This window comes from Convolutriloba macropyga, chromosome 7 (genome assembly GCF_964194025.1).
Source record: "Convolutriloba macropyga chromosome 7, txConMacr16.3, whole genome shotgun sequence".
Classification (NCBI taxonomy): Eukaryota; Metazoa; Xenacoelomorpha; order Acoela; family Convolutidae; genus Convolutriloba; species Convolutriloba macropyga.
In genome coordinates this window covers 38,536,978-38,681,156 of record NC_134474.1, presented here as the reverse complement: position 1 = coordinate 38,681,156, position 144,179 = coordinate 38,536,978, and the positions used below count along the sequence as shown (strand labels likewise).

At 35.1% G+C, this 144,179-nt stretch overlaps 2 protein-coding genes across 2 annotated transcripts; one reads left to right on the top strand and one right to left on the bottom strand.

The window, feature by feature from the left end:
- Nucleotides 1-23,503: 23,503 nt before the first annotated feature.
- On the bottom strand, nucleotides 23,504-31,577 carry LOC142342266 (neuronal acetylcholine receptor subunit alpha-5-like). The gene is made up of 6 exons (XM_075393545.1): nucleotides 30,807-31,577; nucleotides 29,636-29,845; nucleotides 28,630-28,800; nucleotides 27,865-28,062; nucleotides 27,338-27,470; nucleotides 23,504-23,945 (listed from the first exon to the last, which is right to left on the bottom strand). Exons 1-6 carry the CDS (start codon nucleotides 31,180-31,182, stop codon nucleotides 23,681-23,683), a joined length of 1,353 nt encoding a protein of 450 aa, XP_075249660.1. The 5' UTR covers nucleotides 31,183-31,577; the 3' UTR covers nucleotides 23,504-23,680.
- Nucleotides 31,578-59,441: 27,864 nt separating this feature from the next.
- On the top strand, nucleotides 59,442-124,143 carry LOC142342265 (neuronal acetylcholine receptor subunit non-alpha-2-like). Its single transcript, XM_075393544.1, has 5 exons — nucleotides 59,442-59,521; nucleotides 60,027-60,332; nucleotides 75,380-75,619; nucleotides 117,646-118,059; nucleotides 123,721-124,143. Exons 1-5 carry the CDS (start codon nucleotides 59,443-59,445, stop codon nucleotides 124,098-124,100), a joined length of 1,419 nt encoding a protein of 472 aa, XP_075249659.1. The 5' UTR covers nucleotide 59,442; the 3' UTR covers nucleotides 124,101-124,143.
- The last annotated feature ends 20,036 nt before the right edge of the window (nucleotides 124,144-144,179 follow it).

Below are 144,179 nucleotides of genomic sequence, written 5' to 3'. Positions count from 1 at the left end.
TATCTAACCCAGACCCGACAGATTTTGAGAAATTCATGACGTCATATGCGACCTACTTGTGGGACATGGAGAAGGGAACCAGGGTCAAAGGGGGGCTTGAATCTTTTCTGAGGGCTTTGAAGCATTCTTATGGATTCATCAACTCCATATTACTCATCGTCCTGCTGCGGCCATTTCAACAGCCTTTTAAGTTGCTGGGAGGAAGAGTGAAAAAAGGATGGAATCACATCAAAAACAACTACGTTTTGTAGATGAAACTGGCTCCTAAAAATCTTGATTTCTTTTAAAATTGCCTCCATCATCCTAAAAAAGTTTGTCGGTAATTGCTATACACGGATCACAGCTCTTCATAGCCTACAAAAAATAACAAATCTGTATGCTAAGCAAATATTCAATGAAATATTAAAACAGTCTTGGGTTCCTCGGTTATAACTTTTTTTTTGGATTTTATTAATTCATATCCTTGATGCGCATCAACTCGAGCTGTGGTAACGAGAATAAACAGACCGCCAAAAAAGACAAACAGTGTTAGTTAGAGTAAAGTGACTCCAGGTTATAACGGTGAAAATGTACCATTTTAGTGCAAAACCAATGGTAGCCCCCCCCCCCCCCCCTCCCCCAATTATATTCTTAATCAAGGGTACTCATAAGAAATCAAGAGAAACATACTATGACAACAAAAATGTTTCTAACCTCTTTTTAAAATGTTTTTGGCCATTAATGTGCCTAACTTTCATCTAACTAAATTATTATATTTCGGTGCAATATCATAGAAAGCAAAACAAGGAGCTTGCTCATCCGACTCCACTCATCCACATATTTAACTTAATTGTCTTCCAATTGAGAAAGATTGAAAAAATTAAATTTTTTTCGTTAAAACAATTGGTATGATTGGAAAAATGGCTTTCAACTGAAACAATTAAACAAAATAGATACGGCCGATTTAAAGGGCCGATGAAATATGCCATCAACGAGGCCATGAAACTAGACAAACAACAAAATCAAACACAAAAATAAACAATAATTACGATCAAAACTCAATGTCTAATTAAAAAAATCACATAGCAAAGTCAAAATAGCACCACATAAAACCTGAATTTAACAAATTAACATGTTTGTCGCTAAAAAAACATGAGACCTGTCCTTAATGAGACAAGGTAGCAAGTAGACAACGAAAAGAACAAAAAAAGGCAAAGCGAAAAAACTGTTTACATTTTTTTGAAAAAAAAACAATCAATTTCAAAGTCATGAAAACCATTAGCTATCAACCGAAATGATTGAATTTGTAACTCAATAGGAAGCCATTGAGACATTTCAATGTACAGAATATGTCTGACGACTAATAAAAGAACTGCAAATACGGTCAAAATTTATTTAAAAAATCAATAAGATTCTGCTAAAACGCAGTGTGAAATCCATTTAAATAGCAGGCTTTTAATTACACACACAGGTTACACAAGTTCAATGTTTTTGGTGTGTTAATGTGACAATACCGCAAAAGTTAAATTAACATTTAAGTTTTTTTTCCCAAGAAAAAAATGCCTTTTTTCATTTAGGAGACTATGCTATAAGATGAAAAAATTGAGAATCAAAAGCGGGCAAAGCTCAAAAGGAAATGGAAGTTAAACTAGTTTTCTTTGACTATTGAGACAATTGTCTCCGCGTCCTTTAGGTTTGTACTTCCGACAAATTTAAAAAAATATGCAATAGTAGCTTAATAAGCGCATTTTGATTAAAAGGGCTAATTTTTGAAAAATTTATCCAAAATGTTAGCCATAAATTTGGATCAAACAGATCAGGAACATTCCTCTGCATTCAAAATTTAAACCACTAACATCATCTTCAACAATTTGAACTAGCATATTTCAACAAAATAGACGAAAATTGGGCCAAAATTACGTAAATTGTGAAGAAAAGCAACTGAAATGAAATCTCTCAAATATTTACTAAACTTTCACTAAACTAAGGAAAAGTAAGACATGAACAGTTACTTTACTTGCCTTAATGTTTCCTTAACAGCAGTTTACCTTAACTCCGTTAAGGTAAGTCTACTTTAACTTTATTTAGTGTGTTGTTGATCAACATGTGCAGCCTAGGGTTATAGGAAAAAAAAGTTTGCTTTTTATTGATTGTTAGATTAGATTTTGTTTTCAATTGATGATGACAATTGAATTCAAAATATGACAGACTAATCAAAAATATAAAAATTATTAAATAGCCCCTATCGCGCCGATGTGCCCGATCATGTACAGGTGAGAGCTTGGGTTCTGTGAGGGTTAAATCTTGAACTTTTATGAAAATGGTAAGAATTATTTTCGCCTGTGTAAAATCTAAACATATGTCTTGAATGTTTGAACCCATGCTTAAAAGTTCTAGGTTTTGAAGGAATTGGCTCATTTAGACAAACAGTTCTGAGGGAAGCTGGGATCTTAAGTATGAGCTATATCTGGTCACAGATCCAAGTCTGGCCAATGGTCGCAGACAGCTGAAGAGCTACCCACGTTGACCAAACTTAGAAAACTTGATGACCATACTAGGGGAAGATAGAAGTCCTTGAAGAAAACTGCGCCAAGTCTTGTCACGTTAAGGTTTCCAAGCTTCCGTATGAAGGCCGTACTAACATTTCCAATGAACTGTGCTAAGGCCGTATCAACATTAAAAATGTTCTGTATTAAGGGATATCAAATTATAACAACTGTTTTTGGGATCGATTGAAGAGAGAAAACATTTTTTAACTGTTTACGTTTTTGACAGGATTGAGTGAAATGTGTTTTTATTGCTGCTATTTGAAGTTTTAATGCCTGTACTAGCAACTGATAATTCTTTAAGGCAATTTTTAAGTGGTCATGAGATCTCTAAATGAATGGAATTTTAATGAAAGCTTGCAACTGCGTTTCCATTGCCGGATGTTGTTGGTACCTCCATTTCATCGTCATATATGTTTGTTATTTTTTCCATCACATTTGGTTGGCAAAAAATATAGGCGACTAAACACAAACCCGGCATTCATGTTTCATAAAATCGAAAAGCAAACGTCTATCAATTCAACCTGTCAGTCTACCATTATAAGATTGTTTTGAACAAACGATGTTCTCTCTTTATAGAAAGAAGGGCTCGGTGATCAGTGATAACACTGAAAATTACCAAGCACAGAGAACATGAAAAATTCAAACAGTTAACTACTCCCAGCAATTCAAGTGCTTTAAAAATATATCGTTTTTTTGTTTGAAATGACGGAACTCACTGCTAATGCAACTGTTTTCCTATCATGTTGTGTTCACTGTTCCAATGCAGCTCCTATGTATCTCATTTGACACGCGTTTCCAGATTAGGATTGTAATTTGTATTTAAAATTGCCATTTGCTGTCTGAAGTATTCGTAGTGTATTATATCGTTTTTAGCAGTGCAATCATTTTTGCTAATTTTTTCAACACTGGTCTAAATGGGTGACAGAGTTGGGGTAACTTGGATATTTGGATATGAATTTTTTAAGTGATGTAAGTGACCTAGATTTTACCAAAATAGGTTCAAAATTGTTGGTGTGTTAGTGGTTAGAAATGCAGTTGTTTTGAATTCGAGGGGCTAAATTCTTGTTTGCATAAATCTTTAGCTTAGCCTTTTGATTTAAGGTTTATCAGAGTAATTTTTAGATAAGTTGACACAAAGAGTGTCCGTTGTTCTTTTTTCGAAACAGTCGCATGCCATTTTCATGCGTTCTTCTACTGTTGCATGACTCACAAAGTTCACATCATTGAGACAGAATGAGCATTATATTGTAGCAAAAAAACATAGTCCATCGCCCCTTTGAAGTTCCACTGCATGTCAGCAGGGCAATAAGAAACTGCACGTGCCAGTAAAATTATCACTTTTATAATTAGTTTAACATTGGCGAGCAGTAACTTGCTGTTTTTTTTTTGGTTGGCCATAAACGTAGTGCAAATCCAGAGTAGGCAACTAATCTAATCTGTGTTTACATAATGCGCTCAGATTTTGTGTAATTAGGTCTTTTAAATTGTCGATATTAATAATTTGGCAATTATTTTGCAAAAAGTTCTTGTTAAGGTTTCGGATTCTGGATCTAACTAAACATATTGATTTCTTTTTTTTGTTATGACGATAAAAGATGTAAAAAATTTATCTGACTACTTTTCCAGTTTTCAATATTCTCAGTAATGATGAGTTCTCAATGTTATCATTCACTATCAAATGAAGTCTCATTTGCACTCATCGTCCTTTGTGATGCGTGGGTGTTTGTTCTTTGTCAGATTTAGTTTGTACTCTTTGGGTTATTGACTTACCAATGCGAGAAAGAAATGAGATCTGGGAAATTATGATGGACACGTTCTTTTAATGGGCACTGATTAGTGAATTCGCGTAGCAACTTTATCAACGGTTGTTGGATGAGGAATCCCAGTTCAGCGGAAGCATCTTTTACAGCGAACAATACACCACCATCTTTCACAGCAAAGATGTCGACCAGGATTTGCATTTCGACTGCTACTTGTGATCGATGTATGAATGTTTCCGTCTGTTTGTTTGTACTGTTTGAGAATATTTTCTCATCTTTTGGGTTGGTTTGGAAAGGCGTATGCAAAATGAGAATTGATCTGTTACCATTGTTTTTCGTCAAGCTTTCATAAACGATTGTTCACAGGGTTTCCGAAACCACAAATACTCTGGTGGTAATGTTTCCAATAGTAAATTACCTGTTTAGAAGATTTATCATCTGAGTGCAAGTTGAGATCTTTGCTATGCAATTATCATCTGACACTCACCTTTTGGGGGGATTTTGTTTACATGCTCAGCACTATCTCATTGGGGGCAGGAGCATCAGCCTTGTTGACATTTTCTGTTGTCAATGTTTGTTTTTTTTTTTAAAATGGATTTTTTATACAGCCTCGATGGAATAGTTGTTCAAACCTCATTTAGAGCAAGTTTTCTTCTTGCTGAGCATCTTTTCTTGTGTTCGAAATACCACAGTTGACAGCCAGGGCCTTGTTTGATTCTGATTGTCGATTTTCACACCAGCAAACTCCAGCGAGTCATTATTGATAGTAGTTCTTGTATGCTTTTTGCACTACTTGTTGGCTTACCACTGTTTGCATTACCACTTGTAGATAACAATCGGATGTGATGTCTTTTTTCCTAATTGATTTCTAATTCTAATACTTATCTAATGTCAACATTTTCGCCCAATAATTGTCGTAGAAATTCTCCCCAAACCAATTTTGCAATAAAGATATCTCTTACAAAAGAGTCCTCTTTATCTCAATTATCTGCAACTTCTTTTCTACTACCAAAAAAATTTTCGACTGGTTCGCTTCTTCGTCAGTACACCAAATCGATTTAAAGTGATGTTGTGTGGTTTGTCAAAAGATTTCATCCATAGTATCCCATACTTCTTGTTTGTTTTAACGTCCTTGTTACATAAAAGTTTTTTAGCTAATGAATATATTTTGCCCTCTCGCACCGGGTCTGAGAATTCATGCAGATACTGCTTACTGATCATTCATTCTCTTTGGTTTATCACCACAAAGAAAGCATTGCGCCTCAACATTTGCACAAATTTTCATCACGCAGCTTTACATTTAGCATTACGTAGTTGTCTTTAACGTTCTGCTGGTTCAATTTAATTGTCGACCTGTTTTTTGTATATGAGTTCGAATGACGTTACTATTCTTCTCGTAAGTGGATGAGTAATTTGACCATTGAGATTCCCTCTTTCCTTTAACGGCTGCTCTCCTTGTATTTCACAAAGAAAGTTTGACACCGCCCAGTTCATTCTGAGTGGTTACAAAATCTATCTGGATACTTCGTTTGTGCAGTTTGCTTTTGTAAATGTATATCCGTTCTGCTGTACTTACCGTTGCCTTAACTAATTTAACTAACTCAGTTTTTTAAATTGTTTTCTCAATTGAACTGGGTCCACAGATCACACAATACGGGATCTCTACATGTTTACCAGATCAATCGTTTTGATGAAACAAATCAAAGGCAAAAATATATGCCTGAGAAGTGTTATGAAAAATTGGTTTCTAACTTAATCCTAGGTGTTTATGTTGCGATTTTTGCAGCGTACTCACGAGTTGAAGATTGCAAATCAGGACACAGAAAATTGAATTCACTGTTTGAGACGTTTTTGATACAAGACACAATATTAGATAAAGTATTGGTCAAGACAATTATTGGTATCAAGACACAGTAACAATTTAACAATTATACTGCTCAAGGGTTTGGTTTTGGCAAGACGCAGTAACGAATAAACTGCTCAAGACAATATTATTTCAACAATTTTATTGCTGAGTTTTTGTGTTAGTTCGAGTTGCTAGGCTGACAAGAATTGAAATTGTGAGTTCTGATTTTTGTTTAGTTTGTTAAAAATTTTTTTCTGCTTACGTGGCATACGCGACTGTTTCTGATTTGCTATACACAGTTTTTTTGGTAAGGGGATGGATAATCAGGATAAAAATATAACAGAGTAATAGTTTACGTCCCACGCATTTAATTGGATCTGTTTTGAATCTGCGCTGAATTTTTACTTCCTACGCAATTTTGTTATTCCCTAAGCTCAGCTCCAACATCGCCGGTCCTGTTTTCCTTCATGAAAGCATCATCGCGAGTTGATAGTACTGGAGCGAGCTTCACTACTGGTCTCTTGTAATATCCATATTTCGTTCGGATTTTCGCTGATCGAATCACTCCGTCGTATCCTTCGAAGGTTTCGGTTATTCGACCAGAATTGTAATATCCACGTTTGTCACTGTCTTCCACTAACCACACAAGATCACCCTGCTGAAGACTTCTGTCCGATGTGGTTTGCCATTTCTTTCGATTGTTCAACGTTGGCGAGTACTCTTTACGGATTATGTTCCGTCTGCGTAAGTTTGTGTTTATCGGAAGAGCTTTCTATGATCAACAAATTGCTCAGCACCTGATAGATACGATAAACAAAAGTTCTTGTTACCAAGCAGGAAATGGTTTGGAGTACTAGCTTCTAAATCGGTAGCATCAGAACTGACCGGTGTTAGTGGTCAAGCATTCAGCGTCTGTTGAACAAGACACATCTTGGTTGAAAAAACGTCTTCCGTGATTGATCGATGGCCCAGCACTGCGTACATTGCGTTTTTGCAATTCCTAACCTGTCTTTCCCACACTTCTCCAAAGTGTGGTGCTGCAAGTGGGTTGAACATCCATCGGATACCTTGTTGAATGAGAGGTTCTGCAATTTGCTCCTTGTTCCATGCTGCTATATACTCTGCCAAGTCTTTTTCAGCTCCAGCGAAGTTTGTCCCGCTATTGCTAATCATTTTGACCAGTTTTCCTCTTCGAACAATGAATCGCATAATTGAGTTCAGACAACTATCAGTGTCTAGTTTTGGTACAGCTCAAAATGTCCCGCTCGTAGAATAAGGCATGTGAAGAGACAGCACCAACGCTTTTTTTTCTTCAACCAATCTATACTGTGAATGGTCCAAAAATGTCTACGCTCACATTCGAGAACACTGTTGATGCAACTAATCGTTCTTCAGGTGGATCTTCCATTACTGGCGCCTTTGTTTGGGCTCTTCCCTTTCGACATCTAATGCGTTTGATTTTGATCGATCTCAAAGCGTTTCGTATGCCTAGGATCCAGAATTTCTGCTGAACTATGTTTCTGACATGTTCAGTGCCTTCGTGATGACTATTCTTATTTTCATTTCGCAAGAATAATTCAACTACATGGTGCTTCCAAGGTAAAAGTATTGGATGCTTGGTTTCGATATTCAATTGACTTTTACCTATTCTGTTCTGCCTTGGGCAGGAATAAGTCCTTGCTGGTCAATGAATATTGGAATCTGGAGGGTTCTGCTGCTTTTTGGAACTCCCTTTTCAGCCATGAGAGATTTGATCTGTTCAGCAAACTGTTCTTGCTGCAAAAGTCTGAAGATGCTTGCTTGTGCACCCTCTCTTTCTCCAACATTTAGTGTTCGTGTTGCCAATTTGTGTTTTCTAAATACGCGCTGCACGTCGATTGAAATTGCTGAATCGTTCCCACTGAATCATCGGCTTCTTCTCCTCAACCTTTGCTGAGAAGACCTTTTTGGTCGTTTTGTTTGTCTGAAGCAAATGTTAAATTCACTTGTTCAGGCTATTCGTTCTCTCGTTGCTTCAATCAGGCCGGCCCAGTGGGCCATTAGCTTCTCTTAAATTCGTCAACATTGATCGCTCGTGTCCCGATGTCAGCTGGGTTGTTAATACCACTCACATGATTCCACTGTGAAACATTAGTTGTATCCATAATCTTAGCAACAAAAACCTGTTGCTTACGGTGGGAGCTGTGAATCCATTGCAGAAAAATAGTGGAGTCTGTCCAAGGGTTAGAACTGTAAATCTTCGATTCGTGTTCCTTCACAATCTATTCTCTAAGTCTCACCGCCATCACTGCTGCTTGTAGTTCCAAGCGTGGTTTGGAAAGGTGTCGCATCGGTGCGACTCTGCACTTTCCGATTACAAATGCTAAATCTGCTGAATATACTTTGGGCTTTGAACGTAGGTATACCACTGCGCACATTGTGTCCAGATCCGTCTGCAAACACATGAAGTTCCCATTTGTCCTTGGCTGCAATGAAGTATCTTCTATCAATGCTGGTTTCTGCTACTTCTGGAAGCTGAGCTTTCCACTATAAAAACTCTTCTTCTTCGTTAGGTTCTACTGGGTTGTCCCAATGTTGTCCATTTTTGGTCCATATGCTCTTCAGGAGTCTTCTCATATGAACACCGAATGGTGCAAACAGTCCTGAAGGATCAAACACTGAGGAAACCAGAGATAAGAACTTCCTTTGGGTGATTGGGGTCTCAAATTCTTTGCTTGTGCCGCTACAAAGCTGTAGACTATCATCGGTAATCGTCCACTGAAGCCCAAGCACAAATGAACTTTCCTTGTTGGGTTCAACTTCAACCTGCTTTGTGTTGATGATTGATCTCAAGTCCTCTGGGATTGCGTTGGTTACCACGTCGCTATTGGTGATCCACTTCTTCAGTTCAAATCCATCTTTTGAGAGAAGAGGTTGTAGTTGTTTGAAAACCTTGATTGCTTCTTCAGGTATTTCGACTGACTTGATGAAATCGTCCATGTAGAAATTGTTTTGGATTGTTTTTGCTGCAATTGGGAACTCGTCCTCATTGTCAATCGCTACTCGCTTCAGGGCGTAATTGGAACATGTTGGTGAACTCTTTGCTCCGAAAATATGACGTTGATACTCGTTAATATGCAAAAGTTCGTTCATTTTTGGTCGCCACAGGAGTCTCAACCAGCCTTTATCTCATTCAGGATCTTTTACTTGCGGAAACATTGATTCAATATCTGCGGTTAGGGCTATTGGTCTCTCTCGAAATCTTAATAATGTTCCAATCAGTCCGTGTAATAGATCGGGTTCGGCTAATAGCTTGCCATTTAGTCATAAATCGGTGTAATTTGCTTTAGCGTTGCAAACGCGACGAATTTTACCCGGTTTGTTGGAGTTTAGTACTGGATGGTGCGGCAAATACCATTCCTTTTTGAAAGTGCCTCTGACTTCCTATTTTTTCAGGATCTTAACAAATCCTTTTTCAACATCTGCATCAATTGACTGTTAAAACAATTCTGTTAAATTGGAGTCCATTTGGAGTCTTCGTTCCATTGAGTAGAGCTGACCAGGGGCCGAGCTGTAGTTGTTTGGAAGATTGGGCTCCGCTTCACTCCAGAGCATGCCTACTTCATACCGCTGGCCCGTAAACTTTTTCGTGCTCTCTAAGAACTTCTGAACTTGCTACTCTTTCTTCGATTGACTTACAACATTTATTTTGGAAGCCTAAGTTTCTATGGCCCATCATGATTGGGTATTTTCTGCCAATTTCACATCATCTGTGGAGGCGAAATGACAAACTTTTTGACTTATCTTACCTGTCATGGGGCCACTGACATTTTTGGTCCATATGCTCTTCAGGAGTCGTCTCTTATGAACACTGAATGGTGCAAACAGTCAAGGAGGATCAAACACGGAATAAACGAGAGATAAGATCTTCCTTTGGGTGATTGGCATCTGAAATTTTTTGCTTGTGCCTCTAAAAACCTGTAGACTATCATCGGTAATCGTCCACTGAAGCCAAAGCACGGATGAACTTTCCTTGTTGGGTTCTACTTCAACCTGCTTTGTGTTGATGATTGATCTCAAGTCCTCTGGGTTTGCGTTGGTTACCAGGTCGCTGTCGGTAATCCACTTCTTGAGTTCAAATCCATGTTTTGAGAGAAGATGTTGTAGTTGTTTAAAAACCTTGATTGCTTCTTCAGGTGTTTCGACTGACTTGATGAAATCATCCATGTAGAAGTTGTTTTGGATTGTGTTTGCTGCAATTGGGAACTCGTCCTCATTATCGATCGCTACTAGCTCCAGAGCGTAGTGGGCATATGTTGGTGAACTCTTTGCTCCGAAGGTATGACGTTGATTCTCGTAAATTGGCACAAGTTTGTTCATTGTTGGTCGCCACAGGAATCTCAATCAGCCTTTATCTCGTTCAGGAACTTGTACTTGCAGAAACATTGATTCAATATCTGCGGTTAGGGCTATTGGTCCCTCTCGAAATCTAAATACTGTTCCAATCAGTCCGTGTAATAGATAGTGTCCGGCTAATAGTTTGCCCTTTAGGCATAAATTGTTGTACGTTGCTGCAACGTTGCAAACGCGACGAACTTTACCCGGTTTGTTGGAGATTAGTACTGGATGGTGCGGCAAATACCATTCCTTTCCGAAAGTGCCTCTGACTTCCAATTTTTTCAGGATCTTCACAAATCCTTTTTCAACATCTGCATCAATTGACTGTTGATATATTTCTTTCAAATTGGGGTACTTTTGGAGTCTTCGGTCCAATGAGTAGAACTGACCAAGGGCCAAGGCGTAGTTGTTTGGCAGATTGGGCTGCGCTTCACTCCAGAGCATGCCTACTTCATACCGCTCGCCTGTTAACTTTTTCGTGCTCTCTAAGAACTTCTGAGCCTGCTGCTCTTTCTTTGATTGACGTACACCATTTACTATGGAAGCATAAATTTCTATGTCCCACCATGATTGGGTGTTTTCTGAAACTTTCACATCTTCTGTGGAGGTGAAATGACAAACTTTTTGGTTTTTCTTGCATGTCATATGACCACTGACTACCCATCCTAATTCTGTTAAGACGGCTAAAGGCTCACTTTGTGTTCCAATTTTGTTGTAAAATTGACGCTGATCTTCGTAAACTTCTTGTCCAAGTATGATGCCTACTTCCATCAGGTTGAATCTTCTGTTAGTGAGAACATTCAAGTGTCTGAAGTTGTTCTTGAGTTCCTTGTAATCATATGCAGTGTTTCCTAACGAGATTGAATGGTTTGCAAACGCTTCAATCGAATACACCCTTGAATTTAGTCCATTTTTTGTAATAGGAACCTTCTATGTCCTCAAATCTTGCGTTCCATGTATGCCAGCTATGTTCAAGCTAACGTCAGTGCCTTTGGCTTGTAGTTGATCCTTGATGCTTTGATCGATGAATGATACTGTTGACCCAGTATCGAGGAAAGCGTAGGTAGTCAACCTGTTACCACCGCTCTGAACCGATACCGGAACTATTTGAAGAAAACTAGTAAATTGGTTACTATGGTTGATTGTTGCTGCGCTTAAATTAACTGCGTGACTACACTCGTCCATTTGATTTTCTGAGTGTAGCAGTCTGTTTCGTTTTTTGGTACATCCATTTATACCGCCCGGGTGGAATTTACAATCTTCGATTGCATGCTCTCTCCCCAGACATCCGTAACAAAAGCGTTCTTTTCTCACTGCTGTATAGCGGTTGGTGACATTCATATTCTTAACTATTGGACAGTTCCTTCTTTTATGAGTGCCATCGGCTAGTGGAGAGTTCTTGTTTTGCATTTGCTTCGATTCGTTAGCATTTGAACTCGCACTAACATTTGGCGATTTTGAGAATCGTTTTTCCTTGTTAGATTTTGGTTGATCAGCTTCCTTTCGTACGCTCTTGGTTGATGGCATTCCTTCATGGACAAAAACCATTTGAGCTAACCACTTTTCAAGGAGAATGAGGTTGAGTCTATCTTCTTGGCACTCGTCAACGAAGAAGAAGCACTTTCTTTCAGATTTGGAGGCAGTTTTTCAATTGCCACTTGCAGTGTTGAAGTTGAACGCAGGTCGCCCTCAAAATTGTATTGCTTCAGTACCTTAACTAGGTTGCTGATTGTTATTGAGTAATTAATTAAAGCCATTGAGTCGAGCATTTGAAATCGGTGTTGTTTTCGCAATGTGTTAAGCCGAGCGACCAAATAAGGTTGCCCAAACTTCCGTCGTCCTCGGAGCTCCCACGCTTGAGCGTAAAACTCTCCCGAATAGCACATTCCTGACATAGCTGACTTTGCTCTACTTTTCAACAAAGTTTTTCAATTTTTTCTGAGTCAGGTATAACGCGATGGTGAACCGTTGCTTTGAACATATTCGACCACTCCGGCCACTCTAGGGCATTTCCGCCGAAAGAACTTAACATCAACTTTGGTAGTTGACTACTATTGCTTGGTTTATTACGCTTAAACTTGTCTTGTTCCCGGGCTGAGCTGGCACGCTCTCCGCTTGCAGACAGTGAATTGAGTACACCTTCGCGGTTGAAGCTTATCTGGGGATAATTGTAGTCAATCCTGGTTGTCGCACGCTCGAAACTAAAATTGTGCAAGTTGGATAATTTTTTCGAGTTATCGAGACGGTCGGAAACATCTTTGTTCTTCGGCGTTTTCCACTTCAATGGTGATCTACTACGAATACTAGGGGCTGCACTATCATCAGAATCTGATGCTCTTGCGTCAAGAGCTTCTTTCTCGTATTCCAGTTTCAGTGCACCTTCTTCTTCAAAAATTTGTTCCTGCATTTCGAATTCAGTTTTCTCCAACATTATTTTTGATGCAAAGAGGAGACCTTTGAAATGTTGTCCCTGTTTAGGTTTCCATTTTCAACAGTTCGTTGAGAAATTCCTGCAACAGACTGCTGTGAAGTCTTAGCTGCAGTTGGTTCTGAATTGCTTGTCAATTGTACGAATTGATTCTCTTGATCCGTCATGTTTGCTTCTCCGCGAATGTATGGTAACCAATCTGCGTTTAATTTTTGTAAGTAATTTTATCGTTCAGCTTGGTAATGTTCAAACAATTCGGGATCAAGAAGAAAACTTGCCCGCTTCCGAAGAAGAATGCAAAGTAGTCGCCAAGCGTCAGTAGCTGTTGATAAATGGTCTTGAGTTTGCTTGATCTATCGTTGTTCCTGATTAGCACCTGGCGCTCCTTATTTTTTGCGTCGAGTTCTTTTGGGCAGTTGCTAATTTGCCTTTGCAAAATGACTTGTCTCTGTGACGGAGTCACTTCGTTTCTACTTTGGGACTGCAGCTTGAATCTCTGAATTCTTATGTTAAGATTTCCGTGTTGAAAATTGTGGAATTTTTAATTTAAGTTTTCCGTGCTGAAAAAAAAGGAAATCATAGGGTTTCCGTACGTTTGTTTATTTGCTTCAATTAAGCCTTGCTATTCGACTTCTAATGCACTATGCCTAATTGGCTTTGCGTCGTTGAATTGCCTGTTGAGTTTTGTTTTATTCGTTGATGCCTTTGGCACTTCACTTGTTGAGTTGGACAGCAGTTTGTATATCATTGTCCGGGTCTGCGGACCAAATGTAACGGCTGCTCTCTTTGTGTTTCACAAAGAAAGTTTTAAACCGACCAGTTCGTTCTGAGTAGTTACAAAATCTGTCCGGAAACTTCGTTTATGCAGTTTGCTTTTGTAAATGTATATCCGTTTTGCTGTACTTTACGTTGCATTCAACTAATTTAACTAACTTAGTTTTTTTAAATTTTCATCTCAATTGAACTGGGTTCTCAGATCTTGCAATACTGGATCTCTATATGTTTACTAGTTAAATCGTTTGGATTAAACAAATCAATGGCAAAAATATATGCCTGAGAAGTGTTGTGAAAAAATTGTTTCTAACTTAATACTAGGTTGTGTGTTGCGATTTTCACAGAGTACTCACGATTTGAAGATTGCAAATCAGGACACGGAAAATTGAATTCACGGTTCTTTACGTTTTCGATACTAGACAAAATATTAGATACAATATTGCTCAAGACAAATTTTGGCATCAAGACACAGTAACAATTTAACAGTTATACTGCTCAAGGGTTTGGTTTTGGCAAGACGCAGTAACAAGTATACTGCTCAAGTATATATTATTTCAACAATTTTATTGCTGAGTTTATGTGCTATTTCGAGTTGCTAGGCTGACAATGATCGAAATTGTGAATTCTTGTTTTCATTCAGTTTGTTAACAATTTTTTCTGCTTACTTGGCATACGCGGCTGTTTCTGATTCGCTATACACAGTTTTCTTGCTAAGGGGATGGATAATCCGGATAAAAATAGAACACAGTAAAGGTTTTCTTCCTACGTATTTAATTGGATCTGTTTTGGTATGGTCGGTCTGGACAATACCTGTCTTGGGTCGCGGACTTCATCCTGGGGAGTGATGTTTTATCCCAAGAGATGTTTGAAAAAATATGATCAAATTATCTTTTTAATGCAGGGTTGGATTTAACAGGTGAATAACGATGAAATACAAAGTGAACTCAAAACAAATAGGATTGCACGGTAAAAGCAGTTTTAAATTTTACAAAGTGATTCTGTCCTACAGTTTTAACACCCGACAAAACAAATTAAATTGAAAGCAAATTGTCTTGGCTACTTTTGTCCCAAAATTTTGGCCCCGCTGCATTAAAAAATTTGTTTCTAAGACAGAAAAAACTTGAAATGTATTGTCTCTTGAATATAAAAAAAGGAGGCTCGGTAATATGCGTACGCAAATAATGTTCCGACCGAACAGATCGAACAGACCGAAATATGGGTATTGGCCAGACCAAACAGACCGAAATATGGGTATTCGCCAGACCGAACAGACCAAATTTGCCATTGGCCAGACGGAAGGCGCGACCCAAATTTTTTCCAGACAAATGTGGACGGTTGCACCGGACCCCCCTGTCCGCGACCCAAGTCCGTCTGGCCAATAACTGTCTTAGGTCGCGGAATTCATCCTGGGCGCTCATCCACATTCTTGACATAATTGGCTACCAAATGATGAACAGATAGAAAAACTTCCCAAATATGCATGTTCAATAAATCATTAATGGAATACAATAAGGCCACGCTAGAGGGCTGTTTAAAATTTTTCTTAATGGGACTACCGGAAAAGACAATAATAAAAATCAAATAACAAACCATAATTACAATCAAAACTCGAGGTCTATACTTTAAAAAAAATCATAACAAAATCAGCCTTGCATCAGATAAACCCTTAACATAACGAAATTAATCTCTACTTCAATAGAAAAAATATGGGACCAGTTCTCAATGCGTCTAGGTAACGGGAGGACAAAAAGAGCAAAAAGGTGCGAAGTTCAGTAATACGGTTTTATTTTTGAAAACAATTGATTTGAAAATTGATTAATATTATTAGATAATAACCGAAATCACTAAAGGCTAACTTTGTCTCCATAGGAAGCAATTGAGACCTGTCATTATCCAGTGCACGTCATAGGACTACAAAAAGGACAAATACCGGCAAAATAAAAGTTTGCGCAAAATTGGCAGTGAAACCCTTTAAAACCATAAACATGCCACTAAGAGCATTAAAAATGTTCAATTGCGCAATATTTCCAAGTTTGGACCTGTCTCTACAGAGACTAAGCTGCAAATTCGCCAAAAACAAGTTTAAAAAAATGGCGACGCTAAAAAAACTCAAACATTTTTTGAAAACAAGTTTTTTCAAGAGTAAAAACACACATAAGATTTCAACAAAAAGAGACCGATTACGACGCAACATCTCATAAAGTCAATTGGGCTTGTCATTAATGATTCTAAGTCGCGAGACTACAAATTAACAGATACAGGCAGAAGCCGAATCTTTACAGATAATTTTAAGACACATCAGTGTTCAAGGCACAATGTTTATTAGACGTTATCTGCAAGAGCTGTAAATCATCACTCCGTTCTCATCTGAACATCAAAGGGCAATTCCTTATAAAAGAACTACATAGAAATGACAACAAAAAGAAACCCAAAAATAGAAAACGATGGAGATCTCGAATTTTTTTTATGAAACTAAATGGTCCAAGCAATCAGTTGCAAAACATATAACCGTATAACCGTCCAAAACATATAGGCAAAACATATAACCGTCCAATAAAATAATTTTTTAATGAACAAAGGGAATTGAGACTTTTTATTTGTGAGATTGAGTTGTTTGATGACGAAAATCAAATCAAAAAGAAAACAGTTGAAAAAATTAAAGTTAAAGTTTTCAAATTTAATTTGAAAGTCATTAAAAGAAATAGCTTTATACTGAAAGGTTTAAATAGGTTGTTAAACGTCATGGGAAAAGTTGTTAAACGTCAATTGAGATCTATCATGCATATGTCGTACAACAATTAAAAGGAAGACAAACATTCGCAAAAACATTCGCAGTTAACTGAATTTTGCTAGAGAACTGTGTCTCAGCCCGAAATCGCACATTTTCAACAAAAACAATTAATTTATTCAGATATTCCGTTTTTCGACCATGTTCACTTTCCCATCTACGTTTTCCTTCATGTGGACCTGTCAGTAATGTGATAATTCGACAACGAAGCAAAACGAACTCATAAAGTCTGCGATTAAGCTCAAATGTTTAAAAAAATGAAAAACTCGTAGTAAAAACCAAGAATCCTTCAGTTTAATATAAAAACGTTATAGCGATCAGTTTCATAGCGGCCACGAAATGAGTGTTTGCTTGTTTTTACAGAGACTATGCCCGAAGCTGTGAGAAATAGGAGAAATTATTAGCAAAGTTCAAAAGTGCGCTGACATTTTTTAAAACAAAAAAATTCAAAGCCATGAGAGACATTAGATAACAACTGAAAGCATTGTCTGGTTCACTTATACTTCCTAGTAAGCCATTTGGATCTTTGATTGGGGCGACTAAGTCGCTAGACTGCAAAAATACAAAAAATGAAAGCAAAACTTAGCAAATCAATAAAATTTTACGAAAACAATTGGTCAAAGCCATAAAGACCACGAGTTTGACTGTAAGACAATAACATATGTTTGTTGGGCCTCATATTTCGTAAATCGTATCTGTCAATAAAAAACCCTGATTTGCAATTCTTGTCAGTAATATGCATAAACAACTAAATGGGGAAATAATTTTTTTAAAGAGTCGGCGCTCCATTCAAATCTAAGAGTTTCTTACAGTGAAGATCCATGTTGAGATCAATATCAACCCAGATATTGCTGCTACGAGAACACTCAACGCTTCGAGTGACCGCAAAATTGATTAATTTTTTGACAAATATTTTCAGTATATCAAAAATAAGTAGCGCATTTTGTTTAATTATCGAGATTACTTTTGCGATAATCTCACAAAACTATATTTTCAGCCAGTCAGACTTTTATAGCCAGCGGGAGTGCAAAACTTACAAGTTCCATGGTTGCAATATTAGGGTGTTTACTCCCAGCAAATTCAGAGAGAGTGGGCTAAAAAACATATTTGGTACCATTTGTGACAAAAAATGTCTGAATTTTAAACAATTTAGCCTAAATTTTAGCTAAAAACCTCAGATCGCTCAATTCAGCAACCCCCCTCTATAGGATAAGATCAATAACACAATTTCTACATATTTTAGCAAAATTAACAAAAATTTGCTCAAAAAATCAGAAATCCGAATAAAAAACAACTCAATATCGTCTACTATTCATAAAATTTTAGACCCCGACAATTCCCTAAAAAAACCGAAAATCAAAAAGTCTTTTTAATTCCCAATTCTACGCCGGACGAGCTTTCTAATGATACCCCTCACAATTCTCTACGATAATTATATCGATCGGCCAAAATTTTCTGAACAAAAAACCCATTTGAGTATATAGTTCTTCCCCAATAAGAGTGGGATCGGAACAAATATTTTGCGAATAGCTTTGGGCTGGCATTTATATGATTCCTTTTCCTTTTTTTCCTTTTGAGACGCTTTTAATATTTTTTTGACTCACAAACAGTCTTAAACGAAGAATGAAAAAATTTTTAAGATGTTATTAGCCGAAGGTTGGTTGCATATGAGGGATTACTTGAAAAGTGTTTTTGTGCATTGTAGGTTGCGCACTGTTAAAATCAACTTGCGTATGGCCTTTTGTTTTGTATATCAGTAACTACGCCACTATTTTTACCATGTGAAATTGCAGCAAAACAAGTCTCCCATGTATTTGTTTCATCATTTTCATGAATGCTGCTCTCTTAAGAAGAAAACAGGTAAGAGATAAAACCACCAAAAAATCTTCGCTGTGTTGTATCTGATTATAATATGTGTCATATCAACTTTATAAATCCTGGATTTTCTCTTGAGGTAACAAGGAGGCTCGATAATGTGCGTACGCACATAATGTTCCAACCCTGCTCATCCACATTCTTGACCTATTTAGCTACCAAATGATGAACCGATAGAAAAGTTTCAAAAACATACAAATCGCTCAATAAGCCATAATGGAATACAATAGTGCCACGCTAGAGGGCCGATAAAACCGAGAAAAGACTATAAAAAAATTAAATAACAAATTTTAAGTAGGACCAAAACTCGATGTCTATAATTTTTAAAACCAACCTTGCATCAGATAAAATTTAACCAAAACAGAATAATCTATACTTCAATGAAAAGATATGGGACCTGTTCTGAGTGCGACTGCGTAACAGGTCGGTAAACAGATCAAAAAGGTGCAAAGTCTGGAAATACATATCTATTTTTTTGAAAACAATTGATTTCAAAAATGATTATTATCATTAAATTTTGAGTGAAATCACCAAAAATTTATATCTGAATATGACAAATTTGAGACCTGTCAATATCCAGTGTACGTCATACGACTACAAAAGAAGGACAAATACCGGCAAAGCTAAACTTTGCACGAAATGGCAGTGAAACCGTTGAAACCGTTGAAAACATAAACTTGTTACTAAGAGCAATGAAAAAGTTCAATTGTGCATTATTTCAAAACCAATGAGACCTAACAATAGCGTTATAATTTTAAGAGAAAACAAATAAAGAAATCTCAAATACGTATTAAAATTTTGTAGTAACAGTATTAACAAAGCCGAGAAACAATTGGTTGGAACTAAAACATTTATTATTCAACTTGTAGCTCAGTAGAAACGGGTTGTGACTGGTCTTTACAGTGACTAAGCTACGTATCGACCAAACAAAACAATTTAAAAAAATGGTCGAGCTCAAAAATGTAAATATTTTTCAAATATTTGAAATTTTTTTTTCAAATGTCATAACAGACATAAGATTTCAACAAAAAGAGATCAAATAAGATGCAACACCTCAGAATTTATAACACCACCTGTCATTAATGAAACTAAGTCACGAGACTACAAAATAACACAAACAGGCAGAAGCCAAATCTTCACAAACAATTTTACACCACAGTGTTCAGGTCACTACATTTATAAGATGTTATCTGCAAAGGCTGTAAATCATAACTGGGTTCTCGTCTAAAAGTCAATGGCGTTTCCTTATAAAAGGACTAAATAAAAATGACAACAAAAAGAAACCCAAAAGTGAACAGTAAGGAAATCTCAAATTTTTTTTTTGAAATTAAATGGTCCAAGCGATCACTCAAAACATATAACCAACCGCGCAAATAATGTTTGAATCAACAAAATTAATTGCGACTTCTTATTAGTGAGATTGAGCTACATGGTGACAAGAATCAAACCAGAAAGAAACAGTTGAAAAATCTTTTTTTAAAAGTTATTTTGAAAGTCACTACAATAAATAGCTCTATACTGAAAAGTTAAAAAGGTTGTTATATGGCCTGGGGAAGCAATTGAGATCTATCATTATTAGGTATTTGTCGTACAACAACCAAAGGAAAGACAACTTATGCAAAAAAAAAATCACAAAATTTTGAGAAAGAACAGTGTCTCAGACCAAAAAGGCAAACTTTTCAATAAAAACAATTAACATATACAGATACGCCTTTTTTCAACCCTGTTCAATTTTTCAACTAAGCTTATCTTCAACTGGACCTGTCAATAATGTGATAATTCGACACCAAAACAAAATGCACTCAAAAAAATCTGCAGTTATGCAACAAAATTGAAACTTGTAGTGTCAAGACCAAGAATCCATTAGTTAAATAAGATCGCTGCAGACATTGATTTATCGACTAACAGAAAATGGGTTTTGCTTGTATTTACCGAGGTTACGCCGAAGCTGAGAGAAATGGGCAAAAATGTTGACAAAGTTCAAAAAGTCGCCAACATTTTCTTAAAACAAATGATTTCATATTCATAAGAGACATTAGGTATCAACTGAAAACATTGTCTGGTTCAAATATACCACCTAAGAAGTCATAGCGGTCACTGATTGGGGTGACTGAGTCATTAGACTACAAAGTTTAAAAAATTGAAAGCGAAACATAAGAAATCCACAAAATTTTACGAAAGCAATTTGTCAGAGCCGTAAAAAATACCAGCTTTACTCTGATATTGATCCCACCATGGATTCATACTGTAATTTTGTGGATCCATGGAATTTTAGATTTTAACGGGGTGCAGCCATTTTTATAAAAACTTTTTTACGCATATTGCTTACAAGAATTTCAAATGAGGGCATTTTTTTGACAGATACTATTTACAAAAATGAACACTAAAAATCATATTTTACGGCAAATTTGTAAATAGTGTCTGTCAACAAAAGAGCCCTCACTGGAAATTCTTGTCAGCAATATGCATAAGAAGCTATGTGCGCAAATATGTTTTTTAAGAAAGGCCGCGCCCCATTAAAATCTAAAATTTTTTACCGTATGAATCCATGTTGAGATCAATATCAACCCTGATATTGCTGCACAACTACGAAAACACTCAAATTTTTGAGTGGTTGCGAAAATGATCAATTTTTTTGCAAAATTTTTCAGTATATCAAAAATAAATAATGCATTTCGTTTAATTATCGAGATCAAATTTGCAAAAATCTGGCAAAAGTAAGATTTCTGAAGACACTTGAAACTAGCGGGAGTTTAACTAGCGCTTTCTTCAAGCTTTCGATGACTATAGATGCAGTTTTACGGTGTCTACTTCCATCAAATTTAGTAAAAGCGGGCCAAAAAAACTTTGGTCCCATTTTTCACGCAAAAAAAGTATGATTTTTGAAAAATTTAGCATAAATTTTAGCCAAAAGGCTTAGATCGAACATTTCAGCAACCCCCCTCTCTCGTTTAAGATAAGATCAATGGCACTACCGTCAATAATTTCAATATATTTTTGCAAAATTAACAAAAATTTGGTCAAAAATTATGGAAAATGTGATTAGAAACAACGAAATTCACTGTACTTTACTCAAAGTTTAAACATCGATAACTCCCTGTAATAAAAAAATTCTTTTCAATTTCATATTCTACGCAGGACGAGCTTTCTAATGGTATCAGTCTCAACTCTCTACGATGATTATATCGATCGGCCAAAATTGTCTGAACAAAAAAAAACCCAGTTGAGTATATAGTTCCTCTCCCCACTAAAAGTGGGGTCGGATCAATAACATGGTCAATATGGTGATAATTTTTGAATTGCAATCACATAACCAAGCATACCAGGTTTTAATCGCTGCAAAAAAATTCTATAGTGCAGATATGTAAATTAAGAACAATAATGAGAAATTTATCTTCCCAATGAAAAATTAAGAAATGTGCACAAATGAGTAACTAGTAAAACCTGTGCATTGTCTAATTATTCCATGATTTGATAATTTGAACAAAGTATCATAGTCTAGCCTTTATTTTATATTTTTTCCTTGTTGACCTAAAATACAACGATAAAGCATATTTGTTGCTTTTTGGACACTCGTTTTTTTGACCGCTTTGTTTTTTTAGCTAGCCAATGGTCTGACAAGGTCTTTTACAAATCAGGTGGTACTTTTCTAATAATGAGAGGGGAACTCACTTAATGATACGACGCAACAATAGCAGTGACCAGAATATATCTCGCTATGGTAGGAGCACTTGAAATAATACATGATTGAGCAAGCTACTGGAACTGATCATTTCGAAACTGAAAATTCTTGAAGTTTTGAAACTCATTTGCATTTAGAAACATCGGCGAGTCCAGAATGTTCGGATGGTTTTTGCGAAGAATGAATTACGCGGAATTTTTTTTGTTTCCATGTTGCTCAAAGGCTTTTGGCATACGCTATATGTAGTACTAAGGGACGGCATTTGTTTTGCATACAAAAATTGAGTATCATTCAACTGGTGTGGTTTTCCATAACAATGAACCCACAAACAGACAATTGAAATTTTCTGCTTTGCAGAATAGCGTTGAAAATCATCTTGAAAAATGCCTTGATTAAACCCACAAACCAAATGCGGAGTAAAGGCATGTTGTCTTAGAAAACAGAAAGATAACGCAAAAGGACTTCCTTCTCATAGAGAAAGAGCTAATTTCAGCAAAATTTTTTAAAACAACAGTGTCACTGATAAAGGTTCGTGATTTCTCAAGAGAACTATAAAAGTTCTCAGTTATTTTAGCGTTAAGCAAAACTCTCGACCTAAGCAGATGTAAATAAAACAAAAAACGATAAATATTGCTGGGAAAACCTGAACAACTTTTGGTTCTTCAGCTTGAAAAAATCCCGTTTAACAGAAAGATTGAACCTTTTAAAAATTTTGTTTTTGTATTTAGAAAGAAAACATGAATTGATGTTTTATAACTATGTTTCTATTTTTCTTAGAAACATGTTTAGTCTTGCTTTTGGATTTATACTGAATTTTTTAAATGAAAACGTGTATGTAGTGGGTGGGGTTTGGAGGTGAATCCGTTTAATTTTGCTTGACAGAATTGTTGTTTGCTGCGCTAGAGGTGTTAAGATTGTTGTGAAGATCAACTTTTTGAATTTTCTTCGAGTTTGATTATTTCCTTGGTGTTTATTTTTTTATGATAATTTTTATGTCTTTTTAATGGTATGTAACGGCTAGTCTCAACCATTATCAATCATATCTTGACACGTTAGTGGTTCAACAAAAAGAGCAAATTAAAATTCTGTCGTTCAGATTACGCTCAATCTGCAGAAGGTCTGTCCAAATTTAAATTGGCAATCCCGGAGTGAGGTAGGTGACAGAAATTTGATGGGACAATTTATTACGTACCCTTTCAGACACGTGAACTTTCTGGACCATGACTTTTCTCCGTTTTTTTTCAAATCATAAGCACGCTATGTCGAATCATAAGTCCACAGAGACGCGTTAATTCGATTTATAGTCTGACTAATTAGCACAAGTTCCAACTATTGCCAGTTTACTATCTGAATTCTCTGATCAACTTTTTGTCTGATCAACTTTTTGTCAACGGCCAACTTTTTGTCTGGGTCATCCCAGAAACCCCGATTAAGGCAAACTGTAATATGATCAAATGTTAAATTTCATTTCATCGCAGAAATTGACAACTAGTTCCATATAATTTTTTCTAAAAAGAAAACGAGTATCGAAGGTGAACTTCGATGTTTCATTATTATAATTATTACAATCAAACCTGATCACAAAAAGTAAGCGAACAGTTATCAACGGTTATCAACTGTTATCAATAAAGGAACATTCTGCACACGAAAAAGGTCAGGTTAAAGGTGGTGGCAAAAACATGTATGAAAAGACATATGCGATCGACAACAATTGCCAGAAATCGCCATCGCACTTCGTTTTTCTCCTTTTCCAGCTCAAACTCTGCATCCCTTCTAGATTTGTCATCTTGTTCATCAGTGTCATCACTTTGTGTTTTAACCTCTAGTGCAATTCCCAGTGTGTGAAGTCCGAGGCGATCCAAAACGCTCAATTTTGGAGGTCGGAAACTGAAAAAAGGTTACATGAAGCTACCGACCCCATATCGGTTAATTGTGTCAAAATAAACAAATTCATCCCACATCACTCAACTGTTAGTTTTGAGATCAGCACTTACTTGTACATCAATTAAACTGAGAATTTAATAGCCTATGCGCAATCATTATAACTAAAATTTTATTACTTCCTGAAAAAAAGATGCTGAATTTTATTTGAATTGGGTGTACCAAGTGGTACAATATTTTTCCTTATTTAAAGATGAGCGCAGAAGCCAAATTATGGAGATTCAGTTGAAGTATGATAGGAAGATTACATAGAGAACAGGTTTGTGAACTGCATGGAACAACAGATCATTTGTTTAATATGAAAGCTAACTATTTATAAGCTAAGCAAGCTCAAGAACTGCTAAGGGATTAAAAAAACAAAAATCAGCTAATTGCCAGGAATCATCGCTGGAAGATTGAATTGAAGAATCATTGCAAGAAGAGGAAAATTTAACTTTTGAAAAAAAAGATAAAAATATATGCAAAATTAAGGAGCATGTATAGAAAAAAGTTCATTGAAAGAAAAAGCTTACCGGAAATTTTTTCTCTTTTCGAGTTCACAACCAAATTTTCGGTAGAAGGGTCATTATTTGATCACGTCCCATTTGAACATGATAAATAAATCAAAATTCTAGGTAAATAGTATTTTCTTAACAAATTTTCATAGCTCCTTATATTTAAAATTGTTGGTATTCTTGTTTTGTTTTTTAAGCCTTTTTGTTAGCAGTTTTTCTTAAGAAAAACATTTCACAAATTTATTGCAGTACTTTATAATAATGATACTTTAGTAAAAATTTCTATTGATTGTAGAAATGCAAAATTTGAGTTTGCACAAAAAGTTTGCCTTCCCGCATCCGTAAATAACATATTCTTGTTTTATGAAGTTGAAGCATTCTAATTGCCGATGTATTTTTGTTTCTATAAGCATCTCATAGTGATACTTTTGTTCATTTTTCCTTTGAATATTTTTGTATAAACTCCCCAGTTACAGAGCACGTGCCATTACATGGTAATACCCTTATATAAAAGCATGGCACGTGCGTCTGAGGGTTGCAAATAAAAGGTACCCATAAATATGGGGCGCAAAAGGAAAAAATCTTATTTCTTTTATTGACTTTTCGTTTGCAGCCAACAAGAGCAACGTCTGAATGTTTGCAAAAACGCATGAGCGCACGTGAATGAATATGAAAAAAAATGTCACTACAAAATTTTTGTTTTGTTGCAGTTTAGCAGGCAATTTGATCCTCTGCTACTGAGCTTTCTCAATATGCATATTTCTACGATATATTTAAAAACAGAAAATATCTTTTGGTTGTTGAGCTGTTTAATTTGAATTGTTTTTGAATTAAGAAGCGTACGCAATATTATGAGCAACGCGAAGTATCTCTGAGTCCGGCAGATTTAAGATGCAAGGAATTATGTCATCGGAGTATTGTACAGAGTATCAAATTTAGCTAAGTTTTAACACTACTACTGCTATACTATGCTGTTTTATTTCACTAAAAATACATAACTGCCTCCCCATTGAGCTCAGCTGCTTTAAACACAGAAAAGAAGCAATTTGGATGATCAACAAAATGTGAGAATTCAATGCAAAATCAAATTGGCAACACAAAAATTGCAAGAAAAAACCTCTTTTCTATAAGCAACTATTCGTGCGAGAGTAATTATCTTTTCTGAAAGTTAATTTTAAAAAATTCTCTCACCCGGGTTGAATGACATCCCTAAAATCTTTCCATTTTTTATGAGTGTGGGGGTGGGTTAATTTGTCCATGGGGAGTAAATTGATGAAGAATGAGGTGGTAATTTATTCTGGGGGCAAAATGATATAAGACTTTTGTCGAATTAACCTCTACCTACAGAAATTGCGAAGCAAGAGTTGGCTTTGATGAGTTGCAAAAGGAAAAATTTTGAGGATTTATACCCCCGCTGACCAAAATTGCAAGGCAGAGTGGGTCTGCAATGGGCTGCAATGGGAGGACTTTTGAGGAATTAACGCCCTCCCCCTGGCCCAAATTGCGATTTAAAAGTGGGCTGCAATGGGAAAACTTTTTAGGAATTACCCTTGTCCAAAATTGCGAAGTAAGAGTGGGCTACAATGGGCTGCAGTGGGAGGACCTTTGAGGAATTACACTCTGGACAAAATTGCGATTTATGAGTGGGCTACAATAGGCAACAAAGGCAACAAAGGCAACACTTTTGAATAATTCGCCCTGACCAAAATTGCCGTGTTAGAGTGTGCTGCAATTGGCTCCAATTAAAAGACTTTCCAAGAATTATCCCCTACCTATGAATTGGGCTGATGAGTTGGGTAGAACGTTGTAATAGTGAGGGATAATTCGTTCAGAGGAGAGGGTTCTGAAAAAATTGGGCCTCCAAGGTGTGTAACAAGATATAAGGGTAGGGGATAATTTGTTGAGAAGGAGTAATTCAAAAAATATTTATTCATATATATATATATATATATATATATACATATATATATATATATATATATATATATATATATATATATATGAAGCGTCAAGAATTAGGCAGGCCTTAATGGCCTGGAGGCCAAGGAGAACCGGCTGAAGGTACTGAGGTTGTGGGATCAAGACTGTCAGTCTTCTAGTATGGGGTGTTTAAAGCAATATAAGATTAAGGCATCCTTTGGTGGTAAAATAATGTACGAGTGGGGGTAACTTGTTGAGAAGGTTTAAAATGGTATAAGAGTGGGGCTGCCCGGGTGGTTAAAATAGTTTAAGGGTTAGGGTTAAATGGAAAAGGGGTGGGGCTGCCAAGTGGGGTAAAATGGTCTAAGAGTGTGGGTATCTTGTTGAGAGGGATTAAATTGTGTAAGAGAGGACCTGCCAATAGGGTATAGCGATGTAAAATTTGGGATGAAATGGGAGGATTTTTTCTAAATAGTAAGTCAAAACTCTTACATACATCTTTTTGGGATTCAATGGGCTGCAATGGGGTGTGAAATGATGTAAGTGTGAGGGGTAAAAGATAAATTAACTCCCTTCCCTTACATCTTTTTGGTCTGTTAAGGGGGATAAGATAATGTAACAGTTTTGGGGTAATGGAAAAATTGCTCCCAGACTCTTACATCATTTTGCCGTTCTTGACAAACCAAAGTGACGTAAGAGTGGGGGTTGATGTATCTTTTACGCCCTCACTCTTACATCATTTTACCCGTCTCCCTTGACATCCCATTGAAGCCCAAAAAGTTGTAAGAGTTTTGAGCTGCAAGCTTCGAAATAATATTTACTTTTAATGGAATTATACACAACTTTGGAATCCATTTTTTCTATTTTTCGGTGTTTTTTGCTGGTTTCAGTGTGGAAACCTACAATTTTGATAATTTGTATAACCTGGTGAAGTGTCTGTATCTGCTCTGATTGGACAGTGGAGTGAGGCCAATCAAATAGAGCCACTTTGAGCTGATTATGAAGGATAGCTTCCTCCCCATCCACATACGCCACCCATTGTGACTCAAGTTCACAACTAAAACACTCACATTTCTCACATGCGCATTTCTTCAATAGTTTAAGCATTTCACAATGATTTTTAGCGAATTTGCAAACAATGTAACTCACAATGCAGTTCATTATACGAGAAATATTTTTTATTCCCTAAAACAGTTTAAACAATGAAGCGTTAAAATTTACTCACAGGCGTGTCCAAGATATCAATGGAAAAAACGTTCTCCTTGTACATCTACCTAATAATTAATGGGAGAAACCTCAACAACAATTTTTTTTTAAAATTGAAGAATCTTTAAGAAATTATATCAGAAAACAGATCTGCTAACTATGCGGTATAAAGGTCAGTACACAATATGCTGAAATAATAATAAAATAATAATAAAATTCAAAAAATTTCAGATTCAATAACTTACCAATGACCGCCACTACGCACAAGAAGCCTGTATGCCACATGACTACAGTCAGGAAGTAGAGGAACACTGGGATGTTGGCAGAGTTGGCAGGAAGGATCTCACTGAGGGAGGAGAAGGCGACCACCTCAGCCAGAAGAATCGTAACAGAGAAAGAGATCTTCTCAGTCGCATCGGGAGGCAGAATAAAGGAGAGTCCTGCAATGAAGAAGTCATGCTCAAATTTTTTTTAATTTGGTTGTTTTTGCCTATTTTCCTATCGTAAACAAAATGTCGGATTTTTGAAAGAAACTGATAAATTTAATCTTAAAATTAGTGGAGGAATGCCCTTGCCCTGGTCGAGACATGGGATTAATCCTGCAAAATTCTTGTGAAAAATTGTTTATGTTGCATGATCTTGCAAGCTGCTGCTATTCGTGCAAAGACCTTGCAAGATAACATCGAGTTTTGAGTTTGGTTTTTATTGATTGATTGATTAAATGTGTTCAAATTTTTGGATCAATGAATGAATACCCCCCCCCCCCGTAGAACTTATTTACTCGGGGAGTAGAACTTATCTATATCTTATCTACCGTAAAAGACATTTTAGCTTATGGATATTTATAAATGAGATCAATAAAATTAATTAAAATGAGAAAAAAATCAAACATTTTTCAGCTCAAGTTTGAATTTGTTGTTTCATTCTCATTTTTGTTCAACTATTTACTCTGCGAGCATCAATTTTTGTTTTCCCAATGGAGCAGACTTTGAACAGGACTGACTTCCCTGAAAGTATGTAGATAGACACAATGGGGAGAACTAAGACTAGAAAGTAGTGTAGTGGTCTTCGAGTGAGACAGGCAGTGATCACAATTGTCTTCTTCTCTCTCGTAGTATGTGTGTGTATCTCCCACTGCTCACTCGACAATGAAATCACACTCTCAAAGTCAGTGTTGCGACCTCAAAAACAATTGCCAACTGTGTTTATAAGTAAACTGTTTTGATCAGCGTGTTTTTACATTGCCATTGCCTCATGTAGCCTTAAAGAAGTGCATTGGGCTTAGTCCTCACAATTAACATTTAATAGTATACGGTTGACCGATCAAACTCCAAGTGCATATCAGTAAATGCTGAGTCTATATGCAAGTTTTTTTCTTTCCGCAGTGCTTAAGAATCTGAAAACACTGAAATTTACCGTAATTTTTTGTTTTGCAATCGATCCCTGAATACCCAGGTTGAGATGCCAGACCGAAAGTCGATATGTCCAGACCGAAATGAACGCACCAGGTGGCGTCGTGCGTTCAAAATTACACGGTCTGGAAAAAAAATGAACGCACTATAGTCTGGACATATACAATTGCGAACGCACGATAGTCCTGACATATGCAATTATAATCGACCTGGGAAGTAGGATGAAGATTTAAGATCTCTGCTTTTAAACATACATTTTGTCAACACGTTTTGATAAGGAATTCTAACATTAGGAATATTGATAGTTTGACATATATGCATCATTGTCATAACTTAAATTGCACAATATCTAGTTGACAATGGAAATTTCAAAAGTAGTCAATTTTTTTTAAAATTGCCGAGCATATTCTTATTATTGATGGGTTCATTTTTGAGCCAGTGGTTAATGCGTTCCAGAGCGTGTATTTAATGTCTGGGAGGCTACCCCACCCCACTCCGAGATAAGTTTTGGCATCATATGTGGACCACCTCATCCAATTTTGGGTTTTCGGGATATTTTCGGGATTTTTGGTTCAAGACTGCGCATGAAGAACGCTTTTTTTACCTTTTACACTGAGAATATCTGACGAAGTTTCTGCCCTCTGAGAGAAAGTGACTCTGCATGTCTGGTTATCAAATGGGAACTTGGTGACGTCAAACGAGCACAGCATCTTGGCCAACACCTTCTGGTAACTGGCCGATATGTCTCCTTCGTTCTTGATTAGCTGGCTGCCCATCACTAGATCGTACTTGGGCTCTGTAGCCTCTTCGATTCCTTACAAGTGAGACAAAAAAGCAATTATAATACACGTGAGTTCAGAATTACAACTAAACCAAATAAAATACTCGTGAGCTCAACAAAAAACTAGTCGATAACAGGATCTTTTCCCTCTGTGTCCTCCGCCCCCAGCTTATTGGGTGGATATTATTTGCACATGCATCCACACGTGCTGAATTACGTAATTTAAAAAATGATGCTTTTAAATATAGAATTAACGATTAAAAATTTTTTAGCTCGTTAATTTCTCTGCTTTAAATATTTTATAAAAATTAATATTCAACTCTGTGAATTTTTTATTAAGTTCCACAGCAACGCAATCAAGCAACATTATGCTGATGAAAACGAGTTTTTCAAAAAATTTGATTTTGTTTAGATGAAAGTATTAATTGACTTCAAAGCAACCAAAGAAACTGGAAATCAGCCTGATTAGAAATTGGTTTTTCTCTAATAAACTGATTGCCAAAAATGTCATTATTTGCCTGGCCTGCAGCAGAATACGTATGAGTGGGTCAAGATTCTGACCTCGGAAGAGACAATAACGAGCTTCGCCGTTCAAACGAGACCATGGGATAACCATGTGTGTGTGTTCGATGCGAAACATCTGAAATATATCCTCAAATATTTCACAACACTGAATTAGTAAGTATAAGTTTTGGTAGCCTATAGAGCAGTGAATTCAAATAAGTTGCTCTTTGAGGAGGCACATTAATATAGACCGTAGTAGTTTTATGATGTACTTTTGGCTTCAATAATCCATGAACCAATTTGTTACAATTGAATTCACCTGATTCTGTTATTAGCCACGCACCTCAAATAATTTTGTAAAGTTTTGAGGACCACGGAGATCATTTGGATATGATGACTACAAGGTCCCCATATATTGATATACAAGTCATATGTTCCTAACTTCATAAGTCATAAGTTAACTTATAACAATATTATACATTAATCTCACCTATTGGTGGCGTCCAGAATTTGCCAGGGGGCACTAGTATCTCAGAGATACCCTTGTAATCAGCCGGATCCCACGAGAGGTTGGCCTTATATCCAACTTGAAACAAAATCCTAGCGGACCAAATGCCCTCCTTTTCCATAACATCCACAATTTGATAAACATCCGCCCGAATGCTGAGTTTTTGATTTGAATCATCGGGAGGGCTGTATTTGGTCAGAGTTTTCTCAAGGTACGCCATCAAGCGCTGCTCGGCTTCCGCTTTCGTTTCCGAGTTAGCTTCGGAAATAGTCTCATGTTTTCTCGACATCACAGTGGATAGTGTAGAAAATAACAGCAAAGAGATAATCACCATTTTTCTCGGCCAACAGAACAACATTTATCCGGATCGAGAAATTTTATTCAAGAAATGAATTTTCAAATGTTTACCTTAAAAAATATGCACTGAAAAGCGCTGCAAAGTGCTGAAATAATGCGAGTAAACAAAACAAAAAAATTCAAATTGTTAGCAAAAAGTTATCAGCGCAGTAAGGCTACTCGAAAGCGACTCCAGCTTTGACTTTAATTAAAGCCAACGCATCGAATGGGTTGCAATTGTTAACTTCAATGACTGGTCAAATTTTAAACTTTGATTTCTCAGAAATCGCTACTCCTCTCAACATGAACTACTCTGCATAGGCAAGTTCAAAATTTGAATGTCGAAAGTCTAGAGGTAACTGATGGTCCATTTAGTAATTTAAGATGCTAGATGAACAATAAGTACTCATAATGCTTCAATAACGTCATTTGCAATGAATCGAAAGCTAATTTAATTCAGAGTTGACTTAGCAAACATTTGCAGTGATGACAAAACTGCTGGTCCCTCTAATCCCTATTGATAATTGTTGGCAGTGTTATACTTTGTGGGCAGTGTTTTACTCCAAGCCCTCGTTACAAATTGTCAAAAAATAGATCTCTTCTGCTAGCCCCCCTCCCCAGCCCTATATAGCCGTTAATTTAGCAACCAATAGAATCTAAGTTTTCGCAAATTGTAAGAGCGATATTCGCATTTCACTGAAACATGAGTGTCTAGACAGATTGAAGGCACTTTTAGAATAGTTTCCTAAAATTACTTCTAAAAAATCGAGCCCTTTTGGTAGCTGAATGACACCAAAAATGATATAATGCAGAAATTTTTATTGATGCCTACGTTATATGCAACAAATTTTCATTGAAATACGTAATAGGTGTGCTAGCTTTTAATAAATGCATATTTTTCATATTTTTTCACGTATAAATGGGGGGGGGGTGCAAAACTAAACAGGGGGAGGGGGAGCTAGCACAAAAGATCCTAAAAAGTAAGCTTCTTCATTAAAAATCAGAGCTTCTCCGTTAAATATTGCTGGATCCATGCAGTACCGGCCAATTTCTCTTATGCTTGTCATGGACATAATCAACAAATTTATTCTATGTGCAGCAACACATGCGTATTTCAAGATATGCGCTGAAAAAAATTGCTCGCGCATCCTTCCAGATCTGAAATTTAAAATATTAAAATGAGTATTTTAGTAGAAAAGAAAGCAATATTCACTAGTTGGGAGATCTAATCTTGCGTTGAAAATCGTTGTCCATTTTTGCAAAAAAATTCATTGTTCCAGCCTATTGCTAAAAATGTTCGAAATAGTAATTTCTCTAAGAAAACAAGAAAAAATGAATACAAGAGAGCTTAATTCATACCACGCAATTGTTACTCTAAATAGATAGTGACTATTTGTTTTAAAACAAAAACAATACATCAATTTGGCTAAACTTTAATATAGTCTGATGGCACATCATCGTTTTTCCTGCTGCTAAAAAGATCACGATATACTCAAAAACTGTTTACAAATAGAAAATTTGCTTTTAATGACCAATTTTGGAGATATTTACGGACCATTTTTATAATCGGCTCAAAATTGCTCAAGACTAAAAAAGAACTCGGCTCAGTTTCCAAATTTGACCACTGATTTACCTTGTAGTGCGCACGCGAAAAACTGCTCCTCATTATTTCGAAAACAAAAATTGAAAGTTCATCACATCAGTTCTCTAATGCCTACTCATCTCATAATTTTCTAGAGGCCCACAGAAAAATGACCACAAGGCAAAATTTAAAAAACCGAACTGTTGAATCAACACAACATAAAGAAATCTAAGCTTTTAGAAATTTTGTCTAGAATTGGTTTTTGATAAAAAAGTGAGCTTATTTTAGTAAAAAAAAAGATGGAAGTTGAAATGAATTGATGCCAAATGTGACTTTATTATTGTCAAATCAAAAGTTTCAAAATTGGATTGCGTGAATTGATGTCCAAAGGAAGAAAATTAATTAGCATAAACTAAATTGGATAAAATCTCAATTTCTAGAAAAAATATTTGTGGCTGAATTTTTGACAAATTAGTTGGTTTCTCATTTAATAAATAGCAAAACAGATCATTTGTAATCGACCACTTTAATTTAGGGAAAGTTTCTACCAGTTTAATCAAATTTAAAATCAGTTAGAACCAACCAGAAAATAACCTTTAAACGACAACCGACCAATGACAAATTGATTGACAATTATCATTATTTTGTCTCCCTATCACGGGCGGGCAAACGTTCACGAGTTTTTTATTTTCCTTCAGTGGAACATACAGTAATTTGAGGGAAATTAATCTGTCAGACTTTGAGTATAAGGTTTCTAAATGTTACAGGGATTCTGGTGTTCTCTTCTAAAAAACTCAGAAGCAAAAAAGAAAAATAATTTTGAAAAAGGTGAAGATTTTTTTCATTTGTGCTCCAGCTTATTGGTGCAAAATGTTTGCACCCCACCGAACTTGCCATATTTTATATGATGATTTACTACGTCATCACACGTGCTATGTAACTGTGGGGTACATAACTTACGGGGTGCACAAATTGAAGAGATCCCAAAACAAATATAAAATTTTCGTTTAAATTTATGAACTTTATTATTTTCCCCTCCATTTAAGATATTAGCACTTAGCTCTGAAGATCTTTGAGACATTGCTATTTGTAATTTTTACATCGTTTGGATATCGAATATTAGACTTTCAATGCCAAAAGGTTCTCGAGCTCTGTTCTGAAAAATTTGAAAAGCAAAAATAAAACTGTTTTTGAAAAAAAAATTACTTCCAAAATTTTTTTGTTTTTTGCTTATGATGTTTATTATCTCATTCTCTTGTGAAGATAGTACCACTTAACTGCCCTGTTTTTTGTCACCTTGCATTTTTTTTAAATTCTTTTGCTAAAACCGTTTAGAATAAACAGCTATTGACTTAGTCACTTTTAGAGAACTTTATGGCAAAAGCTAGCAACTTTTCTTTATTTCAAATGTTTTTAACAGTTTTAGCTTCGACAAGAACATTTGACAATAATTTTAAATTTTGCAGTATAGGTATTTATCAAAAGATGATCGTTGAGAAAAATCGGTTGGTAGTAAATTTTTACGAGCAATAGCTATTTATTTTCTCAAACAATAACGAAAAAATTGTGATTTAAATTATTTACAAATTGATTTTTTAGCTATTCATGCAGTTTTCGTCTCCATTCATAAAGTATATGTGGTTGACTCTTTCAGAGTTTTCAGAATGAATGGGTGTTGACATGATCAGATTTTTTGTCGCCTAAGATTTATTGTTCCGACCCCACTTGTGGGGGAGGAACTATATACTCAAATGGGTTTTTTTGTTCAGACAATTTTGGCCAATCGATATATTCATCTTAGAGAAATGTGAGTAGTATCATTAAAAAGCTCGTCCAGCGTAGAATTCGAAATTATAAAGATTTTTTTGAATTTCGTCTTTTTTTCGAGGAGTTATTGAGGATTGTAGATTTGTGTGAACACGGCATATTTGGCGTGATTTTGTTCACTTTTAGTGTACTTTTTCTTAAAATTAAGATTTTTTCTCGTAAAAATAGTAATTCAAAATTACACTTCAAGCCGCAAAATGAATCAATTTTGTGTTCCGAATAGACGAAAGGCAATAAAAAGACTAGTTTTGGTCTCATAGGGAAGTTTACTATCAAAAATTTTTTTCAATTCTATTTGAGAGCTCTTTTTTTTATAAAACTTTTTTTTTCTCATATTCTTTTTCTTTTTTGAAGTCACCAAAAGAATAGTTATTTTTCATATTGAAGTTCCGTTAATGACAAACTCATGTACAGTCAAATGAGGCTAAATGAACAAAAAATTTGTTTCCAAGGAATCGCTCATGTTTTCTTTTGGCTTCGATTCTGAGTTTTCGTAATTTTAAATGAAATTTTGATTTCTTTTTGAGATTGTACTACATTTTTGGAGTCCTAAGGCTTGGAATCGTTAACTAAACGTGCAATAAGTATTCTAATAAGCATTAAACGAACCTATAAAATGGTTTGAGTGCTAATGGCTGTTAAGACTTTAAAAATAAAATTTTGAAATATTTTTTTAACATTAACAAATCATAAACTTGACAGGTCCACCTAAATGACAGGTCCACCTTCCTTCCTACTGCAACTAAAATTAAACTAAAATTAATCTGGTTAGCGGTTGTGTCTTCTAACTTTTGGTTATGTTATTTCAATGACACAAGATTTCAAAAAAATTTTTAAAATTTTTGGATGTATTCGCATTATTGGTTCTTTTTGAAATCTTATCACATTATCTTAATATTGATAGCTCCCATTGGCTTAGTAAAGAAGTTCAATGGATCATAGATAAAGTTTTCAGAGAAAAAAATATGGTTTAAAAGGCTTCGACACTTTTCTCTCGCACTTTTCCACTGAATTTTTGGTTTTTGCCTTTTTATTGTTGTTTTCATAGTCATAAGACTTACTTTGATGTCTTTTTGAGTACCTATGCCTGACAAACATCCTTGTCTTCCCATTGAAGCATAACTGAGCGTATTTCTTAACATCAGTTGAAAGTTATTAAATTTAATGGCTGTCAGGATTTTAAAAATATTTTTTCGGAAATTTTTCTGAACATTAACCAATCGTAAAGTTTTTCGTGATTTTTAATTCAGTCTCAGTAATCTCAGGACCCTTTTCATTTCTACTTTGATCAAATTTCGTCTAGTTACTGGTCTGATCTTCTAATTATTGGTTTTGTGACTTCGATGCACGAGTTTTCAATTTTTTTTAAAAATTTTTGTTTTTTTTTTCGTGTATTTGGTTCCTTTTGAAATATTACCACATTATCTTAAAAATTGATAGCTTCCAATGGCTTAGACAAGTCCTTGAATGGATCATAGATAATGTTTTCGGAGAAAACATTATGGTTTAAATGGCCCCGACACTTTCTTCTCGAACTTTTCTACTGAATTTTTGTTTTATGCCTGTATGTGTTGTTGTTTTTATAGTCATAACACTTATTGTGATGTCTTATTGTTTATCTATGCATGACATATATCCTTGTTGTTCCAATGAGAGATAATCTAGCGTGTTTATTGGCTTCCGCTGAAAGGTATTGAATTTAATGGCGGTGAAATTACGCCGCCATTTAGAGGTTTTATAGTATTTGTTGATTTTTCGATGTCATATTGTTTTAAAAGAAGAATCCTATTGCTGTTAAAAAAAATTTTGAAAATAAAAAAATTTTTACTGAGAGTTTATTTTTTAATTGCCTCGACACTTTTCTCGCTCAATTTCGTTTTTGAATTTGCTGCTTTCGCCTGTTTTTTTACTCCTTAGATAGTCGTGAATTGCTGGCCGGTCTCATAGGCTTGTAATTGAGGATTGTGAGGATTGAATGAATGATATAACCTAGAGCAGTCAATTTTTAGCGAATAGTCTTAACGTTAATGATATTACTCAACTTAACATGTCTACTGATATCATGTCGTAACTGATGTTTTGTTTGTTGGACAATATGCGTTTTCATAAAAGTTCTGTGAATAGTGTATTTGAGTTTCTTTTTCTCTTCTTTTAGCACATTCGCGTAATAACAGTTCCCAATGATTTTCAAATGTGGCCGAAATGAACTTATTGAACCTTTAAAAATTATTTTAGCTGAATTACTATAAATAAACACTGAAATAAAAATACATAACATTCAGATAATATCTAATGATTTTAATGGCTTCAATAATTTGTGTCTTCGCAAATCGTTTGTACTTTTTGAGTTTTTCTGCATCTTTGGCCGTTCCTTTGGCTTAGTCTAACCAAAAACAAGTCCCATTGGTTTCATAATGACCTTTTAGCAAATTTATCTATAATTGTTTCTTGATCAGCTAAAGATTTTAAAGACTTTGAAATTATTTGGTTTAGAAAATGCTGATTGATTTTGAATTTTGCCGCATTGTTTCTTCTTTTTGTCGACTTGTTACCAAATCTCATTAAAGAAGATTTTCATTTGCTGTATAGTTAGGAAGGAGTAAATTTGTGTAGTTAAGGTTTGATCTGGTTGCATTTTGACGTTGTTACTAGGTGCTTTAAAATTTAGATATTGAGTTTTTGCCGTGAAATTTTTGTTTTTGCTCGTTTGTTTGTTTTTTTGTCGTAGTCTTTTTAATGTCAGATCTCCAAAGCGCTGTAATGAGGCACAACATTATGTAATTCAATCAGTAGTTAGGTTGTGTAACGAGTTTTTTATACTCAAATATCTATTTTTGTTATGTCTTCATTTGGTTGACAATTAGGTCAAAAATATAGATGAGCTCGGGTCGGAACATCAAGTGCGAACGCATATTAACGAGCATCCTTGTTTACTTTTTTCCGATCAGCTAATTTGAGGTGGGCAATTTAACTGAAAAAATTCGAAGTTTTGGATCTCAATCAGTGCAATCAATTATTCCCTGAAGGTCTTTTGCCAACTTCGTCTCCTGCCTAGATGGCCGATACGGCCTTGGCTACTTGCTGATATTTGCAAATTTAGAACCAATAGGTCTGCTAGGAGTGAAAACAATTGTAAAATATTCTGAAAAAATTATAATTGAAATCAACTGCATTTTACTTTGACTGGAATTGTAGCCATATTGCGTTACTGCAATTAATGATAACAATTTGATAGCTAGTCATCTTGTTCCTTGGGAAAAACATGCACTAATGTTCATGCAAGGCAATACGTTCACTTTTTATCATATCAGACATTAAATAGATTTCGAATAATTGATTGTATCTGGCATTTCACCAAATTTGTTTGATGAGTGATTTTTCAGTTAGGTTTGCTCATATAGGATTATAGCGACCCCGGAGACATAATTGCAGGGCAATATCAGTCCTTGGCCAGTCTTGTTACAGGTCTAATGTAATTTCTGGTCTAATAATATTGTACCTTTTTTACCCCTGGTAGTCAAGACTTGCCGAAAAACGCCAAAAGGCAGGGCAGGAAATTGTCTTTTTTTGTCACTTTTTTACCCCTGGTAGTCAAGACTTGCCAAAAAAACGCCAAAAGGCAGGAAATTGTCATGATGAGGTCTTAAAACGTTGTTTAAACCTGCCGAAAAAATTGTCAAGAGAGCGTCTGGAAAACGCCAAAAAGTCGGGAAGTTGAAGGAAAGGTCTCCGAAGAAAGACGTTTAGAAAGTTGGCAAATTGTCAAAAATGTCTGTAAAATACCAAAAAGCAGGCAAAATTGTATTAATCTGAAAACTTCCAGAATAAGTTACCAAAAATGCCAATCTCCATGGGCTTTTTAAAATCATTGCGTTGTTTGAACTCATCTCCTTGACATGCGCAATAGACATTCGCCATTGGCTGGTTCTGGAAATCGAAAAAAACATAGATTTGTACAGTAAGTATATAGCACGGGCAAGAGGTCCCGGAATGATTAAAAAAAGCTCTGTTCAAGGTTCTACTTCCAAAAACTGCTGGCACGGTTAAGAAAAGTATTTTTTAAATCAAAGTGTCAGAAATTTGAATGCAATCTTTTCGCGTTGAGAAATTAAACTTAGCTTTCAAACAGCAGCAAAGTGAGTAGTTATATTCTTTCATCATCACTTTTGCTTCCATCATAGCGGTGAGAATAAAAACTTCATTATAATTAGAAACGCGACAAAAATGAATTTTGAATTGTGTGAAATGAAACATTCAAAACTAGCGAGTCTGTGATATGAAGAATTCGATTGTTTGACTCATCAACAAAAACAATTAAATACCTTAGAGGAGAGAACTTAAAATCATACCAACCGCAAAATGTCCAGCAACTTAAAATCCTACCAAAAACAAACATCTCAAGTTTTTCAACAACTTTGCTTTCTCTTGAGAGGAAAATTTCCTATGAATACCAGTTTTACGAAGCTAAAATTGAAGCACTTTTCTAGATCAACCTCGAGTACGGCGTACGCAAAAATATAATTGGAAAATTCAGAAAATTCATATCGATATGATTTACCAGATGCAAAAACACGCATTTTCACTTTTTAATCAAGAAAAGGTTTTCAAAGAAATTTAAAGTCCAACAAGATTAATCAGGTGCCAAAAACCTTCTGCGTAAAAAAACACAGACAGTGAAAGGGCCGAGAACTCAAAAATAGGAACTAAACAAATGAAATCACATTTGTCACTTTTCTTGTTTTGATTGTTTTCCCTTTAATTATATGCCAAACTGCTGAAATTTCGATTCAAGATCCAGTTTGAAAGTTTTCGAGAAAATGAAACCGAATAGAAAGTTTTCTCAAATTTTGTCAAATTTTGTCTCAATGGCAAGAAATGTTTTCACGTTTAAATTAATTCAATCATTAGGGGTTCTAAAAATGAAAAACACGATGTTTTAAAAACATCAAAAACATGATGAGTTAGAGGGGCAAAAATCTTTTAAAAATTCTAATGTTCTTGTTTTTTAAAAATCATTATTAAGTATGTTTCTTCTTTTAGTTGGAGTGATTTAATACTGATGATTTTTTTGCATTTTCTGTTGACATTGAAATAGGTAGTTCTTAAATTTGAAAGCGACTCGAATTAGTAGAAACAGTCAACAGAAATGAAGTTAATAAAACCCCGTTTTGCTTCTCAGGAAATTAGGTAATTCTGTTGTTTTGTATTATGTCCACCATATTCAGTGAAACCTGAGATTTCTCAATCAAATCAAGTTTAATCAAAGTAACCGCTCGCGAAAAATGAAAAAAAATTATAAATAGACGCTGATCTCTTTTTATGTTACTAAAAATCGTTGCGATAATGTTACTATAGATTTGCGTTCAATCAGATGGTATAAAATAAAGAAACTAATGAATGTACAAAAAATACTTGACACAATGACTTGGAAAAACCAGCAAAAACACGAAGGGATTGTTAAAATTTGTTTACTTATCTTTCCTCAAACTAGAAAAATTGTCTTCTATGCTTTTTGAACTTCTGGATTATCACTGTTATTCGTTTGGATACGGTTTTAGGCAAATAAAAGCTGCAGAAAAAAAACTACAAACGTCTAAAATTTATCGAAGTTTAGTATAACAGTTCGAGAAAAAGCAAAAAAAAATATTTTAATTTCTAAGAAGAAAAATTCTATATCGGTTCAAATATTTTCTATTCTTTTGCTTTTTTATCGAAGTTATCTGTTATGGCTGTATTTGAAACCAATTGAACAACAAAAAAATGAAATTCTAAAATTTATTTTTAAAAAGTCAAGAAATTAAGACGACCTGAATCATTTTCTGAAAACGAAGTTTATTTTATGCATATTTGTCCTGTTGAATATTGTTTTTTTTTAAATAAATCTACAGAATTTTAGTTCACTTTTGATTTAAAGCAGATTTGTTTAATCTACAACAATCAAGTTGTTCTTAAAAATCAAATAATTTATATACCCCTTCAAAGCCTCAACTCCCCGATAATTTTCGTCTTTTCGTTAACATATTTTCTTTTCAATTTATTAAACGGCTCTCTTTTCGAACCAGCAGTAAAATTGGTATGTTTCAAAAGCAAAATTTAAGCACTAGAAAAAGATGTTTTTTTTTCTCTACGAAGCTTAAACAAAATAAATTTTTGACTAAGGAAGGAGAAGCCGGCCTCGCGTACCTTTTTCACTATTTCGAAGAATGCTGGAACAACCATTGTTTTTCCTTTTTGAGTACAATTATATCAGAACTTCCATTTATGGAAAATCACCGTATAAAAGTTATACGTAAAATTGCCACATAATAGTGTCTACATCAACTAGGTGAGCATTTCAACATTCGGTGACATTCAGATCATAAGGTTCTTCATATGCCAAGATTAAAAAACATTTTTTGCAATCACATTCTGCTCTGTTCAATCTCCCCAAAAACAATCTTAAACCCGTTATGAAAGACAATTATCAATTGCTTCAGTTTCTCTTATAAAAAATTTGATATCTAAAGAATTGTCATACGTTATGACCCTACTTTACACGTTCTTTTGATTATTAATGTTCTAATGTTTTTTTTTCAAATTGGAATATATTTGCGGTGCAGGCTTTTTTCTTCCGTTAAATTTTGCACTTTTATGTTTACGCATCCTATATAATAAAGAGAAACCCAATTTTGTAGCCCTTAGAAGCTACTTTTAGTTTTTTGGAAAACTTTTATGCATTTGGAAAAAAAATGAGCTGATTAATAAATGGAAGCAAAACAGGAAAAGTGGTGGTGAAGCTGAGGGATATTTATAGATTTGACTGCGTTTTTTTCTCTAACAGTTTGTTGCTATTTTAGTTTTTTTTTTAATTTTTGTTCTATGGCTTTCCAGTAGCAACCAGAACAACAGTTTTCTAAACACTGGAATCGGCAAACTTTAAACAGAATCTAACATTTTTTTAAAAATAAAGTAAGAAGAAAAGTAGAACATTTAAAGAATTATTTTTTCTTTGAATTTTTAAGCTATTTTGGAGTACCTCGTTGTCAATTCGCTGATTTTATTTGACGGAAATTGTATCCAAGAAAACAACTGCGATACTCCTGATGTAAAACAAAAACTATAGAAAACAATTTTTCTCGATAACGAGAAGAAAATTAAATAAATTATGAAAAATGTGTTTACCTCTACTTGGTTCTCCGGAGTGTTGATCAAGCTGCATTCTGTTTAAAAGGAGGCTTCAAAATCTCGAAATCATAGACTATTTTTTTCAAGGGAATAGAAGCAGGGGAGCAAATTATAACATTGAATGAAAATCAATAAAATTCCAAAATTTTCTGAATATCTTTGTTTCGTAACACACTGGGTACTTACGCTATATTCGAAGGCCACGCTCCCTAGTATGCTGAAAAAATGGAAGTTTCAAAAAACTAAACCAAAATGTTGGACTGCAACATGAGCTACAACATTCAAATTTTCATTAAAAAAATCTGTTTTTTTTATTTAAATAATTCGCTGATTGTTGATGATGTTTTAAATTGATCTCCAGGTAATGCTCACTTGTGTGTTTCTCCTAATAATATCAATCCGAAGAAAATGTTTAAAAATTGCAATTATATCGCAAGTTTATCAAACGTATTTAAATTAAAACCCAAAAAATAAAACGAGATAGGTTTATTTGAAAAGTAGAAAACATAATATCGGAAAACGCCACCACTTGAAGAAAAAAGGAAAAAAATTTTTGTCCTTCTTCTTTTCTAATTCTTTTATATGAATTCGAGAACTCATACGGACTTCGATGCTTATGCTCAATTGCTGTTATGTTGATTGGCACTCAGATTCAACAAGAAGGGCGTTTAAAGCCAGAAGAAGTCCGAAGAAAGCCAGTTATGTTTTTACTTCAAATAACAACAGGTAACGTTTTTTAGGTCAGGTAGAATTTTTTGTCTAAATTGCTGTAAGATGCTCACCACAGTAATGTGATTCAAATAAAAAAGAGTATTGTTTGACAAAGAAATGACAGAATGGTTTCAGTAAAGTCGAATTAAACAAAGAAAAACAACGTTTTCAACACTTCTCCGTTTTTTCAACCAATCAATATAAAACTTTACTTATTTTCAGTGGCCTTATCACGTAAGAAAGAGGATAGTCTGCATTGAAGTCTCAGCAGAACGGGGTAAAATTGATTGCACCTGGTTGAAGACTAGTAAATACATCTGCATTCAGATAGAAAACAATGCCTAAATCTACAGTGAATACTCAGTAAAAATTTCTTCGGGACTCTTCTGAATGGTTGAAATACAATAAGATATCGGATTGCTTTTTGAAGCGCTCGCTCACTCAAAATTTGATGCTGATTGGCATATTGTTATTGCGTTTGGGCTTTCATTTGAAAAAGACTTCTGTTTAACATTTGGGTTGAACTCGTTTATCAGCTTTGTGATATAAAATTTCAAGTTCAATAATAACGAGATTTAAAATTTCATTTTGTTGATATGATTTTGTTTGTTAACCTATTGGAAACGAGAGCTTTTCAGGACTAAATAACGTTTCTTGAGACGATGCTAATGAGCGTACTAAATTTTCTTTCAAATTCGATTGTAGAGGTCAAAAATTTTATGTGTTTTTTTTACAGATTAACGGACCACTATGTGACGATTTCATCTGATGTACACAAAATTTATCACTGGAGAAATTCCAAGGTGTCCTAAAGATATTACATTGGGAAAGTCGTAGAGATGCGCTGCATCAAATGTCAACAAATTATAGCAAATAACGAAGTGATTATTTTTTTATTCCGCATTCGTACATCAGTATGAAAAACGATAATGCGAAAGAGAGGGGAACATGTTTACCGTCCCAAATTGGAAAATTCTACGTGTTATTAAACATGTTTTCGAATGTTTCGTTTCCCCTTTTGGTTGCTATAGTTGCAACTTCTTAGCAGTTGTTTTTCAGAACAGAGTTAATAGTTTTGGCAGGTTTTTTAATCACAATTCTTATCATTAATTCCTCTCCTGAACTCCCATGGTCTTTGGGAACATGCTTAAAGAATAAGAGAACAGAATTTCGTTGAAAATTATCTTTATTGTCTGATTGGGATCTATGGTTTAGAAATTAAAATTTTGAATGTTCATGTCATCAAAAGCAAATTGGAGCTAGCTTAAGTTGACTAAAGCCGAAGGCGAATAATCATTAACAAAAAATTACGGTAAATAAAGACCGTGCGAGGCCAGCGAACCGACGAAAGAACGAGCCAAAAGCCGGTTTTAACTTTACAACTCGTACTTCATCAGCTTTTCCAGGTCTTGCGTCCACGACTCTTTCACGTGACCAAATTCCTCTCGGTGTCAGATCCTTCAGAAACCAACCAACATCTCCGGCTTTCAAGGGTTTGTTGTGGCAATTTTCGTCTCCTGCCCAATATAGGCAGGTAGTCATTTATTAAATGCCACTACACGTGATTCATCGTCTACTGAGCGTGCTACCAGTCTTTGCAAAATGCTGTGTTTTGCTCTCCAAAGTTTCTAGGTAGAAGTGAACTGTACGGGTGTTGAATGAAGAAATGATCTGCAGTGAGCGGATCATAATGGTCAGGCCGATCAGCAATGTTTTTTAATGGCGTGGAATCGAGGACAGTTTCAACCTCGACCCGTTTGTCTCGGTAAAATGTCGAAGTAGGGACGCTTAGATCCAGGAATGATCAAAAACGTCCTCTTGGCGCTCTATATCAATTGTGCCCACTCGCGAGAAAAGCTAGAATTGCACTGGAAAGAATTTTCATCTGTTCTCGACTGCAGCTAGAGATTTTAAAATCCTGTCTTTATCTAAAACCTTAAACTTTTTAAATTCTTTTGATGCGACAAATAGTTTTTCTTCAATATCGCTGTAAACCACATCGGATTGACATTTGAGGAAATGAACTTACGATGAGCAGGAAGAAAAGTGTGAGATCGCAGGATTGTAAGTTTTTCATAATGAACTTTTCTGGAGTACATTGTATTTCTTGATTTGACTTTTCTCTGTGTCAAGACAAAGGGGCCAAAAATCCAGTTCTATGTTGGCAAATGAGAATTTTCCCCCCCTGTTTTGGAAGACAAAACCCGGGAAGTGGGGCATAATTAGTCGTATTTTCTAAGCATGTATCGAAATGGTGGCACAAAAAACAACGGTGAGACTCCAGAACTATTGGACAGTTCTTGATCTCCAATTTTCTTGGGCCACATAATTTGCGCCCACTTGACCAAAGAATGCGGCCACTTGATTTTAAAAGCCCATTTTGATCATATTTGGGCTCCATTTTTGCCATGTTTCTCAACCTTCTTTTTTGTGCATTTTGTTCTGCCTTTAAAGGACCAATTGTATAATTAGGGCAGCAACAAATTTAGCTTTGTTTGTTGCAAACTGAGAAACTCGATTGAAGAGTTAGATTTTCCTGCAAAAGTTGGAAAACTGTACTTTTTGAATTTTCCAATCAGAAAAATGTTTGTATTTTTCTGCAATTCGAAAAGCAGTTACAAACTTGGGATTGTAATAAGTTTAAGTTCCATTTGTTAATTGTGGAAAAGATCAACTCTTAGTTAGAATAATTTTTCATTGATATTTTGTTTCTAAATTTGGAGACCGTTTTTTGAAATTACCGATCTTAATAAGAGTTTTTGCGTCTTCGTGGTGTGCGAAAATTAGTTTTAACTTTACAGTAGCAACATCTTAAACCTCCTACTGGTACTACTAAAAATGTTCTAATCAACGGTTGGATTTAAAAGTGTCTGTTATTTTTTGTCAAAAAAAAACGTTTTTCGAATTAACTATTCGAAAAAACGGTGTTTTACATTTCTTCCACTTGTCAAAAATAGGCTATATTTTAACGTAGAAATAACTTATCGCTTATTGTTTCAACTAGAAAAGTTCAGTTTTACTGCTCAATATATAATTGCGTGAAATTTTCTCGTCGAGAATGAGAAAACCTTTTTGAAATTACTGATCAGAAAATTTTTTTCACGATTTTCCGCTCTTCGAGCAAAAAAATTGTAACCTATACATAGCAATAGTTTAGAGTTAGTATTGTTGCAAAAGGAAAAGCTCTATTCTAGCTGGTTTCCAAACAGCTTGGCATTTTTTTGTCAAAAATTAGAAGTTTTTTTTAGTTCACTGTTCTGTAAAAAATTATTTGCGTTTTTTTCGCTCTTCGAATAGGAATTGTAACATGAAGGTAGCAATAACTTCAAAAAAAATTCGTTCGATCTGCAAATGTGCAATTTGATGGTGAGCCTTGTAAATCCCTGAACGTTTCATGTCGAAATTTTAATTATCGAAAAAATTTATTTTTAAATTTATTTCGCTTTTCAGAAATAATTTGTGAGTTCAACGTAGCAATTGCTTCAAATTCTTCTTGTTACAATTAGAGAACTTCAATTCGACGGTTGGATTAGTATACGATTGAAAATTCTGCGTCGATAATTAAAAAAAATTAATTAACTGTTTGAAAAAGTGTTTTTTTCTTTGTTTTCTGTTCTTTGGCGTTTTTTATCGCACTTCTCTTACTAAGTTCTGTCTCTCGTAGCAAATTGATAAAAAAAAATATTACCAAAAAATTTTTGGGGACCCGTATTGTTTACTGAGCTGTTTTGTCGAGAAAAGTTTTCTTTTTTGGGACAGATGTAACACCGGGAAACTGAACTATAGAGGCATCTGCGTTATCTCAGACATCGGGGAAGCTTCTGCTGGTAAACTCTGCAACAAAAAAGTCAGACCGTCTTGCTTGGGTGTCGTCTGATACCCTTGAAGAAACTCTTCCTCTTTGGAGACATTGTTAACCAAAAAAAAAATCGTTTCGCAGCGCTTGTCTTGCTGCTGGGGGCAATTTCGTACTTATTTTCCTCTTTTTTCAAAGTATCTTTTGGGCTGCTTCTGTATTTTGTCGTTTTTGCTGAATTCGTGTTCGCAGATCTGGAATCTTCTCGGTTTAAAAAAATCTGTTTCAGAAGGTTAACAATGTATTTCGTTTTGATCAAGGAGGCAGGTCTCCAATATGTGTTATAAAACATCTTTTTCAGTCTGGATGGTTTCCTCTTTGATTGCTATAGTTGTGACTTTTTGGCAATGACCTTCTTTTTCTCTTTGAAATCTTTTATCAGCTTTGTGATATATAGTTTTAAGTTCAATAATAGCGAGATTTAAAATTCTATTTTGTTGATATGCAATTATTTGGTAACCTATTGGAAACGAGAGCTTTTCAAGACTAAACTACGTTTCTTGAGAAGATGCCAATGAGCGTATTAATTTTTCTTTCAAATTCCATTGTAGATGTCAAAAACTTTATGTGTTGTTTTTCAGATTAGCGGACTACTATGTGACAATGGTTTCATCTAATGTGCACAAAATTTATCACTGGAGAAAGCCCAAGTTGTCCTAAAGATGTTACATTGAGAAAGTCGTAGAGATGCGTTGCATTAAATCTGAACAAAATATAGCAAATAACGAAGTGATCATTTTTTTTATTCCGCATTCGTACATCAGTATGAAAAACGATAATGCGAAAGAGAGGGGAACATGTTTACCGTCCCAAATCAGAAAAATCTACGTGTTATTAAACATGTTATGGTTTGTTTCGGTTCCTCTTTTAGTTGCTATAGTTGAAACTCATTGGCAGTTGTTTTCAGAACAGAGTTAATTCTATAGTTTTGGCGGGTTTTAAATCACTTATTCACTATTAATCATCATTTCATCTCTTGCATTCCCAAAGTCATTGGGAACACTGTGCTTGTTCTCAAAAGTTATTGGAGCGCCACAAAATTACACTTTGTCGCCATCCCTTTCATTTTTGTCGCAATAGAGATTTTTTCTTTGCAATTATATATTTAATAGGAAATATGACCTCTAGCTTGGAGTTAATTTGTAATTGCCGATGGTCCGGATAAATTAATGTTCATTGCAAGAACTTTCCTTTTAATTTGCTTAAGTGAGAAGTTTTTGTATCATGTGTTGACAATTAGCACTTCACTTTGTAAAAAAAGGAAAAGAGTGAGTTTAAATTCTTGTAACCTTTTTGGAATTAAATCGTTTGTTTAGGTGACACAGTTTATCAAAAATGACAATTTAAGTCCTTATAGAATAAGCTACGCTTCAGTGGTGATTTTCTTTGTTCATCATTTAGTCAGTTGTCTAAATCAAGATACATTTTTGCCAAAAAATTGTAAAAAAAAGCCAAGCTGAAAACGAGGGCAACCATGTTTACCATAGTGAATGGAAATATGTTTCCTTATCTCAAAAACCATCTCCCCAAAATAAAAACAATTGTTTCTGGGCACTACTTTCAACGCGTGATCAAAATAAGGTTTTTCTTTGCACCGTTTTTTTTTGAAAGATGGCTGCTCTCAAGGAGTTGTTTTCTGATTGCCGGGGTTCAGGACAAGTGAGCGTATATTGCGAAAAGTTTTCTTTTACTTTGTTTGGGTAACAAGTAATTACTTAACTATCATGTTTCGCTTAGAAAAGGAAAAACTAACAGTTTATAATTTTGTAATGGTATATTAATCGACTTCTTTAAGTGGTGCCTTTTAACAAAATCATCTGCACTTTTTGTAAATAATGCCGAGTTTTTTTTTAAAATAGTTTTATGACTAGAATGAAGATGATTTTGCTGATAAAATTATTGTTCTAAATATGATCGCATCTTTAGTCAGTGTTTTTGAAGTAGGAAACAGTAGTTGAGTGACAACAAAGAACTACATCTAGAAAAACTATTAAAAACATAAAATTTTTAAGAAAAATCTGATATTGAACTTCACAAAATTGAAAATCGCTTCAATCCTCATATTCAGTTTTTCCCCAATTTTTTATCCGTATTTGTTTTCTCATTTTAAGGTTACCAACATCTGTAAAATTGTGTTCATGAGTTCTTGTTTCAAGATAGTGAGATCAAATTTTGTTCTTTTACTGTGTGTTGTGCAAGCTTCTTTTAGTATGTAACGTAGCCGATAATATCAAAAACTAATTGTTGCGTTTGCAATTTCCCATAGTTGAGGTTTGGAGTTACGGAAACACCGACTTAGTCCAATAATTGGTATGAAAATGACCCCAGAAACTGTCCTCGTATTTGGCCTGAAACAAAATTCTCGTCTTTGACTTTGGCTTGTCATTAAAAAATGTCCTCCCTGAGGTTTGATCTGACGCAATATGTAGGTATTTGACGTGTATATGATGTGTTGATCATTGCTGCTTGACTTGAGAAATGCTGAAAGCGCTTCCACCAACTTTGTTTATTTTCAATTTTTAGCTTAACTTTCTGTAGGCTTGAGATAGGACTTGTATGCTTGAGCTGTAAAATTGTTTTCATGAGTTCTTGTTTCAAGATAGTAAAATCAAATTTGGTTCCTTAGCTGTGTTTTGTGCAAGCTCTGTCTCTGGTAGCAAATTGATAAAAAAATATTACCAAAAATTTTTTGGGGACTCGTATTGTTTACTGAGCTGTTTTGTCCAGAAAAATCTTCTTTTTTGGGACAGATGTAACACCGGGAAACTGAATTTTAGAGGCATCTGCGTTATCTCAGACATCGGGGAAGCTTCTGCTGGTAAACTCTGCAACCAAAAAGTCAGACTTTCTTGCTTGGGTGTCGTCTGATACCCTTGAAGAAACTCTTCCTCTTTGGAGACATTGTTAACCAAAAAAAAAATCGTTTCGCAGCGCTTTTCTTGCTGCTGGGGGCAATTTCGTACTTATTTTCCTCTTTTTTCAAACTATCTTTTGGGCTGCTTCTGTCTTTTGTCATTTTTGCTGAGTTCGTGTTCGCAGATCTGAAATCTTCTCGGTTTAAAAAAATCTGTTTCAGAAGGTTAACAATGTATTTTGTTTTGATCAAGGAGGCAGGTCTCCAATATGTGTTATAAAACATCTTTCTCAGTCTGGATGGTTTCCTCTTTGATTGCTATAGTTGCGAATTTTTGGCAATGAACTTCTTTATCTCTTTGAAATCTTTTATCAGCTTTGTGATATAAAGTTTTAAGTTCAATAATAACGAGATTTAAAATTGTTTTTTGTTGATATGCAATTATTTGGTAACCAGTGGAAACGAGAGCTTTTCAAGACTAAACTACGTTTCTTGAGAAGATGCCAATGAGCGTATTAATTTTTCTTTCAAATTCCATTGTAGATTTCAAAAACTTTATGTGTTGTTTTTCAGATTAGCGGACTACTATGTGACAATGGTTTCATCTAATGTGCAGAAAAATTATCACTGGAGAAAGCCCAAGTTGTCCTAAAGATGTTACATTGAGAAAGTCGTAGAGATGCGCTGCATCAAATCTGAACAAAATATAGCAAATAACGAAGTGATCATTTTTTTTATTCCGCATTCGTACATCAGTATGAAAAACGATGATGCGAAAGAGAGGGGAACACGTTTACCTTCCCAAATCAGAAAAATCTACGTGTTATTAAACATGTTATGGTTTGTTTCGGTTCCTTTTTTAGTTGCTATAGTTGAAACTCATTGGCAGTTGTTTTTCAGAACAGAGTTAATTCTATAGTTTTGGCGGGTTTTAAATCACTTATTCACTATTAATCATGATTTCATCTCTTGAATTCCCAAAGTCATTGGGAACACTGTGCTTGTTCTCAAAAGTTATTGAAGCGCCACAAAATTACACTTTGTCGCCATCCCTCTCATTTTTGTCGCAATAGAGCTTTTCTCTTCGCAATTATATATTTAATAGGAAATATGACCACTAGCTTGGAGTTATTTTGTAATTGCCGATGGTCCGGATAAATTAATGTTCATTGCAAGATCTTTCCTTTTAATTTGCTTAAGTGAGAAGTTTTTGTATCATGTGTTGACAATTAGCACTTCACTTTGTAAAAAAAGGAAAAGAGTGAGTTTAAATTCTTGTAACCTTTTTGGAATTAAATCGTTTGTTTAGGTGACACAGTTTATCAAAAATGACAATTTAAGTCCTTATAGAATAAGCTACGCTTCAGTGGTGATTTTCTTTGTTCATCATTTAGTCAGTTGTCTAAATCAAGATACATTTTTGCCAAAAAATTGTAAAAAAAAGCCAAGCTGAAAACGAGGGCAACCATGTTTACCATAGTGAATGGAAATATGTTTCCTTATCTCAAAAACCATCTCCCCAAAATAAAAACAATTGTTTCTGAGCACTACTTTCAATGCTTGATCAAAATAAGGTTTTTCTTTGCACCGTTTTTTTTTGAAAGATGGCTGCTCTCAAGGAGTTGTTTTCTGATTGCCGGGGTTCAGGACAAGTGAGCGTTTATTGCGAAAAGTTTTCTTTTACTTTGTTTGGGTAACAAGTAATTACTTAACTATCATGTTTCGCTTAGAAAAGGAAAAACTAACAGTTTATAATTTTGTAATGGTATATTAATCGACTTCTTTAAGTGGTGCCTTTTAACAAAATCATCTGCACTTTTTGTAAATAATGCCGAGTTTTTTTTTAAAATAGTTTTATGACTAGAATGAAGATGATTTTGCTGATAAAATTATTGTTCTAAATATGATCGCATCTTAAGTCAGTGTTTTTGAAGTAGGAAACAGTAGTTGAGTGACAACAAAGAACTACATCTAGAAAAACTATTAAAAACATAAAATTTTTAAGAAAAATCTGATATTGTACTTCACAAAATTGAAAATCGCTTCAATCCTCATATTCAGTTTTTCCCCAATTTTTTATGCGTATTTGTTTTCTCATTTTAAGGTTACCAACATCTGTAAAATTGTGTTCATGAGTTCTTGTTTCAAGATAGTGAGATCAAATTTTGTTCTTTTAATGTGTGTTGTGCAAGCTTCTTTTAGTATGTAACGTAGCCGATAATATCAAAAACTAATTGTTGCGTTTGCAATTTCCCATAGTTGAGGATTGGAGTTACGGAAACACCGACCTAGTCCAATAATTGGTATGCAAATGACCCCAGAAACTGTCCTCGTATTTGGCCTGAAACAAAATTCTCGTCTTTGACTTTGGCTTGTCATTAAAAAATGTCCTTCCTGAGGTTTGATCTGACGCAATATGTAGGTATTTGACGTGTTCATGTAGTTAGGCGCTATAAAAAGGTTTCTTATGGTTAGGTCTGAAGCTGCATTAATGCTGTAGGTAACAATCCTTGCGACAATTTTTTAGGAACGTTTAGGGATATGACATGAGTCAATAAGTTTTCTGGAGAAAAATTATTTTTTATGAATAGAATCAAGCTCCGCATCAAAAACAAATTGCCCTCTGCTTCAATTAATAGGTCTTTTCTTAAAGTCGAGGTACTGATTATGATCTGGAAACTTATTCTATCAGAAACAATTTCTTATTTTACTAACAAACTACCGATTTCCATTGAGTTTGCTTTTTCTCGTCTTTTATCTATAAATGAAATTGTTCGTTTTTTTATCTTGCGATCCAACTTTTTGCAGGCCTGAGTTGAGACCTCGGCTTCTGATTTCTCTTTTTTTGCTGACCTGTTAGTTTCATTTCCTTCTGTTTGATAGATAAAAAATGATGTGTTGGTCATTGCTGCTTGACTTGAGAAATGCTGAAAGCGCTTCCACCAACTTTGTTTATTTTCAATTTTTAGCTTAACTTTCTCTAGGCTTGAGATAGGACTTGTATGCTTGAGCTGTAAAATTGTGTTCATGAGCTCTTGTTTCAAGATAGTGAGATCAAATTTTGTTCTTTTACTGTGTGTTGTGCAAGCTTCTTTTAGTATGTAACGTAGCCGATAATATCAAAAACTAATTGTTGCGTTTGCAATTTCCCATAGTTGAGGTTTGGAGTTACGGAAACACCGACCTAGTCCAATAATTGGTATGAAAATGACCCCAGAAACTGTCCTCGTGTTTGGCCTGAAACAAAATTTTCGTCTTTGACTTTGGCTTGTCATTAAAAAATGTCCTTCCTGAGGTTTGATCTGACGCAATATGTAGGTATTTGACGTGTACATGTAGTTAGGCGCTATAAAAAGGTTTCTTATGGTTAGGCCTGAAGCTGCTTTAATGCTGTAGGTAACAATCCTTGCGACAATTTTTTAGGAACGTTTAGGGAAATGACATGAGTCAATAAGTTTTCTGGAGAAAAGTTATTTTTTATGAATAGAATCAAGCTCCGCATCAAAAACAAATTGCCCTCTGCTTCAATTAATAGGTCTTTTCTTAAAGTCGAGGTACTGATTATGATCTGGAAACTTATTCTATCAGAAACAACTTCTTATTTTACTAACAAACCATCGACTTCCATTGAGTTTGCTTTTTCTCGTCTTTTATCTAGAATGAAATTGGTCGTTTTTTATCTTGCGATCCAACTTTTTGCAGGCCTGAGTTGAGACCTCGGCTTGTGATTTCTCTTTTTTTGCTGACCTGTTAGTTTCAATTCCTTCTGTTTGATAGATAAAAAATGATGTGTTGATCATTGCTGCTTGACTTGAGAAATGCTGAAAGCGCTTCCACCAACTTTGTTTATTTTCAATTTTTAGCTTAACTTTCTGTAGGCTTGAGATAGGACTTGTATGCTTGAGCTGTAAAATTGTTTTCATGAGTTCTTGTTTCAAGATAGTAAAATCAAATTTGGTTCCTTAGCTGTGTTTTGTGCAAGCTCTGTCTCTGGTAGCAAATTGATAAAAAAATATTACCAAAAATTTTTTGGGGACTCGTATTGTTTACTGAGCTGTTTTGTCCAGAAAAATCTTCTTTTTTGGGACAGATGTAACACCGGGAAACTGAATTTTAGAGGCATCTGCGTTATCTCAGACATCGGGGAAGCTTCTGCTGGTAAACTCTGCAACCAAAAAGTCAGACTTTCTTGCTTGGGTGTCGTCTGATACCCTTGAAAAAACTCTTCCTCTTTGGAGACATTGTTAACCAAAAAAAATCGTTTCGCAGCGCTTGTCTTGCTGCTGGGGGCAATTTCGTACTGATTTTCCTCTTTTTTCAAAGTTTCTTTTGGGCTGCTTCTGTCTTTTGTCATTTTTGCTGAGTTCGTGTTCGCAGATCTGGAATCTTCTCGGTTTAAAAAAATCTGTTTCAGAAGGTTAACAATGTATTTCGTTTTGATCAAGGAGGCAGGTCTCCAATATGTGTTATAAAACATCTTTTTCAGTCTGGATGGTTTCCTCTTTGGTTGCTATAGTTGCGAATTTTTGGCAATGAACTTCTTTATCTCTTTGAAATCTTTTATCAGCTTTGTGATATAAAGTTTTAAGTTCAATAATAACGAGATTTAAAATTGTATTTTGTTGATATGCAATTATTTGGTAACCTATTGGAAACGAGAGCTTTTCAAGACTAAACTACGTTTCTTGAGAAGATGCCAATGAGCGTATTAATTTTTCTTTCAAATTCCATTGTAGATGTCAAAAACTTTATGTGTTGTTTTTCAGATTAGCGGACTACTATGTGACAATGGTTTCATCTAATGTGCACAAAAATTATCACTGGAGAAAGCCCAAGTTGTCCTAAAGATGTTACATTGAGAAAGTCGTAGAGATGCGCTGCATCAAATCTGAACAAAACATAGAAAATAACGAAGTGATCATTTTTTTATTCCGCATTCGTACATCAGTATGAAAAACGATAATGCGAAAGAGAGGGGAACATGTTTACCGTCCCAAATCAGAAAAATCTACGTGTTATTAAACATGTTATGGTTTGTTTCGGTTCCTCTTTTAGTTGCTATAGTTGAAACTCATTGGCAGTTGTTTTCAGCACAGAGTTAATTCTATAGTTTTGGCGGGTTTTAAATCACTTATTCACTATTAATCATGATTTCATCTCTTGAATTCCCAAAGTCATTGGGAACACTGTGCTTGTTCTCAAAAGTTATTGGAGCGCCACAAAATTACACTTTGTTGCCATCCCTTCCATTTTTGTCGCAATAGAGTTTTTCTCTTTGCAATTATATTTTTAATAGGAAATATGACCACTAGTTTGGAGTTAATTTGTAATTGCCGATGGTCCGGATAAATTAATGTTCATTGCAAGAACTTTCCTTTTAATTTGCTTAAGTGAGAAGTTTTTTTTATCATGTGTTGACAACTAGCACTTCACTTTGTAAAAAAGGAAAACAGTGAGTTTAAATGCTTGTAACATTTTTGGAATTAAATCGTTTGTTTAGGTGACACAGTTTATCAAAAAGGACAATTTAAGTCCTTATAGAATAAGCTACGCTTCAGTGGTGATTTTCTTTGTTCATCAATTAGTCAGTTGTCTAAATCAAGGTACATTTCTGCCCCAAAATTGTAAAAAAAGCCAATGTGAAAACGAGGGCAACCATGTTTACCATAGTGAATGGAAATATGTTTCCTTATCTCAAAAACCATCTCCCCAAAATAAAAACAATTGTTTCTCGGCACTACTTTCAACGCTTGATCAAAATAAGGTTTTTCTTTGCACCGTTTTTTTTTGAAAGATGGCTGCTCTCAAGGAGTTGTTATCTGATTGCCGGGGTTCAGGACAAGTGAGCGTTTATTGCGAAAAGTTTTCTGCTACTTTGTTTGGGTAACAAGTAATTATTTAACTATCGTGTTTCGTTTAGAAAAGGAAAAACTAACAGTTTATAATTTTGTAATGGTATATTAATCGACTTCTTTAAGTGGTGCTTTTTAACAAAATAATCTGCACTTTTTGTAAATAATTCCGAGTTTTTTTTAAAATAGGTTTATGACTAGAATGAAGATGATTTTGCTGATAAAATTATTGTTCTAAATATGATCGCATCTTTAGTCAGTGTTTTTGAAGTAGAAAACAGTAGTTGAGTGACAACAAAGAACTACATCTAGAAAAACTATTAAAAACATAAAATTTTTAAGAAAAATCTGATATTGAACTTCACAAAATTGAAAATCGCTTCAATCCTCATATTCAGTTTTTCCCCAATTTTTTATCCGTATTTGTTTTCTCATTTTAAGGTTACCAACATCTGTAAAATTGTGTTCATGAGTTCTTGTTTCAAGATAGTGAGATCAAATTTTGTTCTTTTACTGTGTGTTGTGCAAGCTTCTTTTAGTATGTAACGTAGCCGATAATATCAAAAACTAATTGTTGCGTTTGCAATTTCCCATAGTTGAGGTTTGGAGTTACGGAAACACCGACCTAGTCCAATAATTGGTATGCAAATGACCCCAGAAACTGTCCTCGAATTTGGCCTGAAACAAAATTCTCGTCTTTGACTTTGGCTTGTCATTAAAAAATGTCCTTCCTGAGGTTTGATCTGACGGAATATGTAGGTATTTGACGTGTTCATGTAGTTAGGCGCTATAAAAAGGTTTCTTATGGTTAGGTCTGAAGCTGCATTAATGCTGTAGGTAACAATCCTTGCGACAATTTTTTAGGAACGTTTAGGGATATGACATGAGTCAACAAGTTTTTTGGAGAAAAGTTATTTTTAATGAATAGAATCAAGCTCCGCATCAAAAACAAATTGCCCTCTGCTTCAATTAATAGGTCTTTTCTTAAAGTCGAGGTACTGATTATGATCTGGAAACTTATTCTATCAGAAACAACTTCTTATTTTACTAACAAACTACCGACTTCCATTGAGTTTGCTTTTTCTCGTCTTTTATCTAGAAATGAAATTGGTCGTTTTTTTATCTTGCGATCCAACTTTTTGCAGGCCTGAGTTGAGACCTCGGCTTCTGATTTCTCTTTTTTTGCTGACCTGTTAGTTTCATTTCCTTCTGTTTGATAGATAAAAAATGATGTGTTGATCATTGCTGCTTGACTTGAGAAATGCTGAAAGCGCTTCCACCAACTTTGTTTATTTTCAATTTTTAGCTTAACTTTCTGTAGGCTTGAGATAGGACTTGTATGCTTGAGCTGTAAAATTGTTTTCATGAGTTCTTGTTTCAAGATAGTAAAATCAAATTTGGTTCCTTAGCTGTGTTTTAAGCAAGCTTATTTGAGTTTGTCAATATGACAAATATAACCAAAATTTCCAAAAATTAATTGTTTTGCCGCGTAACATAGTTTTGCCGCGCAACCCTATTCCAATATTTGGTTTGAAAACTGACTTGCTCGACTTTGGAAACTCTCCTGAACTGTTGACCAAATTAAAATGATCGTCCTTGACATTGGCTTGACTTTAATATAAGTCCTCGGATTTCTCCTAAATCAAAAAGTAATCATTCATCGTATTCTGGTAGTTAAACGCTATAAAAAGGTTTCCTGTTCAGTAGATCTGCAGCCGCAATGGCGCCGTATGTAACGTCTCTGACTAACTGTTTGCATCGTTGATGGAACTTATATGAGCCAGTAAGTTCTTTGCTAAAACAACTGTTTTATGAATAGAATGAAACTCCACACCCAAAAAAATACTTAATTAATTTTATCAGATACAACTATCATAAATTTGAAAAAACTGCCTTCTTCATCACTTATTAGGTCTTTTCTTAAAGTCGAGTCCCCGATTAGGATCTGCAATCTTGTTCTATCGAAACTAATTTCTTACTTCGCTCACAAATGATCAACTTCAACCATGTTATTTCATTTTCAGTGTTTTGCTAAAATTGAAAAAAAGTCATTTCACGAAATTTGATATCCAACTTTCTGCAGGTTTGAGCTGAGACTTCGACTTCAGATGCCCTGTCTATTGGTCATCTATTGTTTACATTTCATTCTTTAAATTTTGGTAACGGTATATGAATCATAACAGTATATGACAATTTCAATCCAAACAAAATGAGCGTCATTTGAAATGGTTTTTTTAAAAAATCGCCAGCAACCGTTCAGGCGTCTAATTCATGCACAGTTTACTCCATAATTGTACTAAATTTCTCAAATAAGAGTTCTATAAGTGTACGAGACTGGAAAGAAAATGGTTTTGCTGAAAGCAATTGTTTTAAATATGGTCGCAAAAGGTGGGGCTATAGGTGGGCCGGATGAGGCAAAAGTGAGGGCAACCATGTTTACCACAGCAAAATGGAAACATTTTTCCTTGCCCCCCAAAAATACTCCAATCCTTCCAAAACAAAAGAACGTTTGTCAACACAAGTTTCAAGGCTTGACCAAAATAATTATTTTTTTCACAGTTTTAATTTTTTTTGAAAACCGGCCGTTCTCAAAGAGTTGTTAAGTGATCGCCGCAGTTGAGGTCACGTGAACGTTCATTTAAATCTTCGTAACAGTATATGACTCAAAACAGTATATGAATCATAACAGTATATGAAAAATGGAAACATTTTTCCTCGCCCCCAAAAATAATCCAATCCCTCGAAAACAAAAGATCGTTTATCGATACTAGTTTCAACGCTTGTCCGAAATAATTAGTTTTTTTCACAGTTTTAATTTTTTATCAAAAGAGAGCGTTCTCAAGGAGTTGTTAAGTGATAGCCGAGGTTGAGGGCACGTGAACGTTCATTTAAATTTTGGTTACAGTATATGAATCATAACATTATATGACAATTTCAATCCTAACAAAATGAGCGTCACTTGAAATGGTTTTTTTGAAAATTGCCAGGAACTAGTCAGGCGTCTAATTCATGCACAGTTTCCTCCAGAATTGTAACAAAATTCTCAAATAAGAGTTCTATAAATGAACGAGACTGGAAAGAAAGTGGTTTTGCTGAAAGCAATTGTTTTAAATATGGTCGTTTTGGAATAGACTCAGTGTTTTGGAATAGAAACAGTAGTTGTGTGCAAACAAAAAACTTCAAAAATAAACAACTGTAGCACAAACATGAAGTGTAAGACAGTCTTGAACATCACAAAGTTTGCAATTCTTTCAAGTTGGCAAAGCTCGCAAGAACTTCGTTTTTTCCTAAAAAAATATCAGCACTTGTTTTCTCATTTATTGTTTATAGCTATGAAAAATGTTAGCTCCCCAGGAGCTCAATTTTACTAGTGACCTTGAAAAGAAAATTAAAATCAAAATTTTCCTGCTCGACTTAAGAAATCTGTTCCTAAAATCGTGGCACCATCTGCATGCCATATATGATCTGCATGTTCTATCGGAAACACATTTCTTTTGTTATTAACAAATGATCAGTTCTCACTGATTTTGCTTATTTTGAATAGTTAGCTCGAAATTAAGTTTCTGGTGGGGGGTTTGATACAAGACAATCAAAAGGGTGCGTTTGGTTTTTGATTAATTGTCAAAGAAGTGTTCCCCACTTGAAAATCCTACCCCACTTCTCTTTTCTGCATGTGTGTAATTATCTATTATATTCCTGCTTTGAATTTCCATGTGCCATTTTATTGAATTAAAATAAAATTTTACTCTGATCAATAGACAATTTACAGAACAATTTAAGAAACTGAAACTAGAAAAAAAACTCTGCGACCATTCATCTAATCCATTCGCAGCCAACCTTTTGATCGAACTTTTCGATTGAAGGCAGGCTTTCAATTTCACAACCCCTAGAATGCCTATTTGAAGTCAAGTGTCATGTTTCGTCAATATTTGGTCAAACGGTTTTGAAATCAGGCCAAAAATAGAGAAGTCTTGATTATACCCTGAAAACCTGCTCGCATGTATTTTTAACTCAAGAATTCAGCGGAGCAAATAAGAAGACATTATAAAAACAATGGTAAAACTATGCATCACTTTTATTTTCGGTTCCGATGAGCTTCCCGAATGCCTAACTAAGAAACATTAGAATTAATTTGCGGAGATCTTTAAATGGACCTAAAGGAAAAAGAAGTTATCTGAATTCTGTTTTTTAATTATTACAATGCCAATCATCACTGCTTATTTCAGTTTTTTTCATTAACTGATATTCTCAGCTTTAAGCAAGTAACGTTCATTACGTTTCCATTTAGCAGATTAGGTTCATGCAGATGCACACTTCAATTTTGAATACAGTGCCATACCCTGAAACTGATAACGTAATTCAGAATGTAAACAGTTTTTGTCTTAATTCTTAATATTTGATCCCCGATAGTCAGACAAAATTCTTTCTGAAGAGTAATGCATATTGCAGCTGGAAATTTATTTATGGCGGCAGTTGTTTTGATTTGCGCAGTTGTCAGCCATTGTGAACAATCTGGTACTCGGGCTGAGAATTTGTGTAAAACATAGAGCTAGAAATTTTGCTTCTGTAAGGTGTCTCATTGTTGTGACAATATTTGTGAACAATAATCTGCATCAAAAATATTTGATCGTCGAAACCACAAAAAACGATCAATAAAAAACATTGCGAGAAGAAAAATTAACGCATTCGCAGCCCATAGAGATCTGTCTGAGAAAAAGTACCAATGGCGAAACAATTCTCGAGACAATTTTCCGATTTTTCTTATGTTCTCTCCCCTCTCCCCCGCTATTTGGGACATATAAATCCTACCCCCCCCCCTCCCAGATGAACGTGCTTTTTTGTACAAGTTAACGTGCCAAATAGCAACACATAATTTGTTAGTGGTGGCCATAAAAACACTATAACAAAACATGGAACTGAGTAGACCCAGTTTTTCATCTGTCGTTTGTGAAAATAAGATTCCACCATATTTAGCATCAGTTTTTAAGGAACCATAAAATGAATCTCTACCCGAGTGCAGAAGCAGAAGCAGAAGTCAATGACCACAAAAGAGGCCGAAATGAGAAAATTATAATCGACCAATTGACGGAATTCTACCCGAAGTACAGTCCACCTTTCCTTAGTGGCTTAAGGAGTCAGGATAAATATTTCGTCAATTTTCTGCAGCTCGTTGACGTGAATGAAAAGGAGGGGTGGTGGAAAGCTCGAATCTATTTCGAAATTTCTCAAAAAGTGTGGAACAATCATATCTGGGGACAGTATAATGAGAGTTACCAAGATTGGACTCTTGAAGTTCCTGCCGGAATGTTTTGGACTCCCAATCCAAGTAAGAACCCTTGTCAGATTGATAAACCTATATACTTTTACCCAAGCAAATGTTTACAACACAAAAATTCTTCGATCAAAGAATATGATTCTAGAACACGGGGTACCAGGATTAGCGGACTCGCCCAATTTCAGTAAATTTTTTCATAAATGTTTATCATTTTAAAAACTGAAGATTTTGTGAGTAAATTCTGCAAACTTTTCAGGAGAAGGTACAAAAGTCTAAATAAAACTAATTACGAGCGGTCATGCGAGTTTGTTCTCTACAAAATTCATTTGAATTGTGGTTTAATAGGTCGGCAGGCGTCGCAATTGACAAGAAAACAAGAGAAATTTCTAGAGACTGGTTTTTACAAGTAAGATTGGTTGCAATATGATTTGTAAGAGAAATATGCGCTGAAAATGTGGAAAGAAACGCAGAAAGGTGTTGATAGGTTGTATGAGATGTTTTCGTTATATAGTCATCTGCAATGTTCGTTAATGTACTGAATCTCATCATATATTAATATACATGTACATCTCATTAATATACATGTACATATATTAATGTACATCTCATCAGTCAGACCACTTTTTAACTTTTTGTGGCTGGTTTGTGTTTAATTTTAGCGCTGAATGTTAAATTTTACATAAGGTCTCAAGAAATGTCGACCAGGGAGGTAGTCGTAAAATTGGTAAACTGAAAAATGAGCAACAGTTATAAGCTATTAGAAATTTAATTCAAACTGAAACACTAAACTTAGTTCGAAAAATTAGAAAATTCAACTTACCAGTATAAACAGACAAGGGCAGTATAAACAGACCAGTCTGGCTGGTTTGTGTTTAATTTTAGCGCTGAATGTGAATTTTTACATAAGGTCTCAAGAAATGTCGACCAGGGAGGTAGTCGTAAAATTGGTAAACTGAAAAATGAGCAACAGTTATAAGCTATTAGAAATTCAATTCAAACTGAAACATTAAACTTAGTTCGAAAAATTAGAAAATTCAACTTACCAGTACAAACAGACAAGGGCATATTAGGTCAAATTATTAATTTTTTATAAATCAGTAATCAAGAAATGGTGCAGAGAAACAATAATTGACTCAATTTGATGTATATAAATAGCTGTTTTTAGAGTCAGATTTTTTGGTGTATAGTCATCCCGGCATGTATTGAATGATTATAATACCAACAGAAATGTGAATGAATTCTTAGAAACGTAGAAATGCATAATATTTACGTTGCCCCATGCGAATGGTTGCTTGCAATTTTGCAGGAGCGAGCCATTTTGATAACCCTTACGACCTCCAATTCATCACGGTGCTTTTATTAGAATTGTAATTTGTTCTTCTGCCCTCACAATGGGCATATGTACAGCTGAAATTTAACCATTCGTTTCATCCCTTAACTCAAAATCACTCTTTTGATCTATTATCCAGATATCTGCTGTAAATCACTAATTTAAAATGTCGTTTTGTTTTTCTCTCAAATTGAGAATTTCATTCTCTTCATTTAGTTAAAAACGCCTGCGAAAACCCCTAACCCAAAAAATTATAGGCCCAGCAATTTTCTATGTTAAAAAACAAATTTCTAACACAAAAAAATTTTTGTTAATAGTCGAAGTAGTTTTGTGCCAACTACTTTTCTTCTCACAACTGTCTTGCCTACTCCCACTACGAAAAATCAAAAAAAGTGAAGATGCTGAGTTACACAGGTTTGGCACAGGATTTCCCAATGTGGAACACAAGGTTCATAGGCATCATACAGAACAAGTGTCTCTTCAGATTACTATTAGAGAGAGAAGAGCACGTCAATGAGCCTTTACCGCTGTTTTATCGGTGAAGCATAATGAGAGGAATCATTATCAGCTTCTTAATGACAGGGGTCAAGAGCTGCTCAGAAGGCTTCACGAAGCACTGGAAGTGGTTTCAGAGACCATTTTCAAGGCTTTGGTCCTCAATCTCCCGCCAATTAGGAAAAAAATTGTTGTAAAGGAACGCTTCAACTCGGCAACAGAATACAGATTGGAAGAAGAGCACAGCAGAGAGGTACGAGGGACAGATTTTTTCTGTGGAACTATTAGTAAAGCGTGACTTCATGAAAAAACCAAGAAAAGGAACTGTTTTGTGTGTCGGTCACTGGGCACGTTGCAAAAGACTGCTGTGAAGGAAATGTGATGTTGCGTGTCACCAATATAGGCATACCGGTGACAAAAAATCAGTTGACCACGAGTCAGTGGCGATGGCTTCAGTAGTGGTTATACCAGACAATCAGTACTGAGCAGCTTTTATAAGGAGAGGCAGACGCGCTAGTGGTCTGCGGTTGCGAAGATTGCCTAGTGACAAACATGGATTCGTTCCTTGAGTTTCTGCCCATTCTGTCAGGCGTCAGATACTCCAAGGGAAAACATTGTAAAATTGCGGGTAGAGACTGTGTCGGGATCACCAAGCTATCAAACAAGAGGGAACTCCAATGCAAACTCAAAAAATTGTATGTGTGTGTGCCAGAAAATTCTTCAAATTTCCTATCACTCTCAATTTGCACGGAGTGCGGATATGGCTTGACTTTTGAAGAACTCAACAGCTGCACGAAGTTTTAATTTGACTCAAGAAAGTAGCATAATTTATTTACACTGCAGCCTTTTAGAGTGCAAGGTGGGCTCTAACAGCGAAAGTTTGACAGTGCAATGATAATTTGGGCAATTAAATTAGGCAGTTGTCTTCAGGAATGCTGCAGAGACACTGGAGGAACTCGTTGATGATTACATGGTTTGCGTTTTGACCAAAATTGCAAAGACTGTGGTTCCGAAGGCAGCAGAAACCTATGCAGATAAGAAACTGAATAGGGGTTTCGCAGTCAAAATTGGACCATTCCGTGTAGAGTCATAGTCAGGGTTCTATTTCTGAATTGTGTTTAGAAAGTTTGCAGGAACTTTGTGTACTTGAGTAACGCAAAGATTAAACACTGGCCAGCATGAAGAGGTTTTTGTTCGCGTTATGGGGACACCCACAAAGAGACGTAAAATGCAAATGACTTTCTCTCAGTACAATTGAAGACGTACTGTCTGGACTTGGCACTGTTTAATTGAGGGGTGCAACAGAACAACGCTGGAGATGGTATGGTGTTTCCTCATTGACTCTGAACTTCCCATGATTATGTGGGGAGCAGTAGTTCTATATGCAGCAAGGATCAAAAACTTCAATGTGAGAAAGCAGAGCAAAGATGCCCCGCAGACCTCAAGCGAAATATAATGTCTAAGATTTCAGTTAAAAAACGGTTTGTCTTTGGTTATACAATCCTCGTGATTAGGAGGCATAAAGAGATCATTAAACTTGAATTCAAGGCACTGGAAGAAAATTTTTTGGAACAAAGATGACAGCGGATACTTCGTTTGAATACGCAACTCTGGGAAGTTGACAGCAGTTCGAGATGTGATTGTCAAGGAGTCAAAGTAGGCTCACAATTTGACAACACGGATAAGTTCGTCCTAATAGACGATAACAGACGAGAAATTAGAACAACTGGGGATCTGTCACCCAGATGATGATTTTCCAGGCAATAGAAACACAGAGAAACTGGCCACATCTACTGCAATAAAGGAGAAGTGGCATGAGGCAGAGAGCCTGATCACGCTATAAATAACGCTGATATGAGAGATATTGAGGAGTTAACTGTAGACGAAAGATCTAATCCAACAAGAGGGAGTTAAGGAACCTCAGGTTCAATAGATGACAGTGACACAAAAGTTTTTCAGCCACAAAAACGACTGGCTTCGATGAAATGACACATAACCACGCGCAAAATGTCGAGACCAGTCAACAGGGCACGAGCAAGGTAAGTTTTGCCATTTCTTGCAGAACTGAGCAACATTTTTGAAGTGTCTGAGAGTGAAAGACGTTGAAGCCAAGACAGTGAAAAGGAAAGCATGAAAACAAAGAGCAAACCATGCAGTCAAGAAGGTAATGTTTGCAACCAGTGGCACCGGGCATTGATGGACGAGGTTGAGGCACTCCAAGGCAACAAGACTTGGGATCTATGGAGACGACCCACAGTCAAGAACGTAAAAAGAGCAAATGGTTCTACAAAGTGAAATTGCAACCAGTGGACACAAGTGGAGTGACTGAACTGCTTTGACACTTTTGCGCTTAACTGTAAGCCAGAGACATTTAGAATTGTTATCCAACTAATAAAGAAGCAGGACGATGTAATCCACCAGTTTGATGTCAAGACGGCTTTTTCCTTCATTTTCCAATAGTGGAATAGGTGTGTCTGGAACAACCACAGGAAAATTTGATTCGCGGATCGGATGGAGTTATATTAGTGTACCGACTAGATAAAATCCATTTATGATTTAAAACAGGCACCTAATAGTCAGTAAAAGAGTTGCCGAATTTCCTACTGAGACAGGGCTTCAGCAGAAGCAGGAAAGAATCATAGCTTGTTCACAAGAGCACAAACAGATGGTCAAACTTTCATACCTGTCTCTGTTGACAACATCATAGTTTTACCCGGAAGCATAACGGTGACCTCCGTTGTGAAGAAAACACTAATTGCTTTTTTTACATAGAAGATTTCTTGTCTTGTATGTAAAAAATTGCTTTTAGTTGTTTGTAGATATTGGAGATCACTGTCATTATTTTGGATAAACCTGTGGTGTTGTCAACTAAACTGCTTTCCGGGTGTCACAATCAGAAGAGGATAAAGTCACAGTCCCTCTAAAACGGTAGATAGAGTCAAGGTCTGAGTGGTTTCAAATGGACGATTTCAAACCTCAGTAACTCCAGCTGACTTTAAAGTGAAATTTCCGTCAGCACTCATCGGACACAAAGAAGTGAATCAGAGGATCTTAAAAAAGCTTGGTTGAATTACTTCTTTGTTTGATCAAACAGAAGAGGCCAGACATTGTGTTCACAGTCAATATTTCGTTCAAACACATAAATTTGCATATCAATCAACACTGGCTATAGTTAAAACGACTCTTACCTTATACTCAAAAGAGATGAACTATGATTTCAAAGTGAAAAGGAAGCAAACTCGTGTTGTGATTGGAATGACAGGAAATCAACAACACATTTCAGCTTCGAACTCAACGTAGGGGGAGGAGCACTAAAATGGGGTTTGTTTCGAAGCCCACCACAGTTTTTCTTTTTTAATCAGAAGCAGAATCGTAAATATTCTGTGCAGGATATTGGCATCCTACAGAAATATCAGCAGCATTTGGAAAAGACAACCAAGGTTGTTCCAAACAGTGCGAAAACCCAGCCATTGTAAGGAGGAGAAAGCACATTGTGAAAAATTTACAGGTAGTTTACAAGACGGAGGATGTGTCTCTTTCATTTCCTTACAATCATACTGACAACATGGTATCTGAAACCGCCACAAAATCTTTACCCGTATCCTTGTTGAAAACATTCAGAACAAAATTCATTTGAAGAGATTCTAGACAATCAACTCAAATCATTTGGATGTTTTCGAATTTAGGTTCAAAGAAGCTTTAAAATAACTTGGAAATCTCAGAGAGATTAATTTACCATTATGATCAGATAATGTCAAATTGATTCAAGTCACAAAAATGTTATAGGTGAATTATCGAAAAAAGGTGCAAACAAACAAAATTCAGTTCCTATCGATGAATATAGATAGCTTTTCTTAGAGTAAAATTAATTGATCGAAAACGATCCCAGCATTTGTTGAATGATTTTTTTATCACCAAAGTGAACACAAAAGTGAACAAATTCTGAGAAATGTGCAAATGCATACAAATTACGGTACGCTTGCGTTGTTTTCTGGAAGTCTCGTAGGATCAAACCATTTTTGATAACCCCTACGATCCCCACTACTCAATTAATAACTGTGCTCATTCTTAGAAGATTTTTTGATTATCAGACAGAAACTCATTATTGGTCAGAGCTTGAGCAAAGCTCAAATCAAGTTTAATGTAAAAACATTTTATTGTTTTCATATTAGCTGCCAGTTCTCAGCATCACGCAATAAGAACTTTGTCTTACCCGGTCGCAAAAGAATTAGTAAAATGCGACTTTTGCGTTAAGGGTCTGGGTTTTAATCCTATCGCTGTGAAAGTACAATTAACTGCTCAGTTTTAATTTAGTCACTTCTTTCGTTAGAAAAACGCCTAGTTATGTGGCATGATGTAGTGAACAAAACGCTTTCACGTCATTGCAGCAACAGCAGTTAGCATTTAACACCTCTGCAGTTTTTTGTACTGCTTGAAAACTATCAGGAGCCCATAGAAGCTAGAGTGTATTGCCCCACTGGTGGAGCTCTTGAAAATTACGATCAACTCAAGCGTAGTACTTTTTTTGCAGTCGTATAGTGGAAGACCTTGTATCTAAGCGTATACAGAAAGACAATAAATTAATTAATGAAAACAGAGCATTACATTAAAAGCCTGCGCTTGAGCTGAAACACTCGCTATAGTGCTAGAGCACAAGAACAACCTCCAGCTCTTAATCTCGGAATCCCGACCAAAAAACTCTCTAAGCGACGGAAAACTCTTCGTAACCGCCGTACTTTCGAGGAGGTGGAAGTTACTGAAACCATCGATAACCTGAATTCATCCTAATTTAGCGTTGTTGCTGGAGTCCATTTGCCAACTGGCTGTGTGATTTGGTTTATTCACGAGTTACGACTCCGTTTGTGGTTGATTTCTCTCAGTAGCGCTCTAATGAAGATTTGCTCTCCCATTTTCTTTGTCATCTCGACCAACTCAGTTTTTTCGATGGTCAATTTTTCTGCAATTCAAAACGTGTGAGAATGGCGCTTCTTACTGGTTGAGTCAAACCGCTCATAATATAACTCTGTAAGCCAAATACTGTATTGATCATAATCCATTGAATGCAACATGAGCATCTGTAGAAGAATCACTCAAGCAGTTCTTCTAGAATTTTTTATAAATCATATTGTTCATATTGTGGTACTGAGGCAAGATCTGACGTGTAATTTCCAGCCTGCACTGCTTCGGGGCAGCGAAGTTTTTTCCATCTCCATAGTGTAGGCGGCCATTCTGTTCTTTAAATGTGTCAACTATTCCGATTTCCAGACCGCTAGATTACAGATCTCCAACCACGATTGACAAACTGAGTCCCTCGGCTTTTTTGCAGGCGCAATTTGTATCAGATAACCTCCGTCCTCTTCTCCTTCACTGTCACCAGCACCTCTGCTCTCAAAGTTTTTTTTGTTTAAATTTTTTTGATTGATTGTGCAAAGGCAGGTTTTCTTTCCTATATTCGAAGACTCAAATTAGGTTAAAAGTTTCAAGCTTAAATTTTCTCAGGGTTTTTGCCGTGACTTCCTTTTTCCTTTTTATCTTTTGCAAAATGTAGTAAGTTGATTTTTGCTGTAGTAAAAGTTTAGTGCTTGTATGCTGGTTGATTCTTTATTTGTGTTCCGTTCTAGGGTGCGGGTTATGTTTATTCTGGAGTTACTGCTGATTTGGTGCATGACTTTAACCGATGAGTTTGCTAGCGTTTTTGTTAAGTTTTTTTTGTCTTGGTTTGTTTGTTTGCTAGGTTGTAATTTAAATTTAATCAGGAGTTAGTTACGGCTAATAAGTTGTTTTTGACCTTTTCGACATTTTTAGTTTACTTCTTTGTTGCGGTAAATAAGCTTTTTATTGATAGATTATTCATCCTAAAGACTTGCGCTAGTCTGTTTTGCAGTCGCTCCTCTCCTCCTTCCTATGGTGAGACTTCTGGCATTACGGTTTGTTTGTCTGTTTGAGTTTGCGACTGTGTTCTGCTAGCATTGTCCCTCCCGCCTCCTGATTCGTTTCGTCCTCGTTGCACGTCTGTTCTATTGCAGCTTGCGTCGCGTTGTGCGTTGCCCATCCGATGTTTCGTCCCGTCCTTATCGATTTCCCATTTTAATGTGCGCTGTTCGCCGGGTTTATCTTCCGTTTCGTCGTGGGCTGTGCGCCCGGTGTTTCCAACACTTCCGTTCCGTTTCCGATTTCTTCGTGCGCAGTTGGCCCGACGATATTTTCCCTTTCCTCTCGTTTCCCTTTGCGACGTGCGGACCTCTTTCGGTGTTTCTCCCGCTCGCCCAAGTCCCCGTTCCGTTGCTTTCGTGAGATTTACGGCTTTCCTTTTGTTTCGCCGGGTACTTCTGTTGCTTTGCTTTTTGATACGTCTGTTGCACCTTTGCGTTTTTGCGGTTTTGTGGGCAAACCGTCATACCAGGATTCGGCTTAACCCATTTGTGTTGTATGTTGGGTGCATAAGAGTGTACATTTCGAGTAGTATCAAATTAAATTTTTGTTTCCTGTTCTTATAAGATCATGGCAGCGTTACAGGAAAAGTTCAAGAAATTTTATACTGCGGAGACAAAATTAGAGGCTCAGCTCAGTAGCACCTATAATGACTTCAACAATTCTCCTTGATACATAGGACAGGAAATTTAAAATCGAATGTCTTATTTAAAGTGCAAAGATGCCTTCACTCGTGTAAATGAGAATAATGAGGAGCTCTTCGATCTTGCGCCTAAGACTGAAAATCCAGACGCCGCCTGTAAAAACCGAGCTCATTGGTTAGAGATTGTAACTCAGAAAGAAGGACAAAATTACCACTGCCAAACGAGAGTACCTTGATTCTGTCCTAGACAAAGAGACAACGAAGTAGTTTACATCTCACCATTCAAAATCAGGATCGCGTATGACTTCCTCAAAATATCAAGCCAGCGTCAACGTGACTTACAAATATCAAAACTTGAAAGGGAGGAGCTTGAAAAACAACACGCGGCACAACTTCTCTTTGCAAGGCAGTGACTTGAGGTATTTGAAAACCAATTGCAATTGAAAAATTGAAGGCTCAGCAGCTTGAGGAGGAACATCGTAAATAGATAGCTGCTTCAGCCCTTGATAAAAAAAATTGAGTTGATGACAATGTCATAAGCAGACGATTCCGACAAAGAAAATCTGAGCGAGCTTTTTACTGAAAGAAACACAGTACAGACTTAGAATCTTGTTCCAGATTGCGTCAATTTATTGCTGGCCGGGAACATTGTAGATGTTGTAAACGAATCGAGTTTGCAGCTTTCTGGCTCCATCTCTCAACCAAATCAAGTCACTGCTGTTCCTACTTCTTCAGCTAAACCTCCTAACTTGCATCCTTTGGATATCAATACACATGGTCAAGCTGAGGCTAACATGAACCTCACTGTCAATAGGACAGAAGAGACCGGTAATAGGAATCTTATAAAAGGAATGCACCTCTTGAAACTAACATCATTCAAGAACAGCAACATGCTTATTCTAAACTTCCATCGCAACCCATAAATTTTGATATCGCGGCACATTAAAATCCCCGAACATAGCTCCAAAAACTGTCCCCGGCTACCATGCACTTCGATGGTCTGCAGATGGACGGCCAATTATTCCGAAGGTCAAACCAGCCGGGACAGATGAACTTGGTCAGTCCTCTTCATTCACCACCATTAAATGCACTTGCTAATGATCCGCTACTCCTTAACCAGCCACAGGCTCACATAAATGCACCCGCCGTTCCGCCCCCGTGCCTTAACCCAACAGCCCAGCAACTCCACTAAATTCCAACAGATTTTTGTTTCGCTCCCGCACTACCGCCGCCACCACCACCACCACCACCACCAGCAGCAGCGCTCCCATTAAATGTCAATAGCCCCATGGCAAACAATGAAAATCAGTTACCGCCCTCTCTGCCCGAACATAACATTTACCCTTCTTCAAATATCTTTATCCCACACGTAAATTATCCACCGGCCCCAAAGCATAGATACTTGCACCTAATTTCAGTCCCCTCAACCCATGCAGCTATCTTTCTGCTGGATCCCAACAATTCGATCAAGTAACTATAGAAAAACTTAATTTAGGACTGACTTGTTGTAACATGCGTAAATTTAATTAAAGTACCAAAGGTATCGTTCAACAACCCTCATGTTTCTACGTCTCTCCGCTCCACCACTCAAGTATAGCCAGCAGCAAGGTCCCAAACTCACGTAACATAAGACTTCATGCCCCTTTTTGTTCTTCCACGCCTGCCACCCAAACTTTTGCCACCCCCATCGTTCAACCATTGTATGGAGCTACCGTTCCGAAATGGTTGTTTTGGGGTGGCCTACTGCATCTCACACCTTTGGCTCCTTCTTTGGACTCAGGAGAGTTGATAAAGTAGCTGGCCGACGCACTCAGTAGTAAGAAGAACGATCAACTGTCCGAGTAGAAATTGGTATAGTACAATGGTAAACCCCTGCAGTGGCATGAATGGTTTGGGCAATTTAAAAAGTTAAGCTGACTTACTTAAGGACTCTAGTAATGGCGAAATGAAAATACGGCTATTGCTGATTCTGCTTTTCGCGGAATAAAGTATAAAGATCCGCTTAGGGCACTTGAACGTAAATTTGGCCAGCCACAAGAAGTTGTCAGTTCACATTTAGAAACATTCAGCTCTTATCCGGCACTGAAAAAAACACAATGGTGGTAACATGATAAACTATTCTGCAACCATCTCAAGTCTTATCGGGGTCTTTAGATCACTTTTGTACAACGCTGACTCGAAGATGGGCTCGCTACTTAACACGAAAAAGCAAAAATTGCCGAACAATAAGAAAGAGGCTTAGTCACTTTCTACGGTCCGCAAGTATTGGGTAATGCCGACATCCCTCGATTTCATCAATTGGTTGAAGCAAAAGGTTGAGACGCAAGACATCAAAGCAAAAGGCTGAGAAACCAACATAAAAAAATGCGAGAAATGAGGACAACACCAACTCAGTAACCAAGTCTATGGTTGCCTCATGGACATTCGCTGCCAACACAGAGCAAAAAGCATTTGTAAACCTGCTGCAACTGCTACAGAATCAACTTCAACTCAATGCATTGTTTGTAAAGGAAATCACCACATCTGGGAGTATCGGGAACTTAAAGAAAAGTCTCCCATTCAGCGAGCCAAGGGAGTAGTCGAAGCAAAACTATGCGTCACTTGTTTAAGGGAAAGCCACATGTTCTGGCAGTGCCCAAACCCCAAGAAATGTAAAAAAAATCGGTTTTAACAGCTCCCTTAGCACACTTAATCAAGGAGCTGAGAGGATTTATCAACCGAAATCTCCTTCAATGAACAACAACGGTAATCATAATGCTGGCGCCAGTCAAAGTAAACCTTCTACTGGGCAATCATCGAGTAAGACTACTGCAATGTCATCTGTCAGTAATGCCTTCCTTCAGGTGACCGAATTACAACTGGCGAAATCTTTGGTTAAAAATATCACAGATTTAGTTTTGTGTACCACCGCTTTACGATACAACATTGAAACTAACAGTCAAGGGCATAGCAACCGCGGAGGTTATTGACACCAAGCTGGTAGAATTGACTCTAAAACCAGTCGACAACCAAGCAATCGAAACTTTCAAAGCGAGTCTTTAAGTGAACGATTGTTTGAACGTAGGCGCTGACGTAATCAGCATTAGGGCACTTCAAGAAACGTATCCGCAGTTCTAGACCCGGTTACATAATGCTATGGGAAAATCGAGATGATACTTGGACAGGATGTTTATCATGCCTTCCGCCCTTTAGAATATTTCGCTGCCGACAACAAGAGCTCGCCATTTGCTTTTCGCACGCCCCTGGGTTGGGTTGTAAGTGTTTTTTACATTCGTTTACAGGTTTAGTCCTGACTGGTTTCAAAGCTATTATAAGGCTGGATATTGAGCTTACTAGTCAGCTAAGGTTTTACCAGGACATGAAGTCGTATAGTGCACTTAAGCAATTAGACCCACGATCCCCTGCAGATGCACGGGCGCAAGAAATTCTTGAAAACATCGCAGTGCATACTGGAAAAAAGTAAGATGCTCGATTGCTATAGGCTGAAGATAACAACAAATAGACCTATAATTAATTCTCGGCGCTGGTCAAATTAAAAGTTTAGAAAATGGCATACAAAAGACCAGAAATTAAAAAGTATGCAATTATTGTTAATCCGAACAAGCCGGGCAAAGTTTTTAGGGTTCTAATTGGGGCAGCTAAATTCCACGGTGGATTTCCTAATAAGTCACTACTCACTGGACCTGATTTATACAAAAACCTAATCAACGTACTCCAGTGGTTCAGAGAAAATCTATTTGTAGTATCAACAGACATCGAGGGAATTTTTCTCCGAGTGAGTTACCAGGTGATTTTTGGGCTTTCTGCACCAGGAGGACCGCACATCAAATGTTGAGGTACATTGATTTACATGCCACATTTTTAGGGATAAAACTCACCCACCTGCGCTATCTATGCACTACAGTGCACGGCACATGATAATGCTAAACAGTATCCGGAAGCCGCAAAAGCTGTCCTTGAGTACTTCGACATGGACGACTATTTAGGTTCAGTAGAATCCTCTGAGAGGGCACTCTTCCGGTCAAAAGAGATAGGCTCATCTAGATAGGTTTAATCTGACTAACTTTGTAAGCAATGTGCCAGATCTGGTCGGCCAAAAAGAAGGGTCTCCTCAATCTACTGAGACGAAGGTCATCGTTTCATCCAAGGAGGAATCAATGCACGTGCTTGGGGTTAAGTGGTATCACACTAATGACACTTTGGTTTTGAGCAGGGGTCTCAAAATAGCAACATCTGAAAGATTTTAACAAAGCGCTTGCCCTTAAGTTTTGTGTAAAGGTTTATTCACCAAGTGGTCTTGTCGCACCATTTGCTGTAGGTAATCCTTTAATTTTGAAAAACATTTGGCATGTCGATGGACAAAGTTGGGATGACAAGTTACCCAAAGACACAAATGATAAATTCCTTGCATGTTGTTTCGCAGTTGGCTAAGGTTAGTGAGACCAGAAGTTACTTTTCAGAACCGCTCAGGCACCATGAATCCAACATTTTTGGTTATAGCTTGCAAGTCGTCTTCAAAACTGTAGCTTTCATTCGGGCTCAGTTAGCGTCCATTTCCGGATGGATAAAAACAGATCTGACGTTCGTCCTGGGCAAGGCCCGCGTTGCACCTATGAAGGTGATGACCGTTCCAAAGTTGGAATTGTAAGCAGCTCTCCTCGTTGCACGTCTCAAATGGAATGTTGTCAATAAATAACCGCTACGGCAGATGAATTGTTTATGTGGACAGATAGTGCAATCGTCTTGCAATGGTTAAACTTTAACCAAAAAAACACCCCATCTTCATTGCAAATCGTGTACGTGGAAGCCTGAAAACACCAGCGGCGATCATTGGAACCACGTTTCCACTTGTAATAATCCGGCATGGCCGGTACGCATAGTATTTTGGCTGATATTATACAATCAAGTAACTGGTTAAGGGTTCTTGACTTTTGGAGATGAAAACCTTAATTTATTAGCGTCTGATTATTTCAGTTTTTATTCGAATACTTCTTGTGCTACGCTTACATGCTCCGCCTTTTACCATCAAACGAAAGTTACCTTACCGTAGATGGCAGCATAACCGATCCCGTTGAGCTTGACGAAGCAGAGCGTCATCTCCAGTACCTTTTTCAAGGAGAGTCTTTTAGTACCTAATAAAAAGGATCTTCTTGACAAAAAATCCGTCAAAACGAGCAGCAACATTGCTAAATTTACACCGTTTTTTGGGCCCCATTTTCTCATTCGTTTTTTTGGTCTACTCCAATGGCTAGCGGAAATAGACTTTGACACTAAGCTTCATATCCCGCTAAAAGCGCGTCACATTTTTTAAACTAATCCTGTGGCACACTCACTTAAAAACGATCATCAGGGCATTGATTACTTACGGTCAACGTACAGGAACTTTATGCCATCCTTAAATTACGTTCCTCACTGCGTACCATCAAGTAAAACCGCGCTTTGTCTAGAAAGTTCCGTGCGGCAACCGTTCAATCAACCATGGCAGACCTCCCAAAAGAAAGTCTTGCATACCAATACCTGGGTTGAGTACTTTGCGCATTCTACGTTACTCTTCGTCGGACTACTGAAAAGAGGTGGGGATTTCTCTTCTCTTGTCTGACTACTCGTGCTGTCATTTTTAAAACCCTTCCGTCCATGTACACTAGTTCCTGTGCGATGCCATGCCAATGCGATTTGGGTACTTTGGCTCAAGGAGTATGCACCTGCTCTGAACCGTAGATAAACGTGGCGGAGGTCCGCCAAGCAGCACCTTGAGGTCGGCGATGTAGTTCGGATAGTTGAAGAAAGCAACCCTAGGGGTTACTATCCTGCTGCTCTGATTAAAGATTTCCGGTACGATTCCGACAGCGTCGACCGGTTTCGCAGTCGTACGCATGTCTGCCGGACCTCTCGTCCCTCCGCTTGTTAAGCTTGTACCGATCCCTCCAACATCTTCTTCCGGGCCCCAGAGTTTAACTGAGCAAATAAGAGGGCAATGGGTTATATAAATAAAAGAGCAGCGAAAAAGTTTTATTACGTCGTATATTAAACATGTAAGCCTTATATTGGTTCAATTTTGTCATAGAAAGCTCAGAAAAATGCTGATAACAATGCGCTCGTGTTTGGCAGAATATTTTTAGGTTTGAAAAACTTCTCTGTGATTGATTTTAGACTAAGACCTGTCGAAAAATGTTGCTAGATTTGCCGTTTTTAGGCAGATTGATAGTTGATGCGCTTGATACAGTTGTTGAATATGATGCCTTATGTTGAATAATTTACCATTCGAAAATTTGTTTTATTAGCTTTAAGTTGTCAGTATAATTGTTTTCAAAAATTTTTGGTTTTAAAAGTAGGAAATTGCGGATATTTGGGCTTTCAAACGTCAGAAAATATCAACATGTTCCGTTTCAAACGTAGGAATTTCTCATTTCTGTAAACCAAAATACCGCATATTTTGTACGTTTAAAAACCAGACATGCCGAATCGCGCGAGAAACTGAACCCACCGAATCTTTCTTCTTACATTCCAATCTGAAATACTGACTATTAAGTGTGAAAATTGAGTTTTGACAGAGGTGTAAAATTTTGGATTTGATGAAGCATGGAGCCATTTTTTTACCTTTTAAACTGAAGATCACGAACATTTGAAAAATGTGATTAAGTTGTAAATATGAGCACCGTTGACCTTTTTTTTGCACTCAATGCGCTTTGTTTGTTGTAGCAATTCTTGAATCAACAGAATCCAAATATGACTTGAGGAAAACGATCATTCAAGTGTCGATACCAAATGAAAGGTTTACAAACTTTGTGATTAACCCACAAATCTCTCTTTTGAAATTGTGGTGTCCATTTGATGTGACATTTTTTCCACTTGATCAGCAGATTTGCAGCATTTCCATATCGGATGGATCACATCGACATCCGAGATCTTCAGGGAAAAAAATCAACGTTAGATTGCACGGTTAGTCTTTAATTAATTGAAAACCACAGTTCACATCTCGCAAATATTGAAAAATTGTGAAAGGCGTACCCGTAGCACATGCACAGATAGTGAAAGCTTTGCTCAAGGGAAGTTTTCCTAATCTTTATTGAATTCGAGAAATTTGTTTAAAGAGTTACTCAAAATCAATCCCAAAAACTTAGACGCAATTGGCCTTTTTAATTATGTCACCATTAAAGTTGACCGTCATAAATGTCCTCAGTTTACTCAATGTCAATTCCTATTGGTTAATTTTATACAACTTAAGTTTCGGACACTCTTATTTGGCTCTGGGGAAGTTTAATAACTTCTTAGGTTTAATAAATCTGTAATTGTCATCTGTAATTCATTTATTTTGTCAGAATTGTAGTAAGGTCTAGTCTCTAGTCATCCATGGTCAAAATTTTATCATTTGAACTTGTATTTGTTTTACAGCTAGTGCTGAAATTGGTTAGATAGTGCCGAGCAAAATGTTTATTTTTTTAACCCAACAACTCAATTATTAGTCAAGCTCAACCAATTAAATGAAGAAAAAAGAAACAAAAACTTGAGTTTCAAAAATCTTTGCAGTGCGTACGCTCAAACGTGGACTTAAAATATCGATTAATTAATTAGGGAAAATTGATCCGATCAAACTTTGAATTATTGAAAGCAATTTCAAAATGATTGTTGAATGAGTTCAACCTACACAACAAACTTGTTGTTCCGACCCCAATTGTGGAGGAGGAACTATATACTCAAATCGGTTTTTTTGTTAGGACAATTTAGGCCGATCGGTATTTTCATCCTAGAGAAATGTGAGTGGTATCATTAAAAAGCTTGTTTTGTACATTGTACAATTCAAGAATAAAAAGATTTTTTGAATTTTGATTTTTCCGAGGAATTATCGAGGATTGAAGTTTTGAGTGAATACGGGATATTTGGCATGATTTTGTTCATTTGACATGATTTTGTGAAATTTTTTCTTTGTAAAAATCTTAATTCAAAATTACATTTCACGCCACAAAAAGAATAAATTTAAAGTTCCTAATAGCCAAATGGCGATAAAAAAAGTTCTGGTCTCATTGGGAAGTTTACTATCAAAAAATTTCGACATCTATTTGAGAGCTTTTTTTTAGAAAACTTTTGTATTTTTTTGTTTTCTTATGTTACCTGGAGACTAGTCCTTTTTCATATCGAAGTTTCACTAAAGAAAAACTTGGCTTATAGTCAAATGAAGCCCAACGAACAAAGAATTCGTTTTCAAGGTATCGCTCGTGTTTTTTTTCGGCTTCGACTCTGAATTTTCGAAATTTTAAATGAAATTTTGATTTTCTTTTTGCGGTTTTACTATTTTCTTGGAGTCCTATGACCTAGAATTATTGACTTATAGTTCAATAGGTTTCGTAATGAGCGTTAAGTGAACCTATCTAGAGCCTTGAGTGGAAAGCTAAATGCTGTTAAGATTTGAAAAATAAATTTTCGCGAAGTTTTTTTTAAAGTTAAACCGATCATAAACTTACTTTTGTGAGTAGTTAGTCAGTCTCAGTAATGACAGGACCGTAGTTTCTTTCTACTGCATCTACTGCAACCATAGTTAATCTGGTTAGCGGTTTTATCTTCTAACTATTTGGTATAGGACTTCAATGCCACAAGATTTCAAAATTTTTTTTGTTTATTTTGTATTATTGGTTCCTTTTGAAATCTTATCATATTATCCTGATAGAGATATCTCCCACTAATTTTGAAAAGACTTTAATGGATCATGGATAAAGACTTCAGAGAAAAGCTTATTGTCTAACTCGCTTCGACATTTTCTTCTCGCACTTTTCTACCTAATTTTTTTTGTTTTCATAATCAATGACTCATTGTAATGTTCTATTGATTAGCAACTCTTGGCCTTCCTTGTCCTCAAATAAAGGCATAACTGAGCGTATTTATTGACTTCCGTGGAAAGCTATTGATTTTAATGGCTGTAAAGACATTTAAAAATTTCGTAAATTTTTTTAAGTTAACCAATCTCAAACTTTTTTCTTGAACTGTAAATCAGTCAAATTAAGAGCCGGACTCCTTCTTTTCTACTTCAACCAGAAATAATCTAGTTAGTGTTGTTATCTTCTAACTATTGGTGTTATGACTTCGATTCAGACGTTTTGAATTTTTTTTTCAATTTTGTATAATTTTTTCGTAATTTTGGTTCCTTTTGGAATCTTAACATATTATTCTGAAATTGATTGTTGCGTTGGCATAGGAAACCCGTTCAATGGTTCATATATAAGGTTTTAAGAGAAAAATTTACGGTTTAAATGGTGGCGACGCTTTTTTTCTTGCACTTTTCTACCTAATTTTTTTGGTTTTCGCCTGTATTTGTTGTTGTTTTCATAGTCAATGATTTCTTGTAATGTCTATATTGATGACTTATGAATAACAAGCAACCTTGCAGTTTTATTGAGACACATTTTAGCTTATTTGTCAGCTTCCATTAAAAGCTATTGGGTTTAATGCGTTGATACTACGGGTGTTCTTACAAATTTCGTGGTTTTCATGTGTTTGTTCATTTTTGTTGATTTACTGGAGTCAAGTCGTTGAAGAGAAGAATCCCATTGCTTTGAAAAAAATAATTGAAAGTTTAAAATTTTTATCGAAAAAATTGTTTTTTAACGGCTTCGACACTTTTCTCTCTCACTTTTTTTTGAAGTTGCTGTTTTTGAATGTTTTTGTTTATTCTTTAGATAGCCGAAAAATACTGACCGATCTCATAAGCTTGTAATTGATTATTGAATGAATGATTTTACCGGAAGAAGTCAGTCTATACCAATCAGTCTTAAAATTTATGACATTACACAATTTCAAGATATTTAAGGATTTTTCAATGTTTTCAAAATTTGTTGTTTTTTTTGTCAACTTGTAACTTATTTTCATCATTGAGAGGTCCCATACAATTCCTTGTATTATAAAAACTAACATGTAACTGAAATTATGGCGTTACTGATATTTTGTTTGTTGGACAATATGCATTTCCATAAAATGTTATGTGAGTTTGTGTATTTGTGTTTCTTTAGCACAATCGCGTAATAACACATCCTAATGATTTTCAAATGTGGCCCAATTGAATTTATTTACTCATTCACTATTCTTTTAGCTGATTTAGTATAATTGGTAGTTGAAATAATAATACATAATATGCAGATAACAGCTAATGATTTTAATGGCTTCATTAATTTGTGTTTTCGCAATGTTTGTAATTTGTTGTTCGTAATTTTTTGAGTTTTTCTGCATCTTTACTCCCTTCCTACAGCTTAGGAAGGGAGTAAAGATCCATCTGCTGTCTAGTTAGAATAAAGTAAATTTGTGCAGGTAGGATTTTGTCTGATTGTAATTTGAGGTTGTTACTAGGTGTTTTTAACTTTAGATATCGAGTTTTTGCCGTGAAATTTTTGATTTTGCTTCTTTGTTGTTGCTGTTGTTGTTTTTCTTGTAATCTTTTTAATGGCAGATCTCGTTGTAATGAGGATTGTCATTATTTAATTAAATTATGAGTTTGGTTGTGTAACGAATTCATTTTTGATTATCCCTTCGTCAAAATTGTAAGTCAAAAGACAGTTATACACAATGTGTTTTACTTCTACCAGATGAAGGTTGCTCGTATATTTCAATTGAAACCTTCTGTTGGCAGAGAGATTAGCGTTTCAACAACATGCTGCTTTCTGGTACTTCAAAAACATGAGCTGGAAATAAAGCATAAAAAGTTTTCCCGCAGATTTGATGAGTCTCAACTAGTTTTGAGTGGAAAGTACCACAAGTCATTCTTGATCCTAGAATGAATAAAACTCTTCTAAAGTTTCGTTTGTGTTCTGCCTGTGTACTTTAACTTAGTCTTAATTGTTCGGTCATAGTTCACTGTCGAACTCCACACTATCACTTTTTTAAAATTTGTCTTCTATAATACTTGAGCCACCTTGTTTTGACGCATCTTCAATAAAACCCCTTGCATTTAAATTTGACAGTAAACGTTTATTTAGATCTCACTAGAAAAACTGCTGAAAAATAATTTGGAAACAAATTTCTATGGTCTCTTCATATAGCCATAGCTAAGTGGAGCTATGTGTTGGTTTTCAATTGCTTTATACAATACAAAGGATTTGGACTGTGCTGAGACGCTGACGTTGTTTGTTATGGTCTGTTCACATACTTCATCGAATGAATGAGAAGTCAATCGAATTTTGAGTAGTTTTGAGTGATTTAGTAACTCTGAAACAATGAAAAAAAAACTTTTTGAAAGTTTTGGGTTACTGGGAGGGAATTTTGTTTTAGGAAATTTGAGTATTGTTTCCACTGTTCTACCTTATGATCTCGAAAACTACTAAAAATGATACGTGGATTCAATTTTTAACTTCAATTAGATGCATAATTTAAATGCCGCAATGCGGGGGTAATATTTCTTTATTACTTTAAAACTTGCGCATTTTAGGGTTTTGCCCGTATTTACTCTTCTTTTTTGTTGTCATATCATCTATTCGCTTCCATGACAGGTCCCCTGTGGTCTCCATGAAAAAATAAATGAATCTATTGAATTCTTTAAGCTGACAACTAATGGCTGTTATCACTTTGACGATGTATTTTTCCATAAAAATTAATGAGCTTATAATAAATAATGAATAAATAAGTTCTGCTTAATTGCCTTTAGCGTCTTTTGTCTCAGCATTTGGTCCTTAACGTCTGCTCACATTGGGTTTGTAACTATCCAGGAGTTGTTTTAGCGTATGCAGTTGAAGTTATTTGTTTTTAGGACTTTGATATTGTTTCAACAAATTGTAAATTTTGTTATCTAGTGAGTTAATCTTATACAGCAGTTCTTATTGTCCGTCTTTTGCAACACGATTTCATATTTTTTTCGGATTGCAGGTAATAATACTCATATTTAGTCATCATTTCTTCCCAAACAGATGCAGCGAACCTAAAAATTATTGAAAGTCAAGTTATTTATTCGTTAGTGAGTTTTTTAGTCCCTCTGTTCCTGAGTGTTATCAAGGAAAGAATTTAATTGTTTTTTTTGTCTTTAAGTAGTATGATTTGTTTAACAGCTTTAGTTTATGGTCGTGTGTTCTAATAACTTTGACAACAAAAATTTGACAAACTTGAATTTGTTTTTCTGTGCTGATATTTTCTTTTGTCTTTGTTGGGTCGTAATTTTATTCACTATCAAAATCTAGATCCTGTAAAAAAATGGCTTTCAGGCAATTCATTTTTTGTTTTTACATGGATTGTAATTTAAACCTGTCCTGTTACATTATAAACTTGATCTCGCTGTCGAGGTTTTTTGCGTATTGCCTTTTCATTACAAATCAGAGAGACTGAATTTTATTGGGGTGCTGTCTCTTAACAATTCAACGAAGAATTCGAATAGCATTGGGCGTCGTCTTTTTTTAAAGATCTGTTCATAAATATTCTTGCTCTTTGAAGTCCAATTGGAGCTATGATCGTTTCAACCGAAAATTGAAATTGAGCGGAAAACCCAGTGGCGCTGAAAACTGTTTTCTCTTTAATTTTGAAAATGAATGAGACAAAAAATGCTTTGAATAAAATTTAGCTTTCTCGCTATGGTTTTTTCTGTCTGATTCTTTTCTAATTTTTCGTTAGTGGGTTTCTTAGTTGCCCTGTTCCTGAGTGTTATCAAGGAAAGACTTTATTTGTTTTTTTTTTGTCGTTCAGTAGTACAATTTGTCTAACAGTTTCAGCTTATGGTTGCGTGTTTTAACAACTTTGGCGTCAAAAATGTCAGAAACTTTAAATTGTTTTTCGGTTCGGATATTTTCTTTTGTCTTTGCTGGGTCATACTTTTATTCACTACCAAAATATAAATTCTGTAGAAATGTTGGCATTCAGGTAATTGAATATTTCCTTATCCTTGGATTGTAATTTATGACCTGTCCTTTTATATTTTAAGCTTGATTTTGCTCAGGGTTTTTTGCGTATAGCTTTTTCATTTTAATTCAGAGAGAGACTGATTTTCTTGAGGTGCTGTCTCTTTACTATTCAAAAAAATTGAATGGCATTGGACGTTGTTTTTTTTATTTCTCATTGGAGTTATGACTTTTTTTTCAACCCAAAAACTGAAATGAAGGGGAAAACCGATTGGTTTTGCAGCGTGTTTGCTCTCTGATTTTAGGAATGAGTCAGACAAAAGATGTTTTGAATAAAATTCATTTTCTCGCTATTGTTTTTTCGCTCACCTGCAATATTTTGACATTGGTTTTAAAATATTTTCTCATTGTTTCTGTCTGATTCTTTCTAATTCATCGTTAGTGAGTTTTTAAGTTGCTCTGTTTCAAAATGTTATCAATGAAAGAACTTATTTTTTTGTTGTTCAATAGTGCAATTTGTTAAACAGTTTCAGCTTATGGTTGCCTTTCTTAATGACTTTGACGTCAAAAATGTGAGAAACTTGAAACAGTTTTTTTGTGTTGATATTCTATTTTGTCTTTGTTGCGTCATATGTTTATTCACTATGAAAATCTAGATTCTATAGAAATGTTGGCATTCAGGTTAATGAATTTTTTTATCCTTGGATTGTGGTTTATGACAAGTCCTGTTACAATTTAAGATTGATTTTGCTGGCAAGGTTTTTTGTGTAACGTATTTTCATTACAACTCAGAGAGACTGAATTATATTGGGTTGCTGTCTGTTTACACTTCGTTAAATCAGAATAGCTTGTGTCTTAATACAAAGATCTGTTCATAAATTTTCATGATATTTGAAGTCCAATTGGAGCTATGATTTTCGTCACCCAAAAAAATGAGATGGAGCGCAAAACCAGGTGGTTTTGCATTGTGTTTTCTCTTTTATTTTAAAAATGAGTGAGACACAAAATGTTTTGGACAAATTTTTGCTCTCTGGCTATCGTTTTTTTCTTATGCGACATTTGGACATTGGTTTTTTTCATTTATTCGTTAGTGAGTTTTTTAATTGCTCTGATCTTGAGTGTTATCAAGGAAGAAATTAATTTCTTTTTTATTGTTTAGTAGTACGATTTGTTCAACAGTTTCAGTTTATTGTGTTTTTATGGGTCATATGTTTATTCACTATCAAAATCTGGATTCTGTAGAAACTTGGAATTAATTCATTTTATCTTTTCCTTGGATTGTTATTTAAGACCTCTACTGTTATATTTTAAACATGATTACGCTGTCAAGGTTTTCTGCGTATCGCTTTTTCATTACAATTCAGAGAGAATGAATTTTATTTGGATGCTGTCTCTTTACAGTTTGAATGGCATTGCACGTTGTCTTTTTGTAAAGATTTGTTCATAAGTTTTCATGATTTTTCAAGTCTCATTGTATTTATGATTTTTGTCAACCCAAAAACTGAAATGAAGGGGAAAACCGATTGGTTTTGCAGCGTGTTTGCTCTCTGATTTTAGGAATGAGTCAGACAAAAGATGTTTTGAATAAAATTCATTTTCTCGCTATTGTTTTTTTGCTCACATGCAATATTTTGACATTGGTTTTAAACTATTCTCTCATTTTTTCTGTCTGATTCTTTCTAATTTTTCGTTATTGAGTTTTTTAGTTGCTCTGTTCCAAAGTGTTATCGAGGAAAGAAATTCTTTTTTTGTTGTTTAATAGTACAATTTGTTTAACAGTTTAAGCTTATGGTTGCGTGAATTACTTAATAACTTTGACGTCAAAAATGTGAGAAAATTGAAATTGTTTTTTTTTGTGTTGATTTTTTATTTTGTCTTCGTTGGTTCATATTTTTAATCGCTATCATAATCTAAACTCTCTAGAAATGTTGGCATTCGGGTTATTGAATATTTTGTTATCCTTCGATTGTAATTTATGACCTGTCCTTCTATATTTTAAGCTATATATTGCTGTCAGGTTTTTTTTGCGTATCGCCTTTTTATTTTAATTCAGAGAGACTAAATTTTTTTGAGGTGCTGTTTCTTTACAATTGAACGAATTTGGATAGCTTTGGGCGTCGTCTTTTTTTAAAGATCTGTTCATAAAATTTCCTGATGTTTTAAGTCCAATTGCAATTATCATTCTTTTCACTCCGAAAATTGTAATTGAACTGAAAACCGATTGGAGAGACTGAATTGTATTGGGTTGCTGTCTCTTTACACTTCAAAGAATTAGAATAACATGTGTCCTATTGCAAAGATCTGTGCATAAATTTTCATGGTGTTTGAAGTCCACTTGCAACTGTGAATTTTGCCACCGCAAAAATTGAGATGGAGCGCAAAACCGAGTGATTTTGCAGCGTGTTTTCTCTCTAATTTTAAAATCGAGTCAGACAAAAAATTTTTTGAACACAGTTTTGCTTTCTCGCTATTGTTTTGCTCACATGCGACATTTTGGCTTTGATTTTTAACTATTTTCTCAATTTTTGTGTATGGTGTATGGTTCTTTGTTATTTGTTCGTTAGTGAGTGTTTTAGTTGCTTTGTTCCTGGGTGTTATGAGGGAAAGAAATTATTTGTTTTTATTTGTTGCTCAATAGTACAATTTGTTTAACAGTTTCAACTGACGGTCATGTGTCTTAATGACTTTGACGTCAAAAATGTGAGAAATTTGAAATTGTTTTTCTGTGTTGATATTTTTTGTCTTTGTTGGGCCATATGTTTATTCACTATCAAAACCTAGATCCTATAGAAATGTTGGCATTCAGGTAATTGAATTTTTGATCCTTGGATTTTAGTTTTTGGCAAGTCCTATTATAACTTAAGATTGATTTCGCTGGCAAGATTTTTTGTGTAACGCCTTTCCAATAAAACTCGGAGAGACTGACTTAAATTGGGTTCCTGTCTCTCTACTCTTCAAGAATCAGAATAGCACGTGTCTTAATGAAAAGATCTGTTCTTAAATTTTCATGATGTTTGAAGTCCAATTGGAACTATGATTTTTGTCACCCCAAAAATGAGATGGAGCGCAAAACCGAGTGGTTTTGCAGCGTGTTTTCTCTCTAATTGTAAAAACGAGTGAGACACAAAATTTATTGAACAAAATTTTGCTTTCTCGCTGTCGTTTTTTTCACATGCGACACATTAGCATTGGTTTTAAACTATTTTCTCAATTTTTTTGTCTGCTTCTTTGTTGTTTGTTCGTTAGTGACATTTTTAGTTGCTTTTTTCGTGGGTGTTACCAGGGAAAGAATTTATTTGTTCTCATTTGTTGTTCAATAGCACGATTTGTTTAACAGTTTCAGTTGGTGCTCCTCCGTCCTAATGACTTTGACGACAAAAACGTGAGGAACTTGAAATATTTTTTCTGTGTTGATATTTTATTTTGTTTTGTTGCGTTATATGTTAATTCACTATCAAAATATAGATTCTAGAGAAATGTTGGCATTCAGGTAAATTAATTTTGTTTATACTTGGCATGGACTGTAGTTTACGACAAGTCTTGTTATAATTTAAGATTGATTTCACTGGCAAGGTTTTTTGCGTAACGCCTCTTCATTACAAATCAGAGAGACTGAATTGTATTGGGTTGCTGTCTCCTTACACTTCAAAGAATCAGAATAACATGCGTCCTATTGCAAATATCTTTTCATAAATTTTCATGGTGGTTTGAAGTCCACTTGGAACTATGATCTTTGTCACCCTAAAAAACGAGATGGAACGCAAAACCGAGTGATTTTGCAGCGTGTTTTCTCTCTAATTTTAAAAACGAGTCAGACAAAAAAATTTTTTTGAACACAGTTTTGCTTTCTCGCTATTGTTTTGCTCACATGCGACATTTTGGTTTTGACTTTTAACTATTTTCTCAATTTTTGTGTATGGTTCTTTGTTATTTGTTCGTTGGTGAGTGTTTTAGTTGCTTTGTTCCTGGGTGTTATGAGGGAAAGAAATTATTTGTTTTTACTTGTTGTTCAATAGTACGATTTGTTTAACAGTTTCAGTTTGAGAGTTTGTGGTCGTGTGTCTTGATGATTTTGATGACAAAAATGTGAGAAACTTGAAATTGTTTTCCTGTGGTGATATTTTATTTTGTTTTGTGGCGTCATAGGTTTATTCACTATCAAAATCTAGATTCTAGAGAAATGTTGGCTTTCAAGTAAATGAATTTTTTATCCTTGGACTGTAGTTTATGATAAGTCCTGTTATAATTTAAGATTGATTTCGCTGGCAAAGTTTTTTGCGTAACGCCTTTTCATTAAAACTCAGAGAGACTGAATTAAATTGGTTTCCTGTTTCTTTACACTTCAAAGAATCAAAATAACATGTGTCCTTTTGCAAAGATTTGTTCATAAATTTTCATGATGCTTGAAGTCCACTTGGAACTATGATTGTTGTCAACTCAAAAATTGAGATGCAGCGCAAAACCGAGTGGTTTTGCAGCGTGTTTTCTCTCTAATTGTAAGAACGAGTGAGACACAAAATTTATTGAACAAAATTTTGCTTTCTCGCTGTCGTTTTTTTCACATGCGACACTTTAGCATTGGTTTTTAACTATTTTCTTAATTTTTTTGTCTGGTTCTTTGTTGTTTGTTCGTTAGTGACATTTTTAATTGCTTTTTTCGTGGGTGTTACCAGGGAAAGAATTTATTTGTTCTCATTTGTTGTTCAATAGCACGATTTGTTTAACAGTTTCAGTTGGTGCTCCTCCGTCCTAATGACTTTGACGACAAAAACGTGAGGAACTTGAAATATTTTTTCTGTGTTGATATTTTATTTTGTTTTGTTGCGTTATATGTTAATTCACTATCAAAATATAGATTCTAGAGAAATGTTGGCATTCAGGTAAATTAATTTTGTTTATACTTGGCATGGACTGTAGTTTACGACAAGTCTTGTTATAATTTAAGATTGATTTCACTGGCAAGGTTTTTTGCGTAACGCCTCTTCATTACAAATCAGAGAGACTGAATTGTATTGGGTTGCTGTCTCCTTACACTTCAAAGAATCAGAATAACATGCGTCCTATTGCAAATATCTTTTCATAAATTTTCATGGTGGTTTGAAGTCCACTTGGAACTATGATCTTTGTCACCCTAAAAATCGAGATGGAACGCAAAACCGAGTGATTTTGCAGCGTGTTTTCTCTCTAATTTTAAAAACGAGTCAGACAAAAAAATTTTTTTGAACACAGTTTTGCTTTCTCGCTATTGTTTTGCTCACATGCGACATTTTGGTTTTGATTTTTAACTATTTTCTCAATTTTTGTGTATGGTTCTTTGTTATTTGTTCGTTGGTGAGTGTTTTAGTTGCTTTGTTCCTGGGTGTTATGAGGGAAAGAAATTATTTGTTTTTACTTGTTGTTCAATAGTACGATTTGTTTAACAGTTTCAGTTTGAGAGTTTGTGGTCGTGTGTCTTGATGATTTTGATGACAAAAATGTGAGAAACTTGAAATTGTTTTCCTGTGGTGATATTTTATTTTGTTTTGTGGCGTCATAGGTTTATTCACTATCAAAATCTAGATTCTAGAGAAATGTTGGCTTTCAAGTAAATGAATTTTTTATCTTGGACTGTAGTTTATGATAAGTCCTGTTATAATTTAAGATTGATTTCGCTGGCAAAGTTTTTTGCGTAACGCCTTTTCATTAAAACTCAGAGAGACTGAATTAAATTGGTTTGCTGTTTCTTTACACTTCAAAGAATCAGAATAACATGTGTCCTTTTGCAAAGATTTGTTCATAAATTTTCATGATGCTTGAAGTCCACTTGGAACTATGATTGTTGTCAACTCAAAAATTGAGATGGAGCGCAAAACCGAGTGGTTTTGCAGCGTGTTTTCTCTCTAATTTTAAAAACGAGTCAGACAAAAAATTTTTTGAACACAGTTTTGCTTTCTCGCTATTGTTTTGCTCACATGCGACATTTTGGCTTTGATTTTTAACTTTTTTCTCAATTTTTGTGTATGGTTCTTTGTTATTTGTTCGTTAGTGAGTGTTTTAGTTGCTTTGTTCCTGGGTGTTATGAGGGAAAGAAATTATTTGTTTTTATTTGTTGCTCAATAGTACAATTTGTTTAACAGTTTCAACTGACGGTCATGTGTCTTAATGACTTTGAGGTCAAAAATGTGAGAAATTTGAAATTGTTTTTCTGTGTCGATATTTTTTGTCTTTGTTGGGCCATATGTTTATTCACTATCAAAACCTAGATCCTATAGAAATGTTGGCATTCAGGTAATTGAATTTTTTATCCTTGGATTTTAGTTTTTGACAAGTCCTATTATAACTTAAGATTGATTTCGCTGGCAAGATTTTTTGTGTAACGCCTTTCCAATAAAACTCGGAGAGACTGACTTAAATTGGGTTGCTGTCTCTCTACTCTTCAAGAATCAGAATAGCACGTGTCTTAATGAAAATATCTGTTCTTAAATTTTCATGATGTTTGAAGTCCAATTGGAACTATGATTTTTGTCACCCCAAAAATGAGATGGAGCGCAAAACCGAGTGGTTTTGCAGCGTGTTTTCTCTCTAATTGTAAGAACGAGTGAGACACAAAATTTATTGAACAAAATTTTGCTTTCTCGCTGTCGTTTTGTTCACATGCGACACTTTAGCATTGGTTTTTAACTATTTTCTTAATTTTTTTGTCTGGTTCTTTGTTGTTTGTTCGTTAGTGACATTTTAATTGCTTTTTTCGTGGGTGTTACCAGGGAAAGAATTTATTTGTTCTCATTTGTTGTTCAATAGCACGATTTGTTTAACAGTTTCAGTTGGTGCTCCTCCGTCCTAATGACTTTGACGACAAAAACGTGAGGAACTTGAAATATTTTTTCTGTGTTGATATTTTATTTTGTTTTGTTGCGTTATATGTTAATTCACTATCAAAATATAGATTCTAGAGAAATGTTGGCATTCAGGTAAATTAATTTTGTTTATACTTGGCTTGGACTGTAGTTTACGACAAGTCCTGTTATAATTTAAGATTGATTTCACTGGCAAGGTTTTTTGCGTAACGCCTTTTCATTAAAACTCAGAGAGACTGAATTAAATTGGTTTGCTGTTTCTTTACACTTCAAAGAATCAGAATAACATGTGTCCTTTTGCAAAGATTTGTTCATATATTTTCATGATGTTTGAAGTGCAATGGGAAGTTGGAGCGGAAAACCGAGTGGTTTTGCAGCGCGTTTTCTCTCTAATTGTAAAAACGAATGAGAAACAAAAATTATTGAAAAAAATTTTGCTTTCTCGCTGTCGTTTTTTTCACATGCGACATTTTGGCATTGGTTTTAAACTTTTTTCTCAATTTTGAGTCTGGTTCTTTGTTGTTTGTTCGTTAGTGAGTTTTTCATTTTCTTTGTTCTTGGGTTATATCAGGGATAGAATTTATTTGTTCCTATTTTTTGTTCAATAGCACGATTTGCTTAAGAGTTTCAGTTTGTGGTCGTGTGTCTTAATGAATTTGACGACAAAAAGATGAGAAACTTGAAATTGTTTTCCTGTAACGATTTTGTATTTTGTCTTTGTTGCGTCATATGTTTATTCACTATCAAAAACTAGATTCTATAGAAATGTTGGCTTTCAGGTAAAAGAATTTTTTTATCCATGGATTGTGGTTCATGACAAGTCCTGTTATAAATTAAGATTGATTTCGCCTTCAAGGTTTTTTGCTTAACGTCTTTTCATTACAACTTAGAGAGACTGAATTGTATTGGGTTGCTGTCTCCTTACAATTCAAAGAATCAGAATAACATGCGTCCTATTGCAAATATCTTTTCATAAATTTTCATGGTGGTTTGAAGTCCACTTGGAACTATGATCTTTGTCAGCCTAAAAATTGAGATGGAGCGCAAAACCGAGTGATTTTGCAGCGTGTTTTCTCTCTAACTTTAAAAACGAGTCAGACAAAAACATTTTTTGAACACAGTTTTGCTTTCTCGCTATTGTTTTGCCCACATGCGACATTTTGGTTTTGATTTTTAACTATTTTCTCAATTTTTGTGTATGGTTCTTTGTTATTTGTTCGTTAGTGAGTGTTTTAGTTGCTTTGTTCCTGGGTGTTATGAGGGAAAGAAATTATTTGTTTTTACTTGTTGTTCAATAGTACGATTTGCTTAACAGTTTCAGTTTGAGAGTTTGTGGTCGTGTGTCTTGATGATTTTGATGACAAAAATGTGAGAAACTTTAAATTGTTTTCCTGTGGTGATATTTTGTTTTGTTTTGTGGCGCCATAGGTTTATTCACTATCAAAATCTAGATTCTAGAGAAATGTTGGCTTTCAAGTAAATGAATTTTTTTATCCTTGGACTGTAGTTTATGACAAGTCCTGTTATAATTTAAGATTTATTTCGCTGGCAAGGTTTTTTGCGTAACGCCTCTTCATTACAAATCAAAGAGACTGAATTGTATTGGGTTGCTGTCTCTTTACACTTCCAAGAATCAGAACAACATGTGTCCTATTGCAAAGATCTGTTCATAAATTTTCATGGTGTTTGAAATCCACTTGGAATTGTGATTCTCGCCACCCCAAAAATTGAGATGGAGCGCAAAACCGAGTGATATTGCAGCGTGTTTTCCCTCTAATTTTAAAAATGATTCAGACAAAAATGTTTTGAACACAGTCTTGCTTTCTTCCTTTTGTTTTGCTCATATGCGACATTTTGGCTCCGATTTTTAACTATTTTCTCAATTTTTGTGTATTGTTCTTTGTTATTTGTTCGTTAGTGAGTTTTTTAGTTGCTTTGTTCCTGGGTGTTATCAGGGAAAGATATTATTTGTTTACATTTGTTGTTCAATTATTTGTTTCAATTTGTACGATTTGTTTAACAGTTTCAGTTTGTGGTCGTGTGCCTTAATGACGTTGACGACAAAAATGTGAGAAACTTGAAATTGTTTTCCTGTGATGATTTTTTTGTCTTTGTTGCGGCATATGTTTATTAACTATCAAAATCTAGATTGTATAGAAATGTTGGCATTCAGGTAAATGAAATTCTTATCCTTGGATTGTAGTTTATGACAAGTCCTCTTATAATTTAAGATTGACTTCGCTGGCAAAGTTTTTTGCTTAACGCCTTTTCATTAAAACTCAGAGAGACTGAATCAAATTGGGTTGCTGTTTCTTTACACTTCAAAGAATCAGAATAACATGTGTCCTTTTGCAAAGATTTGTCCATAAATTTTCATGATGTTTGAAGTCCACTTGGAACTATGATTGTTGTCAACTCAAAAATTGAGATGGAGCGCAAAACCGAGTGGTTTTATAGCGTGTTTTCTCTCTAATTGTAAAAACGAATGAGACAAAAAAACTATTGAACAAAGTTTTGCTTTCTCGCTGACGTTTTTTTTCACATGCGACATTTTGGCATTGGTTTTTAACTATTTTCTCAGTTTTTGAGTCTGGTTCTTTGTTGTTTGTTCGTTAGTGACATTTTTAGTTGCTTTTTTCGTGGGTGTTACCAGGGAAAGAATTTATTTGTTCTCATTTGTTGTTCAATAGCACGATTTGTTTAAGGGTTTCAGTTGGTGCTCCTGCGTCTTAATGACTTTGACGACAAAAACGTGAGGAACTTGAAATATTTTTTCTGTGTTGTGTTAATTCACTATCAAAATCTAGATTCTATAGAAATGTTGGCATTCAGGTTAATGAATTTTTTTATCCTTGGATTGTGGTTTATGACAAGTCCTGTTATAATTTAAGATTGATTTTGCTGGCAAGGTTTTTTGCGTAACGTATTTTCATTACAACTCAGAGAGACTGAATTATATTGGGTTGCTGTCTGTTTACACTTCGTTAAATCAGAATAGCTTGTGTCTTAATACAAAGATCTTTTTGAACACAGTTTTGCTTTCTCGCTATTGTTTTGCTCACATGCGACATTTTGGCTTTGATTTTTAACTATTTTCTCAGTTTTTGTGTATGGTTCTTTGTTATTTGTTCGTTAGTGAGTTTTTTATTTGCTTTGTTTTTGGGTTTTATCAGGGAGAGAATTTATTTATTCCTATTTGTTGTTCAATAGCACAATTTGCTTAAGAGTTTCAGTTTGTGGTCGTGTGTCTTAATGAATTTGACGACAAAAATGTGAGAAACTTGAAATTGTTTTTCATGTAATGATTTTTTATTTTGTCTTTGTTGCGTCATGTCTTTATTGTCAATCAAAATTCAGATTCTGTGGAAATGTTGGATTTCAGGTAAATGAATTTTTTTATCCTTGGATTGTAGTTTATGACATGTCCTGCTTTAATTTCAGATTGATTTCGCTGTCAAGGTTTTTTGCGTATTGCTTTCTCATTAAAATTCGGAGACACTGAATTGTATTGGGTTGCTGTCTCTATACAATTCAAGGAATCAGATTAGCATGTGTCTTAATGAAAAGATCTGTTCATAAATTTTCATGATGTTTGAAGTGCAATGGGAAGTTGGAGCGCAAAACCGAGTGGTTTTGCAGCGTGTTTTCTCTCTAATTGTAAAAACGAATGAGAAACAAAAATTATTGAACAAAATTTTGCTTTCTCGCTGTCGTTTTTTTCACATGCGGCATTTTGGCATTGGTTTTAATTTTTTTTCTCAATTTTGAGTCTGGTTCTTTGTTGTTTGTTCATTAGTGAGTTTTTCATTTTCTTTGTTCTTGGGTTATATCAGGGAGAGAATTTGTTTGTTCCTATTTTTTGTTCAATAGCACGATTTGCTTAAGAGTTTCAGTTTGTGCTCGTGTGTCTTAAAGACTTTGACAACAAAAATGTACGAAACTTCAAATTCTTTTTTTTGTGTTGATATTTTACTTTATCTTTGTTGCGTCATTTGTTTATTCACCATCAAAATCTATATTCTAGAGAAATGGTTGCATTCAGGTAAATGAATTTTTTATCCTTCGATTGTGGTTCATGACAAGTCCTGTTATAATTTAAGATTGATTTCGCCTTCAAGGTTTTTTGCTTAACGTCTTTTCATTACAACTTAGAGAGACTGAATTGTATTGGGTTGCTGTCTGTTTACACTTCGTTAAATCAGAATAAATTGTGTCTTAATACAAAGATCTGTTCATAAATTTTCATGATATTTGAAGTCCAATTGGAGCTATGATTTTCGTCACCCAAAAAAATGAGATGGAGCGCAAAACCAGGTGGTTTTGCATTGTGTTTTCTCTTTTATTTTAAAAATGAGTGAGACACAAAATGTTTTGGACAAATTTTTGCTCTCTGGCTATCGTTTTTTTCTTATGCGACATTTGGACATTGGTTTTTTTTATTTATTCGTTAGTGAGTTTTTTAATTGCTCTGATCTTGAGTGTTATCAAGGAAGAAATTAATTTCTTTTTTATTGTTTAGTAGTACGATTTGTTCAACAGTTTCAGTTTATTGTGTTTTTATGGGTCATATGTTTATTCACTATCAAAATCTGGATTCTGTAGAAACTTGGAATTAATTCATTTTTTCTTTTCCTTGGATTGTTATTTAAGACCTCTACTGTTATATTTTAAACATGATTACGCTGTCAAGGTTTTCTGCGTATCGCTTTTTCATTACAATTCAGAGAGAATGAATTTTATTTGGATGCTGTCTCTTTACAGTTTGAATGGCATTGCACGTTGTCTTTTTGTAAAGATTTGTTCATAAGTTTTCATGATTTTTTAAGTCTCATTGTATTTATGATTTTTGTCAACCCAAAAACTGAAATGAAGGGGAAAACCGATTGGTTTTGCAGCGTGTTTGCTCTCTGATTTTAGGAATGAGTCAGACAAAAGATGTTTTGAATAAAATTCATTTTCTCGCTATTGTTTTTTTGCTCACATGCAATATTTTGACATTGGTTTTAAACTATTCTCTCATTTTTTCTGTCTGATTCTTTCTAATTTTTCGTTATTGAGTTTTTCTTTGTTTTTTGTTCGTTAGTGAGTTTTTTTAGTTGCTTTGTTCCTGGTTGTTATCAGGAAAAAAAATTAAATGTTTATATTTGTTGTTGAATAGCATGATTTGTTTAACAGTTTCAGTTTGTGCTCGTGTGTCTTTATGACTTTAACGACAAAAATGTGAGAAACTTGAAATTGTTTTTCTGTGTTGATATTTTATTTTGTCTTTGTTGCGTCATTTGTTTATTCACTATCAAAATCTATATTCTAGAGAATTGTTGGCATTCAGGTAAATGAATTTTTTTATCCTTGGATTGTAGTTCATGACAAGTCCTGTTATAATTTAGGATTGATTTCGCTTTTAAGGTTTTTTGCGTAACGCCTTTTCATTACAACATAGAGAGACTGAATTGTATTAGGTTGCTGTCTCCTTACAATTCAAAGAATCACAATAACATGTGTCCTAATGCAAAGATCTGCTCATAAATTTTTATGATGTTTTAAGTCCAATTGGAACTATTTTTCTTGTCACCCCAAAAAACGAGATTGAGCGCAAAACCGAGTTGTTTCGCAGCGTTTTTCACAGGCGACATTTTGGTCTTGATTTTTGACTATTTTCTCCATTTTTGTGAATGGTTCTTTGTTTTTTGTTCGTTAGTGAGTTTTTTTAGTTGCTTTGTTCCTGGTTGTTATCAGGAAAAAAATTAAATGTTTATATTTGTTGTTGAATAGCATGATTTGTTTAACAGTTTCAGTTTGTGCTCGTGTGTCTTTATGACTTTAACGACAAAAATGTGAGAAACTTGAAATTGTTTTTCTGTGTTGATATTTTATTTTGTCTTTGTTGCGTCATTTGTTTATTCACTATCAAAATCTATATTCTAGAGAATTGTTGGCATTCAGGTAAATGAATTTTTTTATCCTTGGATTGTAGTTCATGACAAGTCCTGTTATAATTTAGGATTGATTTCGCTTGCAAGGTTTTTTGCTTAACGCCTTTTCATTACAACATAGAGAGACTGAATTGTATTAGGTTGCTGTCTCCTTACAATTCAAAGAATCACAATAACATGTGTCCTAATGCAAAGATCTGCTCATAAATTTTTATGATGTTTTAAGTCCAATTGGAACTATTTTTCTTGTCACCCCAAAAAACGAGATTGAGCGCAAAACCGAGTTGTTTTGCAGCGTTTTTCTCTCTCATTTTAAATAAAGAGTGAGACAAAAAATGTTTTGAACACATTTTTGATTTCTCGCTATTGTTTTTTTGTTGTTATGCGACATTTTGGCTTTGATTTTTGACTATTTTCTCAATTTTTGTGTATGGTTGTTTGTTATTTGTTCGTTAGTGAGTTTTTTAGTTGCTTTGTTCCTGGTTTTTTACCAGGGAAAGAAATTATATGTTTATATTTGTTGTTGAATAGTACGATTTGTTTAACAGTTTCAATTTGTGCTCGTGTGTCTTAATGACTCTGACGACAAAAATGTTAGAAACTTGAAATTTTTTTCCTGTGATGATTTTTTTTTAGTCTATGTTGCGTCATATGTTTATTCACGATCAAAATCTAGATTGTATAGAATGTTGGCATTCAGGTAAATGAATTTTTTATCCTTGGATTGTAGTTTATGACAAGTCCTCTTATAATTTAAGATTGATTTCGCTGGCAAGATTTTTTGCGTAACGCCTTTTAATTAAAACGCAGATAGACTGAATTAAATTGGGTTGCTGTTTCCTTACACTTCAAAGAATCAGAATAACATGTGTCCTATTGCAAAGATTTGTTCATAAATTTTCATGATGCTTGAAGTCCACTTGGAACTACAATTTTGTCACCTCAAAAAATGAGATGGAGCGCAAAACCGAGTGGTTTTGCAGCGTGTTTTCTCACTAATTTTACAACCGAGTGAGACAAAAAAGGTGTTGAACAAAATTTTGCTTTCTCGCTATTGTTTTTTTTCACATGCGACATTTTGGCTGTAATTTTTAACCATTTTATCAATTTTTGCGTATGGTTCTTCGTTATTTGTTCGTTAGTGAGTTTTTTAGTTGCTTTGTTCCTGGGAGTTATCAGGGAAAGAAATTATGTGTTTACATTTGTTGTTCTATAGTACGATTTGTTTAACAATTTCAGTTTGTGGTCGTGTGTCTTAATGAATTTGACGACAAAAAGGTGAGAAACTTGAAATTGTTTTCCTGTAACGATTTTGTATTTTGTCTTTGTTGCGTCATATGTTTATTCACTATCAAAAACTAGATTCTATAGAAATGTTGGCTTTCAGGTAAAAGAATTTTTTTATCCATGGATTGTAGTTTATGACATGTCCTGGTATAATTTAAGATTGATTTCGCTGTCAAGGTTCTTTGCGATTTGCATTTTCATTACTATTCAGAGAGACCGAATTGTATTGGGTTGCAGTCTGTATACAATTCAAGGAATCAGAATAGCATGTGTCTTAATGAAAAGATCTGATCAAAAATTTTCATGATGTTTGAAGTGCAATTGGAACTATGATTTTTGTCACCCCAAAAATGAGATGGAGCGCAAAACCGATGAGTCAGATGTGTCATTTGTTTATTCACTATCAAAATCTATATTCTAGAGAATTGTTGGAATTCAGGTAAATGAATTTTTTTATCCTTGGATTGTAGTTCATGACAAGTCCTGTTATAATTTAGGATTGATTTCGCTTGCAAGGTTTTTTGCGTAACGCCTTTTCATTACAACATAGAGAGACTGAATTGTATTAGGTTGCTGTCTCCTTACAATTCAAAGAATCACAATAACATCTGTCCTTATGCAAAGATCTGATCAAAAATATTTATGAAGTTTGAAGTCCAATTGGAACTATGTTTCTTGTCACCCAAAAAATGAATGAGATTGATCGCAAAATCGATTGGTTCTGCAGCGTGTTTTCTCTCTAATTTTAAATAAAGAGTGAGAAAAAAAATGTTTTGAAAACAATTTTGCTTTCTCGCTATTGTTTTTTTTTCACAGGCGACATTTTGGTCTTTATTTTTGACTATTTTCTCCATTTTTGTGAATGGTTGTTTGTTTTTTGTTCGTTAGTGAGTTTTTTTAGTTGCTTTGTTCCTGGTTGTTATCAGGAAAAAAATTAAATGTTTATATTTGTTGTTGAATAGCATGATTTGTTTAACAGTTTCAGTTTGTGCTCGTGTGTCTTTATGACTTTAACGACAAAAATGTGAGAAACTTGAAATTGTTTTTCTGTGTTGATATTTTATTTTGTCTTTGTTGCGTCATTTGTTTATTCACTATCAAAATCTATATTCTAGAGAATTGTTGGAATTCAGGTAAATGAATTTTTTTATCCTTGGATTGTAGTTCATGACAAGTCCTGTTATAATTTAGGATTGATTTCGCTTGCAAGGTTTTTTGCTTAACGCCTTTTCATTACAACATAGAGAGACTGAATTGTATTATGTTGCTGTCTCCTTACAATTCAAAGAATCACAATAACATCTGTCCTTATGCAAAGATCTGATCAAAAATTTTTATGAAGTTTGAAGTCCAATTGGAACTATGTTTCTTGTCACCCAAAAAATGAATGAGATTGAGCGCAAAATCGAGTGGTTCTGCAGCGTGTTTTCTCTCTAATTTTAAATAAAGAGTGAGAAAAAAAATGTTTTGAAAACAATTTTGCTTTCTCGCTATTGTTTTTTTTTCACAGGCGACATTTTGGTCTTGATTTTTGACTATTTTCTCCATTTTTGTGAATGGTTCTTTGTTTTTTGTTCGTTAGTGAGTTTTTTTAGTTGCTTTGTTCCTGGTTGTTATCAGGAAAAAAATTAAATGTTTATATTTGTTGTTGAATAGCATGATTTGTTTAACAGTTTCAGTTTGTGCTCGTGTGTCTTTATGACTTTAACGACAAAAATGTGAGAAACTTGAAATTGTTTTTCTGTGTTGATATTTTATTTTGTCTTTGTTGCGTCATTTGTTTATTCACTATCAAAATCTATATTCTAGAGAATTGTTGGCATTCAGGTAAATGAATTTTTTTATCCTTGGATTGTAGTTCATGACAAGTCCTGTTATAATTTAGGATTGATTTCGCTTGCAAGATTTTTTGCGTAACGCCTTTTCATTACAACTTACAGAGACTGAATTGTATTGGGTTGCTGTTTCCTTACAATTCAAAGAATCACAATAACATCTGTCCTAATGCAAAGATCTGTTCATAAGTTTTTATGATGTTTGCATTCCAATTGGAACTATGTTTCTTGTCACCCCAAAAAATGAGATTAAGCGCAAAATCGAGTTGTTTTGCAGCTCGTTTTCCCTCTCATTTTAAATAAAGAGTGAGACAAAAAATGTTTTGAACACAATTTTGCTTTCTCGCTATTGTTTTTTTTCACATGCTACATTTTGGCTTTGATTTTTGACTTATTTCTCCCTTTTTGTGTATGGTGCTTTGTTTTTTGTTCGTTAGTGAGTTTTTTAGTTGCTTTGTTCCTGGTTGTTATCAGGAAAAAATTAAATGTTTATATTTGTTATTGAATAGCATGATTTGTTTAACAGTTTCTGTTTGTGGTCGTGTGTCTGAATGACTTTGACGACAAAAATGTGAGAAACTTGGAATTGTTTTTATGTATTGATATTTTATTTTGTCATTGGTGCGTCATATGTTTATTCACTATCAAAATATAGATTCTTTAGAAACGTTGGCTTTCAGGTAAATGAATTTTTTTATCCTTGGATTGTAGTTTATGACATGTCCTGGTATAATTTAAGATTGACTTTGCTGTCAAGGTTTTTTTGCTTAATGCATATTCATTACAATTCCGAGAGACTGAGCATGTGTCTTGTTGCAAATATCTTTTCATAAATTTTCATGATGTTTGAAGTCCAATTGGAGTCAACCCAAGTTATGAAAACGAGTGCAAAACGGAGTTGTTTTGCAGTATGTTTTCTCTCTATTTTCAAAAATGAGTGAGACAAAAAATGTTTTGAACAAAATTTTGCTTTCTCGATATTGATTTTTTTCACATGCGACATTTAGACATTGGTTTTTAACTATTTCCTCACGTTTTGAGTCTGATTTTTAAAATTTATTGGTTAGTGAGTTTTTTGGTGCTCTGTTCCTGAGTGTTATCAATAAAAAACTTATTTGTTTTTTTGCTGTTCAATAGTACGATTTGTTTAACAGTTTCAGTTTGTGGTCGTGTGTCTTAATAACTTTGACGACAAATTGTGAGAAAAATGAAATTGTTTTTTTGTGTTGATTTTTTATTTTGTCTTTGTTGCGTCATGTGTTTATTCATTAACAAAATCTAGATTCTATAGAAGTGTTGGCATTCAGGTAATTGAGTTTTTGTTATCCTTGGATTGTAGTTTATGGCAAGTCCTGTTATTATTTAAGATTGATCTTGCTGGCAAGGTTTTCTGCATAGTGACTTTTGACTACAACTCAGAGGGACCAAAACGTATTGGGTTGCTTTCTGTTTACTCTTCAGAAAATCAGAATAGGTCTTATTGCAAAGATCTCTTCATAAATTTTCATGACGTTTGAAGTCCAATTGGAACTATGATTTTTGTCACCCCAGAAAATTAGATTGAGCGCAACACCGAGTGGTTTTGCAGCGTGTTTTCTCTCTAATTTTAAAAAAAAGAGTGAGACAAAAAATGTTTTGAACACAACTTTGCTTTCTCGCTATTGTTTTTTTTTCACATGCGACATTTTGGCTTCGATTTTTAACTATTTCCTCAATTTTTGCGTATGGTTCTTCGTTAGAAAGCTCTTTAGTTGCTTTGTTCCTGGGTGTTATCAGGGAAAGAAATTATTTGTTTATATTTGTTGTTCAATTGTACGATTTGTTTAACAGTTTCAGTTTGTGGTCGTGTGTCTTAATGACTTTGACGACAAAAATGTCAGAAACTTTAAATTGTTTTTCTATGCTGATATTTTCTTTTGTCTTTGCTGGGTCATATTTTTATTCACCATCAAAATATAAATTCTGTAGAAATGTTGGCGTTCAGGTAATTGAATATTTTCTTATCCTTGGGTTGTAATTTATGACCTGTCCTTTTATATTGCGTGGAAAGTACCACAAGTCATTTTTGATCCCAGAATGAATAAAATTCTTCTAAGCTTTTGTTTGTGTTCTGCCTGTGAATTTTAACTTAGTCTTAATTGTGCGGTCATAGTTCATTGTCGAACTCCACACTATCACCTTTAAAATTTGTCTTCTATAATACTTGAGCCACCTTGTTTTGACGCATCTTCAATAAAACCCCTTACATTTAAACTTGACAGTAAACGTTTATTTAGATCTCACTAAGAAAACTGCTGGAAAATAATTTGGAAACAAGTTTCTATGGTCTCTTCATATAGCCATAGCTAAGTGGAGCTATGTGTTGGTTTTCAATTGCTTTATACAATACAAAGGATTTGGACTGTGCTGAGACGCTGACGTTGTTTGTTATAATCTGTTCACATACTTCATCGAATGAATGAGAAGTCAATCGAATTCTGAGTAGTTTTGAGTGATTTAGTAACTCTGAAACAATGAAAAAAAACTTTTTGAAAGTTTTGGGTTACTGAGAGGGAATTTTGTTTAAGGAAATTTGAGTATTTTTTCCACTGTTCTACCTTATGATCTCGAAATCTACTAAAATTGATACGTGGATTCAATTGTTAAGTTCACTTATTTGCATATTTTGGATGCCGCAATATGGGGGTAATATTTCTTGATTACTTTAAAACTTGCGCATTTTAGGGTTTTGCCCGTATTTACTCTTCTTTTTTGTTGTCATATCATCTATTCGCTTCCATGACAGGTCCCCTGTGGTCTCCATGAAAAAATAAATGAATCTATTGAATTCTTTAAGCTGACAACTGATGGCTGTTATCACTTTGACGATGTATTTTTCCATAAAAATTAATGAGCTTATAATAAATAATGAATAAATAAGTTCTGCTTGCCTTTATCGTCTTTTGTCTCAGCATTTGGTCCTTAACGTCTGCTCACAATGGGTTTGTAACTATCCAGGAGTTTTTTTAGCGTATGTAGTTGAAGTTATTTGTTTTTAGGACTTTGATGTTGTTTCAACAAATTGAAAAATTTTGTTATCTAGCCAGTTAATCTTATACAGCAGTTCTTATTGTCCGTCTTTTGCAACACAATTTCATATTTTTTTCGGGTTGCAGGTAATAATAATCATATTTGGTCACCATTTCTTTCCCAAACAGATGCAGCGAACCTAAAAATTATTGAACGTCAAGTTATTTATTCGTTAGTGAGTTTTTTAGTCCCTCTGTTCCTGAGTGTTATCAAGGAAAGAATTTATTTGTTTTTTTGTCTTTAAGTAGTATGATTTGCTTAACAGCTTTATTTTATGGTCGTGTGTCTTAATAACTTTGAAAAGAAAAGTTTGTTAAACTTGAAATTGTTTTTCTGAGCAGATTTTTTCTTTTGTCTTTGTTGGGTCTTTATTTTATTCACTATCAAAATTCAGATTCTGTAAAAAAGTTGGCTTTCAGGTAATTCATTCTTTGTTTTTCCTTGGATTGTAATTTAAACCTGTCCTGTTACATTTTAGACTTGATCTCGCTGTCGAGGTTTATTGCGTATTGCCTTTTCATTACAAATCAGAGAGACTGAATTTTATTGGGTTGCTGTCTCTTAACAATTCAACGAATTTGAATAGCATTGGGCGTGGTCTTTTTGTAAAGATCTGTTCATAAAATCTTATGATGTTTTAAGTCCAATTGCAATTATCATTTTTTTCACACCGTAAATTGAAATTGAACGGAAAACCGAGTGTATTTGCATCGTGTTTCCTCCTTAATTTTAAAAATGAATGAGACAAAAAATGCATTGAATAAAATTTCGATTTCTCGCTATGGTTTTTTGTACACATGTTTTTCTGTCTGATTCTTTTCTAATTATTCGTTAGTGAGTTTCTTAGTTGCCCTGTTCCTGAGTGTTATCAAGGAAAGAATTTATTTGTTTTTTGTCGTTCAGTAGTAAAATTTGTCTAGCAGGTTCAGCTTGTGGTCGCGTGTCTTAACGACTTTGACGTCAAAAATGTCAGAAACTTTAAGTTGTTTTTCTGTGTTGATATTTTCTTTTGTCTTTGCTGGGTCATATTTTCATTCACTATCAAAGTATAAATTCTGTAGAAATGTTGGCATTCAGGTAATTGAAAATTTTCTTATCCTTGGATTGTAATTAATGACCTGTCCTTTTATATTTTAAGCATTAATTTGCACTTAAGGTTTTTTGGATACAGCAATTTCATTATAATTTGGAAAGGCTGAATTATTTTGGGGTGCTGTTTCTTTAGAATTCATAGAATTTGAATACCAGTGGGTGTTGTGTTTCTGTAAAAATCTGTTCACAAAGTTTCATGATGTTTGAAGTCCAATTGGTGTTATGGTTTTGTTACCTCGAAAAACGAAATTGGTCGAAGAACCGAGTGCTTTTGCTCCGTGTTTTCTCTTTATTTTAAAAATGAATGAGACAAAAACGTTTTGAAGAAAATTTTCTTTACCCGCTATTGTTTTTTCTTTCACGTGCAACATTTTGATGTTAGTTTTTAACTATTTTCTTAATTTTTGTGTCTTTTTGTTTATTCATTACTGAGTATTTAGTTGCTTTGTTCCTGAGTGTTATCAATTAAAGTTTTTATTTGTTTTTTTGTTGTTAAACAGTACGAGTTGTTTAACAGTTTCAGCTTATGGTCGCGTGTCTTAATGACTTTTACGTCAAAAATATGAGACACTTTAAATTGTTTTTCTGTGTTGATATTTTTTTGTCTTTTTGGGGTCATATTTTTATTCACGATCAATATCTAGATTCTGTAGAAAAGTTTGCATTCGGATAATTCATTTTTTGACTTTCCCTGGATTGTAATGTAAGACCTGTCCTGTTATATTTTAAACTTCATTCTTCTGTCGAGGTTTTTGGGTCTCACCTTTTCATTACAATTCAGAGAGATTGATTTTTATTGGGGTGCTATCTCTTAACAATTCAACAAATTTGAATAGCGTTGTGCGTTGTCTTTTTGTAAAGATCTGTTCATAAAATTTCATGATGTTTTAAGTCCAATTGCAATTATCATTCTTTTCACACCGTAAATTGAAATTGAACGGAAAACCGAGTGTATTTGCATCGTGTTTCCTCCTTAATTTTAAAAATGAATGAGACAAAAAATGCATTGAATAAAATTTCGATTTCTCGCTATGGTTTTTTGTACACACAGGTTTTTTCTGTGTGATTCTTTTCTAATTTTTTGTTAGTGAGTTTCTTAGTTGCCCTGTTCCTGAGTGTTATCAAGGAAAGACTTTTGTTTGTTTTCTGTCACTCAGTAGTACAATATGTCTAACAGTCTCAGCTTATGGACGCGTGTTTTAACGACTTTGACGTCAAAAATGTCAGAAACGTTAAATTGTTTTTCGGTTCGGATATTTTCTTTTGTCTTTGCTGGGTCATACTTTTATTCACTACCAAAATATAAATTCTGTAGAAATGTTGGCATTCAGGTAATTGAATATTTCCTTATCCTTGGATTGTAATTTATGACCTGTCCTTTTATATTTTAAGCTTGATTTTGCTCAGGGTTTTTTGCGTATATCTTTTTCATTTTAATTAAGAGAGAGACTGATTTTTTTGAGGGGCTGTCTTTTTACAATTCAAAAAAAATGAATGTCATTGGGCGTTGTTTTTTGTAAAAATCTTTTCCGAAATTTTCATGATGTTTCAAGTCTCATTGGAGTTATGACTTTTTTCAACCCGAAAAATGAAATGGTGTGGTAAACTGAGTGGTTTTGCAGAGTGTTTTCTCTTCAATTATAAAAATCAGTGAGACAAAAAACGTTTAGAAAAAAATTTTGCTTTCTCGCTATTGTTTTTTTTGTATTCATGAAACATTTTGACATTGGTTTTAAACTATTTTTTGTAATATTTGTGTCTGATTCTTTTTTATTTATTCGTTACTGAGTTTTTAGTTATTCTGGTCCTAAGTGTTATCAAGGAAAGTATCGTTTTTTGTTAAATAGTACGATTTGTTTAACAGTGTCAGCTTATGATCGCGTGTCTTAATGACTTTGACGTCAAAATTATGAGACACTTTAAACTGTTGTTTCTGTGCTGATATTTTTTTTGTCTTTTTGGGGTCATATGTTTATTCACGATCAATATCTAAATTCTGTAGAAATGTTATCATTCAGTTAATTCATTTTTTGCTTGGATTGTAATTTAATACCTGTCCTGTTATATTTCAAACTTGATTTTGCTGTCGAGGTTTTTTGCTTATCACTTTTTTTTACAATTCATGGAGACTGAATTTTATTGGGGTGCTATCTCTTATCAATTCAACAAAGTTGAATAGCATTGAGCGTTGTCTTTTTCTAAAGATCTGTTCACAAAATTTCATGATGTTTGAAGTCCAGTTGGAGTTATGATTATTTTCACTCCGAAAAATCAATTGGAACAGAGAACCAGGTGGTTTTGCAGCGTGTTTTCTCTCTAATTTTAATAAATGAATGAGACAAAAAATGTATTGAATAAAATTTTGCTTACTCACTATTGCTTTTTTGTTCACATGCAAAATTTTGACGTTGGTTTTTAACTATTTTCTCTTTTTCTCTGATTGATTTTTTTTAAATTACTTGTTAGCGAGGTTCTTAGTTGCCCTGTTCCTGAGCGTTATCAAGGAAAGAACTTATTTGTTTTTTGTCGTTCAATTGCACAATTTGTCTAACAGTCCCAGCTTATTGTCGCGTGTCTTAATGACTTTGACGTCAAAATGTGAGAAAATCGAAATTGTTTTTATGTAGTGATATTTTCTTTTGTTTTTGGGTTATACTTTTATTCACTATCAATATATAGATTCTGTAGAAATGTTGGCATTGAGCTAATTCTTTTTTAGGTTTTTCTTGGATTGTAATTTAAACCTAACCCGCTATAATTTTAACTAGATTTCGCGGTCGAGTTTTTTTGCGTATCGTCCTTTCATTGCAATTCAGAGAGAGACTTAAATTATTGGGGTGCTGTCTCTTTACAATTGACAAATTTTGAATTGCATTGCTTTTTGTCTTTTTGTAAAGATCTGTTCTTAAATTTTCATGTGAATTGAAGTCCCATTGGAGTTTTGAATGATTTTGTCAACCCGAAAAATGAAATTGAGCAGAAAACTGAGTGGTTTTGCAGCGTGTTTTCTCTCCAATTATAAAATTCAGTCAGACAAAAATGTTTTGAACAAAATTTTGCTTTCTCGCTATTGTTTTTCTTTCGTGATGCTTATTCGTTATCAAAACCTAGATTCTATAGACATGTTGGCATTCGGGTAATTGAATTCTTTTCTTATCCTTGGATTGTAGTTTATAAGCTGTCCTTTAATGTTTTAAGCTGTATTTTGCTGTCAAGGCTTTTTACGTATCGGCTTTTCTTTACAATTCAGAGAGATTGAATTATTTTAGGGAGCTGTATTGTTAGAATTCATGGAATTTGAATAAGATTGGGCGTTGTCTTTCTGTAAAAATCTGTTCATAAATTTTCATGATGTTTGAAGTCCAATTGGAGTTATGATTTTGTCACCCCGAAAAATGAAATTGATCGGAAAACCGATTTGTTTTGCAGCGTGTTTTCTCTCTAATTTTAAAAATGAATGAGACAAAACGTTTTGAACAAAATTTTGCTTCCTCGCTATTGTTTTCTCTTTCACATGCAACATTTTGATGTTGGTTTTTAACTGTTTTCTTATATTTGTCTGCTTTTTAAATAATTCGTTTTTGAGTTTTCAGTTGCTCTGTTCCTGAGTGTTATCAAAGAAAGTATTTATTTGTTTTTTTGTTGTTCAATTGCACAATTTGTCTAACAGTCCCAGCTTATTGTCGCGTGTCTTAATGACTTTGACGTCAAAATGTGAGAAAATCGAAATTGTTTTTATGTAGTGATATTTTCTTTTGTTTTTGGGTTATACTTTTATTCACTATCAATATATAGATTCTGTAGAAATGTTGGCATTGAGCTAATTCTTTTTTAGGTTTTTCTTGGATTGTAATTCAAACCTAACCCGCTATAATTTTAACTAGATTTCGCGGTCGAGTTTTTTTGCGTATCGTCCTTTCATTGCAATTCAGAGAGAGACTTAAATTATTGGGGTGCTGTCTCTTTACAATTGACAAATTTTGAATTGCATTGCTTTTTGTCTTTTTGTAAAGATCTGTTCTTAAATTTTCATGATGTATGAAGTCCAATTGGAGTTATGATTTTGTCACCCCGAAAAATGAAATTGATCGGAAAACCGATTTGTTTTGCAGCGCGTTTTCTCTCTAATTTTAAAAATGAATGAGACGAAACGTTTTGAACAAAATTTTGCTTTCTGGCTATTGTTTTCTCTTTCACATGCAACATTTTGATGTTGGTTTTTAGCTGTTTTCTTATATTTGTCTGCTTTTTAAATAATTCGTTTGTGAGTTTTTAGTTGCTCTGTTCCTGAGTGTTATCAAAGAAAGTGTTTATTTGTTTTTTTGTTGTTCAATAGTACAATTTGTTTAACAGTGTCAGCTTATGATCGCGTGTCTTAATGACTTTGACGTCACAAATATGAGACACTTTAAACTGTTTTTCTGTGCTAATATTTTTTTGTATTTTTGGGGTCATATGTTTATTCACGATCAATATCTAGATTCTGTAGAAGTTTTATCATTAAGTTAATTCATTTTTAGCTTGGATTGTAATTTAAAACCTGTCCTGTTATATTTCAAACTTGATTTTGCTGTCGAGGTTTTTTGCTGATCAGCTTTTTTTACAATTCATGGAGACTGAATTTTATTGGGATGTTATCTCTTAACAATTCCACGAATTTGAAAAGCAATGAGCGCTCGCTGTTTTTTGTGAAGATCTGTTCATAAAAGTTCATGATGTTTTAAGTCCAATTGGAATTATGATCCTTTTCACTTCGAAAAAAGAAATAGAGCGGAAAATCAAGTGATTTTGCGGCGTGTTTTCACTCTAATTTTAAAAATGAATGACACAAAACATGTTTTGAATAAAATTTCGATTTCTCGCAACTGATTTTTTGTTCACATGCAATATCTTGACTTTGGTTTTTAACTTTTTTCCAATTTTTTCTTTCTGATTTTTTTCTAATTATTCGTTAGTGAGTTTTTTAATTTCACTGTTCCCGAGTGTTTTAAAAAAAAGAAACTATTTGTTTTTTTGTTGCTCAATAGTACAGTTTGTTCAACAGTTTCAACTGACGGTCATGTGTCTTAATGACTTTGACGTCAAAAATGTGAGAAACTCAAAATTGTTTTTCTGTGTTGACATTTTTTGTCTTTGTTGGGCAATATGTTAATTCACTATCAAAATCTAGATTCTATAGAAATGTTGGCATTCAGGTAATTGAACTTTTTCTAATCCCTGGATTGTTTTTTTTGACCTGTCCTTTTATTTTTTATGCTTGATTTTGTTGTCAAGGCTTTTTGCATATTGTGCTTTCAATACAATTCAGAGGGACTGAGTTTTATTGGGGTGCTGTTTTTTTTCCAATTGAAAAATTGTTTCAAGTCCCATTGGAGTTGTGATTTCTGTCAACCCGAAAAATGAAATTGAGCAGAAAACTGAGTGGTTTTGCAGCGTGTTTTCTCTCCAATTATAAAAATCAGTGAAACAAAAAACGTTTTGAAAAAAAATTTGCTTTCTCGCTATTGTTTCTTGTTTTCATGAAACATTTTGACATTGGTTTTAAACTATTTTCTGAGTTTTTGTGTTTGATTCTTTTTTATTTATTCGTTACTGAGTTTTTAGTTATTCTGTTCCCAAGTGTTATCAAGGAAAGTATCTATTTGTTTTTTTTGTTGTTCAGTAGTACGATTTGTTTAACAGTTTCAGCTTATGGTCGCGTGTCTTAATGACTTCGACGTCAAAAAATGGGAAACTTCAAATTGTTTTTCTGTGCTGATGTCTTTTTTGTTTTCTTTGGGTCATGTTTTTTTCACGATTAATATCTAGATTCTGTTTCTTTGTTGGATTTCAGGTAATTCAATATTTGTTCTTCCTTGGAGTGTAATTTAAGACCAGTACTTTTATATTTCAATTTTGACCTTGCTGTCGAGGTTTTTTGCGTATCACCTTTTTATTTAAATTCGGTGAGATTGAATTTTGTTGGGGTGCTATCTCTTAACAATTCAACGGATTTGAATAGCAATGAGCGTTGTCTTTTTGGGAAGATCTGTTCATAAATTTTCATGATGTTTTAAGTCCAATTGGAATTATGATTCTTTTCACTCCGAAAAAAGAAATAGAGCGGGAAACCAAGTGACTTTGCGGCGTGTTGTCACTCTAATTTTAAAAATGAATGACAAAAAATTTGTTTTGAATAAAATTTCGTTTTCTCGCAACTGTTTTTTTGTTCACATGCAATATCTTGACTTTGGTTTTTAATTATTTTCCAATTTTTTCTTTCTGATTTTTTTCTAATTATTCGTTAGTGAGTTTTTTAATTTCACTGTTCCCGAGTGTTATAAAAAAGGAACCTATTTGTTTTTTTTGTTGCTCAATAGTACAGTTTGTTCAACAGTTTCAGTTGACGGTCATGTGTCTTAATGACTTTGACGTCAAAAATGTGAGAAACTCGAAATTGTTTTTCCGTGTTGATGTTTTTTGTCTTTGTTGGGCCATATGTTAATTCATTCTCAAAATCTAGATTCTATAGAAATGTTGGCATTCAGGTAATTGAATTTTTTCTAATCCCTGGATTGTTTTTTATGACCTGTCCTTTTATTTTTTAAGCTTGATTTTGTTGTTAAGGTTTTTTGCATATCGTGCTTTCAGTACAATTCAGAGGGACTGAGTTTTATTGGGGTGCTGTTTTTTTTGCAATTGAAAAATTGTTTCAAGTCCCGTTGGAGTTGTGATTTCTGTCAACCCGAAAAACGAAATTGAGCAGAAAACTGAGTGGTTTTGCAGCGTGTTTTCTCTCCAATTATAAAAATCAGTGAAACAAAAAACGTTTTGAAAAAAAAATTGCTTTCTCGCTAATGTTTTTTTTTGTATTCATGAAACATTTTGACATTGGTTTTAAACTATTTTCTGAATTTTTGTGTTTGATTCTTTTTTTTATTCGTTACTGAGTTTTTAGTTATTCTGTTCCCAAGTGTTATCAAGGAAAGTATCTATTTGTTTTTTTTGTTGTTCAGTAGTACGATTTGTTTAACAGTTTCAGCTTATGGTCGCGTGTCTTAATGACTTTGACGTCAAAAAAATGGGAAACTTCAAATTGTCTTTCTGTGCTGATGTTTTTTTTGTCTTTTTGGGGTCATGTTTTTTTCAAGATTAATATCTAGATTCTGTAGATATGTTGGATTTCAGGTAATTCAATATTTTTTCTTCCATTGATTGTAATTTAAGACCAGTACTTTTATATTTCAGTTTTGACCTTCCTGTCGAGGTTTTTTGCGTATCACCTTTTTATTTAAATTCGGTGAGATTGTATTTTATTGGAGTGCTATCTCTTAACAATTCAACGGATTTGATTGGCAATGAACGTTGTCTTTTTGTGAAGATCTGTTCATAAATTTTCATGATGTTTTAAGTCCAATTGAAATTATGATTCTTTTGACTCCGAAAAAACAAATAGAGCGGAAAACCAAGTGATTTTGCGGCGTGTTTTCACTCTAATTTTAAAAATGAATGACACAAAATATGTTTTGAATAAAATTTCGATTTCTCGCAACTGATTTTTTGTTCACATGCAATATCTTGACTTTGGTTTTTAACTATTTTCCGATTTTTTTTTCTGATTTTTTTCTAATTATTCGTTAGTGAGTTTTTTATTTTCACTGTTCCGGAGTGTTATAAAAAAAGAACCTATTTGTTTATATGTTGCTCAATAGTATAGTTTGTTCAATAGTTTCAACTGACCTTCATGTGTCTTAATGACTTTGACGTCAAAAATGTGAGAAACTCGAAATTGTTTTTCTGTGTTGATATATTTTGTCTTTCTAGGGCCATATCTTTATTCACTATCAAAATCTAGATTCTATAGAAATGTTGGCATTCAGGTTATTGAATTTCTCTAATCCCTGGATTGTTTTTTATGAACTGTCCTTTTATTTTTTTAAGCTTGATTTTGTTGTCAAGGTTTTTTGCATATCGTGCTTTCAGTACAATTCAGAGGGACTGAAAATTATTGGAGTGTTGTCTCTTTACTATTGAAAAATTTTGAACGGCAATGGGTGTTGTCCTTGTGTAAAGATCTGTTCATAAAGTTTCATGATGTTTCAAGTCCCATTGGAGTTGTGATTTCTGTCAAACCGAAAAATGAAATTGAGCAGAAAACTGAGATTTGTTTTGCAGCGCGTTTTTTCTCCAATTATAAAAATCAGTGAGAGAAAAAATGTTTTGAAAAAAAATTTGCTTTCTCGCTATTGTTTTCTTCGTTCATATGCAACATTTTGACATTGGTTTTAGACTATTTTCTGAAATTTTGTGTCTGATTCATTTTTCATTTATTCGTCACTTGTTTTTAGAGTTTTTAGTTGCTCAGTTTCTAAGTGTTATTAAGGAAAGAATTTATTTGGTTTTTTTGTTCAGTAGTACGATTTGTTTAACATTTTGAGCTTGTGGTTGCGTGTCGTAATGACTTCGACGTCAAAAATATGAGAAACTTTAAATTGTTTTTCTGTGCTGATATTTTTTTGTCTTTGTGGGGTCATATTTTTATTCACGATTAATATCTAGATTCTGTTTCTTTGTTGGATTTCAGGTAATTCAATATTTGTTCTTCCTTGGATTGTAATTTAAGACCAGTACTTTTTCATTTCAATTTTGACCTTGCTGTCGAGGTTTTTTGCGTTTCACCTTTTTATTATAATTCAGAGAGATTGAATTTTGTTGGGGTGCTATCTCCTAACAATTCAACGGATTTGAATAGCAATGAGCGTTGTCTTTTTGGGAAGATCTGTTCATAAATTTTCATGATGTTTTAAGTCCAATTGGAATTATGATTCTTTTCACTCCGAAAAAAGAAATAGAGCGGGAAACCAAGTGACTTTGCGGCGTGTTGTCACTCTAATTTTAAAAACAAATGACAAAAAATTTGTTTTGAATAAAATTTCGTTTTCTCGCAACTGTTTTTTTGTTCACATGCAATATCTTGAATTTGGTTTTTAACTATTTTCCAATTTTTTCTGTCTGAATTTTTTCTATTTATTCGTGTGTGAGTTTTTTTAATTTCCCTGTTCCCGAGTGTATTAAACAAGAACCTATTTGTTTTTTTGTTGCTCAATAGTACAATTTGTTTAACAGTTTCAATTGACGGTCATGTGTCTTAATGACTTCGACGTCAAAAATATGAAAAACTTTAAATTGTTTTTCTGTGCTGATATTTTTTTGTCTTTGTGGGGTCATATTTTTATTCACGATTAATATCTAGATTCTGTTTCTTTGTTGGATTTCAGGCAATTCAATATTTGTTCTTCCTTGGATTGTAATTTAAGACCAGTACTTTTTTATTTCAATTTTGACCTTGCTGTCGAGATTTTTTGCGTATCACCTTTTATTTAAATTCGGTGAGATTGTATTTTATTGGAGTGCTATCTCTTAACAATTCAACGGATTTGAATAGCAATGAGCGTTGTCTTTTTGTGAAGATCTGTTCATAAATTTTCATGATGTTTTAAGACCAATTGGAATTATGATTCTTTTGACTCCGAAAAAAGAAATAGAGCGGAAAACCAAGTGATTTTGCGGCGTGTTTTCACTCTAATTTTAAAAATGAATGACACAAAATATGTTTTGAATAAAATTTTGATTTCTCGCAACTGATTTTTTGTTCACATGCCATATCTTGACTTGTTCACATGCAATTATGATTCTTTTGACTATGAAAAAAGAAATAGAGCGGAAAACCAAGTGATTTTGCGGCGTGTTTTCACTCTAATTTTAAAAATGAATGACACAAAATATGTTTTGAATAAAATTTTGATTTCTCGCAACTGATTTTTTGTTCACATGCAATATCTTGACTTTGGTTTTTAACTATTTTCCATTTTTTTCTTTCTGATTTTTTTCTAATTATTCGTTAGTGAGTTTTTTAATTTCACTGTTCCCGAGTGTTATAAAAAAAGAACCTATTTGTTTATTTGTTGCTCAATAGTATAGTTTGTTCAACAGTTTCAACTGACGGTCATGTGTCTTAATGACTTTGACGCCAAAAATGTGAGAAACTCGAAATTGTTTTTCTGTGTTGTTATTTTTTGTCTTTCTAGGGCCATATCTTTATTCACTATCAAAATCTAGATTCTATAGAAATGTTGGCATTCAGGTAATTGAATTTCTCTAATCCCTGGATTGTTTTTTATGACCTGTCCTTTTATTTTTTAAGCTTGATTTTGTTGTCAAGGTTTTTTGCATATTGTGCTTTCAGTACAATTCAGAGGGACTGAAAATTATTGGAGTGTTGTCTCTTTACTATTGAAAAATTTTGAACGGCAATGGGTGTTGTCTTTGTGTAAAGATCTGTTCATAAAGTTTCATGATGTTTCAAGTCCCATTGGAGTTGTGATTTCTGTCAACCCGAAAAATGAAATTGAGCAGAAAACTGAGAGTTGTTTTGCAGCGTGTTTTTTCTCCAATTATAAAAATCAGTGAGAGAAAAAATGTTTTGAACAAAATTTTGCTTTCTCGCTATTGTTTTCTTCGTTCATATGCAACATTTTGACATTGGTTTTAGACTATTTATTGAAATTTTGTGTCTGATTCATTTTTCATTTATTCGTCACTTGTTTTTAGAGTTTTTAGTTGCTCAGTTTCTAAGTGTTATTAAGGAAAGAATTTATGTGGTTTTTTTGTTCAGTAGTACGATTTGTTTAACATTTTGAGCTTGTGGTTGCGTGTCGTAATGACTTCGACGTCAAAAATATGAGAAACTTTAAATTGTTTTTCTGTGCTGATATTTTTTTGTCTTTGTGGGGTCATATTTTTATTCACGATTAATATCTAGATTCTGTTTCTTTGTTGGCATTTAGGTAATTCAATTTTTGCTCGTCCTTGGATTGTAATTTAAGACCAGTCCTGTTATACTTCAATTTTGATTTTGCTGTCGAGATTTTTTGCGTATTGCTTTTTCATTACAATTCAGAGAGACTGATTTTTTTTGGGGTAATATCTCTTATTAATTCAACGAAGTTATAGAGCATTGAGCGTTGTCTTTCTGTGAAGATCTGTTCAAAAAATTTCATAATGTTTGAAGTCCAATTGGAGTTATTAATCTTCTCACTCCAAAAACTGGAGTGGAGCGGAAAACTGAGTGGATTTGCAGCGTGTTTTCTCTCTATTTTGAAATTGAAAGAGAAAAAAACTGACTTCAATAAATTTTCGCTTTCATGCTATTGTTGTTTTGTTTACACGCAATATCTTGACAATGATTTAAAGATATTTTCTCATTTTTTCTGTCTGATTCTTTTCTAAATATTTGTTAGTGAGTTTTTTTAGTTACCCTGTTCCTCAGTGTCATCAAAGAAAGAACCTATTTGTTTTTTTGCTCAAGAGTACAATTTTGTTAACAGTTTCAGCTGATGGTTGCGTGTCTCAATGACTTTGACGTCAAAAATGTGAGAAATTGAAATTGTTTTCCTTTGTTGATATTTTTATTTTTTTTTTGACTTTGTGGGGTCATATTTTTATTCCTGATCAATATGTAGATTCTGTAGAAATGTTGGCTTTCAGGTAATTCATTTTTTGCTTTTCCTTGGATTGTAGTTTAAGACCTGTCCTGTTATATTTTAATTTTGATTTTGCTGTCGAGGTTTATTGCGTATCGCCTTTTCATTACAAATCAGGGACACTGAATTTTTTTGGGGTGCTATCTCTTAACAATTCAACGAATTTGAATAGCAATGAGCGTTGTCTTTTTGTAAAGATCTGCTCATAAAATTTCACGATGTTTTAAATTCAATTGGAGTTATGATTCTTTTCACTCCAAACAATGAAATGGAGCGAAAAACCGAGTGAATTTGCAGCGTTTTTTCTCTCTAATTTTAAAATTGAATGAGCCAAAAAATGTTTTGAATAAAATTTCGCTTTCTATCTATTGTCTTTTGTTCACATGCAATATCTTGACATTGGTTTTTAACTATATTCTTATTTTTTTTCTGTCTGATTCTCTTCTAATTATTCGTTGGTGAGTTTTTTAATTGCTTTGTTCTTGAGTGTTATCAGGGAAAGAACGAAAGAAATTAATTTTTTTGTTGTTCAATAGTACGATTTGTTTAACAGTCAATCTTAATTTGTGGTTGTGTGTCTCAATGAATTTGACCACAAAATTGTGAAGAACTTGAAATTGTTTTTCTGTGTTGATATTTGTTGACTCCGGCGGGTCATATGTTTATTCACCAATAAAATATAGCTGCTGTACTAATGTTGGCTTTCAGGTAATTGAGTTTTTTCTGATTCTTGGATTGTAATTTATGACCTGTTCTTTCATATTTTTTTCTTGATTATGCGGTCAAGGTTTTTTGAGTATCGTCTTTTCATTACAATTCAGAGAGGCTGAATTATTTCGGTGTGCTGTCTCTTTAGAATTCATAGAATTTGAAATACCATTGGGTGTTGTCTTTCTGTAAAAACCTGTTCATAAAATTTAATGATCTTTGAACTACAATTGGAGTTATGAGTTTGTCAACCCGAAAAATTAAATGGAGGGGAAAACCGAGTGGTTTTGCAGCGTGTTTGCTCTCTAAATTTAGGAATGAGTGAGACAAAAAAATGTTTTTTATAAATTTTTTCTTTCTCGCTATTGTTTTTTTGTGATGCTTATTCGCTATCAAAATCTAGATTCTGTAGAAATGTTGGCTTTCAGGTAACTGAATTTTTTCTGATCCTTGGATTTTAATTTATGACCTCTTCTTTCATATTTTAATATTGATTTTGCGGTCAAGGTGTTTTGCGTATCGCCTTTTTATTACAATTCACAGAGACAAAAATTACATTTCAGGCTAATAAATGAAGCGATTTCGTGTTGCCAATAGACGGAAGACCTTAAAAGCGCTCGTTCGTGACCATAAGGAAGTTAACTATAAAAAATTGAATAAAATTGAGAGGTGCTTTTTTTTAGAAAAACTTTCCTATTTTTATTGTTTTTAGTCGCTTTGAGACTAGTCAATTTTCACAATGAGGTTCCATTAATGACAATATGTCGTTAATGTCACACACAACCAATGTCATATACAACCAAATGATGCCCGATGATCAAAAAATTTGTTTTCAAGAAATCGCTCATTTTTTTGTTTTGGCTTCGATTCTGAGTTTTCAAAACTTTTAATTTAATTTTTATTTTCTTGCGGAGACTTTGCTAAAGTGTTGGAATCCTCTTAACAAAAAAAGACTCGCTAACAAAAAAAAAGAATAGTTTTCCTAACGTACATTAGGTGAACCTTTATTGTGCTTTGATTGGACAGCTAATGTCTGTAAAGTCTTCAAATTTAAATTTTTGAATTTTTTTTTGAACTTTAACCACTCATAAACTTATTTTCGTGAACTTTAAGTCAGTTTTAGTAAGGACAAGAACTCTTTCCTCTCTACTGCAACCAAATTAATCTGGTTAGCGGTTTTATCTGCTAACTATTGCTTTCATGACTTCGATGCAACGAGTTTGAATAATGATTTTAAAACCATTCGGATTGTTTTGTGGTAGTTTTGGTTCCTTTTGAAATCTTATCACATCATCCTGACACTTATGGTTCCCATTCACTTGACGAACGCGTCCAATGGATCGTAGATAAAGTTTTCAGAGAAAACTGATGGTTTAAATGGCCTCAACACATTCTTCTTGTAATTTTCTGTCGAATTTTTGTCTTTTGCCTGTATTGGTCATTGTTTTCATAGTCAAAATACTTATTGTGATGCCTTACTGATCTTCCCAACAAATCTATTTTTAGCGTATTTAATGACTTCCGTCAAGAGCTACTGAATTTATTGGTTGTGAACACTTTTATAACAATTTTTCAAAAAAATTTTTGAGCAATAACCCATCTATTTTCAGCAAATTTGAGTCAATCTCAGTAATGACAGGAGTCACTTTTTTTCTACTGCAACCAGGAACAGTCTGATTATTGATTTTGTCTTCTAACTATTGGTTTTATGACTTCGATCAAGGGTTTTCATAATTTCCTGTTTTTGATAATTTTTCCTAACTTTGTTTCGTTCTGAAATCTTATCATGTTATTCTAAAGTTCATAGTCCCGTTGGTTGAGAGAAGACGTTCAATGGATCATAGAAGAAATTTCAGAGTAAAGCTTGTGGTTTAAAGAGCGCCGGCTTTTTCTTCTCGCAATTTTCTTTTGAATTTTTGATTTTTGCCGGTATTTGTTGCTCTTTACACAGCCATAGGACTTATTGTCATTTCCTGTTGTTAACCTTTGTAAAACGAGCTTCCTTTTTAATTTGTCCAGGCATATTTTAGCGTATCTGCTGACTTCCGTTGAAAGCGATTGAATTTATTGATGGCGTTGATACTATGGGTTTTCTCAAAAAGTTCCTGATTTTATTATAGTCGTTCTTTCCTCGATTTTTTGGAGGTGTATTGTTGAAAAAGAAGAATTCTTTGCTGTTATAAAATATATGAAAATGGATAAGTTCTACTGAACAGTTTTTTAATGGCTTTAGACTTTTTTTGCTCATTTCTTTAATTTGCTTCTTTTGCCATTTTTTTAAAATTCTTCATGTAGATGTAAAATACTGGCTGGTCTCAGAAAATTTCAATTGAGGATAAAATTAATGATGTTACTCAAGGCAGTCAGATTATAGCGAATTGTCTTAAAGTTTATGAGATTATTCATTGTCAGAGAGTTTTTAAACTTTTCGTTTTTTTTGTTTTCTTCAACTTGTAACTTTTTTTCAACGTTGAGATGTCCCATCCAATTTCTTCTTAATCAAAAAAATTAACCTGTCGTTTGTTATTATGGCGTAATTAATGTTTTTTTTCTGTTGCACAATATGTGTTTTCACATAAATTTTCTGAGTGGTCAATATTTGTGTTTCTTTTCCTCTTCTTTTAGCACATTCGCGTAATAACGGATCCCAATGATTTTTAAATCTGGTCAAAGTTAACTTATTAAACCTTTCGGTATCGTTTTAGCTGAATTTTTTAAATAACAATTGAAACAAAAATACATAATAATTAGATAATAGCTTATGATTATAAAGGCTTCATTAATTTGCGTTTTTGGAATTTGTTTGTAATTTTTTGTGTTTTTTGGCATCTCTTTTCCGTTTCTATGGTTTGAACTAATGAAAGACAGGTTCTATTGGTTTGCAAAGATTTTTTCGTTGTTTTATCAATTTTTTTTAAAAAAGCTAAAGATGTTTAAGATTTTGAAAATTATTTGGTTTAAAGAAAAATGTTGATTGTTTTTTGAGTCTCACCTAATTATTTCTTCTCTTTGGCGACTTGTTAGTTAGCCTCATTAAAGAAAATCACCATCTGCTGTGTATTTAGGGGAAGCAAATTAGCGTAGTTCAGGTTTCGTCCGACTCCATATTGACGTTGTTACTAGGTGTTTTAAATTTAGATATTGATTTTTTACCTTGAAATTGAAATTTTTGTTTCTGCTTATTTTGTTATTTGTTTTTTTGCTGTCGTTTTTAATGGCAGATCCAATGAGCGCTTTAATGAGGTGTGTCATTATGTAATTTAATTAGTAGTTTGGTTGTGCAGCTATTTTGTTAAACTCAAAGATCTATTTTTGATTATCTCTTCATTTGGTTGAAAAAAGTCAAAAATGTAGATGAGCTCCGGTCGGAACATCATGTGCGAACGCACATCAACGAGCATCCTTGTTTTTTCTCAACTTAAAGGATCTTTGGGGATTTGAGGTCAATTGAGGATGACTTTAATTTGGGTATTTAAGGTCAAATGAGGATGACTCCACCATATTGAAGAATAAACGAGGCTTGCCTCTAAAATCGAGATTCAAGTCTAAATTGAATTTTGACATTGCAGTTTACATTTTTCTTGGCTTTTGAGGTCCTATATAATATTGGCTTTTGAGACTGTAGTTCTACGAAGCTATCTTAAGTATTGTCTGGCAGTCTGCAGCTATGCCTTCTAATCCTACTTCTCCTTTGATATTTCACGCCAGTTTTTATACGGACGTTTTATGTTATTAGAAATTCTAAATTTTGCCTGCGCAAACTGTTTCATTTCACTATTTCACGTGCAAGCACCGCCATCACGCAAATTATAGAATTTATTTTTTTTAGCGGAAATAGGACGCACTGAAAATACGATATAAAATTTTTGTTTTGGGTGGCTAGCGGGCTTCGAAAATCTGAGCTGGGACAGTCGGAAAGGACATGATAAAGATCTGGAATGTGAGAATGACGATTGGGAGGTCCTAGCGGTTCTCTACCAAATAAGCACATCCAGAGAAAGTTCTTCAACAATCTTTAAACTACAAATCACTCTGAGACGGAAGCCGCTATATTATATTCTCGTTCTTGTTTTGCCCAGTATTACAATATATCTTTTATCTACTTTATCGTTTCTATTGCCCTCTGATACATGCGACAAAGTATCCTTTGCTGTCACTATTTTCTTGGCCGAGATTGTGACCTATTCTGCGTTGACTGATTTTCTCCCAGAGAGCTCAGAGAACATACCTATCCTACTCTACTTCTTGAACATTATAATGTTTCACATGGGACTCCTCTGCTTGACTTCAGTTGTAGGTAAGGTCACTTAAAACATCTTTTAAATTTATTACAAACATAAACTTTAAGTCGATTAGTTTTTAAGTCTAATTTTAAGAGCAGAAGGGAAAAAATAGGCATCTACACGATGAAGAAACAGGCTCAAAAGCTCCTTTTTAACTATTTTTAAGAAAAAACAATAACAAATTCTTGAGATAAGCAGTTAATTCTCTTGAAATCTTGGTCATTAGGAAAATTCGAAAACCGTCTCACAATGAACGTGAACGTTGTTTTCCACCCCTATCGGCCCAAAGCTTCACTGATAATATTGAAGAAAGAAGCCGGATGAAATTGTTCCTTGGATCGCATAACGGCTACAGACAACAGCGTTTCTCTTAACAACTTTTCAACAACCTTTGCTAGTTAAAACTAGAGCAATTATATTTAAAAACAATTGAATTTAGAATTTTCCTGCTTTTCCTATTTTAACTCTTACGAAAACAACCATTCAACCGGAGGACCTGACAGCGTCAAACTCTGCTCTGCAGCACAACAATAAAACAAACAGCTTAGCTTGGATATCAGACAATTACAGAGCTTGTATATATCCACTTTAGTTTTCGTTATATTAGTATTTCAGCCCCCATAACTTTAAATTGAGACTTTCAGCACAAACAGGTCGTAGTCATATATCGCTGCCTTCAATTTGTTAGACTGACTGAGAAAAAGATCCCGTATCGTGTTATTTGTAATAGCCCATCATAATTTGACAAGGCCGAGTTCGTATAGAATTCTCAGGAATATCAATTTTAAAGCCACTTTTCTCATAAAAATTAGTATAGAACAAATGGTGTTCTTAATACTGACGATGCTCGAAAAATTTTCTTGCCATTCTGAAATGCAGATGATGTTTTTGGGAATGAAATGAACTTGTTCTTAATTAGATCTCCCATTTGGACGCGAAGATTGAGTTGCAAACGGAATACCGTACGCCTTGAACTAATTTGAGACCATTGACATTAGGCAACAATAGATAATTTGGTCCTTTTGGGAAAACGAAAAAGTAAGTTTGTTGATTTAAATGTATTTTGAAAAATTTAAATGATTTTTCAGTGCCATGTCAATTGTTTTGAGAAAAATTGCTTCATTGCGGAAAAATCTGCAAGGCTTTGAAAGGATTGTTAGGAGTCAGAGTCTTCCTTCCTTTTCTGAAACTTCATGTTTATTTTGATGTTCAATAATATGTCGACAATTATTTAGTTTGCAAGTATACTGAACAACAAAAGTAATTTAGCGCCCCTTAATTTTACGAGCTAAAAATTCAATTGTTCAGGCAATTTTACTCCAACATCAAATCAAATTTCAAAAAGGATTTTTACATCATTGATCCCCTACACCAGTCCTCTGGCACACTTGTGAAATTCATATAAAACACAAATTTTATTGCCAGAAGCTGCACTGTAATTTTGATCAGTACCATCCACTTTTCACTGCAAAAAATTGTTACAAATTCACAATTTTTCACCGTTTTTTCTCTCTAATGTTTAACACAAGTGAAAACTTGGCCTTTGTTGACCAATCCTGTAAACATATCATATCTTTTGACAAATTCCCTTCCTTGTGAGATGTCAATGATGCTCATCAATTTTTTCTGCAATTTTTGGTAATTAAAGGATGTGTTTTATCTGAATTTCATAAGTATGCAAGAGGACTATTGTAGGAGATCGATGGTTTTAAAATGGTTTTCGAAGTTTGATTTAAAGTTCGCTTAAAATTAACTCAAAATTTTGACTTTTACTCCATGAAAATTGGGGTGCTAACTTTTTATTTCCATTCAGCATATCTGACTATAAAATCATTCAACACTCAATACCTCAGAAAGTAAGGTTCCGTTTTCCCATTTCTGGCTTTAAAATTCTTAAAGCAATTAGTTCTCTAATATAAGTCTTTTAAAATAAGACGACTTATGAATGTTTTAATCAAAGAATTTATTTCACCACTTTCTAATGCTTAAGCATCACCATTGAAACTATCTAACGGAACGTAAATTTTCCCAAGATTTTTGGGAAAAAAACAGCAGAACGCTATGCAAAGCCTTCTTTTTTGTTCAGAGAAATTATGGTTTTGGTGAGGGCATCCCAGTCTAGCATAGGTGCTGTCATTTTGAAGCTCACTTTGTCAAAAATTTCACTACAAAGAGAAATTATAGAAATCATTTTTTCTGGGGAAAGTTTTTTCCACTTTCTATCCCCAATTTCAAGCAATTTAGCATCAATTATAATCAAGTTAAGCTAAAGTTTTGGCCAAAATCAATTAAATACTACAATTGGAAGTTTTTGAAAGGTCGTTTTTTCGAAATTTACCTGATCGCTTTCACGATTTCTCAAAAAAGAGAAATACAAAAAATGAGTTTTGAGAAAAAATAATGCGACAAGTTTTTACACAACTGTTAGACAATTTTAGTGGATTTTTAAACCATATCTTACCTATATTGAACTAAGTTTTCATCCAATGTTCCATTTGTTTTATACTTGTGTTTTTTTCTTGACAATAAAAGCAAATATTGTTTGGGAGGTGCCTTTGCTAATACTTTTTTTTGAAAAATCATACTTATCAACTCAGAGAAGTTTTGAATTTTAGTGATAGCTCGCAGTCTTTTTGAAACCAATAATTAGAATTGAAAACGATCAACATGGATTCATTTTGCTTTCTTTTATTTTTCGAACTACAGTGAGTTTTGAAATGGAAATCAGAGATGCTTTTGTCAATTTTTAAAATTTTGATCCTCTTCTATGCCACTAAAACAGTTTCAATAAAAAACAAATAGAAGTTTTTAGGAGCACCTTCAGATACTCAGTCAGCTGTTATTCAATTATAATTTCATAGAATTAAGAAGTCAATCGGAAATCAAATTTGAGGAGAAGAACATGTAGCATAACAACAGAACACACTGGGGCAGCATTTGTGGAAAAAAATATTTAATTTCAGAGCCCGAACGGCTATTTATTAAACAAGAGAGCAATTTGACTACCGCAAGTTTTTGTTGATTTTCCCGTCTTTGAGTGTTGTTTTCAATTTTATCCTTTTTTCAAAACCAGATTTTTATAGAGCTGTTAAGAAAGGGTCACAAGTAAGTTATATTAGCACTTAACTTCAACTGTTTGAATCCATTTTTATGACTCTGGATTTTGAGAGAGAATTTGTCGATATTATTAGTATATATTTTCCAAGTAGTCAGTCATTTTGGGTGGTAATTTTTATGAGTATGATAATCTGCATAGAAACTATGCAGTTCTTTGTATAAACAGTGTTGGTTTCAAATAAATTCACAGAACTTACTTTCTTAGAAACAGTGATTTTTTTCAAAACAAGAATACTTTTTCTTCATAAATTTTGTTCTGACGAATTTGGTTTCTATGATGCTCTCTTCTCTGTTTTTATGCTGACAGATTTTTTGGGATTTGAATTACAGCGATTTAAAACGATTCGGGCATCATTTTCTGTATCTTTATATGTATAGCGATTCTCACCTCGTTTTTTCAGGAAACAATTTTCACAATTACAATTACTAAATCTAATTTTTTTCAAAATTTGTGATAGTTTTTGGTCAGTCTGAACGAAACAAAATTTACTTAGCGGTGCACGATGTTTTCTAATAAAGCGTATCGTGGCCTTTTATCCCCTCATTTACGTAGTTTGGGACTCTATCAAATGATAAACTAGTTTTTCAGAATTTTTCCAGTTGTTTAGTTTCTATCGTTATCAAACAATAATACATTCGTTCTTGAAGTCATAAAAGAAACAATACAGCAGAAAATTGGTATTTTTATCCATGGAGGTGCCTCAATGAGCTGCTTCATTTAACTTCAAATTGCATGAGCTACCAAAACTTTCTTGCTTATTAAGTGTTGTCACATAGAAAGCATCTCTCAATAATTGCAGACGAAACCATAGATCTCTTGTTCAAGTGTTAATCTCATGATGTTTACTGCTACTTTGTCCTATATTGTTGTCATACATTTTACTGGTTAATGTTTTCATAATTTTTTGATCAATATCAAAAAATAAATGTTTTTCAGTAAATGAGGCGCTATCTTTTTGAAAAGCAAAATCGAATTGGCTAATATTTGCCCGCTTTTCAGCTCTCTAGTTTTTAAAATATAGCTGTTTCATCTCTCTAATTTAATGTAAATTTTTTGATAGCATGTAGTGTGCGTTCATCTTTAGTTTGATCTTTTTAATAAGTGTTTTAACATAAGTTTTGATTACCTTGAAACCACAGGATTGAGATAGTATTTTTAATTTTGTCCTCATGTTGTTTTTATTGTGAACAGGAAAAGTAGGTTGTCATTGAAGATATCAGATAGTGGGAACTTCATGTTGTTGTTGTTTTTTTTGCCTCAATTGTATTCCAGGATTTGAAGTGCTATGTCTCTCTCACTTTAAACAGATTGATTCGTTTCACCAGCTTTGCAGATTGTTTAACCAACTGCCTAAATTAATCTTGAATTTAATGTGCTGATATATTCCTTCATATAAAGAAAACAGCATGTAGGTGATGTTGCAAGAAAAAATACAATTTTAACATTAAATGAAGAAATTGTTCTTGTTTCCAGTCTTTTGCATTTATGAGTCTTATATCTGCGAATAGCTTGAAATGAAAAAAAAGTGTCGTTGAATTTTAGTGACGTGCAGCCACTGTTTGGTTAATGTCTGTTGGGCTTGTTTTTGATTATTTACATAAAATGTGAAAGCATTATTGCTTTAAAACTATTTTAATTTCTGCAACCAAAATTACCAATGGTTTTTACCACTAAACCCAAACGTTCGTGCTCATAAACCTAAAGAGTTTGAAAAATATTAACTCTGAATCGAAAGTCATTAATTTGACTTAAGCGTTTTTAAAGACAATTTTTAGTTTCTCAAAGATCTATAGAGAACGACTGATGTGAATTTGCCAGTAATGCAAAGGAACTCGATTTTGAACGGTTCTTGTTTAATTTCAACATGTTTGAGGAAAAATATTTCTAATCATTTCTGATAACCATTATGAGGAGTTAATTTTGTAATTCTTTTGTTATTGAAGGATACTCAGTTTTTTTGGTTCCTCCTTAAAACCTTTGCTTTTAAAATTTAACTAAATAACTTTGGTTTTGTTTAGAGGAGCTTGATGACAATGATGTTGGCTGCAAAAATAACTGTTTCTGAAATATCGTTTCGGATGTTTTGATTTGATATATCTTATTCTTTCAAATGCAAATATGAGATCATTCTGTGCCACGCACAGAACAAGCGAGCCTTCTTGTTTACCTTTTTGGACAATTATAGCAACAGTCTGATTTCTTTATTGCGAGAATTCACCTATATTTGCATTTTTGTTTTCATCATCATTTTTGGGTTCCATCGTAAAACATAACACAAAAAAGCAAGAGGAGGACAGCAAAATTCATGCCTGAGTGAGGTCTCTATGAAAATTTAAAAGTGTTTCCACAGTTTTCTGAAGATTGGTAAGTTGTTGATAAACGTATCTCCCACCACAGCAGCGGTGTCAACAACTGGCAAAAAAAACAGTGTTAAGGGGACTTGAACTAATTATCTCTAGTACTTTTACACCACAGCCCTTGCAGATAGGCAATTGAGTGCGCTTATATACAATTGGTGGTTGTTACAATAATCCATTAAGAATAAAGTTAAATTTAGTTGTGAATTTGAGCCAAAACAGTTGGAGGGTTTGGATGGGACCCAGATTGAAGATATTTGTCACCTCAAAATGGCTGAGTTTGGTTGGACTCCGACCATTGTCGGACCAGGATCGCTATCAACACTTCGCAGTAACTCGGCACTCTCAGGGAAATGTTCTGAACAGACTTGGAGCGTGTACTACAATCAGTTTCAAACTTCAGGACGAGGAAACAAAACAGCAGCGACTGCAAAAGGAAGCAGAGAAAAATGAGATTCGATGGAAATTTTTTGCAATTATTGTTGATCGTATCTTGTTAATTATTCACACAGTTATTACATCATCAAACTTGCTCATTTTTGCTCTGTGGTTCTACGCCGGCTACCGTAGAAACAACTAGTTTCGATAGAAAAATTTTGTTATTGAAAAAAAAATGGTTTAAATTTGTTCACATAATCCGTTTTCCACGCTTAAATTCATGACAGCAATTTGTATTTTGATAAATAAATTATTTTCTCAATTTCTCTTCCGGGACAGCTAGCATAACCAATGGAGATAGTAAGGGAGCCCAAAATTTCAAAATGAAAGAGTTATCTCAAACTTGTCTAATTTGTCTTTTAATTGAATAGCAGCCTGAAAAGAATGAGCTTGACGAAATCTTATGAGAACTGGTGTCCCAATTTGTAAGGATACGTTACCCGTCACCACACAGCTTTGACGAACAACAAGTAAAATGGTTCAATTCGTTGATTCTCTCTTTTTTAAATTCTGAGGCGTACTATTTAATCGTTTTGGCCAAAAGAATTCTTACAATCTCACGAGTCCTGACAATATTTATAAAACTTCTTCATCTACAATTGTTGTTGTACAATTCAAGTAAAAAAATTTCCTCATCTGTTTCTTTAACACGTTTACAAATTTCAGATACTAGTGCAGAAAAATCGGTTCAATTTAGAGTGAGAGATTTATTGGTTCATAGAAAATTATCAGTTTATCTACGCATGTGAAGACATATCAGTGCCCCACAATAAATTTGCAATGGCTCATCTTTTATTGTTTGTTTTTAGCGAGCTCAAAAAATTGAAACACCTTTTATTCAGCCTTCGAGTAGAAGAAAACGAAGTACATAGAAAATTTGTACGTTCCGCAAGTAAAGTTTCGACAAAAACGTCAGCATTTAAAGATGAAAATCTTTAAGTTTATAGATAAAATAGTCTAATCAAGACGAGACGAAGACAGAACTCATCAACATTCTGAAGTATTTATACAAATTAATATGATACTTGAGTAAACAACTTTTTGGCTTTTCTGTCGTAAGCAAATTGGACAAATCTGAGTGAAAATCGTCCGAACGATGCAAAAAATGCTGATTAAGATGCGCAATGAGAAACTTTCAAGACAATTGGCAACCAACGGTAGGGATTTTGTTAGATATCAAAAAATTACGTTATGGGGGCTACTAGTGGCAATGGGGCTACAAATAATGAGTCTTCATTCCCTTTATTTGTAGCCACATAGGGAACTCTCCGACATCTAACTAAATGTCTATTGTTCGCTGTCTTTTGTCTTGAAAGTTCATCTTTGAAATCGTCATCAGCATTTTTTGCATCGTTCGGACGGTTCTTGCTTGGATTCTTGCAGTTTTCATTCGACTGAAAAGCAAAAAATAAAGCTAAGCCAAACATCTTAATTTGTATATAGCTTTCAAAAAGTTGTTGAGTTCTGCTTGTTTTCTTTGTAGATATATATTTCGTCTTGATTAGACTCATTTGATATCAATTTTACAGATTTTTATCCTTAACTGTTGACGTATCTGTCGAAAGTTTACTTGTGGAACGTACAACTTTTCTATACACTTTGTTTTCTTCCACTCAAAGGTTGAATGGAAGGTGGTGCATCTTTTTGAGCGCGCTAAAAACACAAAATAAAACAGGAGCCACACTGCGAATTTGTTGTTCTACGTCTTAACATGCGTAGATAAACGAATAATGTTCTATGAATCGGTAAATGTCTCACTTTAATTTGAATTGATTTTCCTGCACTAAAATCTGAATCTTGCAAACGTGTGAAACCAACAGTTGATGACATGTCTTTAGTACAAAAGGAACTTTAGATGAAAATTTTTTTTTAAATTTTTCAGGAAATCTCGGGAGATCGCAAGAGTTAAATTTTTTCGCCCAAAATGATGTAAGAGTGGGGCTGCAATTGGAGGATTTTTTAGGAAAAAGCAGCTCAAAACTCTTACGTCTTTTTGGGCTGCATTGGGCTTCCAAGGGGGTAAAATGGTGTAAGAGTGAGGGGGTAAAAGACTAATTAACCCCCCACTCTTACATCTTTTTTGGTCTGCAAATGGGGGTAAAACGATGTAAGGGTTCGGGGGTAATTTGTCTTTTAACCCCTCACTCTTACACCATATTACCCCTCTTGGCAGAACAAAAAAGATGTAAGAGTGAGGGGTTATTTTGTCTTTTACCCCCTCACTCTTACACAGTTTTATCCCCCTTGGAAGCCCAATGCAGCCCAAAAAGATGTAAGAGTTTTGAGCTGCAATTTCCTAAAAAAATCCTCCCATTGCAGCTCCACTCTTACATCATTTTACCCCCCTTGGCAGCCCAACTCTTACATCATTTTACCCCCCCCCCCCTGGCAGCCCAACTCTTACATCATTTTACCCCCTCAACCTTACATTGCTTTAGCCCCCATACCTGAAGACTGCCAGTCTTGAACCCACAACCTCTGTACCCTCAGCTGCGTCGCCTTATCCTCCACACCGTCAATGCCTGGCCAACTCTTGACGGTCTATATATATGAATAATACTTGTTAGAATTGCCCCATCTCAACAAATTACCCCCTCACTCTTACATCGTTTTACCCCCTCAGAACAAATTACCCCCTCACTCTTACACCATTTTACCCCCCTTGGCAGCCCAACTCTTACATCATTTTACCCCCTCTTAACAAATTACCCCCTCACTCTTACACCATTTTACCCCCTTGGAAGCTCAAATCTTAGATCATTTCAACCCTCTTTCAAATTACCCCCTCACTCTTACACCATTTTACCCCCCTTGGCAGCCCAACTCTTACATCATTTTACCCCCTCTTAACAAATTACCCCCTCACTCTTACACCATTTTTCCTCCCTTGGCAGCCCAACTCTTAGATCATTTTACCGCCTCTGAACAAATTACCCCCTCACTCTTACACAATTTTACCCCACTTAGCAGCCCAACTCTTACTTCATTTCACCCCCTCTTTCAAATTACCCCCTCACTCTTACACCATTTTACCCCCTTGGCAGCCTATCTCTTACATCTTTTTACCCCTCTGAAGAAATTACCCCTTCACTCTTACACCATTTTAACCCCTTGGCAGCTCAAATCTTAGCTCATTTTAGCCCCTCATTCAAATTACCCCCTCACTCTTACACCATTTTACCCCCCTTGGCAGCCCAACTCTTACTTCATTTCACCCGCTCTTTCAAATTACCCCCTCACTCTTACACCATTTTACCCCCCTTGGCAGCCTATCTCTTACATCTTTTTACCCCTCTGAAGAAATTACCCCTTCACTCTTACACCATTTTAACCCCTTGGCAGCTCAAATCTTAGCTCATTTTACCCCCTCTGAACAAATTACCCCCTCACTCTTACTCAATTTTACCCCTCTTGGCAGCCCAACTCTTACATCATTTTACCCTCTCTGGACAAATTGATCCCCCCTCCACTCTTACACCATTTTACCCCCCCTTGGCAGCCCAACTCTCACATCATTAAACCCCCTCTGAACAAATTACCCCTTGATTCTTACACCATTTTAACCCTCTTGGCAACTCAACTCTTAGCTCATTTCACCCCCTCTGGACAGATTACCCCCTCACTCTTACAACATTTTACCCCCCTTGGCAGCCCGACTCTTACATCATTTTACCCCCTCTGAACAATTTACCCCCTCACTCTTACACCATTTTACCCCCCTTGGCAGCCCAACTCTTACTTCATTTTACCCCGCTTTCAAATTACCCCCTCACTCTTAAACCATTTAACCCACCTTGGCAGCCCAACTCTTAGCTCATTTTACCCCCTCTGGAAAAATTACCCCCTCTTTCTTACACCGTTTTACCCCCCCCCCCCCGACAGCCCGACTCTTACATAATTTTACCCCCTCTTAACAAATTACCTCCTCAATCTTACACCATTTTACCCCACTTTTCAGCCCGACTCTTACATCATTTTACCCCCTCTGAACAAATTACCCCCTCACTCTCACGCCATTTTACCCCCCTTGGCAGCCCAACTCTTACATTTTTTTACCCCCTCTGAACAAATTACCCCCTCACTCCTACACCTTTGTAGCCCCCTTGGCAGCTCAACTCTTAGCTCATTTTACCCCCCTCTGGAAAAATTGCCCCCTCACTCTTACACCATTTTACCCCACATGGCAGCCCAAATCTCACATCATTAAACCCCCTCTGAACAAATTACCCCTTGATTCTTACACCATTTTACCCCCCTTGGCAACTCAACTCTTAGCTCATTTCACCCCCTCTGGACAGATTACCCCCTCACTCTTACAACATTTTACCCCCCTTGGCAGCCCGACTCTTACATCATTTTACCCCCTCTGAACAATTTACCCCCTCACTCTTACACCATTTTACCCCCTTGGCAGCCCAACTCTTACTTCATTTTACCCCTCTTTCAAATTACCCCCTCACTCTTAAACCATTTTACACCCCTTGGCAGCCCAACTCTTACATCATTTTACCCCTCTTTCAAATTACCCCCTCACTCTTACACCATTTTACCCCCTTGGCAGCCCAACTCTTACTTCATTTTACCCCTCTTTCAAATTACCCCCTCACTCTTAAACCATTTTACACCCCTTGGCAGCCCAACTCTTACATCATTTTACCCCTCTTTCAAATTACCCCCTCACTCTTAAACCATTTTACCCCCCTTTGGCAGCCCAACTCTTAGATCATTTTACCCCCTCTGAACAAATTACCCCCTCACTCTTACACCATTTTACTCCCCTTGGCAGCCCGACTTTTACATCATTTTACCCCCTCTGAACAAATTACCTCCTCAATCTTACACCACTTTAACCCTCTTTTCAGCCCGACTCTTACATCATTTGACCCCCTCTGAACAAATTACCCCCTCACTCTCACGCCATTTTACCCCCCTTGGCAGCCCAACTCTTACATCATTTTACCCCCTCTTAACAAATTACCCCCTCAGTCTTACACCATTTTACCCCCCTTGGCAGCTCAAATCTTAGCTCATTTCAACCCCTCTTTCAAATTACCCCCTCACTCTTACACCATTTTTCCTCCCTTGGCAGCCCAACTCTTAGATCATTTTACCGCCTCTGAACAAACTACCCCCTCACTCTTACACAATTTTATCCCACTTGCAGCCCAACTCTTACTTCATTTCGCCCCCTCTTTCAAATTACCCCCTCACTCTTACACCATTTTACCCCCCTTGGCAGCCTAACTCTTACATCATTTTACCCCTCTGAAGAAATTACCCCTTCACTCTTACACCATTTTAACCCCTTGTCAGCTCAAATCTTAGCTCATTTCAACCCCTCTTTCAAATTACCCCCTCACTCTTACACCATTTTTCCTCCCTTGGCAGCCCAACTCTTACATCATTTTACCCCCTCTGAACAAATTACCCCCCCACTCTTACACCATTTTACCCCCCTTGGCAGCCCAACTCCTACATCATTTTACCCTCTCTGGACAAATTACCCCTTTATTCTTACACCATTTTACCCCTCTTGGCAACTCAACTCTTAGCTCATTTCACCCCCTCTGGACAGATTACCCCCTCACTCTTACAACATTTTACCCCCCTTGGCAGCCCGACTCTTACATCATTTTACCCCCTCTGAACAATTTACCCCCTCACTCTTACACCTTTTTACCCCCTTGGCAGCCCAACTCTTACTTCATTTTACCCCGCTTTCAAATTACCCCCTCACTCTTAAACCATTTAGCCCACCTTGGCAGCCCAACTCTTAGCTCATTTTACCCCCTCTGGACAAATTAACCCCTCTTTCTTACACCCTTTTACCCCCCCCCCCCCGACAGCCCGACTCTTACATAATTTTACCCCCTCTGAACAAATTACCCCCTCACTCTCACGCCATTTTACCCCCCTTGGCAGCCCAACTCTTACATTTTTTTACCCCCTCTGAACAAATTACCCCCTCACTCCTACACCTTTTTAGCCCCCTTGGCAGCTCAACTCTTAGCTCATTTTACCCCCCTCTGGAAAAATTGCCCCCTCACTCTTACACCATTTTACCCCCCATGGCAGCCCAAATCTCACATCATTAAACCCCCTCTGAACAAATTACCCCTTGATTCTTACACCATTTTACCCCCCTTGGCAACTCAACTCTTACTCCATTTTACCCCTCTTTCAAATTACCCACTCACTCTTATACCATTTTACACCCCTTGGCAGCCCAACTCTTACATCATTTTACCCCCCTTTCAAATTACCCCCTCACTCTTAAACCATTTTACCCCCCTTTGGCAGCCCAACTCTTACATCATTTTGCCCCCTCTGAACAAATTACCCCCTCACTCTTACACCGTTTTACCCACCTTGGCAGCCCAACTCTTACATCATTTTACCCCCTCTGAACAAATTACCCCCTCACTCTTACACCATTTTACCCACCTTGGCAGCCCATTTCTTACATCATTTTACCCCCTCTGAACAAATTACCCCCTCACTCCTACACCATTTTACTCCCCTTGGCAGCCCGACTCTTACATCATTTTACCCCTCTGAACAAATTACCCCCTCACTCTTAAACCATTTTACCCCCCTTGGCAGCCCAACTCTTACATCATTTTAACCCCTCTGAACAAATTACCCCCTCACTCTTACACCATTTTACTCCCCTTGGCAGCCCGACTCTTACATCATTTTAACGCCTCTGAACAAATTACCCCCTCACTCTCACGCCATTTTACCCTCCTTGGCAGATCAACTCTTACATCATTTTACCCCCTCTGAACAAATTACCCCCTCACTCCTTCACCTTTTTAGCCCCCTTGGCAGCTCAACTCTTTGCTCATTTTACCCCCCTCTGGAAAAATTGCCCCCTCACTCTTACACCATTTTACCCCCCCCCCCCCCCATGGCAGGTCAACTCTTAGCTCGTTTTATCCCCTCTGAACAAATTACCCCCCACTCTTACTCAATTTTACCCCTCTTGGCAGCCCAACTCTTACATCATTTTACCCTCTCTGGACAAATTACCCCCTCACTCTTACACCATTTTACCCCCCTTGGCAGCCCAACACTCACATCATTAAACCTCCTCTGAACAAATTACTCCTTGATTCTTACACCATTTTACCCCCCTTGGCAACTCAACTCTTAGCTCATTTCACCCCCTCTGGACAGATTACCCCCTCACTCTTACAACATTTTACCCCCCTTGGCAGCCCGACTCTTACATCATTTTATCCCCTCTGAACAATTTACCCCCTCAATTTTACACTATTTTACCCCCTTGGCAGCCCAACTCTTACTTCATTTTACCCCTCTTTCAAATTACCCCCTCACTCTTAAACCATTTTACCCCCCTTGGCAGCCCAACCCTTACATCATTTTACCCCCTCTGAATAAATTACCCCCTCACTCTTACACCATTGTACTCCCCTTGGCAGCCCGACTCTTACATCAATTTACCCCCTCTGAACAAATTACTCCCTCACTCTTACACCATTTTACCCACCTTGGCAGCCCAACTCTTACATCATTTTACCCCCTCTGAACAAATTACCCCCTCACTCTTACACCATTTTACTCCCCTTGGCAGCCCGACTCATACATCATTTTACCCCCTCTGAACAAATTACCCCCTCACTCTTACACCATTTTACCCACCTTGGCAGCCCAACTTTTACATCATTAAAGCCCCTCGGAACCAATTAGCCCTAACTCTTACACCATTTTACCTCCCTTGGCAGCTCAACTCTTAGCTCATTTTACCCCCTCTGGACAAATTACCCCCTCACTCTTACACCATTTTGCCCTCCCCCTCCCCGTTAGCCCGACTCTTACATAATTTTACCCCCTCTGAACAAATTACCTCCTCAATCTTACACCATTTTACCCCCCTTTTCAGCCCGACTCTTACATCATTTTACCCCCTCTGAAGAAATTACCCCTTCACTCTCACGCCATTTTACCCCCCTTGGCAGCCCAACTCTTACATCATTAAAGCCCCTCGGAACAAATTAGCCCTCACTCTTACACCTTTTTACCTCCCTTGGCAGCTCAACTCTTAGCTCATTTTACCCCCATCTTGACAAATTACGCCTTACTCTTACACCATTTTACCCCCCCCCCCTGGCAACCCAACTCCTACATCATTTTTCCCCTCTGAACAAAATAACCCCTCACTCTTACATCATTTACCCCCATTGCAGCCCTCTCGTTTATGGCAATTTCAATCAGGGGGGGGGTGGGGGTAATTCCTGAAAATTCATCCCATTGCAGCCCTCTCTTACATAGCAATTTCAATCAGGGGGGGTAATTCCTGAAAAGTCCTCCCATTGCAGCCCACTCTTACACGGCAATTTCAGTCAGGGGGTAATTCCTGAAAAGTCCTCCCATTGCAGCCCATTGCAGCCCACTCTTACATGGCAATTTCATTCAGGGGGTAATTCCTGAAAGGTCCTCCCATTGCAACCCATTGCAGCCCACTCTTACATGGCAATTTCAGTCAGGGGGCTAATTCCTGAAAAGTCCTCCCATTGCAGCCCATTGCAGCCCACTCTTACATGGCAATTTCAGTCAGGGGGGTAATTCCTGAAAAGTCCTCCCATTGCAGCCCATTGCAGCCCACTCTTACATGGCAAATTCAGTCAGGGGGTAATTCCTTAAAAATCGTCCCATTGCAGCCCATTGCAGCCCACTCTTACATGGCAATTTCAGTTAGGGGGGGTAATTTTCTAAAAGTCCTCCCATTGCAGCCCAACTCTTACATCATTTTACCCCCTCTGAACAAAATAACCCCTCACTCTTACATCATTTACCCCCATTGCAGCCCTCTCTTTTATGGCAATTTCAATCAGGGGGGGGGGGGTGGGGGTAATTCCTGAAAATTCATCCCATTGCAGCCCTCTCTTACATGGCAATTTCAATCAGGGGGGGTAATTCCTGAAAAGTCCTCCCATTGCAGCCCACTCTTACACGGCAATTTCAGTCAGGGGGGTAATTCCTGAAAAGTCCTCCCATTGCAGCCCACTCTTACACGGCAATTTCAGTCAGGGGGTAATTCCTGAAAAGTCCTCCCATTGCAGCCCATTGCAGCCCACTCTTACATGGCAATTTCAGTTAGGGGGGTAATTTCTTAAAAGTCCTCACATTGCAGCCCACTCTTACATGGCAATTTCAGTTAGGGGGTAATTTCTTAAAAGTCCTCCCATTGCAGCCCAACTCTTACATCATTTTACCCCCTCTGAACAAATTACCCCCACACTCTTACATCAATTTACACCCCATAGACAAATTAGCCCCCCACTCTTACATCAAAATGGGAGGATTTTAGGGAGGACATTCGACCCGGGGGGCTACAAATAATGAGTCTTCATTCTCATTATTTGTAGCCACATAGGGAACTCTCCGACATCTAACTAAATGTCTATTGTTCGCTGTCTTTTGTCTTGAAAGTTCATCTTTGAAATCGTCATCAGCATTTTTTGCATCTTTCGGACGGTTCTTGCTTGGATTCTTGCAGTTTTCATTCGACTGAAAAGCAAAAAATAAAGCTAAGCCAAACATCTTAATTTGTATATAGGTTTCAAAAAGTTGTTGAGTTCTGCTTGTTTTCTTTGTAGATATATATTTCGTCTTGATTAGACTCATTTGATATCAATTTTACAGATTTTTATCCTTAACTGTTGACGTATCTGTCGAAAGTTTACTTGTGGAACGTACAACTTTTCTATACACTTTGTTTTCTTCCACTCAAAGGTTGAATGGAAGGTGGAGCATCTTTTTGAGCTCGCTTAAAACACAAAATAAAACAGGAGCCACTGCGAATTTGTTGTTCTACGTCTTAACATGCGTAGATAAACGAATAATGTTCTATGAATCGGTAAATGTCTCACTTTAATTTGAATTGATTTTCCTGCACTAAAATCTGAATCTTGTAAACGTGTGAAACCAACAGTTGATGACATGTCTGTAGATGAATTTTTTAAAAAATTTTTCAGGAAGTCTCGAGAGATTGCAAGAGTTCTCTATTGCGAAAAATACTAAATAGAACTGAGAACTAAAAAAAGAGAGCCTTAACGAGTTGAAACTTAGTATTTATACTTGTTTGCCAAGTTGGGTGATTGCTTACTGTAAAGTGGCCTTACAGATTTGGGACGCCAGATGCATAAAACTTTGTGAAAACTAAAGTTTCAATTATACATGAAATACTTCTGAACATGGTAAAAATCAAGCTTTAATATGTCAAGTACAAATACAATATCGTGTTTTTAAATGTTTTTTTTCCGATTTGCTCAAGCTCAAACAAAATTTAAATGGACTGCACATATACGATTCAGAGCTGAGCTTTCCAGTTGATATGGGAGTGCAAGACTTAGCTCTGTAATGTCCTGGGACAAGATTTCAAGATGGATGTCGATTAGATCTGTTTCACATAATCAATTATTTGGTGCAGTAAAATTATTATACGATGTACTAATTTATTGATCATACTTAATCCTGGGGGCATGTGTTCAAGTCAAATTTAGTTCACTTATTATTTCATGTGTTTGTCTGTTACCCTAATTCCCGCATCGGGAAATTATTGTTCATGCTTGTTGCGATTTCTGAGGACTCATTTTAAACTCAGTTTCATTCTCTTAGTTCTGCACCTCAAGTACAGTTGCTCAATTTACTTTATTTCTTGTCAGTCGTATTCACTAGCTGAGGAGTAAAATAGGCAAGTAATTGACAAGCGATTTGCTAAGCGAATTCATTTATAAATTGTGTTAAGTGCACTCGCCGCACATGTAAGCCAAAGAAAATTATTGATGTGATTCGCAGTTCAAGATCAAGTACACATTACTGATTGTGTACGACATGGCGCGGTCAGCAACGCAAAAGCAAACCCCACTTGGCATTGAACCTTTCTGGGAAAAACCGAGTGCTGATCCTCCATTGAAGTGGGAAAAATGGCGGATGAAGGCAAAGTTGGCTCTTCTTGCGAAGGAAAAATTACATTAGACATTTTGCGTGAACCAAAACCCGAAAACGTTCAACTACCATTAGAACCAATTTATGAGAACACAATAACAGTTTCCTCAGCTCAATCGGAACGAGAAAAGTGCAACTGAAAATGAATTGGGAAAATTGATGTCAGAAACAAATAGAGATAGGATTTATGTGTGGAGACAAGCCATGGACACAGGCAGACCGAAAAGCTGTATCAATGATATACCTTAATTTGGGCGCCGAAGGAAGACGCATCATATGTAGCAGAAATCCGCATCTCAAAATGAACACATTGACAACGGTAGAGCTTTGGAATATCATGGAATCTACATTCATCCGTCAGCGTAACATTACCTTTGATAGGTACACCCTTCTCACGACCAAACAGTCAAAAAGAGAATCTATCGAACACTTCTTTCGCAAATTGAGGGAATTGTCGGAGAATTGTGATCTTGGAGATCAAGAGGATACATTGATCAGAGACCTTTTTATTGCGAATATGCAAGATACGGAAATACAGAGAGAATTACTTCGAGAAACCCTTGAACCGCCCCAAGCCTAACGCTTGGCCATAAACATGAAACTCGGACAACGAAATCAACAAAAGATTTCTAATACACAACCCGCATCGCATCTCAATGCGATAATCCCACAACGGCCTTTTCGCCAACCAAATCAACGACCAACAACTTCAACCCCTACTCGACAGCCGAACCAAGTAAGCCGCAAATGTGGTCTGACTTGCTCAGCAAATCACAAGGATAGATGTATTGCGAAAGGCAAGACGTGCAATAACTGTGGTTTACAAAATCATTTCTCACGAGTATGCCGAAAGCCGAAGTCTTACACTAATAAACCTACTCGTACTAATGTTATCTCAATTGAAGAAACTACAACTGACCAGTCCGTGAATGTGTTTCAAAATACTGATTACAACCCTCAATGCGCATCTGACAATGATAGTTCAGATGATAATATGGTGGCTAGCATTGCTAGTAACACAATCCAAATCGAACCCAAGAAAACCACTTTACAGATCGGAAATACTCAAGTCGGACTTCTCGTTGACTCCGGCAGTGTGTGTAGTATTTTGAATGAATCTCTCGCTACGGAAGTGGTCAACCACTCTACTCTTGCACGATGGCTGACGACAGCACCCGCTCAAGAACATAAGACATTTGCCAATGAACCAATACCTGTTATTGGGATGATGCAAGCACCGATAGAAGGTAATGGGTGGTGGATCGAGGATGCCGAATTTGTTGGGGTTAAAGACGGAGTGAAACCATTGATTGGCAGAGAGTTATTTGAAGCTCTTGGAATTTCAATCACCCAAGCTCTTAGTTCAAATGAAGGTACTATGGTCAACACAATCACAATTCAGTGCCCATTCAAAACTCGCATAGCAAATCAATTTGCTGAACTTATTTCACGTATTGGCAGGTCAAAAATCGACATTGTCAAATCCACATTGTCCACATTGTCAAATCCACATTGTCAAAATTTCACAAAAATTTTCAACCCAAACATCAAAAGGGTAGAAGAGTACTTATTAATTTACAAGAACGATTAAATAGTGAAACTAAAAAACTTCTCGAAGAAGGACACATAGAAAAACTTATTAATTGCTCTGATCAATATTTTATTTCACCTATTGTAATTACAGTTAAAAGAGACCAAACAAAAAAACTAGCATTGGATTCTAAAATTCTTAATAAACCTATTCATAAAAATAAGTGTCAAATGCCGAATATTGAAACACTTATGGACTCTATATCACAAATCATAGCAGATTATAAAACAGAACCAGCGGATAAAATTTACTTCTCTACAATAGATCTTAAGTACGCGTATAGTCAACTGAATCTTCATCCAGAGACAGCTAAGCATTGTAACTTTAATATTGTGAGTGGTGACATGACAGGCACGTACCGTTTTAAAACAGGGTTTTATGGACTTACTGACCTTCCTGCGGAGTTTCAGAAGGCGATGGACTATAAGTTGATCGGCCCTAAAAACACATTTTGTTTTTTAGACGACATATTGATTGTAAGTAAAGGTTCAGAGGGAGATCATTTTAAACTCGTACTAGATTGCCTTCAGAAACTGGATGCGGATAACCTTCGGATCAATCTTCCAAAATGTCATTTTGCGAAACAAAAAATTTTCTGATTGCGCTATAATATTACCCAATCAAGGACTCGGCACTTTAAACTAAAACCTTGCAACTCTGTCACTACAACCACCTAATACACTTAAAAAATTACGTTCATTTTTAGGTTCGGTTCATTATATTAGTAAATTTATCCCCAACCTAGCCCAACTTTGTCATCCTTTCTGACTCCTTCATCGTAAATCTACAAAATTCATCTGGACTGACGAACACACTAAACATTTTAATGCTATAAAAACGCGAATCGCGCATCACACGGAACACATTCATTATAATCCGCAACTCGAAACACGTACAAAATGCGATGCTTCTCGCTCCGGTCTTGGAGCAGCTTTAGAACAATTGACAGTCAACGGTTGGAAACCAATTTCTTTCGCATCTAGATTTTTAAACAGTAAAGAAGAACGATATAGTATAAACGAACTTGAGCTTCTTGGAGGGGTTTGGTCAATAGAATATTTTAAAAATTACCTTTACGGCAAAGAATTTTCTATCATAACTGATCATCGAGTACTTCTTTCAATTTTAAAAGAACACAGATCAAACAAAAGCTATAACAGTCGCTTATCACTATGAGTCGATAGACTTTTACATTATCAATTTAAAATAGAACATTTGCCAGGAGCAATGATAGGACTTGTTGATTATATTTCCCGCAATCCTTGTCAACCAGCAAAAAGAATTTCTAAATATAATGAGGAATTTTTAGTTTCGACGTTATCGCACATACACACAGATTCATATTTACTCCAACAAAAACACAATGTTTCTGCTATTACACTTAATAAATTTATTACGAAAATAAATTTGAAATACAAAATTCTAGCAAGCAACATACTGAGCAAGTATTAAACATAGATTTCATTGAGCCAAAATTACAATCAAAAGATAATATGTCACTCGAACTGCAAAGTCATAGTTCAAAATCATCATTAAAACAAACTAATAATTTTGTTAGTGATCCAGCACGGCGCGTCCGTTTAACAACTAATAATTCAGCACTCGCTCCGCGAATGCATCGTTCTACTCAGCCTTCTATTGAAACTAATAATTCAGATAGGGAACCCGCACTGCGCGTATGCTTAACTCAAAATAAAGCATCCCTCGCCAAGCAAATACCTAATCGAAATTCCAACCACATTAATTGTGTAAAAGTTAATAGCACACACGATCCGCGAGTACCTTTACATCAAAATCAATTAGCACCTGCCCAACAGTTTCATAATCTCAAATCAAATAATCCCAATTACATTATTTCTCGTCATGATCTCGCTTCGCAAGTACACTTTCCTCAAAATAAATTAACACTCGCTGGGCATAATCCTCATTTATTTAACCAGTCTTATATTTCGCATACCTCAAATAGCTTATTTGCAACTCGCACTGATAACCACCCAATTAATTCTAAACTCGCGTCGCATAATACAAATAATATGAATACACCAATACAAATTGAGTCTCAAATACCACTATTTGAGACACATAATACCAGAAAGGCGCCACACGTTTACCAAAATCAACAACAATTCACATAGTTAAGCCGTTTTAACTTGTCAATCACGAATAAGCCTCAAATTTCTTCCTTAATTAGCACTCAAAAGTCAGACACCTTAAATAATTCACGTGTCAAATTGGTAAACAACAAAAAGTCGCTTTTTGCCCAAACTCAATCTGAAAGTCAGTTGTCTTCTCTTTTCTCAATTAATTCAATTGAAAACTCAAAAAGATCATCTACAATGAGTCAACAAGTGTCATCAATGAAAGGCAAATCAGCCTCAACTAGATCAAGCCGAACTTCGCCTCGCGTTTCCTTCACGCGTTTCCAACCCAACCCCAAACACGCCACGCCAATCCTCATCGCACTCTAACATGAGCACTCCGCTCACCGATAGCCTTCAGGTTCACGAGGACCTCCATGCCAGTCACCCGGGTAGCTGGGGGATGATATGCATGGCCCAGCATTGCTGATGGCCATACATGAACTGCGACCTCTTGGTCCGAGCAATAGAGTGCAAATCTTGCACTGCCATCGGTAAAAATTTAAAATCTATCATTCCTGCAAAGCAATACCAAGCACATAGACCATGTATAGTCCCAAATCAAGAAATACAAGTAGATATTGCAGGACCTATAAATAATGAGGAAGATCATGAAATTTACATTTTAACATGTATTGACAGATTTTCAAAATATCCTTCTGCAGAAATTTTTGATAATGCAAATGCTTTCAAGGTTATAAAATTTTTATATAATTTTATACATATCCACGTAGTTCATCGTTCATTACGAATAGATCAAGCTCGTTGCCTTATAGGTAACCAAGTAAAAAAGTTTTGTATGAAAAATAACATCACTCTCATACCAGCTCCGACAAACGATCATAGAGCAGTAGAAAGATTTAGTAAAAAGATCATAGTAGAAAGATCATAGAAACAAACGATCATAGATTTAGTAGAAAGATTAATTAGTGCAATTAGATAACGTTTGGCATGTATAAAAGAGGCAGACAAAGAATTAGATTCGTTCACCATTAAAGCAGCATTAAAATCAATCCTATACCAGCTCCGAATATGTAAACATAGGACTACTAAGCTTTCGCCATTAGAATCACACTTTGGAAAAAAACTTAGCACCCCGCTAGCAATATAATTATTCAACCACGTCATTCTGATTTAAGTTATGACAAAAATTAAAGCATTATTTAGACGAAGAGACGGTAACACCTAATGAGTTGCTACCGGAAGAACATTGGGGGAACTATCTTAACGACGATGAGATTGAAAAGAACATGTGCAAGGCTGTAGGAGACGCTTCCACTCGCCAGCGACATGCAATTGACAGTGAATCACGTTTCTTGAGCACAACAAAAGCACATCGTCCAATACCCCTCACTCAAGGAACACGCAGGGCAAATCAATATTGGTCGGAAGAAAAACCCGCATAGACGATCGAAAAGGAACCTCGACGGGCTTTATGAGGTATTAGCTCCAGGGTCAGTAGTGCAGAAAACTGACCAACACACATCTGTAATACGTGAGCCTGGGAAGCCGGAAGTGACAGTCGGGAACAGCGACATCGCAAAATTTGGCACACGTGATGAGCGAAAAGTCAAATCAATGGACTATGTCAATCGTAGAGGGCCACGTGTGCACGAGAAAACAACACAGGCTAAAATTTTGAGCCATATAAAAGAGTCCACGCGTATTCAAAAAGGCGACCGAAAAATGAAGCATCGCAAACGGGAGACGGGAAGCGGAGTCGCTTCCAATAGATCAAACATTGCTCGTGCAATGCGGGTTCGTATGCCCGAAGTAACAGAAAATTTGGCACCGCCAGAGACACCCTCTCAACCAGAAGTTAATCCTGAGCCAGAAATTATTACATCTGAGGTAATAATTTTGCCACCCCCAACAGGTCAACGACCAGAGTTAACCATACCTGCTACTGCAGCACCGGTCGGAGCTTTGCAGCAAATTTCGTCACGGGCAACTAAAAGAACGCGCAAGAGTCCAAAATGTTATGGGTATGACAATGAAGATTCCTCTGGCGATTCGACTATTTCCTGCCCACCAAATTTTCTCTAACCCCGCAGAAAGCGACGTGCAGGTGATATAGCATCTGTACAACCGACAGTTGTTCAGACGATTCTGGATACAGCGACTCGAGTGGAACCTATTTCCAATCCAATCCCCTCGCCAATCATAGTAGAGGTATCTCCAACTGATCCCCGCATTCGGCCAGCAGACCAGAGTCCTGCCCAAGAGCTAATAATTGACGAGGAAGATATGTAGTCAAAACTCAGAATGTTTTAAAACTCGATATTTCATTACTTATGAGTAGCTATGATAACCAGTAAATGTATTGTTGATAACTATGTAACCGATGAATAGGTATTAATTTCTTATCAATATAGTTTTTAAAATTTCATGTTATACAATTTTAATTTTATCAAAAAGGGAGAAATGTTGTACATAATCATTTATTTGGTGCGGTAAAATTATTTTACGATGTACTAATTTATTGATCATACTTAATCCTGGGGGGCATGTGTTCAAGTCAAGTTTAGATCACTTATTATTTCATGTGTTTGTCTGTTACCCTAATTCCCGCATCGGGAAATTATTGTTCATGCTTAATGCGATTTCTGAGGACTCACGTTATACTCACTTTCATTCTCTTAGTTTTACACCTCGAGTACAGTTGCTCAATTTATTTTATTTCTTGTCAGTCGTATTCACTAGCTGAGGAGTAAAATAGACAAGTAATTGACAAGCGATCCGCTAAGCGAATTCATTTATGAACTGTGTTAAGTGCACTCGCCGCAAAAGTAAGCCACACAAAATTACTGACGTGATTCGCAGTTCAAGATCAAGTACACATTACTGATTGTGTACGACAAGATCAAAGTAACTCAATCAATGGGCACTTTTTTCAATTTAGTTTACGATCTAACAAACTGTTCAATTTCTTCAGCTCCACTGTTTCAGGATGAAATACGTCGCTCAGAATTATTTGAAAACATTTTAACATTTGAACTCCTGATTAATAATTGAAAATGCTCTAACATAACTTTTTTTAACGTTTCCATGGATTAATTGAGTGTTTTAACCTAAATGTTGTTTTATTAGCATGATAAGATTTGAGCTAGAGTGACTGTGGCAACAAAAACATTGGAACGTAGTTCATTTTTTACTGTAGGTGTTAATTAATTGGTCGTGAAACTTTGTTCTCATCTATTTTCCTCGACAAAAGATGAGCCAGTAACTCAAGGCATTGACAAACTATAGACATTTTGATTGTGTTGCAGCGGGGCAAATCTTCTGAGGCTCGGAATTTTGTTTCAGCTGTGCGTTTTGGAACCATTAACATCAACTTTTCCTTTTAATTTATTTCTAAATGAATGTTTATAGTAAGATTTTAAAAGAATTTATGCTAACGGAGATATTGCAGCAATAGTATGTTCAGAGTACCCTATATTAAGTGCTCCGTTTTAGAATAAACAAGAATTGCCGCTTTTTGTTACAATACTGGCAGATAGAGATCATTATATTTGGTTTTTTGACGCCTTTCTAATATTTGATCGTAATTTTTTGGGACAAACGTTTAATTTGGAATTCTCGTGGAAAACCACGTTTCTGTTGCAATCATTGCACATTTGTCTTAGCACTCTGAGATGATGTTTTATATCTTTTGTTGACCCTAAAAATTTGTTTTCAAAAATAGTTAATCCACAAATTAGAGTCACAATAATTGAATCTCCCAGGGCCAAAAAATTAATGTTTTTACCATATTTTTGTGAATTTGCAATGAATTTGTTGTTTTTGTAAAACTCGATTTGAAATTTTGGTTTTGTTAAAGTTTTTTTTTACCGTGATTACTATTTTTTAATCGATGTTGTATTAAATGTAACCTTCAAGATTTGATATCACAGTTTTTGAGAGCCTAATAATGCGTTTCAATTTCAAAATGAGCCCAGTTCCTCATTTTTTGTTAATTGTTGGCCTTTATATTAGTTAATCCATATTTTCGTCTTTAATTGGACTTTTCTGAAGTGCATATTGAAAATACTTGTTGACATTTCACATATTGAATGCCTCTTTATAACGTGAGGTATTTTTTTTCATATAATTGTACGCAATATACTCCTAATAGGCAATTTCTGTTTCTTTATCAATTTAATTACTAGAAAAAAAATTTTCGTGCTCATTTAGAGGTTTTAATTTTCTTTATTAAAATTGAATTTTTCAGAAGTTGAGTTTATGAAACTTAGTAAAAGAAGACTTAAAATTTTGGAATTTTTAAGACTTTGAAAGAAGTATTTTGATGCATGGCGCCTTTGAACTCTGTCTACATTTTTAGTCCGTACAAAATGGTGGCCAGATAATTTTTGAAAAAATTGGAATGCTAAATAATGAGTGGTGTTTGCTTTTCTACTTCATTTTTTTTCAATTTGGTATGTAAAACTCAAATGCGAAGAAGGCCTCTTTTTCATTGTTTTCCCAATGTAACTTTATTCTGCACATTTTAGCTATCATTCCAATTTTCTCCTGAAAACTATATTTTTTTTAAGTTTCGTTTTTATTTGTTTTTCAAGAAAAAATAGGACGTTGCATTTTTTCTTCGATATACTTTCCAGTTTATTGGATCCTCATTTATTTCATTTGATTCAATGCAGCTTTGAGAAGTCACTGGAACTGCCTTTGAAAATTTTTACCCATTGTTATTTTAAGATATTTTTGGGAAGTTGTTTTTTGGCATTTAACGTTTTTTGTCTTCGAGGAATAATATTTTTTGTTTGTTTTTCACTATTAAAAGAATTTTAAAAAATATTTAAAAAAAAGAATTTATCAATTAAACAGACAATTTTTTCAAAACATTGAGATGATATTCTAGATCTTCCCCCCCCACCCCCAAAAAAATGGTTCCAAAAACAATTAATCCGCAAAATAGAATCACGATATTTTAATCTCCCAGGGCCAAGTAAAGTCACTGTGTTCACCAATTTTTTGTAAGTTTGCAATAAATTCATTGTTTTTGTACAGCTCAATTTAGGAGTATTTGTTTTCATGAGGATCTTTTAAAAAGTAATTGTTCTTCGTGTTCTGACACAAAAGGGTGTTCTGTTCTAAAAGTGAGCAAAGTGAGCGATGTCGCTGTGTGAACTATATTGTTTCTGAACGAGAGATGTTTTTTGACAATGCACTCCCTTCAGTGACTAAAAAGTTGACCATGAAAACTAATTTTTGTCAGAATGGTGCATACAGATTACATTATTCAGCCGTTTTTTGTCCAATTAGCACAGTTTTATGCTTGTATTTCGTTTTTTTTCTCGGAGTTTTTTATTAGAAGTTGTATTAACTGTAATCGTCGAGAGTTAGTACCACAGTTTCTGAGAGCCTAATAACGTATTCCAGATTCAAAATGAGCCCAAAAATCTCATTTTCTATTAATTATTGACTTTCTCAATAATAATATATCCATATTTCGATCCTTAGTTGGACTTTTTTTTGAAGTGCATATGGACAATTCTTGTTGACAATTCAAGTTGTGAATGCC

Bases quoted from the DNA above. Each gene is read 5' to 3' on its own strand.
- LOC142342266 (XM_075393545.1), bottom strand. From the start codon at position 31,182: ATGTTGTTCTGTTGGCCGAGAAAAATGGTGATTATCTCTTTGCTGTTA. The intron at 28,801-29,635 runs GTAAAAAAAGCG...ATTGTTTTTGAG, and splicing joins AGATATTCTCAGTGTAAAAG to GTCGCAACACTGACTTTGAG. The intron at 28,063-28,629 runs CAGGGAAGTCAG...ACTTCTTCATTG, and splicing joins TGTGTCTATCTACATACTTT to CAGGACTCTCCTTTATTCTG.
- LOC142342265 (XM_075393544.1), top strand. From the start codon at position 59,443: ATGCATATTGCAGCTGGAAATTTATTTATGGCGGCAGTTGTTTTGATT. The intron at 59,522-60,026 runs GTACTCGGGCTG...ACCCGAGTGCAG, and splicing joins CAGCCATTGTGAACAATCTG to AAGCAGAAGCAGAAGTCAAT. The intron at 118,060-123,720 runs GTAAGGTCACTT...AGTTAAATTTAG, and splicing joins CTGCTTGACTTCAGTTGTAG to TTGTGAATTTGAGCCAAAAC.